The sequence below is a fragment of the Xenopus laevis genome, chromosome 6L (assembly GCF_017654675.1).
Source record: "Xenopus laevis strain J_2021 chromosome 6L, Xenopus_laevis_v10.1, whole genome shotgun sequence".
Taxonomy (NCBI): domain Eukaryota; kingdom Metazoa; phylum Chordata; class Amphibia; order Anura; family Pipidae; genus Xenopus; species Xenopus laevis.
The window spans coordinates 50296424-50406110 of record NC_054381.1 but is presented as its reverse complement, the minus strand read 5'-3'; the positions used below and the strand labels follow the sequence as shown (position 1 = coordinate 50406110).

Below are 109687 nucleotides of genomic sequence, written 5' to 3'. Positions count from 1 at the left end.
TTCTGTGACTCAATGTGACTTCTGTGACTCAATGTGACTCAGTGTGACTCAGTGTGACTCAATGTGGCTCAATGTGAATCAATGTGACTCAATGTGACTTTTGTGACTTAGTGTGACTTCTGTAATTCAATGTGACTCATTGTGACTTCTGTGACTCAATGTGACTTCTGTGACTCATTGTGACTTCTGTGACTCAATGTGACTTCTGTGACTCAATGTGACTCATTGTGACTTCTATGACTCAATGTGACTTCTGTGACTCAATGTGACTTCTGTGACTCAGTGTGACTCAGTGTGACTCAATGTGACTCAGTGTGACTCAATGTGACTCAATGTGACTCAATGTGACTCAGTGTGACTCAATGTGACTCATGTGACCCAATGTGACTTCCGTGACTCAATGTGACTTCTGTGACTCAATGTGACTTCTGTGACTCAATGTGACATTTGTGACTCAATGTGACTTCTGCGACTCAATGTGACTTCTGCGACTCAATGTGACTTCTGCGACTCAATGTGACTTCTGCGACTCAATGTGACTTCTTTGACTCGATGTTACTCAATGTGACTCAATGTGACTCAATGTGACTTCTGTGACTCATTGTGACTTCTATGACTCAATGTGACTTCTGTGACTCAATGTGACTTCTGTGACTCAGTGTGACTCAATGTGACTCATGTGACGCAATGTGACTTCTGTGACTCAGTGTGACTCAATGTGACTCATGTGACTTCTGTGACTTCTGTGACTCAATGTGACTCAATGTGACTCAGTGTGACTCAATGTGGCTCAATGTGAATCAATGTGACTCAATGTGACTTTTGTGACTTAGTGTGACTTCTGTAATTCAATGTGACTCATTGTGACTTCTGTGACTCAATGTGACTTCTGTGACTCATTGTGACTTCTGTGACTCAATGTGACTTCTGTGACTCAATGTGACTCATTGTGACTTCTATGACTCAATGTGACTTCTGTGACTCAATGTGACTTCTGTGACTCAGTGTGACTCAGTGTGACTCAATGTGACTCAGTGTGACTCAATGTGACTCAATGTGACTCAATGTGACTCAGTGTGACTCAATGTGACTCATGTGACCCAATGTGACTTCCGTGACTCAATGTGACTTCTGTGACTCAATGTGACTTCTGTGACTCAATGTGACATTTGTGACTCAATGTGACTTCTGCGACTCAATGTGACTTCTGCGACTCAATGTGACTTCTGCGACTCAATGTGACTTCTGCGACTCAATGTGACTTCTTTGACTCGATGTTACTCAATGTGACTCAATGTGACTCAATGTGACTTCTGTGACTCATTGTGACTTCTATGACTCAATGTGACTTCTGTGACTCAATGTGACTTCTGTGACTCAGTGTGACTCAATGTGACTCATGTGACGCAATATGACTTCTGTGACTCAGTGTGACTCAATGTGACTCATGTGACTTCTGTGACTTCTGTGACTCAATGTGACTCAATGTGACTCAGTGTGACTCAATGTGGCTCAATGTGAATCAATGTGACTCAATGTGACTTTTGTGACTTAGTGTGACTTCTGTAATTCAATGTGACTCATTGTGACTTCTGTGACTCAATGTGACTTATGTGACTTAATGTGACATTTGTGACTCAATTTGACTCAGTGACTTCTGCGACTCAATGTGACTCAATGTGACTTCTGTGACTCTATGTGACTTCTATGACTCAATGTGACTCAATGTGACTCAATGTGACTCAATGTGACTCAATGTGACTCAATGTTACTCAATGTGACTTCTGTGACTCAATGTGACTTCTGTGACTCATTGTGACTTCTGTGACTCAATGTGACTCATTGTGACTTCTATGACTCTATGTGACTTCTGCGACTCAATATGACTCAATGTGACTTCTGTGACTCTATGTGACTTCTATGACTCGATGTGACTCAATGTGACTCAATGTGACTCAATGTGACTTCTGTGACTCATTGTGACTTCTGTGACTCATTGTGACTTCTGTGACTCAATGTGACTCATTGTGACTTCTGTGACTCATTGTGACTTCTGTGACTCAATGTGACTCATTGTGACTTCTATGACTCAATGTGACATCTGTGACTCAATGTGACTTCTGTGACTCCGTGTGACTCAATGTGACTCATGTGACCCAATGTGACTTCTGTGACTCAATGTGACTTCTGTGACTCAATGTGACTCAGTGTGACTCAATGTGACTCATGTCACTTCTGTGACTTCTGTGACTCAATGTGACTCAATGTGACTCAGTGTGACTCAATGTGGCTCAATGTGACTCAATGTGACTTTTGTGACTTAGTGTGACTTCTGTAATTCAATGTGACTCATTGTGACTTCTGTGACTCAATGTGACTTCTGTGACTCAATGTGACATTTGTGACTCAATTTGACTCAATGTGACTTCTGCGACTCAATGTGACTTCTGTGACTCTATGTGACTTCTATGACTCAATGTGACTCAATGTGACTCAATGTGACTTCTGTGACTCAATGTGACTTCTGTGACTCATTGTGACTTCTGTGACTCAATGTGACTCATTGTGACTTCTATGACTCAATGTGACTTCTGCGACTCAATATGACTCAATGTGACTCAATGTGACTCAATGTGACTCAATGTGACTTCTGTGACTCAATGTGACTTCTGTGACTCATTGTGACTTCTGTGACTCAATGTGACTCATTGTGACTTCTATGACTCAATGTGACTTCTGTGACTCAATGTGACTTCTGTGACTCAGTGTGACTCAATGTGACTTCTGTGACTCAGTGTGACTTATGTGACTCAATGTGACTCAATGTGACTCAATGTGACTCAGTGTGACTCAGTGTGACTCAGTGTGACTCAATTTGACTCATGTGACCCAATGTGACTTCCGTGACTCAATGTGACTTCTGTGACTCAATGTGACTTTTGTGACTCAATGTGACTCATTGTGACTTTTGTGACTCATTGTTACTCAACGTGACGTCTGTGACTCAATGTGACACTTGTGACTCGATTTGACTCGATGTTACTTCTGTGACTCAGTGTGACTTCTGTGACTCAATGGGACTTCTGTGACTAAATTTGACTTCTGTGACTCAATGTGACTCAATGAGACTTCTGTGACTCAATGATGACTCCTGTGACCCGATGTGACTTCTGTGACTCAATATGACTCAATGTGACTCAATATGACTCAATGTGACTCAGTGTGACTCAATGTGACTTTTGTGACTTAATGTGACTCAATGTGACTCAATGTGACTCATTGTGACTCATTGTGACTTCTGTGACTCAATGTGACTTTTGTGACTCAATGTTACTCAATGTGACTTCTGTGACTCAATGGGACATTTGTGACTCAATGTGACTTCTGTGACTTAATGTGACTCAGTGTGACTCAATGTGACTCATGTGACCCAATGTGACTTCTGTGACTCAATGTGACTTCTGTGACTCAATGTGACCCAGTGTGACTCAATGTGACTCATGTGACCCAATGTGACTTCTGTGACTCAATGTGACTTCTGTGACTCAATGTGACTTCTGTGACTCAATGTGACTCATTGTGACTTCTGTGACTCAATGTGACTTCTGTGACTCAATGTGACTCATGACCCAATGTGACTTCTGTGACTTCTATGACTCAAAGTGACTCAATGTGACTTCAGTTACTCAATGTGATTCAATGTGACTTCTGTGACTTCTGTGATTCAATGTGACTTAGTGACTCAATGTGACTCAATTATACTCAATTTGACTCCTGTGACCCGATGTGACTTCTGTGACTCAATGTGACTTCAGTGACTCAATGTGACTTCTGTGACTCAATGTGACTTCTATGACTCAATATGACTCAATGTGACTTTTGTGACTTAACGTGACTTTTGTCACGCAATGTGACTCATTGTTACTGCTGTGACTCAATGTGACTTCTGTGACTCAATGTGACTCAATATGACTTCTGTGACTCAATGTGACTTTTGTGACTTAACGTGACTTCTGTCACGCAATGTGACTTATTGTTACTGCTGTGACTCAATGTGACTTCTGTGACTCAATGTGACTCAATGTGACTTTTGTGACTGAATATGATTTCTGTGACTCAATGTGACTTCTGTGACTCAATGTTACTTCTGTGACTCAATGTGACTCCTTTGACTCAATGTGACTTCTGTGACTCAATGTGACTTCTATGACTCAATGTGACTTCTGTGGCTCAATGTGACTTCTGTGACTCAATGTGACTTTTGCGACACAATTTGACTCAATTTGATTTCTGTGACTCAATGTGACTTCTGTGACTCAATGTGACTTCTGTGACTCAATGTGACTTCTGTGACTCAGTGTGACTTCTGTGACTCAGTGTGACTTCTGTGACTCAATGTGACTTCTGTGACTCAATGTGACTCAATGTGACTCAATGTGACTTCTGTGACTCTTTGTGACTTCTGTGACTCAATGTGACTCATTGTGACTTCTGTGACTCAATGTGACTCATTGTGACTTCTATGACTCAATGTGACATCTGTGACTCAATGTGACTTCTGTGACTCAATGTGGCTAAATGTGACTTCTGTGACTCAATGTGACTTTTGCGACACAATTTGACTCAATTTGATTTCTGTGACTCAATGTGACTTCTGTGACTCAATGTGACTTTTGTGACTTAATATGATTTCTGTGACTCAATGTGACTTCTGTGACTCAATGTTACTTCTGTGACTGAATGTGACTCCTTTGACTCAATGTGACTTCTGTGACTCAATGTGACTTCTATGACTCAATGTGGCTCAATGTGACTTCTGTGACTCAATGTGACTTTTGCGACACAATTTGACTCAATTTGATTTCTGTGACTCAATGTGACTTCTGTGACTCAATGTGACTCAATGTGACTTCTGTGATTTTTTTGACCTAATGTGACTTCTGTGACTCAATGTGACTCATTGTGACTTCTGTGACTCAGTGTGACTTCTGTGACTCAATGTGACTTCTGTGACTCAATGTGACTTCTGTAACAAAATTTGACTCAATGTGACTTCTGTGACTCCATGTGACTTCTGTGACTCGATTTGGCTCAAAGTAACATCTGTGACATGATGTGACTTCAGTGACTCGATGTGACTTGATGTGACTCGGTGTGATTTCTGTGACTCAATGTAACTTCTGTAACTCAATGTGACTTCTGGAAACTCACCAAGGCAAATCTATCATATTTCTCCTGTGCTTAGCTTTAAAAATGGCAAACCGTGACCGAGATATATAAAGTTTTATAGTATAGTGCTCTTTCTCAGGTTCACAGTAAAGATTTTCAGCCTTAAGTAAATGTATGATATTATTATCATTATGATGTATTTTTATGTTTTCTTTCGGTTACTAATTCTTGCTATTACTAGATGGCCGATACTTATAAATGGCACAAAAAATAGAGACATTATTTTTATGGACATAGTACATAAACTTTTATGTGTCAAAAAATCTTAAATGGGTCCTCCACTCACAAACTTGATTTTTATACATAGTGATAGAAATTTTAATTCTAAGCAACTTTCTAATATACATATACATAATTTATTCAACTTGCTTTCAACATTATTATACAAATACAGTTGTTTTATATAGTATATTGGAAAGTTGCCTAAAATCACATTTTATTCACTATGCAAAAAAACAAACTGCTTTGGGGTAGAGAATACCTTTAACATTCAATTTGTTAGAGATCACAGTACTGTTCCAGGGCTGTAACATATTCCTACGATTAGGTTACTTTTCCATATACAGGTATAGGATCAGTTATCCAGAAACCTGTTATTCAGTCTCCTATAGTCTTTTGTTTATTTAATGTTTACATTATATTCTAGTAGGCTTTATGGTATGAAGATCCAAATTACAGAAAGATCTGTTATCTAGAAAACCCCAGGTCCTGAGCATTCTAGATAACAGGTCCCATACCTGTATTGTAACTGATGTTTTCTTTAAAGTATTAAATGTTTATGAAAAGGAAAATAATTAATAAAACACATTTTTATAGTCATGAAATCCATAAACAAAAATCCAAGTGACTGGGAGATCGAGAAAATGAACAAAGACATGAAAATGCGATCGCTGGAGCAAGAGCTTCAGTTGAATCAGGAAGAGTGCCAATTTCTTAGAGCAGAACTTCAAAGGAAAAAGGTAATTGTGCATGTAAAGGAATGCAGGCCAAAATCAAAATATGTTGAAAAATTAGCTTTAGGTTGATGCTCTTCTCATATATTATATTTATTACTCATTGGGTCCACTGGAGGTTATGGGTAAGTTCTAAGTGGACTTTGTTTAACTTTAATAGCAGTTTTGCTGTATGACAAATTGAAATCAATTCAAGTCCAATATGGACCTTGTTAAGCATAAACCTAACTGGTGTTTTAAAAGGATCTTTTTTTCCATTTTCTAAACTTTGCTAATCTGTTTCAAATAGAAAGAGGCCACATAAGCGATGGTTTAAAGATAGAAAAAGGAAAGCCATTAGCATGTGTTAAGTATGCCCTACAGCTCCATGTATATACCCTGGCACTTCCCGCTCCCTGTTATTTTGAACAATGTTCAGGCAGAAGCTTGTTAGAAGTGGGGCACGGTGCAAAAAATAAGGGCAGTTTGTCCTTATCTTTTGTATGTGAGGCATCTTCAGTAGCACATCCAAGATATATTCCATGAGGGCTGAAATACAGAGCAGCATTTTGGACAGAGCAAAGATGGTAGGGAAGGGGCGTGGTCTGCATGGAGACCGGATAGGCAGCGCAGGCCGAAAGCTCCGCCGCACGGGAAGCCATACTGCAGATAATCTGCACTACAACTGCTCCCACTCGCCATTACCTGTCGGGTAAAGCACCCGTGCTTGCAGTCGGAGCCTCCGATGGTCAGGAGAAGCCGGCGCAACCACTCAGCGCGCCATTCCGTGTCTCCCCGCATCATGGCGCATCAAAATGGCGCCGAGCGCCATGCGGCGCGCCCGGCTCAGGAAGAACTGCAGGGCCCGGTTGGAGCTGCTGCAGGGAAACTAGCGCGTTTTGCTAGGGACCCTCTGTCACAGCCTATGCCAGCAGGTATGTCCGCCCCTGACAACAGTGCACAGGAGATTACGGTCACAGGGCCTACTGAAACTGCACCCTCCTCCCCTGTACTCATGCAATCCCCCTTAGAGCCAACCTTAACAGAGGTCCTGCAGGCTATCACTTCAAACCATACTACACTGGTTGGAAAAATAGACGAACTCAGGACAGATTTTGCCATACTGAAACATGATGTACAGAAGTTAAGGGAAAGGACAGGGGAGGTGGAAAGGAGGATCAGTGATGTGGAAGATTTCACAACACCTCTGCCTAACAGGATAATGGCCACTGAAAAGCAGGTCGCACTGTTGGAAAACAAGGCTGATGACTTAGAAAACCGTTTGAGAAGGAATAATATCAGGATACTGGGCCTCCCTGAGAGGGTGGAGGGTACAGCTACAGAGAATTTTGTTGAAAAATGGCTGGCCGATACGTTTACCCGAGCCGTCTTCTCTACAGCCTTCACGGTGGAGAGGGCGCACAGGGTGCCGGGAAGACCGCCGCCACCGGGGGCCCCTCCACGCCCATTAATTGCCCGCCTTCTGAATTATCGTGACAGAGACTCGGCCTTACAAGCGGCTAGAAGGGCTGGAGAAATATTTTTTGAAAATCACAGGATATCACTTTATCCAGACTTCTCTACGGAAATTCGGAAGCAAAGAGCAAAATTTAATGAAGCCAAGCTGCAACTCAGACAAAGGCAAATCCCCTACGCTATGATGTTTCCGGCAAGACTGAGAGTAACAGACAAAGGCAAGGCCAGTTTCTTTACTACACCGGAGGAGGTCATCACTTGGCTAGAGGAGAGACCCAGACAGTCTCCGCGGAGAGAGCACTGAGCTTTTCTACACTACATCTGGCTGGTCTGACGCAAGCCTATCCTTAGGTTTCTTATGCCGCCCTGGAAGTTATGGCCTGGACACTGACACTTTCCCACTGACTCTATCAGAAGAAACTTCTCCGGGCAGGTAATGATGCAGCATATGTTGTTGTGCGGGACAGTTGTTGCCTAACCCTTTTATCCCTGTGCGGAAGCGACAGGCCCATGGACATTTAGTTCTGTCTAGTAAGGACGAAGTGTGCACACTAACCTCCCTTCATAGTTTATTTTACTTTTATTAGGGTAAAAGACGAAACTCACTCTTCTAAGGTTATGGAGTGGGTAGGGTGGGTCTGGGTAGGGGTTAAAGTTATGGGTATTGCTAGTAATGTTAATTTTTCTGGTGTCTTACGATTCATGATCTCTTGTGTTTTCATGTCAATGTGCAGTTTTATTCTTCATATGCCTCCCCCCAAACCCGTCACATTTCCTATCTGTATGTCTGATGGCTACCATTAGTGTAATGTCATGGAATGTTAGAGGTATGGGGGATGGGATAAAACGTAGACTGGTTTTTGACTTTATAAGAAGGTACAAACCCCAGATGATTTTTCTTCAGGAGACCCATCTGGTGGGTACTAAGCTGTTATCCTTAAAAAAGCCCTGGATTGGTTCAATGTATCACTCATCCTTCTCCAGTTACTCTAGGGGAGTGTCTATTTTATTAGCCAAAACTTGCCCTCTAACGGTAGAAAAGGTAATTTCTGATAAATATGGTAGATTTATCCTCTTACATGGTAACGTGTATGGCAAAAAATATAATATAGCGAACATATATGCCCCTCCCCCACCTACGGCTGAATTTTTCAACGAAGTAACTGGGAAACTGCTAAGTCTGCCCATGGCGCCATTTCTCCTTATCGGGGATTTTAATGCAGTGTCCGATGCAGGAATGGATAAACTGCACCCCCCTCGAGTTTCCTCTGCGCATTTCAATAGGTGGGTCTCTGCCGTTAACTTAGTGGATCTGTGGAGAGTGCGCAACCCTAACGTCAGGCAATTTACGTGTTACTCCCCTGGTTGCAACAGCATGTCAAGAATAGATCTCGCACTGGGTTGTTCAGAGATGAATAAATGGGTAAAAACGGTTGAGACGCTTCCTAGAGGCATCTCGGATCATTCCCCCCTGCTACTTACTTTTGTATACTCACAAGCTCCCATAGATAGAGTGTGGAGGCTGAGTCCTTACTGGGCGAAAAATACCCATTTAAACGACATCATTAATGCCAGTATAATAAACTTTTTGGCTGTGAATGGCACCGAAACTCCCTTAAATGTAAAGTGGGATGCACTCAAAGCCTATGTCAGGGGTGAGTTTATCTGTAATATTGCAGCTTTAACCAAATTAACACAAGTGGACATAGCCCAAAAAACTTTAGCAGCTCAGACAGAGGAAGAGGCCTATGTCAAATGCCCCACAAACCAATCATTCCAGAGGTGGCAAGCTAGCCAGAGTGCCTTGAAACTCGCCCAAGTAGAGCTCACCAAAAAACATATTCTCTACCAGAAAGGCAATGTTTTTGAGCATGGGGATAAAAACGGGAAGCTACTGGCAATGCTTGCAAAAGATGAGACAACTACCATGGCAATTCCTGCTGTTAGGTTATCGGATGGCACGGTAGTATCCTCACTAGAAGAAGTAAATCAGAGATTTGCGAATTTCTATTCTGACTTATATAGCCCCAAAATATGCACTACTCCAGAAGAAATAAGAGCATATCTGCGTGACATAAATATCCCAAAACTGGCACCTCACCTCTCTGTGGTACTGGCTGAGAATATCACATTAGCGGAAGTTGAGGCTGCTATAGCTTCATTCCCAACAGGGAAAACTCCAGGTACAGATGGTTTGCCAATGGAGTGGTACAAACAGCATGTTAAGTTACTTGCACCTCTCCTGACGGACCTATATAATGGGGTACAAAAAGGGGCGCTATTGCCAACCTCGATGAGGGAATCTCTAATAATTTTATTATTGAAACCAGGTAAGGACCCGCTAGACTGTACTTCGTACCGGCCCATAGCACTCATTAATGCTGATGCAAAGATTTTAGCCAAAGTCCTGGCAAATCGCCTGGCGCCCTTGCTCTCTCACTTAATCTCTCCGGACCAGACAGGTTTTATGCCTGGCCGCTCCACGGATATAAACATCAGGAGACTGTTCACAAATATCTCCATTACACATGATAACTCAGGTAGTAGACTGATTGCCTCTTTGGATAACGAAAAGGCTTTTGACTCAGTTGAATGGGAATATTTGTGGGCCACATTGAACAGAGTAGGTATACCCACATCATACATTAACTGGATAAGAGCAATATATGAGCTGCCTGTAGCGAAAATCCGTACAAACAACAAATTGTCCACCCCATTTCCAATCCTCCGAGGCACCAGACAGGGTTGCCCCCTCTCCCCATTTTTGTTTGCATTGGCCATGGAACCTATGGCCTGCCGCATCAGGGCCTCCCGGGACATTGAGGGGCTCCGGGTTGGGAGCCTAACCGAGGTCATTTCAATGTATGCTGATGACACTCTGCTATACCTACCTAACTCCCAACTGGCACTAGCACAGGCTCTAAACATTATAAACGATCACACTAACTACTCTGGGCTCAAGATAAACTGGTCCAAGTCAGTTCTCTTTCCTATTGATGCTCTCCCACCGGATAGTCCTCAAAGGACCTTGGGACTTGTTTGGGTGAACACCTTCAAATATCTAGGGATTTGGATTCATGCGGATCTAAATAAATACACTGACCTTAATATTCTGCCTCAAATAAGGTATATGGAACAGAAAAGAAATGCATGGGCTAATCTACCACTATCTCTAATGGGTAGAATAAACCTTTTTAAAATGATGATACTACCAAAATTAACCTATATTTTTAGACAATCCCCCACAATAATTCCTCATACGATCTTCTCTAAACTCAAAAGCCTCACACTCATGATGTACTGGAACAATAGTACTCCTAGACTAGCCCTCACTACTTTACAACTCCCTTCCCAACAGGGAGGATTGGCGGCCCCTAACCTTTTCCTTTATTACTTGGCGTCTCAGTTGGTGGTTGTGAGGAATTGGGCCAAATCTGATGACACCAATGCGTCTGTAATACTTGAGGCTCAACTGGCAGGGTCTTTTGAAGGGCTGAAGAATCTACCTTACCGTGGAGCCACTTATAATGTTAGGGTCTCCTTCCTGATGAAAGAAACACTTAAGGCCTGGCGTTTGGCTAATCAGTATTACCCTAAGCTACAACCTCAATGCTCCAGCTTTGCCCCGCTATGGTGTAACCCCTATCTAAAGCAGTTGGAGTTGATCCCTGACCCTCAGCTCTGGGCAAGGTATAATATAAAATATATATCGGACATTATAGTGGAGGGTAAACTCATTGATTTTCAAGCCCTAAAAGAAGCATATACTTTACCGAATAATATGTTTTTCAGATATTTGCAATTGAGACATGCGTTTGTGACTCAGTTTAAGGGCGACACGGTAGACACCACGCCAAATGGCTTACAAGTAGGGATACATAAACAGGTGTTGGGCAAGCCTCTTTCATATTTTTATACACATTTGCAGACTGTTAGGGGTGCCCCTCTAAATAAATTACGAACAAAGTGGCAGCAGGACATCCCTGAGATCACGCAGGAGCACTGGGAAGAATCACTGACTTCCATCTTCGAAGGAGTAATCAGTAGTAAAGACAGAATGACACAAATTAACTACTTGCATAGAGTTTATTTTACCCCACAACGTCTGCATAAAATGAATCCAGCCATTAGTTCAGAGTGCCCCAGATGTCACCACTCCCCAGCGGACTTTTTTCATATGGTGTGGGATTGCCCTGTAATTAAATCGTATTGGAGGGCGGTTGTACAGCTCATTGATGCTAAAACTGACCTTTTCGTGCCGTTAGAGCCTAGAGTACTTTTATTGGGTCAGTTAGAGGAAGTGTCCCCGAGGAGGGCACATCGTACATTACTATCTGTACTCTGTATGTATGCAAAAAAGGCGATTGCGATTAAATGGAAGTCTGGGGAGGGACCTAATGTCACAGACTGGGAACAGTTAGTGGAAAGATCCTTGCCATTGTACAAATTTACATACATGAGAAGGGGCTGCCCTGAGAAATTTAGTAAGATATGGGGCTTATGGCTTGGGGAGGACCCTGACCTAGATCCCCCTTGACTCTCTAACTAAAAACACTGAGTTCCCGTTGTCCTTTATCTGCCCATAATATTCTAGTGAGACGTGGGAGTGTCAAGGGATAATCTATTGGTTTATTACTACTTTGCAGAATTTAACTCTTAACGTGGATAGAGGTCAATAATGTGTGAGAAATAGGTGGGATGAGACTATAACCATATCTTTATACAGTATTAAATTGTGAGTTTATGGCAGTACTATGTAATGTTGTAGATACAATGTGATTTACTGGATGTATCAGGATAGAACTGTTTTGTACTATTTGTTAATAAATATGGCAAAGAAAGCATAGGGAAACTATTAATAATAAAATAATGACAAGACATTGACAAGAATCTGAAGAACGACAAAGACACCATGTTATTGTTATTTGTTTAAGTTTTATTGTTAAACCTGAAATGCTTATATGTAACGAATAGTAAAAGGAACAAACATTGTGTTCACAACAGCTGTGTTAACTGGATATATGTTTGTTTCAATAAAAGGATTGTTAAAAAAAAAGATGGTAGGGAATTCCCCTCCCAGCTTGTAAACAGGTTTAGTATAGCTGTGCAGAGATAAAAAGAATAATCATTATCAGTAAAACGCACTATTTGGCTGGAAATTTTCCATTCAACACCTCGGCAGAGAAACAATTTGCAAAGGAAATTACTGCTCCAGAACAGGCAGTTAAATGAATACGTTATAATAGATTAATTGCTTAAAGTTATTGGAGCATCGGCCAGAAAGGCTAAAAAGAAGACTTGAATTTTCTTTTGTCCCGACTTTTAGCTTTAAAGATATTATATAATAAGCACAGAAATTATTTCTGCAATAACTGTGAACGAGTGGTTATTAGAATTCAGAGCAAAAAAACGTATACAGTGTTCTCGAGAGGTGTAAAGACAGTCATTAAAATAAATATAGCTATTAATCAGGATCCCATTAACATGTCAAGTACTTGAAATTGGTGAAATAAAGAAAATGGATTTTATTCCTTTATTTTAAATGCTGAGCTTTAAGGATAACAGTGTAAAATTAGTTGTTTGCAACATAATGTGAATTTATATTCTCCTATATTCTAGTTACATTTATTATTAAAGGGGACCTGTCACCCAAACATAAAAAGCTGTATGATAAAAGTCTTATTGAAATTAAACATGAAACTCAATTCTTTATTTTATCAAAACATCTGTACCTGTTATATACTTGTTTAAAACTCCCAGCTGCCAATCATATATTGCCTGCCACTCCTCTATGCCTTAGGCATAGATGCGGGGCAAGCAATTACTTTTACATTTTCATTTTCCATTCTGCGCTTCCTAGATGTCATTGCACTCCTCACATTCTCGCTCCCTCCTCACCATCTTATTGTGTACCATGGGCATGGGCATCAGGTGCCCCATTCTGGTGCATAAACAAGATTTTGGCATAATCTAAAGCTTGCTTTAATAACAATGTCCACAAAATGGTTGCTGCCTGTTTCATGTGAATTCCAAGACTAAAAGAAACAATTAAATAATTTATATACTGTAAGTAAAGTATATTCAGTTTCACTAACATCATAAAATAGTATTTGGAATTATTTTTTAGGGTGACCAGTCCCTTTTAATAGAAATTAGTACTTATTCTAAAGCATTTAGCTACCTTTTTAAAAAATTTTAAAGCAGAGGCCACAGATACATGAACTTCTCAAATTTTGCTCTTAATTTCTTAAATCAGGGATTTAAAGGGGACAGTTTTTCATGATTTTTATGGTGTAATTTTTCTTTTTTCTGACATTGTTCACACCACAAATAATTCACTCTACGATATAAAATTTTATTCCTGAATCAACAAGTATATATTTTTTTAATATTGGTGTGTAGGCAGACATCTCCGGTCATTTGCCTGATACTGTGCTTTCAGAAAGAGCCACCACTTTGCTTTCAGGCAGGCTATTGTTTCTCTGACTCGGTGTAACTGAAGGAGACGCAGTGGGACATGGATTTTTAGGGGCAGATGTATCACGGGTCGAATATCGAGGGTTAATTAACGATCCTTAAAATCGATTAAAATCCTTTGACTTCGCATATTGAAGTTGAAGGATTTTGCACAATTCCTTTGATCGAACGATCAGCGGAATAATCGAACGATTAAATACTTCGAATCAAACGATTAAATCCTTCGAATTGAACGATTCAAAGGATTTTAATCCATCAATCGAAGGATTATCCTTCGATCAAAAAAATGTTAGCAAGCCTATGGGGACCTTCCCCATAGGCTAACATTGGCCTCGGTAGGTTTTAGGTGGCGAACTAGGGAGTCGAAGAAATTTTTAAAGAGACAGTACTTCGATTATCGAATAGTCGAATAGTCAAATTCGAACTATTTTACCTATATTCCTTCACTCGAACTTAGTGAATGGGCCCCTTACTGTTGAGTGCTATTCTCATATCTACCAGGGAGCTGTTATCTGGTTACCTTCCCATTGTTCTTTTGTTAGATTGCTTGAGGGGAAGTGTGGGGGTGACATCACTCAAACTTGCAGTGCAGAGCCAACTTTTGCCGCTACTTTCTCCTTTCATCAATTCCTCCACTTTTGCCCCCTCCCGTCAGATTTTCTCAGCTCTTACATAGCATGGCACACACCTCCTGTTAAACTCCCTCTCAGCTAAGGCCGTCTCTACTTCTATGTCAGGTCCGCTCCATCTCGCTTTCCCCTCGGATGATGCCTCCCCTCAGGGTCGGATTTACATAGTGAACGCCCCTAGACCCACTGCCGTTCGTCGCCCCTGTCCCCTCCCCTTTATTCATGCAAATTTTCATTATATGGACTAGAGCAATGGGGATTGGCGCACGGGAAATTTAAAAAATGATCCTCCAGCGCATCCCCAGTGTTTTTGAACCAATGTGGGTGTGGCTGAGCAGCATGCTGTCCCCCTAAAATTGAATGGCTGCCCCCATGGCTACACAGCAGCTAATTTATAAAACCATAGTAGTGTTTCTGAAGAAAACACGCCAGTTGTACCAGTGCAGGGCAACAGTACATTATAGTGTCATTCCTTTAAAACACTTTCATTGTTAGGTGTCACTGTTCCTTTAAAAGTGTCATTTTGAAGCACACAGAGCAAAGCCTGTAAAACACTGAACATACATAGAACAAATGAAGTAAGAATGTGCACAAACAAACTGTAGATTATAATGCATCATGTACCCTCTACTTGTTGTATAGGGTATAAATGTATAAAGATGTTAGTAGTCACCTTGGAGTTATGTGACCTGTATGTAGTCACATAACTCCTCTGTGACTAATAATATCTTTATAAATTACAGTAGGGGTACTTTATCCACTATATAATGTACAATTTCTAGCTTCTTTGTCCCAGTATATTGTCAGGGCTGCTTCTCCATGAAGGCAGTTTATTTTGTCCTGTCATTGTAGGTGGAGCTAAGGAGATCGACAGGTGGGTCCGTCTGATTGGTCTTCTCTATTGCCTAGACAGGTAGGCCCAGTAGGATGAAATATACAGTTTTATGCACACAACATGCTGTAGTTAATCCATGAGATAGAGTTAAGCCTGGTAAAGCTACTTCTAATGTTCATATGAGAAGCCAAATCATTCATCACTACAAGGTGTACACTATTTTGTGTAGTAAGGATCATAATGACTTTTACTGGAATTAGGGATGCACCGAATCCACTATTTTGGATTTGGCCAAACCCCTGAATCCCTTTCGACAGATTTGTCTGAATACCGAACCGAATCGGAATCCTAATTTGCATATGCAAGTTAAGGGTGGAAAGGGGGAAAAATGTACTTCCTTGTTTTGTGACAAAAAGTCATGCAATTTCCATCCCGCCCCTAATTTGCTTATGCAAATTAGGATTCTGATTCGGTTCGGCCTGCTGAAAAAGGCCAAACCCCAAACTGAATCCTGGATTCGGTGCATCCCTAACTGGAATATAAGCGCTTGTATTGTACCTGCTGTAAATTTATTACTGGATATTTATAGAGATGTAATACAATATAGTGTTTATCAGGATGTAGCTATAATTTAATAGGTGCCTCACTTTTCTTGGAATAAAACAAAAACACATTGTATAGATATGGGATCCGTTATCCAGAAACCAATTATCCAGAAAGTTCTGAATTATGGGAAGGCCATCTCCTATAGACTCTATAACTATAATTATTGCACTTTTCACTTTAATAATAGAACAGTACCTTGTACTTGGTGCCAACTAATATATAACAAATCCTTATTGGTGGCAAAACAATCCTGTTGGGGTTTATTTAATGTTTAAATGATTTTTAGCAGATTTAAGGTATGAAAATCCAAATTATGGAAATACCCCTTATCTGTAAAACCCAGGTCCCAAGAATTCAGAATAACAGGCCCCATACTGTTAATAGCATTTTAAGAAAGCCAATAACCTCCTATTGAATTACTGAACACACATAATCCATATCTGGGAAACCATACCATACACAATAAAGTACTGGACAATCTTATGCATACTAGCTGTTGCTTCTAGCTGCTGGATAGGTCTGGGAATGTCTTTATTAGTACCCCAGATTTAAAAATTGGCTGAATACTGCACCAAATCCAAACCCACAAACCCACAAGAGATCAAATGCAGCTATGTTACAGAAATACAAGTCTAGATAAAGTAACCTCAAAAGTGGACCAAAAAAAAGTATAATTCAGTAAGACTTGTGTAAACGTCTTCAACAAACAAACCAAAGATGGCGATCAAAGTATCTCTTTACTAAAATGAAAGATAAAATTGATTTGCCTAGTGGCTGAACAGAAAAACAGCCTGATGGATTTTGCGCACTTGGGAGGAGTCCTAGATCCCTAGTTAACACTATAGTATATTTAAGTTAATTGCTAAACCAAGCTGCAACATGTAGATTTTATATATGATTAATTTAAGATGGAAGGGATAGGCTTGTCATTGTAGTTGAGAATGAACAAGACCCATGAGCATCAAGGTGAACCAGTGGGCAAATTAGATTTCTATCCCCTTCTATTGTTATGTAAAAAAAAAAGGTAAAAAAATGCAGTGCCCTAGCACAAAAATAGCAATTGGGTCTGTTCCAGGATATGTGTCCTATCTCATTATACCAATAAACCTTGCATTTACCCACTTGCAAGAATAGCAGCCATCCTTTTCTTGAAAGTATTTACAGGTATAGGCTCCTTTATCTGGAAACACGTTATCCAGAAAGTTCCCTATTAATTAAAGGTCATCTACCATAGAGTCAATGTTAAGAAAAACAGTACCTTGTACTTGATGATCTCTAAGCTGCATGAATTCATATTGGTTTATTTAATGTTATTTTTAGCAGACTTAGGGTATGATGATCCAAATTAAAGAAAGATCCCTAGGTCCAAAGCCTTTACTCAGTATTCTCCTTATCTATTTGGATGGCTGCTCCCAGGGGTGTGGGGTTATATCACAGTTGCATGTTTCCTAAATTATCTGTATACTGTTGCCATTGGGACCATACTTTATCATGCATTTCTTTCTTATTTTCCATGGTTGGCGCCATTCCTTCCATTTGTTCACAGGTAGAAACAATGTATGCAGATCGTTAAGTGTGTGTATTCAGTATTAAGTTTCCATTTTCTTGACATTAATGTGGCTGCTGCTGTGAATATTTGGAATAATAGTTTCCGCTGTGGAGGTTTGACGTTTGGTGGAGGAACATTTAGAAGGGCAATCTCCGGTTTAAAGGGGATTGTCCATTCCAGGTGTAATTGGAGCTCCAAAATTTATGTGGATTCCTACCACATGTGTAGTAGAGTGCCTGTAGCATCACATCCTCCCCAGCAGTTCTTATTGTAGGCCGGGTTGATATAGTTTATTTTGTCAGGTGTCAAATGCCATTGAAAAGTATCTTTCTTTTAAGTTCGATTTGATTAGTGCATTGAGTTGCCCCTTAGGCGTTGTAAATCCTGAGTCCCATTGTTGTTGTGGTGTAAGGTTTACTTTTAGGTCCTGTTCCCATCTGATTTGGTATAGGAGTTTTTATTCTTTTTGTAGGAGTAGTTTGTAGCAATCAGAGAGCACTCCTTTTTCATATCTGCTTTCTCTGCACAGGAATTCGAATAAGGTTGAGTGTTTGATTGGTTTGTAGTTTTGAAGGTGTGACTGTAGTAAGTGGCTTATTTGTAACCAAGTATATCTGTTCCCCTCTGTTAAGCTGAATTTCCTTTGTAGATCTTCATGTGGTCTCCATGTACCAGCGAAGTGTAGGTCAGCCAATACTGTGATCCCTTTTGCAAGTAGTTCTGCCACTCTGATGTTTAGGATTAGCAGTTTAAGTGCTGTGATGGGAGTGAGAGTGGATGGGAAGTCTCCAAACGTATGTCTCTTGCGATTCATGTCCCAATATTTGAAAAGTAATTTAGTAGTGTCTAGCACTACTGGTAGCTGTGGTCGTAGTTTTTGGGGGATCCACAAAAGCTCTGCTAAGGAATGTCCTGACAGGTAGAAAGTTTATATATCGACCCATTTTATATGCCCTGGGATACTATGCATTCTTATCACATTTTTGATGATGGACCCTTTATGGTATAGTGAGATGTGTGGCACTCCTATACCTGCCCCCCCCCCCCAAAGTCATTTATCACATTCATGCTACACAAACATAGTTATACACAAGCACACACTAGGGTCAGTCTACACTACAGCAACACTGATCTGCCACTGAATTGTTTAGTTCATTAGTATTTGCATATCCCTGTAAGTAGGATGTGTTCTGTAGGTATTACAGTCATATGAAAAAGTTTGGGAACATCTCTCAACCTGCATAATAATTAACTCCACTTTCAACAAAAAAAGATAACAGTGGTATGTCTTTCCAGGAACACCTGAGTACTGGGGTGTTTTCTGAACAAAGATTTTTAGTGAAGCAGTATTCGGTTGTATGAAATTAAATCAGATGTGAAAAACTGGCTGTGCAAAAATGTGGGTACCCTTGTAATTTTGTTAATTTGAATGCATGGAACTGCTCAACACTGATTACTGGCAACACCAAATTGGTTGGATTAGCTTGTTAAGCCTTGAACTTCATAGGCAGGTGTGTCCAATCATGAGAAAAGGTATTTAAGGTGGCCAATTGCAAGTTGTACTTCTGTTTGACTCCCCTCTGAAGAGTGACAGCATGGGATCCTTGAAGCAACTCTCAAAAGATCTGAAAACAAAGATTGTTCAGTCATGGTTTAGGGGAAGGCTACAAAAGCTATCTCAGAGTTTTAAACTGTAAGGAGTGTAATCAGTAAATGGAAGGCCACAGGCACAGTTGCTATAAAACCCAGGTCTGGTAGGCCAAGAAAAATACAGGAGCGGCATATGCTGAGGATTGTGAGAATGTTTACAGACAACCCAAAGATCACCTCCAAAGACCTGCAAGAACATCTTGCTGCAGATGGTGTATCTGTACATTGTTCTACAATTCAGTGCAATTTACCCTGCCATACAGATGAAAGAAGCCCTTTCTGCACTCGCGCCACAAACAGAGTCGCTTGTTGTATGCAAAAGCTCATTTAGACAATCCACAGTCATTTTGGAACAAAGTGCTTTGGACTGATGAGACAAAAATGTAGTTATTTGGTCATAACAAAAAGCGATTTGCATGGTGGAGAAGAACACCACATTCCAAGAAAAACACCTGCTACCTACTGTCAAATTTGGTGGAGGTTCCATCATGCTGTGGGGCTGTGTGGCTAGTTCATTGACTGGAGCCATTGTTAAAGTCGAGGGTCGGATGAATTCAACCCAATAGCAACAAATTCTTTAGGATAATATTCAAGCATCAGTCACAAAGTTACCTTGGAGCAAAATAGTATAGAACCAGCTTAGGAGTTTGGAGAGTTCTGGCCTACAAAGATATCCTTCAAGGATGGATTGGGTAATAGATGGGGCACCGTCTAGAGATTGGGCAGAGAATGCATGCCGCAGTTGGAGGAATCAAAACAACATGTAATTTTGTAACCCAAATTCTTCTTTTAATTAGACAAACTGCTTAAGTTCCCTTGCGCTTACTAGAACCCCTAGATATTTAATTTCGGCTGTGGCTCAGACACTGGCGTCTGGAAGGGACTGGAACTGTGGGAGAGTTTTATTGCCCCAGAGTGGGGACCATTTAGACCAATCACTTGTAGCCTTGTAGGCAGACACTACTGTTCGTTGGAAAATGAGGGTAACCGTTTTCATGGCAGGTGTTAGGGTATATATTGAGGGATGACCGCTGTGTAGTTGATTGGCCAGGGCCTCAAAGGATAAAATTACTCCCACTTCAACCACCGTGGCCTGATTGTTAGGGTCGGGATTAAGCCACCACCATGCATAAACCAATTTGCTAGCATAATAATAAAGTAGAAAATTAGGGAGGGCTAATCCACCTTTGTGTCTCTCATCAGTATATTAAAGGATATATACATATATTGATATTATGCAAAAAGCTTGTAGAAAATAGGCCTCTTTAAACAAAACTGGTAATGTGTGTGGCCAACTTTATCTAATTCATCCCTGGTTTGGCCAGATAATTGAGATGTGTTTGTTTTCTACAGCTCTTTTGAATTATTAAACCAAGAGCATTCCCATTGCTGGCCACTTGAGGTCAGTGTTTCTTTAAAAACTGTGCATGAGGTTTTCTCCTATGAGTAACCAGATTTATACCATTATGTGTTTGTGAAGATTTATAACAATAAATGGAAGCTACACTCAGCATTTTAACTTACTCTATATATTTTCTTTTAATAGCATTTCCCATAGCCTTTTTCGTGTATGAAATGAGGATGCGTTTATAGCTCACTTTTTGCATTCTTATTCACCGTTGCCCTATCAGTCAAGCTTTGCTGGAACTCTCTATCAAGTTAGCAAATTGTCTTCAAAGATGAAAGCGAGAATTTCACAAGTGGGTGAAGGGTGCTAATAAGGAGTCACAGTAACCTTCATTTAGTGGAAAGGAGTTAAAGTACAAATATTTGTTTGCATCTTTAAATGGAAAAGTACAAAAATGTATTTGTGTAAAAATATGAAAGCCGCAGCCAACTTATGTGAACTATGACCTCACTGGCTTCCTCTACTGTAAGCCCTTAAAGCATTCTGAACTTTTCTCAGCTTGACCAGTGGTGCTAATTTACTGTATATAAAGGAGATGCTGAGTTGGACTGCTTTTACTCATAGTAATCAATTAGACCTTTGTCTTCATTTTACAACTTATCGAAAAATAGCACAAAATATTTAGTTCCCAACCCAAAATAAAAATAAAATTGTTGCTATTTTCACAAGTCCTGTTGAATGCTTTACCTTTTTATTTTTATTTCTATGTTTATTAGCATTTTTACTTTTGACAGTGCAGAGTGCTCCTTGGTGTGAGGTGTTCTTAATGTTTTTAGTTTTCTGCTGGCAGAATGATAGATGCAGCTGGTGAGGACAATAACAACTGACCCCTTCTGAAATGCAGCAAAGTATGGTTTATAATAAATTATACATACTTTTGTTTACAGGACTCTTCAGTGGACATGAGTGAAGGGCGTCGGAACTTCATACCTGAAAGGTAGCTATGATTCTGTGTCTGAGAACAATTGTCTGTATTTGACATGCATTTAATATTGCTTGGTTAATACCCTATAGGCTGAAAATAAGTTTCCTGAGCAGAGTAGGGCCACATTGGGCATCTCCCATGCTACTCACTTTGCTGGTCATACAGGATGGTCTAAATGTTCACCTCCTAGTGGTTTTTCTAATTTTACAGAATAATCCATTCAATGGTGAAGTGCTTTATGGGGTGTATAATTTAAAAACGAAAACTTTTTTTTTTAATCTGGCATTGAGTCATGTTAAAAAAATAAATAAAAAGCAACTGCTGCAATACTTTTTTTTATATAAGTATTCAGTGTCCGCGCCTTAATATCTTGGTGAGCTATATTTTGCAACATTGTCGTTTTTTTTTTAGAAAGTGCAGTATGTACCAACTTTGCACACTGTTCACAGGTTCGCTTGCAGTATTTCCTTTGCATTCTTCCATCTAATTTAACAGGCCTTGCTGACAAAAAGCCACACTAAAGGAAGCATAAAAAGTAAAAAAAATATTGCAAGGGAACTTCTTTTTGTTTGCCAAATACAACTAGTCCATCCTTCTAAACAGATTTGCTTCAGGGAGATGCCTGGTTGGGTGATGCCTGGTGCCTCAATCTTTAAATAGTGCCACAGGTACTCCAGAATATTATAACCATTTTCTATTCTGTTCTTGTTGATTTAGCCTTATGTTTGGTATCAATGTCCTCCTTGAAGGCAAACCTTTGTCCACGTTTCAGTTAAAAGGGACCCTTCACCCAAAAAAAATATTCCAAATCCTATTTTATCATTGCCTCCAAATGGTGTGCAAATATGGTACCTACTTACCCAAAAAGACTCTTATTGCTATGAATAGTGGCTATAACAAATATGTAGTGTTTACGTTAAATATGAAAAAAAGTTTGTTTATTTTTTTTCATGTAAAGCATTAAAGGGGTTGCTCACCTTTGGATTAACTCTTAGCAAGCTCTTCAGTTTGCATTTTCAGGAATCTGGTTGCTGGGGTCCAAATAACCCTAGCAACCATGCATTGATTTGAAGAAGAGACTGGAATATGAATAGGACCCGAATAGAAATATGAGAAATGAAAAGTAGTAATAACAATACATTTGTAGCCTTACAGATACCCATTGATAAATACAGTTTTAAAAATCATATAGGAATGAATATATCGTTGGTGAGTTTTTATTTATTATTTATCAAAAATTATTTGATAAATTTGCCCCTAAAAATCATTTAACATTTCCCAACCATTTTCACTTTTTTTCCTCAATTTTTTTTTTGTTTGCCATGCAAGAAAAGAGATTTGGAACACTTTTAATGTATAGGCCTTAATGATTTTTAGTGATGGCCGAAATTATTCGTCAGGCACAAATTCGCTGTGAATTCCCGCGATTTGCCTCCAGCGAATAAATTTGCGAAACCGCAGCGAAAATTCACCGGCGTAAAAAAAATGGACACAGGCAAATGTGCGCCATTTCACCAATGTTTCTCCATTTCTCAAATTTCGCGGGAAATTCGCGAATTTTTGGGCGAAGCAAAATGCCCCAAATTCGCCCATCACTAATGATTTTTGCTAACTTACACCTCTCAACAAATTTTCAGATTAGATGCTATAAAATGCTTTATTAAGTGAGAGAAAATTATATAACGTTACAAGTTTGAAAAATTGTGAAATTTTTTTCCAACTTTTAATGAATGTGGAAAAATACCTTATCCTACAGGAAAAATACTGTTTGTAGTTAAGCAGGGTGGAAAAACGAAACGTTTTAGAAATCTCTCCGTTGTTTATGTCATCCCTGTTTAAAAGATTATTGAGTTAGTCGGTGAAAACTAGCCTAGTAATAGTATTTTTATATGACTGTTTATTAAACTGCAGTCCTATCTGTCAGTCTTTTCAAGCTATGAGCAGGTTTTTGTCTAGATTATTAGTACTTGTGTAAGGTAGTTTATCTTCCATGTTAGTTATATTTCTGTTCATAAGGTAATGTCTGATTTTGTAGCTAAAAATTTGGTTTGTAAGTGGCATATACATTCTGTAGCTTTGTAAGCAAACAGAGGTGCAAGAAAGGGTGATAAAATAGTTTCCTCTTATGTACTGCAAACATATTCACTTGCAGCATTTCTTTAAAGTAATATGGGTAGAAAGATTATCTGGTGTTACTTGTTCTATTCACACATTTAACCCCACGTTATTGTAACACAACTGAGCCCACACAGAGTTATTGAGATTCAGGACACTAATACTTTGAAGCTCTTGTGGCTCAGAGGATCTGGAATCAAACTTCAAGTTTATTTTAAATCATTTGCGATAAGTTACTTTCATTCTTCCACATTGCACAGACCAATGGCCTAAACGAGAGTTGTATTTAACTGGAAAATGTTTTGGAGCCGCTATAGATATAGAAGCTTTTCCTTATATTCAGTCAAAGGCAAGAACGTGTGCTTTCTCATTACCTTTTTTCTTTAGATAGCCCTAAATTGCACAATTAGTTGCATTAATAATGGTTAAAGCAACCAAAGTAATGAAAAAAAACCAAATATCAAAGAAAATGTAATTCCAAGAAATAACTGTTTCCAGTGGTTATTTGTATGTGTAATTGCTGTTGAAAGCAGTGTTTCATATACTGTTCTGCTTGACTCTTGTAATAATGTAGCAGAATTAAAGGAATCTGAGTTCACTGCCGCCATATTCCGGGTCTTCGTGTCTTCTGCCGACGTTCGGCAATTGCCTTACATTTCGGCACATGTGCAGTTGCCGCAAACCGGCATTTGCCAGTCTCCGTCTCTGCTTACCGAAGACCCGGAAGATGGCTGCGGGGAAATCCGATGCCTGAATCTGCGCAGAGGGGTAAGTAAAAAAGTTAGGGGCATTTCCTGGGGGGGGGCAGTTAGGCTGGGGGGAGGAGGGAGGGGGATCTATGTTGGGTGGGAGGTAGGGTTTTTTTTTTTTTTGCTAAAGGGTTGAATTCTCCTTTAAAGGAGTGCTTGACCTTTAAGTTAAAGGGACTTCATTTTGTCTTTTTTATAGTTTTTGCGTTGTTTGCCTTCTTCTGACTCTTTCCAGCTTTAAGATAGTGGTTACTTACCCCATGTAAAAAGCAAATACTCTGAAAGGCTACAAATTTATTGTTATTGCTACTTCTCATTACTCATCTTCCTATTCAGACCCTCTCCTATTCATATTCCTGTCTCTTACTCAAATCAATGCATGGTTGCTAGGGTCATTTGAACCCTAGCTACCTGATTGCTGAAATTGCAAACTGGAGAGCTGCTGAATAAAAAAAACCCACAAATAATAAAAAAGGAAAATCAATTGCATATTGTCTCAAAGTATCAATCTCTACATCATACTAAAAGTTCATTTAAAGGTCAACAACCCCTTTACAGTATCTTGCATGTTCTGTCATTCTGTTCTGGGCATTATGAGAAATGAAGCCTTGACTGGAGGCGAGAGTTGTTTTCACGACATTGTTTCAATAGTCAAGAGAAGCCAGAGACTGACCAGACAGATACTGCTTGCAATAGCAAAAACATGTACAAATGAAATCATGCAAAATATAATTTTTTTTTTATTTGGGTTGCGCTCCCCTTTAAATAGCATAAATATGTAGTTTAGAGGGTTATCTTTCCTTACTTGTAACAAGTATGTCTTACAGAGAAATTCATAGGGGGAAATTTAGTAAAGGGCGAAGTGACTAACGCTGGCGAAAATTCTCCAGCGTGATGTCATTTCAGAACTTTTTTTACTTTAATTTACTAACGGCCACTGGCGTAACTTCACTAGCAAAGGAGATACTCTAGCGGTACTTCGCTCCCTAACACCAGGCAAAGTTGCACTCTGGCGAACGAACGTAACTACGCTAATTCACTAAGATTGAGATTTGACTGAACGTTACCTCTTGTGCCAGACTTGCCTTCGCCAGCTCAGACCAGGCGAAGTGCAATAGAGTAGATAGGGCTTGGTCAAAAAATAGTTGGCGTCATTTACTTTTTACAGGGTGATAGGCTGCAAAAGATTGTCATTTTTTTTGGGGTACCCGGCTTCCCCCTACATTTCCTAAAATATGGCACATAAACTATACACTGGGCTTATGTGTAGGGCAAAATAATATTTTCTTTTATTAAGGTTCCCTGGGCTTGTGTAGTGTAATGTATTTGCTGCAACATTTACGTCTATCAACTTCCCGCCGTATGCAAATTAGCCAACGCTAGCGCAACTTCGCTTTGCTTGTCGCAGTAACACTAGTACATCTTTGCAAGCATTCTGCACCCTGGACACAACTTTGGATTTTCGTGAATTAGCGTTGTCCTGGCGAATCTACGCCTGGCAAAGTGTTGCGATGTCAGCAAAGCCGTAATTAAATTTACCCCATATTATCCAGGCAAGCAATGACATGATCAGACTATAAGCTTGTCCTCCCTTTCCCATGTAACCTCTTCAGTGTCCCAGTCTGTAGCATGTATACATCTCACCTGTTGTGAGCAGCAGAATTTTTTTTTTTTTTTTTTTAACAAAAAAGCTTTATTCAAGTAGAGTACATTAACATGGTCATTAAGCAGGTTTATACAGCGTTCCTTAAATCACAGCCACCGTGCAAACAGTGGTATCGGCTGACATCAAACATATCACAGTTTCCAATATTACTCCATGCATGTACTGATATTCATATCGTGTAATCGCTTTACTACCATTTTATTAAAGAACTTCTACTAACCTAACCTAACTTATGCATTACTTCTTTGTACGTGTATCAAAGTCAGCTCAGAAAACATAGGACAGTGAAGGAGGGAGGTTGCCTGTCCTTCCACTTTTACTAGGAAATTTTTAGGGGCAATGTCTCAGCGGTCAATTATGGTCAACGTGGATGTCCAACCATGGGGACCATATTTTTTCAAACTTGGCCGGGCAGCCTCTTCTCGTATAGAGAAGTTTATATAGCGGTATTGCATGAATGATCTGGGATTCCCAAAATCCAACAGTTGGGGCTATTTGTGCCTTCCATTTCAGGGTTATGGATTTTCGGGCATAGGCAAACATTATGGAGAGTAACGATTTCTCAGCTATAGTTGGTGCTAGATCCGCTACCTGATTCAGTAACATACCTAGGGGTTCCACCCTGATAGGAATTTCCATCATATCAGAAATGTATTGCGCTATAGCCCCCCAGAACCTTTGTATCTTGTTGCATGACCAAACCATGTGTATGAAATTCGCTGGGGAATGATGACACCGTGGACATTCATCAACCGTGGCCGGGGACATTTTAGCCAATACACTTGGAGTGAGATATGCTCTATGCAGAAATTTGAACTGTATCATTTTGTCTCTGGATGCCACAATATGGTCAAAGACCGAATCAAGGGTCTCCTTCCATGCCTCAGCATCCAATTCGGGTATGTCACGTTGCCATTTCTCCAGTAATTTACCCAATGGGGAGGTCCCTGCAGTCATGAGAATGGCATAAAAAACTGATAGATTTTTAGTATGCGCATCAGCCAATGCCCTCACTTCTATTTGGGAGGTGGTAGTTATCACCGGCCCCCCATTAAATTGGGAATGCGTGGCATGCCGGAGTTGAATATACCTAAAGAACATTTTGTTGGGCAGGTCGTATTTATTTTTAAGGGTGGGGAAGTCCAGTAGTTTACCATCAACCATAATGTCCTGAACATACTTAATATTGTGCATAGCCCAGGCTTGAGGATCTGGTACAGTGTGCATGTGGGGCAATTTGGGGTTGCACCAGAGGGGGGTGAGTCCTGAGCAATGTGCTGCCAGTTTAGGAAAGAGACCATTAGCTGTTTTCCATGCCCATACAATTTCTCTCATGGATATCGTTGCCTTTGCCGTATAGTTACAACCTCTGTAAAGGAGGTTCTTAAGTTCCTCATATGACCCTATAGTTTGGGCTTCTAAGCGTATGGCGGGGTTGTCTAGCGATGGGGTTATCCACCACTTTGCTACGGCCAGTTTCGCTGCCAAGTAATACAGAAAGAGGTTCGGAGCAGCCAGTCCCCCAGCGTGGGTTGGGAGTTGGAGCTTGACTATGGCTATTTTTGGGGTAGATGGATGCCAATACAGTTGTATAAGGAACTTTCGAACTTTCTGGAAGAAACTATTCGGGATCCTTACAGGGGATTGCCGAAACATGTATGTAAATTTGGGGAGCATGATCATTTTGAAGAGGTTTATACGCCCTATCAGTGACAGTGGTAGACGGGTCCATAGTTTAATTTTCCGCTCCAGTCCCTGAAGTAAGGGCGCTAAATTTAAGTCTAAAAATTTACATGGGTCCTTATGTATGGTGATGCCCAAATATTTAAATTTGTCTGTCCAAGTCAAGCCTTGAGGCAGTACCGGTAGAGGAGTTGGTAGAGGATCTATGGGGAAAAGTGCCGAATCACTCCAGTTGATCTTTAGGCCAGAGTATGTGGTGTGTACATCAATGATATCCAGTGCTGTCCCCAGGTCCTGATCAGTGTTAGCTAGATAAAGTAACGTATCATCCGCAAACATGGATATTTTTTCAGTTACCCCTCCTATTTTTAGCCCTTCTATCCTAGGGGATTGTCTTATCATGCAGGCTAGGGGTTCCATGGCTACAGCAAAAAGCAAAGGGGAGAGAGGGCAACCCTGGCGAGTCCCCCTGTGGAGCCTGAATGATTGAGAGGAATTATGGTTAGTGCGGATGGATGCTTCCGGAGCCCTATACAGTATTTTTACCCATTTCATGAAATTATCAGGGAAGCCCATACACTTCATCACTGCCCACAAGTAGGACCACTCCATGGAGTCAAACGCTTTTTCATTATCTAGGGCTGCAATAACTCTAGAATTGGAGTTGTCATGAGTTACCATGAGGTTTGTATATAGCCTTCTTAAATTTATGTCTGTGGTCCTCTGTGGAATAAACCCCGATTGGTCAATATCAATTATTTGAGTGATAACTGTGTTGAGGCGCCGGGCCAGAACCTTCGCCAGTATTTTGGCGTCGCAATTCATTAAAGATATCGGTCTATAGGAGGCACATTCCTTGGGGTCCTTATTCGGCTTTGGGAGAACTATAATCAAGGCCTTGTTCATCGATTCTGGGAGTGGTGTGCCCTCTCTGACATTATTAAACAGCTTAACCAGACTGGGGGTCAACTCTTGTGTATAAGACCGGTACCATTCTATGGGGATCCCATCAACCCCTGGAGTTTTGGTGAGCAGCAGAATTTGAGCACTCAATTGAGGTGCTACTATTTCATTGCTCCTATGGTGCGTGCAGCACGAATAGGGTGGGTTTTTTTTTTTGAGTAATAGCCGTATACAGAGAATTGTTTCTTTTTCTGTTTCGCTTTCGCTGTTTAGCTGCATGTTGTCATATGTATTCATGTGAGAGAGCAGAGTGATACAGTTATTTGCTATGATTTCCCAGTTTTCCTGTCTAAAGAAAAAAAAACAGAAGAGATGAATTGTATTGTTTATGCAGTGTCCCTTTGTTTTATCCTTGTATTGCATATTTATATTGGTATATTACAAGTCACATCCACTAGGGGGAGAACAAGTACTTGCAGCTGACATGATCTGACTTGAATAGTGGGTTGTTATTATACTGGATGAAAGTCATAAAAAAAAGGAAATTTAGAAGCCCTTTGCTAAAAGGGACAGTAACTTATCACAGTGTTTTTGGCAAAACCTTTATCCTATAGTTCTTCTTGGGTGAAACACATACAGTGTTATGTCATGGGGTACTACATTTATGTTCAAAACTGGGATTGTACACACATGTAAATATTACAAAAAGTGATTTGTCTAGATTTTCTATTCAGTTCTAAACAAATAAATGCATAATACAGAGAATAACAGATATCAAAACAAAAAGTATTTTGTGTTTCCTAATGTCCTGGAGTATCAGGGGAAAAAAACAAGTTAAAATAATTGCATCTTTGTGTGTAAACACAGGTACTATGTACAGCTGCTAGGTCATGAAGTGTTTTTTTATGATTGCTCTGTGTATATATTTTAGACAGAGCTGTAATAGACTTTGTGATGATTATTTGATTATATGGGCATCAAATACAGTGGAGTCTGTTTCATCAAGTCCCAATGATCCTGCAGGAAATTCTGCATGGTATGGGGCCCGCCTAAACTCTTTCTTTTATTGCTTCTGAATAAATGATAAAATTGCACTGAGCATAGAGCTGTATATTGATGGAACCAACCTTTTCACTTTAAGAAATATTTGATTGAAATGATGGGTGTAAAAGACAAGGGCTTATCCTGCTATTAAAACAACACTAGAGATGCATCATGTCCATGGGATGTCGGTATCCTTGTTTCATTTTTAATGAGGTTGACTTACTAGAAGAATCATGGCAGCTCTACAAATAATACTTGAATGCTGTTATGTTTAACTGCACATTTATAGCAAATTACAGTCTCTCTGTCTGTGTGTGTGTTTGTGTTATATTGTCACTTTAAAGGACCAGTATCACTGGTCCTTCCAAATCCTGTTTTATCATGTTAGTCAAGCAAAATGAACTTTAATTACACTGTATAAATTATTTGAATTTTGTTTCCTTTGGTCTTATATCAATTACAGCAAGGAGGCAGGAGCCATTTTGTGGACACTGTTATTAAGGCAATCTTTGCACCATCTCAGAGTTTTGTTTGTGCACCAGAATGGGGGACCTGATGTCCATCCCCATGCCCTGGCTACACAATTAAATGGTTAAGAGAACTGGGGCCTGGGGGAATGGGGGGAGAGCAGTGACATCTAGTAACTGTTGAATGGGATAAAAGGAGCCAAAAAGCCCTTCACTAGCAATTTACATGCAAAGTGAAGCCTTTTGAAATCAGAAGGTATTTACTTGTCTCATGCCATACACACAGCACTGCCTAGATACCAAAATAAGAGTTTTGATTATCCCATAAGGCATCATGGGCAGAGACATAAAGGGACATAAAGGAGTGATTTGCATGTCTCCGCCCATTTCACTTAACTGTTGAATGGAAAGTGAAAGTAATTGCTTGCCCCGTCTCTATGCCTAAGGCATAGAGGAGGGGCAAGCAATATTAGATTGACAGCTGACATTTTTAAATAAGTTTACAACAGCTATGAACGTTTTAATAAAAAAAGAATTTGAATTTCACGTTTAATTTGAAAAGGACTTTTCTTATACAGCTTTTTATGTCTTGGTGACAGGTCCACTTCAAAGGACAAGGAAAGTTAAACTAAAGAAATAGGCTAGAAATGTTGTACATTATGTTTTGGACTTCTGTACCAGCCCAAGGCAACCACAACCCTTTATCAGTAAAAATCTGTGTCTCCAAACATGCCCCAGTAGCTCCCCATCTTCCTTTCTGCTGATTCACTACACATGTCCTGTGCTGCTGACACTTTCCAAGATGGTGACCCCCTGTGACAAGTCCTGGATCATTGCTGCTATTGAAAAGCTGAAACTTTAGGCTGGTGCAATAAGTTCAGTATATAAAACATGGAATTTTCAGCCATATTCATTTTTAGGGTTTAGTTCTCCTTTAAGTGCATTTGACATCAGTTTTGCTGTGTTCATCCCTCCTAGTGCAAAGGTGCCTGATAAAGGCCCTACCAGAAAAACTACAGTTGCATTTTTTAAATAAAAATATGATGCTTTCTATAAATTGTGTTGTTTTTCAAAAGGTTTTTATTTTCATGGTTGTGTGGGGTAGGGTGGACAGCTCCCTTTTCTTCTTTACCAGCAGGGTCTGTCACCATTTTGTACTATTTTGCTCTATTTACTTATTACACTATTGCTCATTTATCAACAATGGACAAATTTGCTGTTGGTCTGTAACCCAAGTGTTGAAATAATCCCACTTATCAAAATCTCTCTTTTTTTTTTTTTTTTACTAAAAATAGGCTATCCCTAAATGCGTAATGGGCGGTACACTGTCTGCCATAAAGCTCTTATGAAATTTGCAAATTGGGATTCCTACAGCTCCAGTTGTCTTGTGAAACCTTATTTCTTTCATCAAGGCCATGAATGACTTTGACTTTTGGTCACATGCAAAGGCTCGTGTACTCAGCTCAGTAAGTCTTTTTGAAAATAAATCATGTTTTATGCCCAGTGGTTTTGTCAACTCACAATGATGTTTCTTTGCTATGCAGATTGTTATTAGAACTGGTAACGGGAAATTGTTCTGACGAGATGCATTTCTTGTAATCAAAGGGGTTGTTTAGCTTTCAACACTTTTTTTAGTCCAGTATAGAAATAAATACTTTTTTGTGACCATTTGATGTTGATACTAGCTCTTTTTACTTGTAGCATCACATACTTTCACCAAATAGTTGTATTCATTAAGTGGATGGAATTAAAGGAACGGTAACACCGAAAAATGAAAGTGTCCTAAATCAATGGAAATATAATGTGCGATTGTGCTGCACTGGTAAAACTGGGCATTCGCTTCAGAAACACTACTATAATTTATATAATTAAGCAGCTGTGTAGCCATGGGGGCAGCCATTCCAAGCTGAAAAAGGAGAAAAGGCGCACAGGTTACACAGCAAATGACAATCAAGCTCTATAGTATACAATGGGATTCTTCAGAACCTATCTGTTATCTACTCTGTGTCCTGTGCTTGAATGGCTGCCCCCATGACTACACTGCAGCTTCTTTATATAAACTATCATTTTTTTCTGAAGTAAACACACCAGTGCAGGGCAACAGTACATAATATTGTCTTTCCTTTAAAACACTTTAATTTTTTGGTGTTACTGTTCCTTTAACTTTAGATTACTGTTCATTCTATTTTTGCTATTTTTGCTTACATTCTTGACTGGTGACACACCTTTCTGATCGTATCCTTTTATACTAAGGAGTGTTTAAAGGAGTGTTTTATGCGTTTTTAATGGTTAAATATAAATGTTCACACACACAAAAAAAATAATATATATATATATGTATGTATATGTGCTACAATTAGTTGCCAATAACTGGCTATGCCCACATATCACTTGAATGACTCTTTCCGACAACTAACATATCCAAACAGGGAATCCTTTAGAAGGAGAATGCTCAACAATATATTAGTGTAAAGTGATAATTTCAAGCAGTACTAACATGACAATTGGTTTGCCATTATGTTGAGATACCTAGTGTTTTGCCATTAACATAGATATTTGCGTTTCATAAGGCGCTTGTTCAAATCATAAACTTATTGTGAACCGGTAACTGGAACACAGTGTGAAGGGAGTTATATTTCCCCTAGGTTCATGTCTTACTCCCATATCTACAGCAGTTCTGAGTGGGTTAATTCCCCTAGAAAGTCTCACCTGGGGAATAATTAGCAGGCTAGATCAGTTAGCTGCTAGAGAGGGTTGGGGCTCAGAGTGAAATATTGAGACACACACTGAGGAGAGCTGGGAGCTGAGTGTAGCCATTGGAAGCGGCTGCTTATTTTCCCACAAAGGGAAAGGACATTGTAAAGGTACTGTGACTCTGGGGAGTTGTACTGTTTGTGTTTGACCGGGAATCCCAGTAGGGGACTGGTAGTAGAGAGGGAAACTACCCTGTGTATTAGTTAGAGCCCAAGTGTGGCAAGGGTTTTTTTTTTTATTTTGTTTTATGCTGCTTTGCTCACATAATCTTTATATGTGAACAATAAATGGACTTTGCCCTGTTCAAGACCCGTCTGTTCGTATGATCCTGCTCACATTATTTATTAACTTAATCAGGGATTGTCCAATAATAATTGGTGTTAGCGTGCAACACTGCAGCTGAGCTTTAACGCCCAATACAACAAGCTTCAATGAACAAGGAACACCTTCTGTCTAGAGAGTGTTTAGTAATTGTGGAAAAAAAAATCAAACATTTGAAAATTCTTGTAGAAATCCAGTTCCATGTTTTGGTCTCTGCCCCATAGTTTCTTGTCAGACATAAGTAAGAAAAATATACTATTTGATAAAAGCTTGTATGCATGTTAAAACACATAATGTCAAATTTTTTTACAGGTTTACTATGTAGTTTAGTTCAGATTCTATGTGTGTGTGTATATGTATGTGTCTATATATCTATATATCTATCTATATATATATATATATATATATATATATATATATATATATATATATATATATATATATATATATATATATATATATATATATATATATATATATATATGTGTGTGTAATTATTTTTTTTTTTTATGAAAATAAATTAAAAATGTAAGGCCACACCCACAGCTGACACTGACAAACCAAATTGGGTCATATTGAAAAACTGCAGTTAACCATCATAGAAGGCCTTTACTTTTACAACAGTTTCTCAATTATCTGCCCTGCTACAGCTACACAAACTCAGAGAAAGGGACTGACAAGTTCTGAAGATTCTCTGGAGCCTTGTGCTTTATAATTTGATAGACTAACAAGTCTGGTTTTGGCGCATGCTACCTGCCTTAAAATATAATGATGACATTTGGTGGAATAATGGTTTGTAGTTGTTCACACTTTGGGCTAGGGCCCTGGTTTCAATAAAGCCAACTTTGTGAGTACAGTTTGGGGAACATGCCCCTGTGTACAAAGTGAGGTCCTTGCAGAATAGGTTTGCTGAGACATGCGGAGATAAGGGAGGAAGAGCTTGACTTGACTGCTCAACCCAAATCTGCACCTGCATTTTAACAGTAGGATAGCAGAATATTATAAATACCTTGTAACAGATATATATGTATAGACTCAAAAACCCTGGTATATGTCATAAAATTTGTGAAAATTCTACTAGAAATTAATTTATATAGTGCCTTACCTCTATGAGATGGTTGCACATTTGTACTTGGATAAACTCAGAATTTGGACAGCTGCAGGAACTGAGGTCAGAGGGCAAGCATATATTTTGGGATTGTCCCCAATGCAGGATATATGGTCAAAAGTGCTTCATCTATACTTATAAGTGACTGATACAGAGCTCATCCTAGAATCGCATATCTGTTTAATATCTTCTCTATCTCACTAGTCAAAGTACAGGCCAGCATTCTGCATCTTTTAGCATTTGCTGCCAAAATGTGATCAGAAAACTTCTGAGAAGGAGAGGAACTCCCTCCAATACAGATTATAACCAACTGTATGTTACAAAACATCCAAAAGAATTAGACCGGAAAGTAAGTACCTGTTGTTCAGTTTTGTAAGGTGTCTGGATGTATTGCCAGCAATAATCCTATTCCATATAAGAACTGTATTTATCCTATACAGTATCTATATGGATAGAACTATGAATATGTGACCACAGTTTAGAAGTTAATTGCTACAACTGCTATATTCGAGATAGCTTGCTAGAATTAGCTTGCATTGGGTCTTACAGCTCTTTAAGTATACATACAGTATTTAGATCAGCAGTGTAATGTGTACACAATATTTAAATGTATATAAAGCACTTTCATTTACTTCTAAAGAAATCGGAGGCACACATAGGCTCAGCCCCTGCACTGGCCAAGAATTTGGTAAGGAGAAGACAATTTTGTTAAAGCACATACGCAAGTGAGAACTGCAAGTGTCATTTTTTTTTTATCAAAAGCAAAGCTAGGTAAACATTCTGTTTGCAGGAGAGTAAATTCATTTTGCTTTTCTTTTCAAGTAACCGGAAATTGTTTAAAAAAAAGGGGGGGGTCATCCTGAGTCCTTTATTGTACAGTAAAGACAGAAGGTGCAGTTCAGATTCACAAATCATCTGCCTAACTAACAGTTTATAGTTACATAGAAAATAATTTTTACCAACCTGGAAAGTTTTTCAATTATATAGCTTATTCCTTCAGCAGCTCCTCAATTTTAAATAGCTGCAGCTATCTGGATGTTGGAGACTAATTTAACCTTGAAACCAGGCAGTGGCTTGAATAATAGACTGGAATATGAACAGAATAGGGACTGAATAGAAAGATAAGTAATAAAAAGTAGAAATTACAATAACTTTGTAGCCTGACAGAACAATGCATTGTTTGTATGAAAAGAAGCAGAAGAGGAAAGCAGATGATTCACATACTATAAAAAATGAAGACCAGTTGAAAAAAATGCTAACAATAAGCCATACTATAGCATATTGAAAGTGAACTCCACCATTAACAAGCATGACATTTGCTGGGAATCGTGCAGAATGTTCAGTGTTAGAATGTTCGTAAATATACTGTTTTCTAAAGAGGTTTTATATTGATATAGGCACACTGAATTAACTTCTGAAAAAGCTGAATTTTAAGGACAAGGAAAAACTAGTGGAAGTTTTAAGCACTACCCAGTGAGTCTAATCACTTGCAACTTACCCCGGCATTGCATTGTATATAGAGCACTGACTTGTGGTTCTTTTCTCCAGAAGCAGCTGCTTACATCATTCTCCAGCCTACCAGATATCCTCTATGCAAATTCAGACTTGACTCACCTGTGGAGAGTCTTGCGCTGGTCCATTTTTTGGAACCCGTACCCGACCTATACCAGCAACCTGCAATCTGCAACCCGGACCCCCATTCTTACCTGCTTGGACCCGCTACCCGACCCGCAAGTACCTTATCCGCAGGGCCAGAACTAGGGGTAGGCACTTGCCTAGGGCGCAAAGCTGAGGGGGCGCCAGGCACGTACCTCCTCTGGCTCCTACCCCCTAGTCCGGTCCCCTCTCTCCTGTCTGGACTGTCCGCGTCTGATCGCTCACGTCGATTGGCGCATGCGCACTGGCGTCAGTCCGTGCATGCATACCAGAAGTGATTCGCGCATGCGCGCCAGCTGTGGTTCGCGCATGTGCACCAGCGTCTGTGCAGGCCAGCGTCTGTTTGCCCATGTGTGCCCCCCTTCGGCGCAACAGCTGGCCAGGTTGCCTAGGGCGCATGCCCACCCTGGCCTGGCTCTGGATCCGGAACCGCTGACCATCAAGAATCAGGAAGTGCTGTCATTGCAACCTGGAAATTACATCATTGGAAGTAGGCGTGATCAGGGGGGAAAAGGAGTAAAACGGGAAGTGCTGTCATTATAAACCGGAAGTGACATCATCGGAAGTGGGCGTGATCAGAAAAAAGGAGTATAAATTGCTATTGAGAAGACCCGCAACCTGCAGAACCGACAACCCACGTCTATACCCGCACCCGGAACTTCTACCCGCAGGGTACCGCAGGTTTTTGTGGGTAACCCGCGGATAACCGAGCCGCTGCAGGACTCTAACCTGCAGTACAGAACACTTCCAATGATTATTATACTGTGCATGTGTCATGTCTGAACTCAAAAAATTCTGGGGCAAAATGGAGATGGTCCACTCTGGACAAACGTAACCCAACATAAGGTGTTTTTTCAGACCCTTTAACAGTTCACAAATTGTGTTTCATCAGTGTCATTTTTTTTAGGAAAAGTTGTGGCCGCAAAGTAGTGGTAATTGCTGAGCCTTCTTAGCATCATAAGTAATGGAAATTAGGGAATATCACTTACAAAAGCAGACCAATCAACGAAAAATGATCAACATGAGCTATAGGTAACGTTTCATGTTCATTAATATCTTGAAGAGTAGTCTTTGTGTCAGTAACACTTTAATTGTGTTCTTTTCAGCTGTAAAGTGGAGGTCACTGACTCCAGCAGTCAAATGATTGCACTGTGAGGCTACAGTTTTATTGTTATTTTATTATTACTTATATTTCTATTCAGGCCCTTTCCTGTTCATACTCCAGTCTTGCATTCAAACCACTGCCTGGTTCATAAGGTCATTTGGATCCTAGCAACCAGATATCTGTTGAACAAAATGCTAAATAATGAAAAATGAAGATTACTCTCTACATCACAATAAAAGTTAACTCAAATGTGAAGAACCCCTTTAACCAAGTTTGCTCAAGTAAGTATTTTCTATAGGATCCGGTTGGTCAGGAAGTAACATATTGTGCCACCCCCCTAGCAGTTCTCTTCAGTTTTAATTGCAAGTGATGACATATTGGCATCTCATGCTGTTTTTATTTTATAACATATGTTTTCATTACATAGTCCTTGCATAGGAATTTAATTAGCTAGCCAATGCAAAGTCATCAGCACACTTTCCTATGAAGATATATCATACCGTAGCCCTGCAATATGGTGCATGCAGAGTTTCAAAGTTCAAAATTGTCCAATGAACCATAAAGAAAACACTAATAAAAGTCTAATAAACCCACTATATTAATGTTAAAAATAACGTTTTTATTAATGTACAGGTATGGGATCCTTTATCCAGAAAGCTTCCAATTAAGGGAAAACCATCTCCCATTGACTCATTTTATCCAGATAATCTAAATTTGTATTTCCTTTTTTCTCTGCAATAATACAATAGCACCTTGTACTTGATCCAAACTGTGATAAAATTAATCCTTATTGGAACGAAAACCAGCCTATTGGTTTTATGTAATGTTTAAATGGTTTCCTAGTAGACTTAAGATATGAAGATCCAAATTATGGAAAGATCTGTTTTCCAGAAAACCCCAGGTCCCCAGCATTCAGGATAACGGGTCCCATACCTGTATCAAAAAGCAAAAGAGGGTTTTCGGTGCGCATACAAGGATTGGTGGATCCATTTATTGAGGTGCTGCTATCTTTACTATTTGAAAAATAGAGCGCGTCTTCTCTCCCTCTTTCCCATACCTGTATTGACACTAACCCTGGGTTTTTCTTGGTGAAAACCACTGTCACAAATCTGATTGGGATAAACAAATAGCTCAAAAAGTGTTGTATTACATTCTAAAATCCAGCAGCAGCATTTTGCTCTGCTCTCCGCATAATGTACAAATGTGACCCCAAACAGGATGCCTCTGGGCACGGAATATAAAAATGTGCCTGTGTTCTGGTTTTTTTTTTTTTGTCAGCGAGAGCAGCATGCGGCAATCGTTTTGGGAGCTGAAGAAAGAAATGTCTAATTTACATCTGATGACTGAAGTACAAGGCAAGGTGCTAAGAAAGCTGAAAGCAAGCGTAAATGCATCCAAGAAAGGCAAGTCACAGTGTCGCTGGTAATGAGATTACTACAAACCTCTGATCCCAATATTGCCATTTAAAAAGCAACTAGCTATCATATCTCATCAGAATCTTGCTGTTTGAGGCTGATCTGTCTGAGTACATTACAGCTCCAGCCTACCCATTTTCTGGTTTGGCTTCTGTCTCATACTGGTCAACTTCACACATAAAGGTGTTGCTGATGTGTTTTTCTGCAGTGCTGTATTCTGTTCCCCTTGTGGCTTTTTTTTCTCAGTCAGCCTAAGTGAACAAGGCAGAGGTGTTAACAGTTTCTGTCTGACCTTTCTCCATTTCTACCTCCCATATAAACAATGCAGATATTTTATGTCTGGGTATTAAATACTCGGGCTGATTAATGTGATCAGCCATGCATTTGTTTCACTTTAAATGATATGCTTTTTTTTTTTAATTTTAAATGTTCCATTTGCTGCTAGATTGCTTAACATCCGTTAAGATTTGGGGCAGGTCTGCCACTAAAAGCAGAGCATGTTGCTAAATGCTTGCCTCTGTTTCCTGACTGTTCTATGTCCCCTATTTTCCTGGGTTTTCTTTTAAAATGCATTTTAATTTTGCCTTTAAAAAACAAGGTTCACTGTAGTAAGCATGAGAGCATCACAATAAGAAGTATTAGAGTATTTTTCTAGCTGTACAAATGTTACAGTTTCAAGTGTAAATGACAGCAACTGTTTTCAGCAAAGTGTAGGTACATGAATGCAGGAGGGCGTGAGATAAACACAAAAGCTTCCAGCTGCGGCTGAACTTCAGGTTCCAGGATTCCTAGGCAATCTCCTGGCTTCAGGCATCATGGCAAATGCATTGCAGTAGCCCCACAGGCCATAGCCTTAGTTACAAGGGCAACTTTTTCCACAAAAAGTGCAAATCCACTAATTGCTCAGTATCTGGTATAAAACCTGCAACAATGTGAGTCTCTGACTGTTGTACTTATATACTTAGCTTAACTTGTAGTAAGAAAAGGTTCACATCCTAGAAAACCAAACAACAGAAGGAAGGGGTAATTTATTAATGCAAAGTACAACATTGGTCACATTGTTCACAATGATGCTTGTTTCAATACGTGTTCTTTACACCAATGCCTTGCTACTTAATGCCAATACAGTAGTCCACTTTGCTCAGTAAGTTGCAAGCAGCAGGGCACATGGATTTAAGGAAGCCCTGGAATTAATAACCTATTTTTAGACTCTTATTTCTGCATTGCACCTACCTACCCAAGCAACCAACCCAAAATTGGGAATGATGCCATTTATACTCACATTGTTAATGTAATTGCTATTAAAATCAGGATTTGTCTTTATTCTCTACACTGCTGCACCTGACTACTTGCATCATTGCAGTAGTTGTCTCCTTTAAAGGGCATGTAAAGGCAAAAAAATAAAATCTAATTTTTACTTTCTTTAATGAAAAATAAACCTATCTCCAATATACTTAAAAAATGTGTACCATTTTTATGAGAACCGTGACTGTATGCAGTGAAATTCTCCCTTCATTTACTGTTGTGGATAGGAATTGTCAGATGGTCCCTAACTGCTGAGCAGGGAAACAATCATACTTATGAACAGCAGGGGGAGCCCCCGCCTTACTTCCCAGCAATGCAGAACTCAAGCAGCTTTGTTTATGACGATCCCTAAGCAGCCCAGACCACACTGAGCATGCGAACAGTCTTAGTCTTGCAAAGATGTTTAACAAAAGTTACAAGATGGTGACCCCCTGTAGCCAACTTTGAAAGCATAAATTATTTGTTTGATTAGGCTTGTGGTGCAGTAAGTGCGGTAAGTTCATGTTTATATTTAGTACACAAAATACAGCATTTCTAGCCTTATTCTATTTTAGACTTTACATGCCCTTTAACCTGTAGCTAGGCTGGTATCATAGTTTGCCAAGATGGCAAAATAAACAGTGGCAGTGCCTTCTCCCATTTATGCATCCTAAACACTAGCCACTACCCTTCAAGGTAACTGTCTAATGGTTTTGCAGATTAAATGGACAGACTGGCCATAAATGCATGTGGCCATATTCTTTTTCTTGGGCTGTTCAGATGAATGATCAGAATTGCAGGTAGTGGAAATCTAGAGGCTTTGTTTGCTCATGTACCATCCACCCACCAGTGCATCAGCAGATTAAAAATTCATTTTAGCCCCCCCCTATTGTAACCTTTGTATGCTACCTGTATGTATTAATTGTTGTGTTGTATTCCTTGAAAATCAATAATCATTTTGGAAAAAAAATATTTAATATTAGGCAGATCACAGGGTAGTCTGTCAAAACCAACACACGGCCACACCAAATTGGGCAGCCTACAAACATTATCACCATGATAAAAATCTTACATCATCAAACTTACATCTGACCTTTTTACTGATCATATTTCAAAATGGGCAAGATTTAAACAATCATCCTCACAAAGCAATTAGTAGGTACAAGCAAAGACCGAGCCTTGTATATCACTCTCTTGTATATCACTCTCAGTAGTGCCTGATAAGAGGATAGATAATATTTGTATTATATTTGTATTGTGCTGCATTGTGCAGGGAGCAATATTAAATATTCAGAAATTCAGACTAGAGCTTACTGTTCTTTCCTTTGGGGGTTGCCAAAACATAAAGTTAAAGGAATGCAATTGAATATAATGGGGAGCAATTTCTAACAATTATTATATAGAATGTGGGCTTGAGTATTCATCACATTCACAGGCCATTGTCTATTCTCCATGTTTTTATACCCAAGATTGAGTTAATTCTATTAGCGCTTGGTGCTGGTCTCACTGATAAAATGGGGTACGCCTATTGTGCTGTGTATGTTAGTGCACTTATCATTTATGATCTCTATATGTTTTTGCAGCTTACCATACTGATTCTGTAGAAGAAGATGATTTGCTGAAGAACTGCAGTAAGATACACGTATCTGCTGCTGCTTGTGCTGTACCACATGAGCATACGCTTAGTAGTGTTCCAGCACCCAAACCACAAGAACACATAAACCGTCTTTTGGAAAATCCAGATTTCTTGCACTAGACACACGAGAGGCCTATTCCAGTATGCGGAACAGACAGTGAAGATAGTGATTCCTACCAGAAAATGTCTTTCGTAGAGAGTTCCTGGGTAATACCGAGTCCTCCAAAGCCTAACGAAATGCTCTTCTGGGAAATCAAAAATGATTCTTCAAAAACTTACGTAGTGCATTATTATAATGCTTATGATAGCTTTAACAGTTAAGGACAAATGCTACATTGCCATAGAATGTTCTGAATTCATTGGTTCCTTTGTTTGAGCATCATGTTGCTCATTACAGGTTTCACTCCTCTAAAGCACAGCATATTGAAGGAAAAGGATAGTATGGGAACAGTTCTTCACTGAAGATACGTATAACCCATAATTTATTGTGTTCTAGAAAATTCTCATGTCAATCATATTTAGCCATCACTTTCTTGATTGTGATTTATAAAATGTTATACGAAAATATATAATGTGAAAGCTATTGACGAATTTAGTCATTTGGCTAAACATTAATCTGATTGGTTGTGTCTGTTATTTTGTAGTCTGATCTTGCAGTGGACTATAGTGAATATAAGAATTTACAATTTGCAAAAAAACAGAGTAATCAATAATGCTCAAGAAAAGTAGAAACTGCAAGTACTGGAAAAACATTTTATAAGGGTGGGGTCTGCTAGCAGTCGGCACAGGTCACTTTTTGGTGCCCTGGTGCTGCCTGAGTGACTCTGGTTCTGTGAATCCATTGCTCTAGAATGAGAAACAAATTGTTTTTATTGCTGTTTTTGGGTTGATAGAAACGTATCATTGTATCCAGTTGTGTTGTTTGGCTTCATTTTATCATGATTTTTACAGGACTTGTTGCAACTTCTTTTAAGTGATGGCAGTTACCAAAGGAAGAACTGCATTAGATGGTAGTTTTGCTATCTTTTAAATGAAAGGGTAAGTACATATTAAGGGGAAGATTTATTAAGGATCAAGTTGTAAGTTTTTGAGGTTGGTTCTGTGGTCAAAAATAAATTTTTCGGGTAAAAAAAACCCCAGCTTGAATCCAAAAATACACCTTGTAAAACCTGTCAAGGTCATGTAGAAGTCAATGGCAGAGGTCCCTTGAACCATTTGAAGATGTTAATAGCCTTCATGATGTACAAGTTTTTTTCGGAGGGTTTTGCCCAAAAACTCAATTCAAGTGATTCAATTCAAGGGTTTTTTTTGCAAAAAACTTGATTACTTCAAGTCGCTGAATCTATTTTTTCCATTCCAGGTTTCTCTTGAATAAGTTATAAAAAAAACCCCGTCTAAAATGTGATCTTTGATAAATAACCTCCTAAGTATGTAAATAAAGTAGATAACTGTCAGTTTTGGCATTTTAAATCTGTCCACACACATATTGCCAGAACAAGCCAAATTTGATACAGTAAGTCTTAAAGTCATTCAAATATCATAACACACTAGTTGATTGGAAAATGGGTTCCATATGCCCTATTGGCCAAACCAGAGTAGCTTGGAGCTCAGTCTAACCCAATCAATAAGCTGGAATTGTTGTGAAAGCACAGTGTGGCAAATTTGCACAGTATCCTACAGAACTGAGATATATGATTATTTATAATACAGTATATAATATGTGTTTAGCATAGTTTAGGTGGAATATTTAGTGCAAGGATTTACCATATCTGCCGATAGATATAAGGGTACATTATTAGGTGTGAGGCTTGGCTGAATATAAAAAAAAAAGTAATCTTGATTATTGTAGGATTGTAAACAAAACTCTAGACTTTATAGACCCTCGACTTGTATTTTATTGGCCTTTGTTCTCCTCAGCTCTACCCTAAAGATCATGTTTTTTTTTTGTTTTCTTTAAACCAAATGACATATTTAATTATAAATTTAAAAGTGATTCACAATGAAGATAAAAATATTGATTTTTATATCAGAATAATAAGCACAAAAATAGCATCTATCATATGCTCCTGTTTTGCACCTTAATACACTGTACACTGATTTCAATGCCCAATTTTTACTTTGTTCCTTATATATACTGTGTGGTTTATTGCAACAGGCTGCTGGACGGTAAGGTCTGACGCGTTTCAGGAATGGCACCCTTAAAGAGATACTGACATCAGAAAATAACCTTTTTTATTATCTATCATACATTGTCTTTGAATGCTATTTATAATTTTGCCATAACAGTATTTGCCTGATGCTTTTACTTTACCTTTCTTATGACCCTGTTCCTGTATGAGGGGGCTGCCATATTTGCGCAGCAGGAGTAGTTTAGCATTAGAAACTTTAACCTTCAGGTTAAGAAGAGACAGTCAGGTTGGCAAACAATCAGGTTTAGGAACTTCAAGTGACAATTAATTTTTTAGTATCAGAATCACTTTAGTCCTAGGCTGTAGCTGTATCATACATATGGGTTACCCTGTGTAAGTTACTCTGTTTTCTGACTTTCATGTGATGCCATAAAATCATAAAGCATCAAGACAGAAAAATATGATAAGCCAATGCCCCCATTCAAATTTAGAAAGGAGGGCCTCGGCCAAACTAAGGCCACACTTTACCTTCCACTTCTTGTGACCTGCTCACTAAACCAGCAGTTTGTCTGTGTTTGCAGCCAAGACCCAACATAATTTAATAAAGCAGTAAAATGACTAGAAAACAGGACAGTAAAGAACAAAATACAACCCCCCGAGGACCCTTTATATTTATTTTTTTTGCACATTTCTGATTTAGGTCTTGACTAATTTGCAATTAAAAAGTGGTTCATACATTGGAGGTTTTGTATTTGTCGAGTCTCTAAGTGTAGAACACCACGGGCGATTTTACCTGCGATACCTTCTGTTCCAACACAATGAGACTAATCGCACGCGTCACGTTGGGTGCGCCGAAAATCATGTAAGTAATACAAATATCACACGTAGAAGCTGATTGCTGCAACACAATACGACTGTCGGATGAAGACGCAACATGCATTATTCGCATCCCACAGTTGTGTAGGATGCAATCAGCTTCTACGTGCGACATTTGTATTACTTACATTAAATCTGGCTTGATTAGTCTCATCGCGTTGGAACGGAAGGTATCGCAGGTAAAATCGCCCATGGAGTTCTACCCTAAAAGAGAAGAAGGCATTTGGAAAAAGGAAAATTCTTGTAAGAGCAAATTGTATAATACGCTTAGTTTCACATTATTTTGTTGGTTGGCCTGAAGCACTTGAAGTGTGGGTTGCTTCCACCTGGTGTTGGCCTACATCTCAGCATCCAGCGACAGACTGAAATTGCCCTGAGTTGGAGGCCTGCAGTTTGCTCATACCCTGGCACCTGTAGAAATCGCTGTAAAGTTGCAAGAAACCTGCCTCTTGTTTTTATATAATAACTTGAAGTGGAACTAAAATGATTGAATTAAAATGATTTTCCTGTGTTTTTAATGGAGCAAAACTTGTAAGCTGGAGATTGATCTAAGTTTATCATAAAACCCCAAAATCATTGGGATGACCAAAACTCAAATTGTAGGACATAAATCAAACATCAAGTGAAAAGTCAATTAGAATGCATTAACTATATAATGCTGGGGATAATTGGTATTCCAACAGAACACCTAGGCTTAGGTCAGAATTCAGTGTCCAGATGTGAGTTAAAGTAGGATTGTGGCAACATTCATAGATCAAGCAAGGGATTTGTTCTGGTACCCAGAACACGACTGCTGGTAGACATTTTGCAAGAATGTAATTGATATTAACATGTTCTTGTTGTTAAACCTCACCATGTGCTAGGCTTTCGTAGATAAAATAAAATACTAACTTAAAATCCTTTTTACACTCCTCCTAGAGTTTGGTCATTCAAGGCAGCCCATTCTAGGAGTTTAAAATTAACCATCACACCATCAGGGGGCATTTCAATTTTAAACTCTATGAACTTATACTACACTGAACCCCTTTCATTTATGACTACTACTCTTATGGGGAAAGCCTAAATGAAATTCTGTTTCACAGGTTAAGCAGCTTCAGGCAAAGAAAGGGGTTTTAGCCACCACGACTCTGGTGTCAGTACACTCGGGAACATATTAGCAAAAAGTGAATACAAAGCTCACCAGAGGGAAATTTCACAGCTCTCTGTGTATGCGTAGCAGAGGGTGTAAGTAGAGCAATATTTTCAGCCTCCAATAAATAGGCCCTTAAAAATCCAATACAACGGTAGAGAACTGGTGAGTTCCCCTGTGGTGAACTCTATTTTCACTTTTTGATAACTATACCACCCTGTGCCATAAGGATTAGCCTTGCCTAAGCACCAGTTGCTGCCCACAACCTTCCCTATCCCATAAATGGTTAGTGCTCCGGTTTCATGGAAGCTTTAGAATGCCATTATTATTTCTATGGCATCTTAACATGTGCAGTCATTAAAACTTTACATATAATATTGCTATTATTTTACAAGAGAGACATTTTTCTTCTGTACTGATAGTCGGCCCTATTTGGATATGCCATGTTTAGAAGCCAGAGGGTAGATTTGGAAACTACAGCAATGTTTTATACCAACCAGTATTCGAAAAAGCTCACCGTACTGTTCCGCTGGAATCCTGCAGCCACTCATCATGTTTGAGCTTACTGTCTGTAAATAATGGAAATGGTATGATACGCTGAAACGCATTGTGACCAATGAATAGAGCAGGGGCCCAAGGGAGCACAGCCTACCGCAAAGTAATAGAACACCAGGCAATATGCATAAAACAAATCCTACTCACTAGGCTTGAGCTGATAAAATCAACTACCTGTGTAATAACACAGCAGAAGCGAGGATTTCTCTTGTGGCTGCACTGATTCTCTCTCTGATCACTAATGTAGCTTGCTTTTTTATTTTTTTTTTTATATAGAATTAGTCAGCTGGTCACGCTTTTCAAAAGCAATGAGAAAAGGCCTGATTGCTCATCTAAATAGCGTTATTGCTTTTATTTGTCAGGTTAAATGTAACCGAGAGATGTGGTTTATTAGCTGTATGTAATGTTGTCTGTGCCTATGATAGAACCAAGACATTGTGATAGAGAATAAACAATATGCTGGTTTGTAAATATGTCTGTTTGCATTAACACTAACTCTCTACAATAAAATGTTTATTGAAATCAAAGTTGTTGCAATTCAATTTGTAAAAATGTCCAGCGTCTCCAAATTACATTGAGATCTTTATTGCATTATCGTCACTAGGAAATCTTTTGTCATATGCAAATTTTTAATGCACTGTTACTGAATATTTAAAATATCTACACACTTTCTATAACATATAGAACATTAGAAAATATTTATAGTTGATTTTGCATTAGTGCCCAAGCAGTTATGTGGGGTGTATGGAGTGAGCTTCCTACATCCAATGATAGTCACACAGTATGGGAAATAAGCTGGACAATAATTAGGGATGCACAAAATCTAGGATTTGGTTTTTAGATTCAGCCTTTTTTTTTTTTTAAGCATCACAAATTTAGTAACTCATTTGATTAAGGGAGCTAATCCCGAAACACGTTAGGTGTTGTATACCAGCAGCAATAAATATTTTTTCAAGAAGTGACTAAGTTTGTGATATGGATCCAGTGGGGACACTGAGGACTGAGCACCTGGCAAGGGAGCAATGGTGAGCTGGAGCGTTTTTTTTAAGCAAGTGCCTGGCTGAACCAAATTTGAAATCCTTAAGATCACATGCCTTTTCATCACACAAACAAGGAAGTAAAAAATATTTTAAAGAGGTTGTTCGCCTTTGAAAACTTTTAGTATGATGTAGAGAGTAGTGATTTGCGGGTCGGGATTTCCCTGACCCGCAACCGACCCTAACCCGCCATCCCTTGGCCAGCATCCACACTTCTGGATTCCTTTTATAGACCCGCCCCACTGAGGACGTCACAAAATGGGCGGGGGACATGGAAGTCGGAAACCGGCATTTGACTGTGGGGGGCGGGGAGAGCAGGAGGTCGGCCCGTACCCACACGACCCGCAGGTAAATCAGCTGATCCCACGGGTATTGGGTCAGCTCGCACATTACTAGTAGAGAGTGATATTCTGAGACAATTTGCAATTGGTTTTATTTTTTATTTGTAGTTTTTCAGTTATTTCACCGTTTATTCAGCAGCTCTCCATTTGCAATGTCAGCAATCTGGTTTTGTTGGTCTTGGTCAGATTTACCCTAGCAACCATGTATTGATTTGAATACGAGACTGGAATATGAATAAGAGAGGCCTGAATAGAAAGATGAGTAATAAAAAGTAACACTAATAGTAAATGTGTAGCCGTACAGAGCATTTGTTTTTTAGTTGGGGTCAGTGACCCCCATTTGAAAGCTGGAAAAAGTCAGAAGCAGAAGGAAAATAATTCAAAAACTATAAACACAGAAAAATAAAATATAGTAAATTCAAATTATAGTAAAAACAACTGAAAGTCATTAATTTGAAAACAAACTTTTGTAAAGGTGAACTACACCCGCATATTTTCTTTTTAATATGGTACCCAAATTAGAATTACGGCTTCAAGGAGATTACTGAAGGCCCCGTAAACAAGCATCAAGATCATATTATGTTGCTCAAGTATCATTTTTTACTTCATAGAGTCTGGCTGTTTTTCCCCAATTTCCCTTTCCATCGGTTGGATATTTACATCTTGATATTTAAAGTAATCGCACCCCTAAACAAGATTTGCATGGTTTTGGGGTGGCCACCTATGCACTGGGGATTATACAGTTTGGTCTTATTCTAACTACAGTATATGCTAATAAAGAGCATGCAGGTCTCCATAGACACATCTATAGTTAGGCAGACAAGCCATTTTCTCGTGGTGTTTATATTCTATAGAAATGTAGATAAAGTGCATTACATTGGCCTGTTTGGTAGGTGATTGCAGCATCATAATAGAAATATCCATTTATTGGCTACAGAAACCATTTTTCCAGTAATACAAACCACAGTCCCTGTGTACATTGGCTATGACTAGTGCTATACAGAGCCAAATGTGGGAAGGGAGCACCGTGATACGTTGTGCAAACAAGTGTTGTAATCCTCCCTCCCAGGCATCACCTACCTGCATGACTCCAGCAGCCAAATACTACAATGTGCATTATTTGTACTGCACAGAGCTTGGATAATCTGAGTTTTCTAGGTTATTTTTTTTGGTCAAAACCCCATTTTCAGGTTACAAATATACTTGAATTTTTTTGAGATGTTAAAAAAAAAAAAAAAATAGTTTCTATATTTATTATACCCCGACCCTGGAAATAGCTTGAATCCAAAAACACACCATCTAAAAGCTATTAGTGAGGGAACAGATAAAGCAGGCAAAAAGGCAGAACTTGCTGCTAAGTGCTCTTTATTGCACACAACATGTTTCGGGCCAGAAGCCCTTTCTCAAGTGTGATAAAGGGCTTCTGGCCCGAAACATGTGTGCAATAAAGAGCACTTAGCAGCAAATTCTGCCTTTTTGTCTGCTTTCTCTCAGTTCCCTCACTAATTGGTTCAATTCCTACACCTGGAGCGGGGGTGCCTTACTGAGATCGAGAGCACAGCTGCCAAATCCCCAGTCATTTCAACAATTGTTCACTGTTTAAAAGCTGTCGAGGTCATTTAGGAGTTAATGGCAGAGATCCCTTGAACCATTTGAAGATGTTAATAGCCTCAAGTTTTTCTTTTCAGAGGGTTTCGCTCGAAAACTATCAATTTGAGGGGGTTTTTTGCCGAAAACTCGGTAGATTGAAGTTTTTGGGTTGTTAAACCCGAACTCACTGAAGTTTTTTTCCATTCGAGTTTTTTCTCAAATTAGAAACCAATCAAGTTGTGAGTTCATTCGAGGTATAAAAAAAAACCTCAAATTCGACTTTGATAAATAACCCTCTAAGTGTACGTACATCTTTGCACATCCTTTCTAAAGAAAGAAGCCTATTCCTCAATATCATATGTCCCTTAGGATTCCGTTGTTTTCCTCTATTCTGTGCTGTTCAACCAATGGCTACAATCATCCTTTTGTCCTCTTACATGATCACAGGCTTAAAGGAGAAACAAACCCTTGATTAAAAAAAACCCTACCCCCGAGGCAAATGCCACCAAGTCTTTACTTACCCCTCGGTGCAGATTCTGTCCAGCAGAGTTCACGGGCACCATCTTCAGCCGCTTCGGTAATCTTCGGAATGAGACCGGTGCTTCAGCAATTTTCGTGAGTTTCGCCGCATGCGATGTTGTCGTGAAACTGAAAATTGCTCCAACTGAGCCGATTCACTGGTCTCATTTCGAAGATTGCTGAAGAGAAGAAGATGGCGTCCATAAACTCCGCTGGGTAGAATCTGCACCGAGGGGTAAGTAAAGAGTTAGGGGCATTTGCCTGGGGGGGGGAGGAGAGAAGGGGGTCTATGTAGGGTAGGGTTTTTTTTTATTCTCCTTTAAATAAGGGAGTACAAATAAAATATATATCCACAATATCTTTTGCAAATTGAAATGAAGAGGGAAAAGCACTGAAGCTTTTGCACCTTCCGATGAGGGTTTCAGGCTGTATGTTCCTCAGCTTTGTACCACTCTATTGTACATAGATCTCTAACAGCAAGAATACTATATCCATATCATGATGGTACTTGGACAAATCAGTCCCTGCTTATTTTAAACAAAGATACGGTAATTCAATGTGGATTTCAAAACTGAAAATGAAAGCAGCAGATCTACATAAATTCTTTACAAAAGAAGTAATATTTATTATTAGAAATTAGAAACGGGGATACACGAAGGAGAAAATTTGGTTATATACTATTTGCCTCCTTCTGTTGTTGCCGTTTCTTTAACGGGATTCCAGTTTTTCGAAACTCTTCCCTTTCTTTTAAATATTCCTGCTTGCATTCTTCAAATAAAGCTGGGTCTTTGTAGCTTTGGGAAGAAGAAAATACAGTGGCATTAGGGAAGCAGCAGTACATTTGCGGGTGTGCAGTTTTGAATTACACGTATAGGATTTATTATCAGGACGGGGGATTTTCTGGATAAGGGATCATTCTGTCATTTGGATCACCATTATTAAAATTGCTAAAAAAAACTTTTAAACATTAAATAAATCCAATAGGATTGTTTTGCCTCCAATATGGATTCATGCAGGTTAGTTACCATCAAGTACAAGCTACTGTTTTATGATTACAAAGAAAAAGGAAAATAACGAAAAAATAAAATGGAGTCTATGGCAGATGGCCTTCTGTAATCCAGAGCTTTCTAGATAATATATTTCCAAATAGAGGATTCCTTACACATATAAATATACAGTATATATTGTTTTATTATTACAGAGAAAAAGGAAATCATTTTCTTAAAAGTTAATTATTTGAATAAAATGGAGTCTATGGCAGATGGCTTTCCTGTTATTCGTAGCTTTCGGATAACAGGTTTCTGTATAACAGATCCCATACAGTTTTTGAGCTTATATAGAAAACAGAACAGAAACATCAACTTACTGAGCAATCAGACACTCCTTCAGAGCTGCGTTTTCGCTGCGGCATTTCACGGGCATCAGGATGCCATTCTCTTGGCAACACTTTGTAAAAACTGGAAGATTAACATTTTGTAAATTAAATACTTATAAAAGTGCTTAGTGATGTCATCAGTTGTAATCGGTACTCAGTTGTGTGATATGACTCACAGAAACTTGTATATTATAATAAACAATGTACCCCATGATGTAAAATATGAGGATTTTAAAGTCTTGTGATCTGTATAATAGCATTTGGCCTTCTTGCCCTTATATGATTATAAGTGACTTATAATATCGGGTGTACACTAGAGACTGTATCTATCTCTCGCTCTCTCTACCTATATATCGCTCTCTACCTCTATCTATAGCTATCTAATTGTATCTATCTATCTATCTATGACAAGACAAAATGCTATAAAGGACTGCATTATGGCTTCTACTTTACATCCAAATTTCCCCAGTTGATACATTGTTTAGTACAGGTATGGAACCTGGGGTTTTCAAGATAAGGGATCTTTCCATAGTTTGGATCTTCATACCTTAAGTCTACTAAAAAAATAATTTAAACATAAATTAAACTCAATAGGATTGGGCTGAACAAATTAAACAGTAAAGTATAATGGAAGTATGACTGACATATTTGTCCCAGTTAAATGCACTTTGAAATAGTCTTGCAAAATAAATCATACAGGCCAAAAATCACTCCTTTATTAACCTACTTAGTGTTACTATAAGGATAAACTTCCCCTTAAAAGATTGAGGAAAAGAACTGTAAGGAGGGAGTAAAAAAGGCAAATGTTCTGTTGTGGTGGTTAAAGCTATTTGTAGCTTGGGAAGCAACAGAACTGCTGCCTCACACAGCTGCAGAAAAGCAGAAGAAGGGGTCCTGCCCGGCTATTCTCCCCCCCGTGTAACAAGCCAACAGGCGCCTCAAGCTGCCATTTTCCATGCCACATTGCTTCTGTGGTTTCTCTAGACAGGGGCACATACACAGACACTTCATAACCACACATGAAAATAAATTCAATATTCTATGTGCTAAGGCCTGTGCAGTTCATATGGCGGATCCCTAGTGATCAAGCCAATAATAGAACACTGTACGACTGCAACTTATATTTAGTCTTTGTTTTCATTTTAATTTGGAATATATATATATATATATATATATATATATATATACACGGTATATATATACGGTATATATATACGGTATATATATACGGTATATATATATATATATATATATATATATATAGATGCAATCAGAAGCACTCACGGTTACAGTGATCAAAGTATTTCTTTTATTGGAGTGTTACAAACTACCCCACATCAACGCGTTTCGGTTCTCTCAGAACCGTCGTCAGGATGGCATCCTGACGACGGTTCTGAGAGAACCGAAACGCGTTGATGTGGGGTAGTTTGTAACACTCCAATAAAAGAAATACTTTGATCACTGTAACCGTGAGTGCTTCTGATTGCATCTATCTATTCTCCTCTGAGGAGCACCCGGGACTTGATTTATTGAGGGTGAGTGCCGGTGAAGCATTTGACTATATATATATATATATATAATAATTGTGTATGCGAAAGCATCTGTTTAAGAATTGTACAATCCATACCATGTACCCTTTACTAAACGATATACTTAATAACACGCCAAAACATTTAGATACAGGCTGCATATTTTTAGAAATAAACCATTCAATAAACATTATTTCAAAGTTAATAGTTGAATAGTTCAACACCAGCAGATTTCTATGGCACTAAGGAAGGCATATGGGTTCTATTAGTAACTATATTGCCATTGAGACATCACTAAAGCCCAAACAGAACACAACGGGGACATATACAGAGAGAGCCGTGTAACTCTGCTGTGCCCTGGTTGCAGCTGAAAACTTCTTTACAATTCTTCTTCTTAATAGCTGACCCTACTGAGGTGTCATCTCACCATGTATATTATCACAACACTTCAGATATTGTGATCACACTCTTCAGATAAATGGAAGTGTTTGCTATGAACAGGGAGGGCTACTCTTATTTATTTTTCACCTTGCAATGATATAATTTGTAGCCATTAACCAAAAAGCTTCGGAAATAAAGGCGGCTGAACGGCTGTAGCCGCACAGCAGAGGCCACACTAGCTACCAATACCTTCGATTCATAGGATAGGTTCCCATTGCAGCATATTGCTCAGCTTATTTAAATGCCACATTCAACAGCATTATCAGCAGAGATTTCAACCCTGCAACCCATAGGTCATTTTTCAGCATACAGACAGTTAAATGCGTGCAACCTAGTTGCAGCCAGTAAAGCAGATTCCAAAAGCAATTTCATGACAAAGCTAGCATATCTTTAATTTTGTGGCAGATCAAGGCTGATTAGGTTGTAACTCCAAAACATACTCGGTGCAAGTGCTCAGAGAAGCTTTAGTAGGTGCAATTAATGAGGCACGAAGGTAAGAGGATCAGCAGTGGGAGAATATTCCATATTGCGCTGCATTACTCCATACTGAAGCTACTTGGTATTTGCAGCGTATTACTGACGCCAACCAGGCCTAGATTGATCATGGTTCAGTTGACATGACTGAATATCTAAAATATCTGACTTAATTAATTCTTACCTGATTAGGATGAGGCTGATATTCAAAGTAAATCAACTGTCCAGTCAAGTAGAAATCAATATTTCTGATTTTACTTTTAAATCACTTTCATAAATAATAACATGCCTGCCTACATGAAGGGGGTGCGTTCTGGAAATTCTATTTGGTTATACTATGCATAGCGCAGCTGATTAAAGAATTATTCTAATTTGAGCAGGAGTATGTACAAGAATGAGATTAATCTAAATATCGGGAGCGGAAACAAAGCAATTAATTTGGTGGCCAAAATAAAGAAATAATACAGGTTGTTTTTGAGATAGCAACAATATACTGTTATTGGAACGCTGCACATCTTAAGGGCTCTGTTAAAGAAACAGGACTGCTTATACAGGTACAGGTATAAGACCTGTTATTCAGAATGCTCCGGACCTGGGGCTTTCCGTATAACGGATCTTCCCATAATTTGGATCTTCATACCTTAAGTCTACTAGGATATAATTAATATCAATTGGATGCAAAACAATCCTATTGGGTTTAATTAATGTTTAAATGATTTTGTAGCATACTTAAGGTATGAAGATCCAAATTATGGAAAGATCCTTCAGCTAAAAAACCCCAGGCCCGAGCATTCTGGATAACAGGTGCAGATCACTGGGGTATACTTTCCCTTTATTTGGAAGCTATATCCATATCTTCGGGACTTCTCCAATGACTTACAGTTAGGTCCATATGTTTTTTAGACAGAGACAACTTTTTTTTTTACATTTTGGTTCTGTACATTACCACAATGAATTTTAAATGAAACAACTCAGATGCAGTTGAACTGCAGACTTTCAGCTTTAATTCAGTGGGTTGAACAAAAAGACTGTATAAAAATGTGAGGAACTAAAGCCTTTTTTTTTTTTTAACACAATCACTTCATTTCAGGGTCTTGGACAATTGACGCAAAGGCTATTTAATGGGCAGGTGTGGGCAATTCCTTCATTATGTCATTATTAATGAAAAGATAAAAAGCCTGGAGTTGATTTGAGGGGAGGGGGGTGCTTGTATGTGAAAGACAACTTGCGGTCAAAGGAGCTCTCCATGCAGGTGAAACAAGCCATCCTTAAGCTGCAAAAACAGAAAAAACCCATCCGAGATATTGCTATAATATTAGGAGTGGCAAAATGTACAGTTTGGTACATCCTGAGAAAGAAAGAAAGCACTGGTGAACTCAGCAACGCAAAAAAACCTGGACGTCCACTGAAGACAACAGTGGTGGATGATTGCAGAATCATTAACAATGGTGAAGAGAAACCCCTTCACAACAGCCAAACAAGTGAACAGGCGTAGCGATATCCAAGTCTACCATAAAGAGAAGACTGCATGAAAGTAAATACAGAGGGTGCACGACAAGGTGCAAGCCACTCATAAGCATCAAGAATAGAAAGGCTAGATTGGACTTTTACTTTGTTAAAAAAAAAAAAAAAACATCTAAAAAAGCCAGCACATTCTGGAAAAACATGCTTTGGACAGATGAAACCAAGATCAACCTCAATGATGGCAAGAAAAAAAAAGATGTGGAACAGCTCATGATCCAAAGCATACCACATCTCTATAAAACATGGCGGAGGCAGTGTGATGTCTTGGGTGTGCATGGCTGCCAGTGGCACTGGGACACTAGTGTTTATCCATGATGTGACACAGGGCAGAAGCAGACAAATGAATTCGGAGGTGTTCAGAGACATACACACTGCTCATATCCAGCTAAATGCAGTCAAATTAATTGGGAGGCGTTTCATAATACAGATGGACAATGACCCAAAACATGCAGCCAAAGCAACCCAGGAGTTTGTTAAAGCAATGAAGTGGAATATTTTTGAATGGCCAAGTCCGTCACCTGATCTGAACCCAATTGAGCTGCATTTCACTTGTTGAAGACTAAATTTTGGACAGAAAGGCCCACAAACAAAAAGCAACTGAAAGCCACTGCAGTAAAGGCCTGGCAGAGCATTAAAATGGAGGAAACCCAGAATCTGGTGATGACCATGAGTTCAAGACTTCAGGCTGTCATTGCCAGCAAAGGGTTTTCAACCAAGTATTACAAACGAACATTTTGTTTTTAGTTTTTTAATTTGTCTAATTACTTTTGAGCCCCTGAAATGAAATGATTGTGTTAAAAAAGGTTTTAGTTCCTCACATTTTTATGAAATCTTTTTGTTCAACTCACTGAATTAAAGCTGAAAGTCTGGAGTTCAACTGCATCGGAGTTGTTTTATTTAAAATTCATTGTGGTCATGTACTAAACCAAAATTAGAAAAAAAGTTGTCTCTGTCCAAAGATTTATGGGCCTAACTGTAAACATCAGCAGGTCTGAGATGCCGGACTTTTGGATTCTGACTTTTTCTGTTCTCAAGGTATAATAAATCTTGAAAATTTGAGGGTTTTTTTTCACTAAAAATTTGGATTTTTATAGTCATATAAGCTCAAATGTTACGAGTTTCGGGCATTGGACTTTAATAAATAACCCCCAGTATTACCTCAATAAAGGGCTCAATAAAGGGAAAATAATATATATTTAGGCTCCTTAGGCCCTAGTCAGATGTGCATAAAAATTAAACTAGGTGCATTTTATCAGAGTGACGGTTACCTTAGCTCATGGATGTTTATTTAACCTGCTTTTAAGTAGGTGGCATCTGACACGATACGGCAATGAGATGTTCACAGCGGGACTGTTAACAGAGCCAACTTCCAAATGTAATTGAAACAACATCAAAACACGTGTGTGAAACACACCTCTATACAGAATAAAGTTCATGCCACAGACTTGTTAATTGCTTTGTCACTTCTGGGGGATTTGTTCCATAAAGGATAATTTCTTAATATATATTAATGTACTCCCAGGGTGCCTTTTGGCAGGCATTCTATTTTCTGTATTCGCTATGGCTGTACACTGCACTATACTTCTAAATACAAACTGTCTTTTTCGCTGAAATGACTGCAAGCCTCTTTCTAATAAATATTTAACTGTTCCTGAGCAAACTTGGGAAACAATTTTGATTTATTCCCACTGAATTACTTTGCACCTGCTAAACACCTATATCTATATATAAAACTGAAAGTATAATGATATTATGAAATTTAATGCAAAAATTAGACCGTAAAATATATGTTATAATATTGCTTCAAAAAAAAAAAAAAAAAAAAAAAAAAGCCCAAAAAACACAGGTTTCCACAATTCTTTGTTTCAGTATGAAGGTTAGAGAACTTTACAGAGGAGCCGGAAGATGGACGCGTGGAAATTCGCTAGAAGAATCTGCGCCGAGGGGTAAGTATGGAGTATGGGGCACTTCCCCAGGGGGGTAGTTAGCCTGGGGGGAGGAGGGAGGTCTACCTGGGGTGGGGGGTACAGGGTTTTCCCCCCACAGGTTGATTTCGCCTTTAAGCACGACTGTATGCTGTTTAAGGTGAAAACCCATGTTCTGTGATGAAGACAGAGTTTTGACATTACGTCAAATTAGATCAATCTGTCTCTCATAAAGGTGTTGCTCACCCTTGAGTAAAATTGATGCAGTGATATTCTTAGACAATTTGTAATTGTTTTTTATTATTTTTGGTTTTTGAGTTATTTAGCTTTTTATTTAGCAGCTCTTCAGTTTGCAGTTTGATCAATCTGGTTGCTAGGATCCAAATTACCCTAGCAACCATGCATTGATTTGAACAAGAGACTGGATTATGAATGGGAGAGGGCCAAAATAGAAAGATGAGTAATAAAAAGTAGCAATAACAATAAATGTGTAGCCTTACGGAGCATTTGTTTTTATGTGGGGGTCTGGGGTCTTTTTCAAATCTAGAAAAAGACAAATAATTTAAAACCTATAAAAAAAAAAAAATAATGACAAAAGTAGCTTAGACCTGGCCATTCTATAACATACTAAAAGTTAACTAAAAGGTGAACCAGTCCTTTAAAGCGGCTGTTAACTTTAAATTAGCTTTTAATATGATGTTGCTCACCTTTGAGTTAATTTTAGTATGCTATAATGCAGGGGTCCCCAACCTTTTTTTTTTTTACCCGTGAGCCACATTCAAATGTAAAAAGAGTTGGGGAGCAACACAAGCATGAAAAAAGTCCCTGGGACACAAAATAAGGGCTGTGATTGGCTATTTGGTATCCCAAATGTGGACTGGCAGCCTACAGGACTCTCTGTTTGGCAGTACACCTCCAACTTACATCCAAGGCAGGAATTCAAAAATAATCACCTGCCTTGAGGCCACTGGGAGCAACATCAAAGGGGTTGATGAGCAACATGTTACTCATGAGCCACTGGTTGGGGATCACTGATGTGGAGAGTGATATTCTGGGACGATTTGCAATTGTTTTTTTATTTTTGTGGTTTTTGAGCTACTTAACTTTTTATTCAGCAGCTCTCCAGTTTGCAGTTTCAGCAATCTGGCTGCTAGGGGCCAAATTACCCTAGTAACCATGCATTGAATTTGAATAAGAGACTGGAATATGAATAGGAGAGAGTCTAAATAGAAAGAAGAGTAATTAAAAGTAGCAATAGCAATAAATGTTTTGCCTTACAGACCATTTGTTTTTATATGAGATCAGTGGCCCCCATTTAAAAGCTGGAAAGAGTCAGAACAATAAAAAAAAAAATAATAACGAAGACAAACTGAAAAGTTGCTTAGAATTGACAATTCTATAACAAAAAAAAAGATAACTTGAAGGTGAATCACCCCTTTGATGCAGGAATCGGGGTCAGATTTTGATTGACAGTTCAGATACATGCAGAGAATGTATTAGAGCCGACTTTCTTTCAAACTATCCGATTCCAACACAAAGCAGCATGAAAAGAGACAGATTGCTGAAAGGGAGATAGTCAACAGTAATTTGATTATTTCTGAAACATTAGAGAATGTGTGATTATAGGACTGATTTCAGGAAGTCAACATCAGCTTGAAACTGCCAGGTTAATGATTAATATTAACCACAATTTGAATAATCCATCTCTGCAATCTCTAACAATTTGGTTTTTGTCCAAGTCTAGAGTGATTGGCTACAGTGCCACGGGCCACGAGACTTGTAACTTTAAGACTGTCCATGCTTTCTACCTCACTTCCTCAGACAGTTTTCTGCTGTATTTTTCTATGTGGTGCACGTGGAGAATTTTAAATGGTTGAATGCATGTGAAATATACAGTCATATGAAATAGTTTGGGAACCCCTCCCAGCCTGCATAATAATTTACTCCACTTTCAACAAAAAAGATAAGTGGTACGTCTTTCATTTCCCAGGAACACCCGAATACTGGGGTGTTTTCTGAACAAAGATTTTTAGTGAAGCAGTATTCAGTTGTATGAAATTAAATCAATTGTCAAAAACTGGCTGTGAAAAAATTTGGGTACCCTTGTAAATTTGCTAATTTGAATGCATGCAATTGCTCAATACTGATTACTGGCAACACCAAATTGGTTGGATTAGCTCGTAAAACCTTGAACTTCATGAGAAACTTCATAAGAAAAGATATTTAAGGTGACCAATTGCAAGTTGTGCTTCTGTTTGACTCTCCTCACATGCATGGGATCATCAAAGAAACTCTCAAAACACCTGAAAACAAAGATTGTTCAGTATCATGGTTTAGGGGAAGGCTAACTCAAAGGTTTAAACTGTCAGTTTCAACTCTAAGGAATGTAATCAGAAAATGGAAGGCCACAGGCACAGTTGGATTGTGAGAACCCAAAGATCACCTCCAAAGACCTGCAAGAACACCTTGCTGCAGACGGTGTATCTGTACATTGTTCTATGTCAGGGGGCCTATCGGCTCCCAGCGGGGGAGGTCTGGACCAAGGAGGAAGCTCTAGGCCAAATTCACGGTAACAGACAAGGGTTCAGGAACAAATGTAGTCAAATCCAGGCAGGAGTTCAGAAGGCAGGCAGATAATTAGCAAAGTCAAGGTACAGACAGGGTCAAAAGTCCACACGCCGGCCAGCGCTCGAAACCACGAGGCGACCATGGGCACCACCATTTTGGATTTCTTCGCAGACGGGAGCGCTGCAGAGCACTCCTGACATTCTACAATTCAGCGCAATTTGCACAAAGAACATCTGTATGGCAGGGTGATGAGAAAGAAGCCCTTTCTGCACTCACACCACAAAAAAAAAAAAAAAAAAAAAAAAAAAAAGAGACCTCAGGTAGTCCGAATGGGAAAAAACACCTCCAGTACCATCACACTGAGCACGGGAGCTCAACAAGGTTGTGTGCTAAGACCACTGCTATTCACACTACTGACTCATGACTGTGTGGCAAGTCATGGATCCAATCACATCATCAAGTTCGCTGATGATACAACCGTAGTAGGTCTCATCAGCAAGAACAACGAGTTAGCATATAGACAAGAGGTGAAATGGCTAACGGACTGGTGCAAAGTCAATCTGTCTATGAATCCAAACAAAACAAAGGAAATAGTTGTTGACTTCAGGAGAACACGTGGGGATCATTCTCCACTGTACATGGACGGATCTCCGGTGGAAAGAGCACCAAATTCCTTGGGGTACATCTGGCAGAGAACCTCTCCTGGTCCCTTACCACCAGCTCTATAGTGAAGAAAGCACAGCAGCGTCTCTACTTTCTGCTGAAAAAAGCCCACCTTCCACCACCCATTCTCACTATCTTCTACAGAGGGTCTATTGAAAGCATTTTATGCAGCTGCATCACTACCTGGTATGGAAACTGCTCTGTATCAGATCGCAAGATCCTGCAGTGGGTGGTGAGGACAGCGGAAAAGATCATTGGGGTCTCGCTTCCTGCCATTATGGATGTTTACCACACCCGCTGTCTCCAGAAGGCTACCAGCATTGTCAGCGATAGCACCCACCCTGCACATGATCTCTTTACCCTCTTGCCATCCTGTAAAAGACACCGCACTATTCGAGCACTGACTTCCAGAATGCGAAACAGTCTATTTCCACAAGCCATCAGGTATCTCAACTCCCATGGACTGAACTGAATATATTCATAAGGAACTGAAATGTCCACTTTGCCCAGCATCACCGTGTACTAGAGTTGTTGTATAGCACCGGGGGGTTCTGGAGGAACGTCATTTTGTTTCTGCTATGTACTTTATTTACTGTATATGGCTGAAATGACAATAAAATCCACTTGACTTGACACAGAGTCGTTTGTTGTATGTAAAAGCTCATTTACACAAGCAACTGTCATTTTTTGAGCAAAGTGCTTTAGACTTATGAGACAAAAATGTATTTATTGGGTCATAACAAAAAGTGTTTTGCATGGCAAAAGAATAACACTGCATTCCAAGAAAAACACCTGCTACCTACTATCAAATTTGGTGGAGGTTCCATCATACTGTGTGGCGAGTTCAGGGACTGGGGCCCTTGTTAAAGTCAAGGGTCGGATGAATTCAACGCAATATCAACAAATTCTTCAAGATGATGTTCAAACATCAGTCACAAAGTTGAAGTTACGCAGGGGTTGGATATTCCAACAAGACAATGACCCTAAACACACTTTGAAATCCACAAAGGCATTTATGCAGAGGGAGAAGTACAATATTCTGGAATGGCCGTCACAGTCCCAAGACCTGAATATCATGGAAAATCTATGGGATGATTTGAAGCATGCTGTCCATGCTCGGCAGCCATCAAATTTAACTGAACTGGAGAGATTTTATATAGACGAATGGTCAAAAATACCACCATCCAGATACTCGTCTGGAGGCTGTTACATTTGCAAAAGGAGGCTCAACTAAGTACTGATGTAATATCTCTGTTGGGGTGCCCAAATTTATGCACCGGTCTAATTTTGATATGATGCATATTGCATATTTTCTGTTAATCCAATAAACTTTATGTCACTGCTGAAATACTACTGTTTCCATAAGGTGTGTTATATATTAAAAGGAAGTTGCTACTTTGAAAGCTCAGCCAATGATAAACAAAACTCCAAAGAATTAAGAGGGGTTCTCAAACTTTTTCATATGACTGTATATAAGGCACCAGCAATAACACATATGCGCTCTCTTTCAAATTCACCTGGTGTTTCAGACTAGCAGATCAGTAATCCAGGTGCTGCAGGCCCAAGTAATAAGAAGCTGCAGAGGGAAGGAGGAGGAACCAGAGTGTGGGCATCACAGAGGGGGTGAGGCCATGAAGAGAGTTGGACCTAACCAACCCATGGGTTTCAATCCTACATTCGCAGCCTGTTAGACACTGGCCAACCACCCTTACAAAGCTGCTTTAGGGAGACATGAGAAGGTGAAAAATTTAAATTTAAACTTCAATAAAAATGGCATTACTGAATATTGAAAGTTAAGCTTCCAGACGTAGTCTTCTAAGTAAATGGAAGGTCCCCCACCAACCAAATTATAGGAAACACCACTTGGTGAAAAGCAGTAAATCAGAAAATCCTTTAGCACATTGAGATCATCTGATTTGAGTTTGTCCCAATGTTGGTAACCAATGGCTAATCCTAAAACCATGCAAATATTTGAGTTTTTAGCCACATTAAAATGAATAAAACAATGTGATTCTCTCTAGTGTGCAATTTTTTGTGAGAAAAAAACATGCACAGCAATATTCTGTCACATAAAAATTGTGTGATTTTTGTCCATTTTTTGGCACGTGTTTTTTCCAATTGACCTTGAAAATTAATAATTGCATTTGGCCCTAACAGAAAAATAACTGGCATTTACAAACCATTCTATGCTTTCCACAATCTGTTTATATAAACACAGAGGCCTACAACACATGGGCCACATTTGTAGGTGTCTTAAAAGCGTGTACTAAACCCTCCAACCCCAGGCCCTGCACCACCCACAGAGAAAGGTATCCCCCTGGTTATAGTTGACAAAGGGGAATCCCACATGTTTTAACAACCTGTAATTGCCATAAGGGTGGGAAAATGAAGACCTGCGGGTTCATACTGGTTTTCTGGTGTAAACCCCTACTGCTTTATTTTGAATGCAATTTAAGATAACTGCTGACAGAACAATAAGGGGCTGATTCACTAAGCTCGAGTGAAGGATTCGAATGAAAAATACTTCGAATTTCGAAGTATTTTTTGGGTACTTCGACCATCGAATTGGTTAAATTCGTTCGAATTCGAACGAAATCGAACGAATCGAACGAAAAATCGTTCGACTATTCGACCATTCGATAGTCGAAGTACTTCCCCTTTAAAAAAAACTTCGACCCCCTACTTCGGCAGCTAAAAGCTACCGAAGTCAATGTTAGCCTATGGGGAAGGTCCCCATAGGCTTGCCTGTGATTTTTTGATCGAAGGATTTTCCTTCGATCGTTGGATTAAAATCCTTCGAATCGTTCGATTCGAAGGATTTAATCGTTCGATCGAACGGAAAATCCTTCGATCGATCGATCGATCGCAGGATTAGCGCTAAATCCTTCGACTTCGATATTCGAAGTCGAAGGATTTCAATCCGAGGGTCGAATTTCGAAGTATTTTTAACTTCGAAATTCGACCCTTAATGAATCTGCCCCTAAGTGTACATTGACACTGCTCCGCGCAATGCATGCATTTATATCCCATCTCCAATATAATCCATTCTGAGCATTACAATGGGTGCTGAAATACACAGCCCCTTCCTTACAAACAAAATGGTGTATTTATCTATTAATTAGTTGAAATAATTATAGCTTAGCTAAACACTACCGCCAACTCCATAATTTTAAGAATACATGTAATATATATTGTTGAAGGACTTAATAAATTGCCAAAAGAGACAAGCAATTTCTCTCTTAAGCACAGAGTATATCCACAATAATATCTGTGATATGAAGACTGTGAATATAAAAATGTAATTCAAAGATAAATGGCTGGTTAAAAATGTCAGCTTGTTGAAATTGATATTCATTGGGGTACTCTATACCTGAATAGGAGCATTTGGGCATTGAAGTCTTTATCCTAGCCCCAGCTGGTTATGGTTGAAGGTTAATGCTTTACCACATTCTGTTCAATTCTACATCCTAATTAGTTTTCCAGATCTATAGCTGTGAGCACCAAGTGTCCATGTTCAAAAGAAACTAATTAATGCTAGCAAATGAGATCAACTCCAAGGATCCAACAGCCAAAATCTTAGTTAAATGCTCCTTGTTAATAGGAAGTGTAGCTGTCAATAACTGCTGTTGGTGGCTCTAATGAGGCCTGTTTCTTTCATTGAAAGTGATTTCATTTCTCTTTGTCCTTAGAAAAGCTGCTCCATTCCCTTAAAAAAAACTCCCTACAAGCACAGTAATGGTAATGCTAGCTCTTTAGCTTAATTCTTCTGATAAGCTGGGTTGAGATGACATTGGAAATCAAATGGAATAAAAGTTCACTCTGAAATTATATTTTACACACTGCAGAGAAAGTGCTGGGCTAAACCTAACGGCTCCTTCTAGTCTAAGATATATTTTATGCATAAGCCATTTGTGTGGTTTTAGTAACTTGGCAACATTAAAGAAAAAAGAAAACTTTCATTGCATAAGGGATGAAGCGCACCCTAATTCGAAAGCTCTTTTACCTTGCATATTGCTAAATTTACATATAGGTGCTAAGATGTAGGTAATTCTTCTTTAACATCAATAGCACTGTCTCTAAATGGCTACTCGTGAAACTGAAGGAGAGCCAATGCAATATTTAGGGGTTTATTTACTTAAATCTGAATTTATCTCATATTTTGTTAAAAAAAAAAAAAAACCATGACCAAACTCCCATACTTTATTAAACCGTATTTATTAACAAAACAACCCGGATTAATCGGATCACAGAAAAACTCAATATGAAAAACACGAATCGCTCAATTTTTTTTGGCTTTTTTCTCCAAATCATTCGATTTTTCTGAGTTTTTGGCCAAAAACCCTGAAAATTGGTCTAAACCCAAGTCAGACTATAAAAACTTCAAATTGAGAACTGCCTCTCTGATAAGAGGGTTATTTATTTAAGTCAGAATGCTAAAAACCTCGAAAAATTAAGTTTTTTTACTATAAAATCAGAATTATTTTGCGGGAAAAAAACCTCAATTTTTTCTAGATTTATTATACCCTGAGAATGCAAAAAGTCTGAATCCAAAAATACTCTATCTTCAACCTGTCGAGGTCTTGTAGAAGTCAATGGCAGAGGTCCTATTTGCAATTTGAAGACATTTTTGTCTGCGCTGGGTTTAGAGCGATAAACATTTTGTGGCTTTTCCTCCGATTTCACATAAGATTCAAACTTTTCAGGTGTCAAATTTTGAATTTTTTTATGCAACAATCTGAAAAAGTTAGTTTTCGTGTGACAATCCAAAAAAAGTTGTGGTTTTTCAATCAGATTTTTTGTGTGTTTTTTTTAATGACAAATAAGGGTAAATCATGGATTCTAGTTTGGTCAGACTTTTTTTTTTTAATTTAAAACATGAGAAAAATTCAGATTTTGATGTCTGGTATATCCAAGCTAAAGAACACAGCCACTCCTTTGGCAGCAGACTATGTATTTTCTTATGGGCTACTTTTGCTTTCTTTAAATCATCACTAAAGCCTAAAAACGCTGTATTTTTTTATACTGAATTTTCTTACTGCACCTAAAGGGATACTGTCATGGGAAAAAAACATTTTTCAAAATGAATCAGTTAATAGTGCTGCTACAGCAGAATTCTGCACTGGAATCCATTTCTCTAAAGAGCAAACAGATTTTTTTATATTCAATTTTGAAATCTGACATGGGGCTAGACGCATTGTCAATTTCCCAGCTGCCCCAAGTCATGTGACTTGTGCTCTGATAAACTTCAATCACTCTTTACTGCTGTACTGCAAGTTGGAGTGATATCACCCCCCTCCCTCCCCCCCCAGCAGCCAAACAAAAGAACAATGGGAAGGTAACCATATAACACAAGATAACGCTGCCTGGTAGATCCAAGAACAACACTCAATAGTAAAAACCCATGTCTCACTGAGACACATTCAGTTACGTTGAGAAGGAAGAACAGCAGCCTGCCAGAAAGCATTTCTCTCCTAAAGTGCAGGCACAAGTCACATGACATGGAGCAGCTGGGAAATTGACAAAATGTCTAGCCCCATGTCAGATTTCAAAATTGAATATAAAAAAAATCTGTTTGCTCTTTTAAGAAATGTATTTTAGTGCAGAATTCTGCTGGAGTACCACTATTAACTGATGTGTTTTGAAAAAAACATGTTTTCCGATGACAGGATCCCTTTAACCAGCTCTATAACAGTAATGATCCAGATCTTCAAAGTTGTGGACAGTAACTCGCCATCTTGGAGTTTGTTAGGAGTGTCAGTGACACTGCACATGCTTAGTGTGGTCTGAGCAGCTGCTGAGAACCTAAGCTTAGAGGTCACTCGCAAATAATGAAGCAGAGAGATTCTCTGTCATAGATGTTGATGCTGCAAGGCTGATTAATAAATTACAAAAACGGCACTAGTTTCTGAGTTGCCATATAATAAGAGTCTCAGCCTTGTATTGTTAGTTCTATATACACAGTAAATTGTGCGTCAACCTCTAAGCTTGAATGCACTTTCACTCCCAAAGATCTTAACGTTAGCTGTTTAATCAATGAACTACTTAGCTTGATAAAATATTCTCATTTAGAAATTACTTATTTATCATGTGACCAATATTAGATATTGTTTGAATTAAAGGAGAACTAACCCCGACAAATGTCCCCACCCGCAGCCATCAAATGAGCCCCCTCTTTGCTCCCTCCCTGCTAAGTCTATTTCAATAAACAATGGCTCACTTAGCAAAGCTGACCTCTACGAGCAGAAATGTTCAGCGGAGCTAGCAGGCGCCATCTTGTGAATCTTTATGTTCTTTTCCGATCAGTTCGGTTACACTGAGCTTTCTGGTGCATGCAGAATTGAAGGTAATCCTGGAGTATCTTCAAGTGCGCATGCGCCAGCCATCTCGGTGTCCCTGAACTGATCAAAAAAATAATAAGAAATTTCAGAAGATGATGCCTACTAGCTCTGCTGAGCCTTTCTGCTTATAGCAGATATTTTATTTATTATTTATGTCTATGTTTCGGATTGTGATGAGTTTCAAGGTACACATGCACTTCTAGTCCAATTGGAAAATTATTTGAAATTGATCAAATTAGACACAATGGCCAAATTTTTAAAGTCCAAAGTATCTAAAACTTTTGAAACGTGTTTACATTTTATCTTAGGACTGTCTGTTACAATCATGCCCATTTCATAGCATTAGGTGTAATTGAAATTCAGCCTCTGGAGTTTAACCTACCTAGAAGAACACTATTTAATTTAAATTTGTTTTTTGACACATGAAAAAATATTTTAACCTTTAGCCACTGTCTCCTTCAGGGGACACAAAGGTCGTCCAACATTAGGAAGTTGTACCGAGCACATGAATGTTATTGAAACCATGGTTGACACTGGCCTGCCTTCAACAAAGGGATGCCTGAAGGAACAGTGTGGACAATCATTTCTACTAAATATCATTATAAGCCCTAGGTAGGATAGGTGTAGGGGAGAAATGGGTGGTTTAAAACAACATTTTATGAAACCCCTTTTAAAATTTCCTACTTGTGATGTAAGGATTTGTACTACTATTAGTGTGAAGTATCTAAAAATACGTTGGAGGTTTAACATATAAGCAATTTACAATCTGTTTTGAAATAAATTACCCAGATATACATCACGCATAATATGTTGAATTAAAAAGCTGTTAATTATTTGAGAGTGCCTTTAAAAAAAAAAAGTTTTTAATTACATCAATTCCATTTAAAAGGGGGAGGGGTAGAAACTGTCATATGTTTAAAAATTCCCTCTGGAGTTGGAATCAACATGAACAATAAACCACTATAAAAAGTGAAAATTAGGCCTTCATCCAAAGAAAAAAATGAAAAAATATTATGATTTACAAAAGAATCTCACTGAGAACATATACATAATTACCAGAATTTTGTACAATAAAACCTTGTTCTAGGTATTAAATAGTATTATAAAAAAAAATAGTTATTGTGATTATTATTACAATTTCCTATTGTTTTATTTTTTATTAATAAAAACATTCTCTGTACATTAAGGACAAAAGTGATGCAAGAGTAATACAGTTGTGTTAAATGAAAGGTGAAAAAAATCATGTAATAAAAAAAGTCAATTCTTAAATGGTTTGATGCTTCAACATAAAAATAGGTCTACAATTCTTACCTTCTACTTTATCAGAACACAGCACTCGTGCCTTCTCTCTCATGATCTTTGGAATAAGGACATCTTTTTCCACATGCCGCAGAAAATCATCTGCAATGAAACAGCATATTTTTTTTTTCTTAATTCCAAACAGTATAAAGTTGTACGTTCAGATTCAAACAGTATTTTTCTGTGGAATGAACAAACAAATCCTATAGCATCTGCATGTCTTACATATGAAAAGTTTGCGATGCATCTGTTGTAAATTCATATTCATGTAAAATAAAAATTTTTAAAAAAACCGCATGAAACTAGAAAAGAACTAAAGCTTAAGCCTCATTATTCTCTCATTGTGTAGGAATCAATTTTCACCTTCTTCACTAGCTGAATTTGTTAGGCTTTATTTTGCCTTAAGACTCTTCATCCTCATAATGTGGTAGCAGAGAATAATGATACAATTGTATATGAAACAAATACGAAATGACTCAAACAAGATTATCCATCAAAGACCAGAGCACATGTAATTGTAATACATGAATAAAGTGCCAGCATACATACAGTGTTCTATTTATGAAGGAACACAAGTAAATAAGGAATGTCCAGCTTTAAAATCACTCCAACCATTAACTATGACAATAGGGACAAAAACTACTGCTGCCTAAACAGATCATATTCCATTTATTAGTGATGCACATGTAAGGAATTTCCACATCCACGCCTGTTCCTAAGCTACCTTTTATTATTTTGGGCCCAACCTGGCCAGAGATTGATAAGGGCTTTTGAACTTGTACCAACTTGCTCTATCGGACGACACCATAAAGGAATGGGCTCTCCAGTGCCTGGATAGGTTTTGAGCATTAAAGCATCTTGGCTCTAATTCGGCCCGTGACCCAGCCCTGTACCTAGAAAAACACTGATGCCTTGGGCATCTGTTGAGAGAACGCTCTGAATGATACGACCTTGGTGTTTCAGGCACCTTAGAGGTGAAAGCACTTCAGAGAAATGTAATTTTTAAAAGCATACTTCTTTTCTGCCAATAATGCAGGAACTGATATGGTCTTGCAGGAAAATGTAAGATTTACCACAAAATATGGTTGCAAACTGACCTAGATCCAGTAATTTGTATATTTTAGGCTCCAACGGCAGCTATATCCAATATAACACAGGAGTTCTTCATTTCATACCTTACATAGAAATTACTTACATAACTAAAAAAAAATATATATATTAGCAAAAGCTTGTGCTAGGTTAATTTGTGTTGAATGTGTTGATTAGATAAATCCTAAACATAGCTATGGATATTTAGCTGTAGCAAGAACATAAAAGAATTAAATAAGAACCGGTTATTGCTTTAGTATACCCACAAGCAATATACCACCAATAAACTGCATATGTCGAGAAATCTTGCAAGAATGTATATTTAACTTTTTCATTTAATCTTTTACCTTGTTACTTACAGTAAAAAGTAATCCACTATTTTGGATTTGGCCGAACCCCCGAATCCTTCGCAAAAGATCCGGGCGAATACCGAACCGAATCCTGGATTCGGTGCATCCCTAGTTTAAAAACAAGTGTGAGAGCTACCGCAAATATAGAAAAAAAGGTACTTGAAGAGGACTACGTACATCCTAAAGGGTGAAGATATTTGGTCCTTGCAGCACATATTGGGAAATTTGATTATATATATATATATATTATATATATATATATATATATATATATATATATATATATATATATATATATATATATATATATATATATATATATATATATATAGTCAATTTTGGTGAGCGCACTCTTACCGGATTTCTTAGATGGTGGGTGCGTTGGTCAAGTTTTTGCATACATAAACTTGAGAAAGGTCCCAGCGTGGACCGAAACGTTGCTTTTCTTCACTAAGAGCATTGGAGTGCGGGTCCATTTAAAACTATATATATATATATATATATATATATATATATAATATATATATATATATATATATATATATATATATATATATATATATATATATATATATATATATATATAGTCAATTTTGGTGAGCGCACTCTTACCGGATTTCTTAGATGGTGGGTGCGTTGGTCAAGTTTTTGCATACATAAACTTGAGAAAGGTCCCAGCGTGGACCGAAACGTTGCTTTTCTTCACTAAGAGCATTGGAGTGCGGGTCCATTTAAAACTATATATCTATCTATCTATCTATCTATCTATCTATCTATCTATCTATCTATCTATCTATCTATCTATCTATATATATATATATATATATCTATATATATATATATATATATATATATCAAATTGTTACATTGGTTGTCATAACATTAGTCATTATTGTCTATACTTAGCCGGTTGACACTCATGTTGATGTTTTGGTGACTTCTAATGAACTTAGCTTTTAGAAGCCGCCCAGAGCATACAGAGAAGTACAGTGCCATGGTACTTGTTACTGTTATAGGCCTTGTGGACTAAATTATTAGAAAACTACAATCTTCTTTAGTTAAATATGCAATTATCTACTTTGCAGTTTTAATTCCCATTTCTCAGTCCATGCAAGTATTATGTGGCTTCATCACAAGCACCAAACCTCATTCTCTCTGAACCTCCCTAGACTCAGAGTCAGGGTGTAATGGCTTCAAAATGTACTGATGCCCATTTAGGGGGCTAGGCATTTTGTAATTTCCATACTAATAAAATTACCATAACGGTTGGCTCCAGATATGGCTTTGGTCTGTTGAGAGATGTCAGGGGGTTGAATAAGGAGATCCTTTTTGGAGAGGGATTAGCAGTGGGTAACCTAGTCCATAAAAAGGAGAGAAAGCCCATTTTGGACTTCACTTGCAGAAGTTATGGATGTTCCAGGAGAGACTTAAGTAGGAAGTAGTAACCCAAAAGTAGATAGGAATAGTGTGAGGGATATATCCTGTATCAATGTACTTAAATGTAAGCTACAGCTATAGGTACATAGAAAACAGCCAGAAGCTCTACCGAGGATAGCAAAATTATGAGTACCGAAGACATCACCCATCGTTACATCTGGCACAAGGAAGTGGTCCAGAAGTGAATTTACCAAGTGAAAATTATGTTTACCAACTCAAGATGGTATGCTGGGAAAGTGGGAAGTGAACAAAGGTAAGAAGAATCCAATTTTCTAAATAGCGTTTCAGCCTCATGAGGAGAAAATCCACTTTAGATACTTGTGGCTTAATTAGGTTATTTTGCCTTAGGGACCAAACTAGGGTGCTAGCTTCATGAGACTTGCTATGTTTAATTAACAGTGGAGAGCACAATTAAAATAGCAATACAACATAAAGACAAAATAATAAAGATGAAGCAATTAAGGTTACAAACTTGTACATACAAATCAAACACAGAATATGCATTGCAATAGATGATTTGTTCCTTTGACTAAACACATTTTAAAATACATTAACCACATTTTTAAACAATATGGCTTCAGTTATTTATGGTATCTTCCATTCACTTGGTGTTGGTTCAAACCAGGAATGTGGTGGGGGATAATTGACTTTCATTTCAACTGAAGGACAAACATTTTTCATAAACTATCAAATTTTGCTTCATAAAATATGCCTATATCCATTATACAGCCATAAGGGTTGCCACATTTAGAAAAAAAATTAAAAAGATTAATTTCTATATGTATTATTTCCCTATTAATAACATTGGAATTCAATTTAATTCTCACGGTACAATGTGCTGCAAGAATGAGCTTGATATTTGTCTATAGCAAATATGCATATTTTATCATGAAGAAGTAGCAAATGTGTTCACATCTTCGCCTTTCCATCCTTTCCATGCCTTTCATTAACATCTCCCATCGGGTTGATTCTAAACAAATAGTTCTACGTATTTCAAATATTTCCTTTTCTCTATAATATTAAAAGAGTAGCTTGTCCTTGATCCGAACTAAGCTGCTTGAATCCAAATTGGAGGCAAAAGCATCCTATTGGGTTCAAAAAATGTTAAATTACTTTTTTAGCAGACTTAAATGAGTTGGTTCACATTTAAGTTAACTTTTAGTAGGTAGAATGGCTAATTCTAAGAAACTTTTCAATTGGTCTTCATTATTTATTTATTTTTTTTATTTTTTTATTCTCCTTCTTCTTCTGACTCTTTCCAACTTTCAAATGGGAGTCACTGCCCCCATCTAAAAACAAATGCTCTGCAAGGCTATACATTTATTGTTATTGCTAAGTTTTATTACTCATATTTCTATTGAGCAGCTCCCCTGTTGTTCAGTCACTGATTCAAATCAGTGCATGGTTGCTAGGGTAATTTGGATCCTACCAACCATATTGCTGAAACTGCAACCTGGAGAACAGGTGAATAAAAAGCTAAATAACTAAAAAAAACTACAAATAATAAAAAATGAAAACCAATTGCAAATTGTCTCAGCATATCAATCTGCATCATACTAAACGTTAATTGAAGGGAGAGTAACCCCTTTAACGTCCCTGGGTCCCAAGCATTTGGGATAATAGATTCCATATGTGCACTTTAAACCTGAAAACAGGTTTGTGTTGCATAGAAAAAGAAAATACTGATGCTTTGAAAACACTTAATAATTAAAGTAATAATAATAAGTAATAATGTCCTAAATTGCAGAAACCATGGTTCACTGTGATTTCAGTAATCCCTTATCCACAGAACATTTAACATTATTTAATAACATTTGCATTATTTGAATTTTAAGGGCTCTTACTCACGAGCGTTTTTACCTGCGTTCCGTTTTTCTGCGTTCAGCCGCAGGGGAGCGCAGGAATAGACGCATTACATTTTTCCAATGTCGTGTAGGCGACCAAACGCAGGTTGAGACGCAACATGCTGCATTTTTCCTGCGTTCGGCGCCTACACGCGCCTGTGTGAGTACAGCCCCATTGGAAAAAATGTAATGCGTACGCAGGGGAGCGCAGGTAAAAACGCTCGTGAGTAAGAGCCGTAAATAAGAACAAGTATTTTTTTTCTATTGGGCTCATTTATAAGAAGCAGTTGTCAATCACAAGTAATCAGCGATTAGCTTTGAACTGTCAACTGCATGTTAGAAAATAAAAGCAAAGGCCTGATTGGATAACCTCACTTGTGCAATTTAGCACTTCTAGTTGCAAAGCAGCCCCTATGCATCTAAAGGGGTGGTTCATCTTTAAGTTAACTTTATGGGGGTTATCAAATTCTGAAGTTTTAGGATGTTTTAAATAAACAATGGCCGGCCAAAGTAGAATCCACGATTTACCCTTGTTTATCATTAAAAAACAATTGGATCTAGAAAAACCGCAACTTTTTTGAAATTGCTGCATGTAAAAGCGCAACTTTTTCGGATTGTTGCGTTAAGAATCCGAACGAATCAACGCCCGAAAAATCAACATTTTCAGTGAAATCGGATGAAAAGCCTGAAATGCTTGGATTATCATACAAAACCCAGCGCAGACAATAAAATCTTCAAATTTCAAATAGGACTTCTACCACTGACTTTTACAAGATCTCGACCATACCTCCCAACTGTCCCATTTTCAGCGGGACAGTCCCGCTTTCGACAGCTCAACCCGCAAGGTTTGTACTGGAAAATCCAGATTTTCTCTGCACTGAACAGCTAAAAATAGATACAATGTTTCTAACATTATTGGCTAATAAGAAAAACTATAATTGTCTGCGTTTTTACTATTCGGACTTTAATAATTAACCCCCTAAGCATGTTATACAATGGCCAATTCTAATGTCTCAACTGGTTGGCAAAAAGGAGAGCTGCTGAATAAAAAGTGAAATAACGCAAAAAAACACAAATAATAAAAAACGAAGACCAATTGCAAATGGTCTCAGGACATCACTGTCTTTGTCATCCGAACAGTTAACTCAAAGGTAGGTAAACAAACCCCTTTAATCTGGTTACCATGTATTTTTATTATTGTCTGAAGGCACTTCTCCTATCTATCCTACCAGTGGTGATATATATATATATATATATATATATATATATATATATATATATATATGTTTATTTACGTATAGGATCCCTTATCCGGAAACCTGATATCCAGAAAGATCCGAATTACGGAATGGCTGTCTCCCATAGGCTCCATTTTATCTAAATAATCCAAATTTTTAAAAATGATTTCCTTTTTCTCTGTAATAATAAAACAGTACCTTGTACTTGATCCCAACTAAGATATAATTAATCCTTATCGGAAGCAAAACCAGCCTATTGGGTTTATTTAATGTTTAAATGAATTTCTAGTAGACTTAAGGCATGAAAAATTATGGAAAGATTCGTTATCCGAAAAACCCCAGGTCCAGAGCATTCTGGATAACAGCACCCAACAGAACAGTCCCATACCTCTGTGTATGCATGTGTATATATATATATATATATATATATATATATATATATATATAAATCATCCATGTGGCAGATGAAAAGAAAGAAGCTGAAGTCCCAGAAAGAAGGTGATGAGGCTACACATGTTCAGCAGCAGCAACAACCTAACAAACCCAGTGCTGCTGGAAGGTCACATTTAAGAAACACAGGAGAGAGTTTTATTGTAAGACGAATTATCATATATGTTATGTCCACAATTACACACCGCTGAGCAGTGCTTACCCGGGTTAGCAGAATCCATGATGAGGAGCGTAAAATTAAACCTAATACTTCTCGCTATAAAGACTTGCTCGGATGACGCTATTTCATATCTACACCAGGAAGCGAATCGCTACAAACATGCCTGTCACCTTCTTACGGTCACAAAGCCCCGCCTCGCCACATGGCTAACTACTTCCGGGGACAAGAGACATGCAACGCCCTCTGGGCGTGGTCTCCTGGCGTGTAGTTGTAGACCGATTTGCGCTGGGTGCGGCCAGAACAAGGAAGTGCAAGTTATGTGCGCGTTTCGTTATTGTCGTGTGAGCAAAATAGTTATTCATTTCGGTGTTCTACAAAATCATTGAGCACATAATCAAGAATTAATATTATTCATACCAAGCAACCTTAAAGTGTGTTGTCTGAGTGTGAAGCAAATAGGCATACATCTATATATTTTAGAAAATGAGGGGGGTTGTAGTGCGCGTGTGCAGTTGAGATATTAAGGCCTGTCAGTCTGAGCATGGCTGCCAGCAGATATTGAGCTCCTTGTATATGTTCAATGTCTCCAGCTTGATAGCCGGATGTAGTTTGATCTGTTGCAAGGACCAGTCAAGTAGAGCTCTGATTGCGCTTGTAAAACATACCCAGGATGCATTGTGTTTGAGTGCATTCCGAATGTTCACGCAGTGCAGAGTCTTCACTTTTAATTAGGGTTGCCACCTTTTCTGGAAAAAATACAGCCTTCCTATACATTTTTTTTCACTATTAATAATTTTTACCAGCCAGGTGGCAACCCTACTTTTAATGGATGTTGCACTCTGCCTTCAGTTGTGTTTGACGATTAAGAATCCATTTAAACAGTCAGACTCTGGGCACCTTGACTGCATTTTACAAGTCAATCAGATGTATGAAGCCTAAATTCCTTCAGAAGTGGCAGAAACTTCTCTGTTCTGGGGAATGTGTAATAGACTTTCTGATAGGGTTGCCGCTTCACCCCTTAAAAACCAAACACATTTGGAATTAGGGTTGCCACCTTTTCTGGAGAGAAATACTGGCCTTCCTATATATTTATCTTTTTTCCCTATTAATAACATTGGGATCAGCCATCATTTTTACTAGCCAACCAGTAAAATACTGGCCAATTGGCAACCCTATATGGAATCCACAACCTGCATGGCAGGAAGTAGTTGTGAAAAGCAGGAAGTAGTTGTCACGGCTGGCACCCAATACCAGAACAAGTGCCAAGTACCCTGGTCTCGGCTCGGCTTCACCAGTAGTGTGACCACCGTTGGGCTTAGGGAGGAGCCCTCAGCTTACTTGGGTGCCACCTGGACTTAACGAGGAGTACAAGGCGAGATGTTCTGGCTAGCAAAGGGGCACGGCTGGTAGCAGAGTCTTTTTGGCCGAAGGTCACAGTACAAGAGGATTAGGCAGAAGGATGGTCAGACAGGCTGGGTCGAGGCAGGCAGATATCAGAATCTTCAGGCAGGCAAGGGTCAAAACCGGGTAGACAACAAGGGGGTAAGCAGGAGAGTTGTCGTAGGCAGGCAAGGGTCAGGATACAGAATGCAAAATAGTCAGGAACAAGCAGGGTCAAACACGGATAATCAGATCAGATTTTCAAAGACAGACGACCAAGGCTCAGGAAAACTACTAGAATAAGTTCTATCACGGGCAACCATTAGCTATGCTGGGCAGCTATTTATACAGTTGGAAATTCGTGCCTTTGCGCAATGGCGTCACTACGCCAGCGCACCTGCGCCTTTAAATAGAAAGGAGGCGCGCCGCGTCCCAGGCGCACAGGTATTGTTACAGTAGTGTTCTGGCTTCACTCAGTCACTCCATCCTTTATACATTACATTTTTGCCTAACTAACTATATTAGAAACATTTCTTATTTTGCACAGCCTATCTATTTACCCAGTTTTTATTTTTGCACTGATCAATTCCTTTAAAGGGTTGAGATGGCAACGCTACTTTCAGAAGCATTATGCATTATGGGAGGTGATGCCTATGTAGAATTGAATAAAACCCTTACTCAAAACCTGATCCAACCCACAACTACCTCATCTTCTGCACTGACCACTACCTGCTGGCCACCACAAAAACATCAATGCAAACTGAAAATTATCAGGAAGCAACTTTTTTGGAAAGCAGGAATGTGGGAATGTGAAAAGGAGTAAATTTACCTTATACTGAGACCCGCCAACCCACTCCCATACCCACATCCTCTTTTCTGGGTAACCTGCTTGTAGCCAAACCGATGCTGGACCCTACCCTGTGCCTTCATTGAATAACTGAACATGCTCTTCCTCCACCTGCTGTTTAGCAGACTAGACCGTTTCAAAAATTAGAGCAAACAGCTGATTGGTTAATGCGGAGGCCCTTTTTTAAAATAAAGGAGCTAGCACCACACATATAAGCTGAGGGCAGAACTGGCTGGAGACTTGATTAGTTCAATTTTGATTGGTTGTAAATCTTCAGCTATGTTTGGACTCCTAAAAAGTATGACTTTAACTTTAAAGCCAATAGTTCAGTGTTAAAAGAACAGTAAATGTCAAATGCAAGCTGACCACCAAGGTCTTCCATGGGTAAACACCCTGCCACAATGTAGACCACGGTTGTCTGTCGAAAGTTAGAGAAATTAAAAATTGTAAATAAAAAATACAATATGTTTGAAGCTGTATTTGAGAAATTCCCTGGAATGTCTCCAGAACACCTATTACAAAATCATTTACTGCTGTACACAATTGGTCCTGGTTCCTTGCCCCTGACCCTTCACTTAAAGTGGACCTGTCACCTAGACACAAAAATCTGTATAATAAAAGTCCTTTTCAAATTAAATATGAAATCCAATTTCTATTTTTTATTTAATCATTCAAAGTTATTGTAAGCTTATTTAAAAATATCAGCTGTCAATCAAATATTGTCTGCCCCTCCTCTATGCCCGTGGCATAGAGGCGGGGCAGACAATTACTTTCACTTTCAATTCAGCACTTCTTAGATGTCACTGCTCTCCCCACATTCCCCCAGTTCTCTTTACCATATAACTGTGTAACCAGTACATGGGGATGGACATCGGGTCCCCCATTCTGGTGCACAAACAAAATTCTGAGATGATACAAGGCTTGTCTTAATAACAGTGTCCACAAAATGGCTGCTGCGTGCTTGCTATAATTTTGAAATCCCAGACTGAAGGAAACAAGATTCAAATAATTTATATAGTGTAATTAAAGTTCATTTTCCTTGACTAATCTGATATAATTTTTGTTGGGTGACGGGTCCTCTTTAAAGGTGTTGTTCACCTTTAAATTAACTTTTAGTATGATGTAGAGTGATATTTTGAGTCCATTTGCAATTGGATTTCAATTTTTATTATTTGTGGTTTTTGAGTTATTCACCTTTTTATTCAGCAGCTCTAACATTTGCAATTTCTGCTGTCTGGTTGCTATGGTCCTAATTACCCTAGCAAACATGCATTGATTTGGATTAGAGACTGAAATATTAATAGGAGAGGGTCTGAAAAACTAGCAATAAAAATACATTTGTAGCCTTGCAGAGCATTTGATTTTAGATGGGGTCAGTGACCCCCATTTGAAAGCTGGAAAGAATCAGAAGAAGAAGGCAAATAATTAGAAAACTATAAATAAACGGGAACCATCCCTTTAAGGGAGCCCTTTCTCTAATACACATTCAATATTTAAATGCAATCAAGGCCAGTAACCACAACACTGTGTTTGTCCAGATCACGCACCCAGAACAGTTGCAGTAAATGGAATATTGAACTTATAAATGGAAAGAAAAGGCAAAAAAGCCTTTAGAGTGGACCTGTCACCCAGACACAAAAATCTGTATAATTAAAATCCTTTTCAAATTAAACATGAAATAAAAATTCTTTTTTTATTAAAGCATTCATAGCTATTGTAAGCTCATTTAAAAATGTAAGCTGTCAATCAAATATTGTCTGCCCCTCCTCTATGCCTTAGGCATAGAGGAACCTTACTAATGTACTCGGCACAGAGTGATGGCAATGGCAGCCAAAACACCTCAGGACAAGAGAGCAGCAAATGGAAACAGGCCTCTAGTGACCATCTTAAAAAAAACTGAACCCACAAATGTTACAGTAAGAAAGGTTTTATATCGCATCCAAAAAAGAGGTCAAGAAATTTTGGCCAGAAAACTGCTTTAATTCTGAGTCCTACCACAAGGAGACCTAAAAAACCTGATAGTGTTTTAGGGAAAGCAAATTGGTGCCAGCATCGCCCACTCAAAGTGACTGCCTCACACAAGATGGAGAATTTCATTATGACATGCTGCCAGAAATGATGTTGCTTCATTGATTACACAGTATCACTGTCTCACAAGACCCAGTGTAAATATTGTTCTTACCTTTATCATTAAAAATAAAGAACATTTTAGTAGAGTTCAGACATGCCCAGCTTCTTTCTATTCCTACTTGAGAGGTCCAGCATGCATAAATGAGTAGTTTGAATCCAATGGCGTGGAGAACATTAAAGCATATTGAAAGTAGGTTCATATGTGAATAAGCCATCAGATAAGGAGGCAATGTTTTAATATGGCTTGAAAAAGTGTAGATAACCAAAGCATTGATTTATTTGAAAGTGCTTGTTATCTGTGATAGTGGGCATAGATTTTAGAGACAGGCCTACACCCCACCCCCCAAAAAAAAGAAAACAACATTGTACCATCCTTCCGGAAAGCCAAACTAATAATGAGATATATGTAGCCAATGAGAGATATGTACAGTATACAATGACCAAACAATACATTATACACAGAATAAACCTAAAATAAAACATGTTGCCAGGAAATGTGCATTGATCAATTCAATCCATTATATGTTTGAAGCATATTATGCTAGATCAGTTGCACTTCCATTATACTTATTATTTAATTAGCCTTGGAGTGCTCCCACAACCTCCTTTGTGTTTCAGCAGAGCTTTACTACAGAAAGACAAATCTCCATGTCGCTGTGCACCATCACAACCAGCACTTTAATGGTGGTCTTACTGTATGCCTTTAAAAGATGGGAGTTTAGAGATCTCTCCCCTGTATAAGCTACAGCAGGGGTATCAGAGAAAAGTTTTGGTGATGATACACTTATAACAAACAAGGGAAAGTTATGCTCAGCACTAATTATTAAACCATTAGGCGGGGGTGCAATGAGGCTGTGACCACAAAATTCATAAAATACAAGAGGTCCTCTGCACTCAACCCATTTCCAATATATTAGGACATTGGTTTGTATATTGCTATACAGTATATTTACCCTGGCCAAATACAAATGTATAATGAAGCTGAATGTTTTCCTTTGAAAACATGATGTGCAACATTAGTCATGGACAAATCTGTCCCGTTTTATTTTGCTGACAAATTGGCGAAATGGAGAAAATGGGTGTTGTTTTCTTTGTGGCTACTTTTTCCAAACTGTGCGAGTTTTTTAGTGCACAATACATTAAAGTCCATGTTTGGTGTTTCATAGCAAAACCTGGCAAAAATTTTACACATGGCTAGTCACCATTTCTTTAAACTATTTTATGATGTGCTTTCCTTTAAATGTTATACATTTTGATATAAAACAGGAGCTACAAGATAAAATGGGGCAAATTCACTAAAGCGCAAAGCAGGTAACGCTAGTGCAAATTCGCCAGCGTGACTTCATTTCGTTACTTCGCCGATTTACTAACGGGTGCTGGCGTAAATTCCCTAGCGAAGTGGACCTATACAGTAATATTTCAGCAGTGGCATAAAGTTTATTGGATTAACAGAAAATATGCATCATAACAAAATTAGACAGGTGCATAAATTTAGGCACCTCAACAGAGATATTACATAAATACTTGCAATCCTTTTGCAAATGTAACAGCCTCTAGATGCCTTCTATAGCCTTTATAATAACTGTCTGGATTCTGGATGGCGGTATTTTTGACCATTCGTCCATACAAAATTTCAGTTAAATATGATGGCAGCCGAGCATGGACAGCCTGCTTAAAATCATCCCATAGGTTTTCAATAATATTCTGTGATGGCCATTCCAGAATATTGTACTTCTCCCTCTGCATAAATGCCTTTGTAGATTTGGAAGTGTGTTTAGGGTCATTGTCTTGTTGGAATTTCCAACCCCTGCGTAACTTCAACTTTGTGACTGATGCTTGAACATTATCCTGAAGAATTTGTTGATATTGGGTTGAATTCATCCAACCCTCGACTTTAACAAGGGCCCCAGTCCCTGAACTAGCCCCACAGCCCCACAGCCCCACAGCATGATGGAACCTCCACCAAATTTGACAATAGGTAGCAGGTGTTTTTTTTGGAATGTGGTGTTCTTCTTCTGCCATGCAAATAACTAAATTTTTGTTTCATCAGTCCAAAGTACTTTGTTCCAAAATGACTGTGGCTTGTCTAAATGAGCTTTTGCAATACAATAAGAGAGTATTTGTGGCGTGAGTGCAGAAAGGGCTTCTTTCTTATCACCCTGCCATACAGATGTTTTGTGCACATTGCACTGAATTGTAGAATGATGTACATATACACCATCTGCAGCAAGTTCTTGCAGGTCTTTGGAGGTGATCTTTGGGTTGTCTGTAACCATTCTCACAATCCTTCGCATATGCAGCTCCTGTATTTTTCTGTATTATATTGTATTTTTGCGCAGCCAGTTTTTCACATTTAAATTAATTTCATACAACTGATCAGTGTCGGACTGGGACACCAGGGGCCCACCCTAAAACATTAGACCAGAGGCCCACCAAAGAACCATAGACCAGGGGCCCACTCTCAGTACTATTATTATTCTTCTCCTCACTTAACCTCTATTCTCCTAGTCTCTATTCTTTACATACTATAATCTATTATTCTATATATTTAACCTCTTTGTTCTCAAAGAAATATGAAATAGCCATGAAATAGGCCAAATTTTTAGCAGCTCAAGGGCCCCCTGACACCTGGGCCCACCGGGAGTTTTCCTGGTATCAGTCCGACACTGCAACTGATTACTGCTTCACTAAAAATCTTTGTTCAGAAAACACCCCTGTGAAATGAAAGACACACCACTGTTATCTTTTTTTTAAAAGTGGAATAAATTATTATGCAGGCTGAGAGGGGTTCTCAAACTTTTTCATATGACTGTATATATAACTTAAGTTGATCTTTTCATTGCAAAAATTTCTACTTGTGATTCTTGTTATTCAAATTCTTTTAAGAGTTCCAGTCAAGCATCCATATTGTCATTTGATTAGCTAATCATCTGTTTTGTGAGGTGTGAATGTGTTTTTGCACTTTTAAGACAGTGTTAACTATGAAACTATACATAGCAATGGAGATTAATTATCTTGTTGCACAAATCCCACACCTTTTGGTTATCTAAAAAGGATAAAGGGTTATGTCTGCCTACAGGTGTGACACTTGATTAAAAGGATTTTGAGCGACACATTTTAAAAATGTAAACTTGACATTACACCTTTGATATTTTTTCATTAAATATTTGATCTGCACTCACAAAAAGAATATAAAATCTCTTTGAGCATTGGCTTTGTCCTATTGATTATTACATAGTGGCATTCTAGGGTTCTTTAACCCTTTCTATAAACTTAGATTAGACTCACCACCAAAGAATTCTTTTTACTAAGTGGATCATTTAAATTGTCAAATTCCCCTTTCCAAGATCACTACTTTTTTGGTGGGAATACACTCTGTAAAGGCAATTATCTCTACGTGTAGTTTTTCGATCCATTAGGAGATTGCGTCCACCATCTTTAACCGGATTATGTCACTATGCGCGTCCTTCCCGTTCGTCTGCACAGGTGCGAACTCCAGTTGCTCCAGGAGACAAAAACACACCCTCGATACTTACAAATACAAAGCTAAATACAAGCTATTAAGCATGCACTGCAGTCTTGGTCTTGAGAATAGCACAGTGACTTTTGGCTGGCATTCTTTCTAGACTTCAAGGCTTTCTAAAATCATCTGCTAAGGATCTTTTAAACAGAGGCACGCTTCAGTGAAATTGCTATACTGATAGACTGTAATGAGGTATGCCTTTCCCTGCACTCCTTATAATATTTCCTTATTATATTTCCTTGTCCGTTAATGAACCTACAGAATGCATAGGAATTAATATGATAAGAGAAACATCTGCACATAAGCAGGCTAACTACAGAAATCGTTTATTACTACATAACATATTTAGATCAGGCTGTTTAATCAGTGGATTTTGTGCTATACCCCATCCCCCACCTTTTTGGATAGAGAGAATATTTTTGACCAGAAATGTAAATATGATTATAGTCAGCACTGCTAATAGAGATCCTGTTATGACTTGTTCTGAGATGTTAGTCCATTCAGTCCCCTTCCAGCAGAAAATGCCTTATTTCTGATCCTATACTAGTGTCAAAAAGACTTTCCCATTGATTTATCTTTTTTTTTAATCCTGTGCCCCTACTGCCCCTAAAATAAGTGGTGTTTAGTTGGCATTTCACTTTTATTGTAATAGACTTTGCATCTTTATTGTAACCCTAAAGGAATTTGATAATGAAAGGAGGTGTTATGTTCTGCATATTTCCTTCCTCCAAGTGTCCTAGGAAAGGCATTTCATTGCTGTCTTTGCTTATTCCTTATATGGAAATTTATAAATTAGCAGTCAAGGTCCCCCTGATATTTTTTGGTAATAACCTTTTGCTCTTTGAGCAACTCACTGTGGATCTATCCAGGTACTGTAATAATCGTCACCCTTTTCTATGCTTTTAGACTTCCAGATTTTTCTCTGCTTTAACATGACACCCTCACAACACCATGCAAGGAACTGCATGACTTTTCAGGCACCTTAAAGCCTCTCACTACATCAATTTTAAGGAACACTCTTCCTGCGGGTAGGATCCTTTCTCCTCTTTAGGGGCAGATTCACTAAAGGGCGAGGTGGTTAACGTTAGCGACTTTTCGCCAGCGTTGCCACCCGCAGGGTCATCGCCAATTAACAAACAGGCGCAGACGCCAATTCGCTAGCATTCATCGCCAGACTAAACGATCGTTACTCCACAAATTCATTAAAGTGCTGGTTTTACGGAACGTTAGCTCTTTCGCCAGAGTTTACTTTGCCACCTCAGACCAGGCGAAGGGCTAAAAAGCAGCCAGATCTTCCTCAATTTTCTGTCACTTACATCATATCCGAAAATGCATTAAAGTTCCAAAAACGCTGTGACTTTTCCTTTTTAAGTGGGATTGGCTGCAAAAGTCCTAACTAAAGCTGGCCATAGACTCAAAGATCCGCTCGTTTGGCGACATTGCCAAACGAGCGGATCTTTCCCCCGATATGCCACTAACGGCATGGCTATATCGGGGGTTCCAACGTTCGGCCGTATGACCAAACGATCTAATTACGATACGCCAAGGGGCTCTGACGGGCCGGTCGGGTAAAAATCAAACCTTCCCGATCGATATCGTGGCCAGATATCGATCGGGAAGACCTGTCGGAAGCTCCCATACACGGGCAGATAAGCTGTCAAATTTGTTCAAACGACCGATTTCGGCAGCTTTATCTGCCCGTGTATGGCCACCTTTAGACTTTTTTTGGGGAACCGGTTTTCTCCACACATTTTACAACATATGGAACATTCATTTTACAGTGGGCTCATGTGTAGGGCATTATATTAACGCTCTTGTCTTTATTAAGGTTCCCTGGACATGTGTAATAAAAAGTGGTAACTTCAAGCATTTGCACCAACATTTATAATAAAGACCTCCATACAATTACCCGCCGTATGCAAATTGACCTAAGCGCAAGATCACTAGTGAATTTTCTCTAGGCACAAACGAACGCTAACGCATCTTCGCAATCAAATGCTCGCACTGACGAAGTAACGCTAGCAAAAAGTCAATAGCGTTCTGTGCCCAGGGCTCAGCTTCGCATATTAGTGAATTAGCCTAGTGGTAGCGAATTTGCACCTCGAGAAGTGGTGCGATGTGTGCGAAGCGGTCGCTGGCGACAATTCGTTCTTTAGTGAATCTGCCCCTTAATCTTGCTGAGTACTAATAGGGTGCATACTCTGGCAGATTAAACCAAATTAGTTCATCTCTACATTTGCAATTAGAAACAGAATGACACTTTTATGTGCGCCTTTCAAACAAAATATGAAGTAATATTTCTATGAAATTATATGGTAATTGTATGTAGTAGTGCTATACTCTAGTTTCAAATGGACTACGCACTACTTTAAATAGTAATGTTAGTTCTGCAATTAAGATTGTTTTTTTTTAACACAAAATGATTCAATTTATGTTAATTTAACATAAATAATAGCCATAACTCGAGATTGAGAAATTTGGGCAGCAGTATGCTCATTTTCAAATGAGTGTTTCTAATGTCATGGTCTGTGTTGGACTTTTGGGTCAGGTTTTTTACAGTTTACCATTTGGAGCAATTTTGACTTGCCTATATTACCTTGCAATAATCTATCAAAGTGGTGAACATAATTTTATTTAGCTCGGTACTGATAAACCTAAGGACCCTCATACATCTTCTCCCTCCATGCAGAATTTTGTAAATTGGATGAATAGTGCTATGCAGCAAACAGATGTCTCTATGAAAAAACCTTGTGCTAGTATGGGGTGTAATATTCCTTCTCTGGAGGAATTAATTTATGAAGATATTACATCAGAAGGACCAAAAGGGATAGCCCCCTCTCGATTTCAATCCTCCTCCAAACAAAAGAGGATATTTTTTTCCCTTGAAAGAAAATAAACGGATACTAAAGATTCCCAATACTGGCAAACCATATAAAATATCTGTAAAATTATTTGGATGAATTTGTGAGAAAAAACGTACATTTCCTGTAAGGATAAAATGCCGGCGATGAAATTTAGAGAGATTAAGGGGTAGATTTACTAAAGTTTGAATTAGAATGTGAGATTTATTATACCTCAACCCTGGAAACAGTTCTAATTAGACTATTCTCCACCTAAAACCTGCCAATTTCATGAAGAAGTCAATGGCAAAGGTCCCTTGAACTATTTGAAGATGTTAATAGTAGTGATGAGCCAAATTTTTGGCAAGTTTTGCTTAGATATTGACACCCCATAGACCCCAATGGGATGAAAAATATGTAGCGCGTCAAAAAAAAAAAAAATGATTTGCTGCACAAAATAAATTTTAGACATTCAAATTTTTTTGCATGTGAAGGGCTCAAAGAATTGTACCAAATCTAGAACCCACTATGGCCCAGACTGTCAAAAGTTCCACTTTACTGAGGATAGTTCAGCCCATGAAAAACCAATGTACGGAAAAAGCAGAAGCATCACTCCAGAAGACCTATGTTTCACCAGCTGAGGGATTTAAACTTGAAATTGTAGCAGCCTCAACGGCAAGATGGCTCAACTGCTAGCAGCAATAATTGATAAAAGAAGGTCCTTTCTTGTTTCTCCCTTACTAACATCCCTCACCCCATAATAAGATAAGCATATTACAATTTTGACTGTCAATGTGAATTATGATACAGTTATGAAATCCATGACTGTCTGTCGATTGTACCATACTACCTAAAAAAATACATAAAATAGATTTTAAAAAAGAGATGTGTCTGATCAGTGTAAACATACTTTGGTTATAGACTTTCTCACTATTAGCCTCAGTTAGCATTTTAGCAAAATCTGCTTTGGTCAGTGGTGTTAAATCAGTTGCCAAACCATTTCTTGCCTGAAACACTGGGTCACATTTTTGAGTACGGTAAAAAAAAAATTTGGGACCAGGAAAAAATTATTTAAAATCCGGGAAAATGTAAAATCAGGAAAATGTGTTATAGTAACTTTTTCTACTGAAAGGATTTAAGCACAGGAGTCAGTTCTACTTTGAGATGTAATATTTACTGTGTTAATAACAAGAGTTAAGCATTGCAGCGTTAATTTTACACTAGGGGGGCATGTGCAAGGCCTCCCTGTCAGTCACATATACAACCTGCAGGGGCAGACTAATTGGAATTGACCATTTACAGGCAGAACCATGACAAAATATACATCTGGTTAGTACAGTATTTTAAACATCTTTATATCACAAATAGTAACATTCATAGAGGGAATAAAAATCAGTTTTTGGGTACATCAGGACAAATTTTTGATGTAAAATCCGGGAAAACATTACCTAATATCAGGAAATTAACCAATTGAAATGCATTATAAATTGGTGGGACCACAAATAAAAAAATGTAAAATGCAGGAAAACCTAAAATCAGGGTAATTAAAATCCATGGTTCACTGTATTAGGTTATGGCCTTCCACAGGATAAGAAGCAGACTAGTAGAGTAAGTAAAGGAAACTGAAAGTAAACTGAAACATGCTACTTGCTAAGTATTTAATCTGCACATTTATATGACATAATATTTTTAGAGCAACTCCTTTCAGGCTGCTAAAAAAAATTAATCTTGGAGTACATTATTCTTTCAGCATGGCAATGATCCCAAACAAATGTCCAAAGTGACATAGGAGGTAATCAGGAACAAAAAGGTAATGACAATGGGCCAGTCAAAGCCATGTTCTCAATTTAGTAATGTTTGAAAACTGAGGTGCAAAAGAGTAATTTGACTAATCTGAACTCAAATTTCACACTTTGATAAATCACCCATTGAAAACTTTAGTAGTAGTACACATGGCATACAGGGAGGAAGAATTCAGAACCTAATGAACTGTTGAAGCTCAAAGTGTCAGTAATGTTTAACTAGTGATTACCTTTTGGCAAAATTAATAAATTGACCACTAAATCTGAGTTCAGTGCTCTGCACTTTTGTCAAGGCACTGCACAGTACTTTTGCCTTCAGGTGCTTGTATATGATTCAGCTGTGAAAGTAAATATAACTGAGGTAGTGCCAAAAAGTAAAACGTAAAACTGATTTATCAACATTTAAATTTGAGTTTTTACAACGTTGTACCTAATTCAAGTTTGTTTGGAGCAAAAACCATGGAGTTTGAGTTTCCAGAAAATTGAATATTCAATATTTATAAAAGGGGAACTGTCACCCTAAGAAATAATTCCAAATCTTTTTTATCACGTTAGTTAAGCAAAATACACTTTTCTTGCACTGTATAAAATATTTAAATCTTGTTTCCTTCAGTCTTGGAATTCACAATCACAAGCAGTCATGTATCATTTTGTGATTTGTTACTTAGACAAGTTTTGTATCACCCTGAAAACTTGTGTATTCCCCACAATAGGGGACCTAATGCATATGTCCATCTGCTGGCTATGCAATTATAGATCATGAAGGAGAGGAAGGCAGTGACATCTAGAATGTACTGAATGGCAAGTAATTGACTGCCATACTTCTATGCCTGAGACATAGAGGTTTTGCATGCAATATATGATGGACAACTAAGATTTCTAAATACATTTAAAACAGGTATGGATGTTTTAATAAAAATAATTTGGGTTTCATGTTTAATTTGTAAATTACTTTTATTGTACAGCTTTTGGGTGGCAGGTCCCCTTTAAAAGAAAAAACTTGAATTAAAAAATTTCCATCTAAAAGCTGGCAAGTTCATGGGAGTAGTAATTTCAAAATTGAATCTAGTTTTCAGTTCAACTTTTCTTTTGGCAAGTCATTGACAAGAAAAAATGAAGACTGTATTTCACTGCAAGTTGTGAGTAGTTTTTCTGTGTTTTTAAGCAATGGCTTTCAAAATTTACAAGTTTTTCTGAATTTAAAAAAAAAAAAAAACATATTAGAATTTTGATAAATCTGCCTCAAGAATAAATATATAAAATTCAAACCTAATGTGACAGAGAATAACATAGCACTATATAAATTTGCATTAAAACTTGAATTTCAAAAAATTTAGTTTGACTTTGTATGACTTTAGTATGACTTTGCTAGTAGATTTTCTATAAAGTGAAAGAAATAAAAATATTAAATATTTACTCATTTTGGGGAAAAAAACGAACAACTTTTTATATAGAAAGAAGAAGCAAAATGATGCTTGTTTAAAGTGTAATTGGAACTGTGAAAACACCAAAAAGCCAATTGCTATTTAAAGAGTTTTTAGAAGATAACTGGGGATGTCCCCTTAACCTACATCAATGTACCTTCAGAAGGTGTTGAAAAAAGAACAGTTTCAAACAGTGTCTGTAGAAATCTGGGATTTGCACTTTGATGAAAACACATTTTTTTCTAAGATGTAATCAGAGATTCTGGTTTACTTTGTTTGATGCAATGCGATATTCGTGTTCCATATTTAAATTTGACACCTAGATAGAAACCTGAGAAACAGGATATCAAACCAGAGGAAGAAACTCTTCCTGCCATACTTGATATGATCTAAACACTTTTTATGACTTTTTATTTAGGCCTGTATTTTTGTTATTTAAAGGGGATGTAACCTCAAAATCAAGCTTAATTAAAGAAAATCATTCTATGAAACTTCTCAGTGTTTTTACATATATTTGTATAGTACCTATAAAAGGGTTCACCCTGTTGGAAGTTTTGGGGTTTAATTGTTTTAGAACATTAAATCATAGTGGAATTGTTTTGTATTTTGACAGTGATTAATAGAAACAGACTTTTTTTTGTTAACCTGAAAACAAATATCTGCAAAGTGATTAATAAGGATTACAATTTTAAAAAAAAAAGAACAAAGTGCACAGGGAGGCCCATTTATCAAAATTTGGATTTGTGCAATTTTAGAGATTTTTTTCTACTTTTAATAAACTCATGAAAACATTATTATTATTTACTCATCATTTTCAGTTTCAAGCTGAAAAGAAATTCTGTTTTAGCTAGGACAGCTCTCATTGGGGCAAATTCACTAACATTCGTAGTTTCGCCAGGCGCAACTTCGCCGCACTTCGCCAGGCGTAGTTTCGCCAGCGCTCCGCAAATTCACTAAAATCCGAAGTTGCACACAGGGGTAGCGTAAGATTGCGAAGTTGCGCTAGCGTTGATTCCCTTAGTGAAGCGAAGTTACGCTAGCGAAGGCTAATTTGCATACGGCGCCAAATTCAAATTTCAATGGAGGAATACGTAGAAGCACTACAAATGGCTAGAAAACCTTCAAAACATCAAATAAAAATTTTATTTTGCCCTACACATGTGCCCACTGTCTAGGTAAGTTGCCATGAGTCAGGAAATGTAGGGGGGAAGGAGGGGAGCCCCAAAAAAAATTTCGATCTTTTTCAGCCTATCACCCATAATTTAGAAAACACGCCAGCGTTTTTTGGGACTTAGAAAAAATTTTGACTTTTTTTGAAGCAATCCCTATCTACTCTATTGCGCTTCGCCTGGTCTGAGGTGGCCAAGGAAGTCTAGCGTAAAAGGTAGCGTTCAGTACACTGCGCGCGTTAGTGAATTTGTGTAGTTACGTCGCTAGCGAAACTTCGCCAGGCGTAAGGTTGCGAATTAACGCTAGCGTTCGGCGCTTCGCCGCTTAGTGAATTTGCCCCATTGACTTTAGATACTGAAGTTTTACTTTCACATTTTTTCACTCAATATATATTGAAAATGTGTATTTTTATAACCATTTTTACATACATTTTTTATCGGAATAAAATAGAATTGGGGGAACAAATAGGAACATTTATACATAATCCCCTTAGCAAATGGTCCTTTATCAACAATTACAGCAAAAGTTGCATACTGGGTGGTGCAGTGCTGCAACATTGGGGATGGACAACAGCAATACTGTCTGAAAATGACCTCATACTTACAGTGATTTTCCTTTCCTGGCCACCTTCTATGAATTAACTCCTCCCCATGCCCAATACAGAAGGACCCACTCCTTATGTGTAAATAGCTCTCTCACCTACAAGTCATCACATGAGTAGTTGAGTAAAAATTGTGCTTAAGTGTTGGTGTTGGTTGGTGTTGAGCAGGACAGGAATAGGGCAGTTTGCCCTTTTACCCTGACCATTCTATGTCAACTACATATGGAAAGTGGAAGCTCCAGTGGAACACATGTGCCATTAGGCCCATGGCATGAGACCATTGGGCGACAGCATGAAACTCATACAATATGACTCAATGGGTCATATTTAAATTACTCTTTTATTCATTTAGACACCAACCATGCACAGCCAGCTAAATAATTAACAGGCTCAAGCCTTGTACCAGCTTTAACCTGGATGAAGCTACCTGAAGAAGGTTGTTCAGGTAGTGAAACATCCTCAGTCACTTCATCCTTATTTTGCTATAAAACTTACAATTTTTTTAGAGCCTGAACAGTAGAGCCATGAATACAAGTGCTGACCTCTTGCCACTAACCTCAGAAATATTAAATGGAGTGGATGAATGGAAATATTATGATACACAAATACATATACACAGGATACAGATTTTGAGTGGTGGGTAACAAAAAACCTTGATCCCAGAACTGCCTTCTCTGGAAACCCCTTCTACCTCCAATATCAAAAACCTTTTACATAAGGAGCAAATAAGAAAAAGAGACTTTTTCCTGGGGGTGAGGGAGCTATTTATAACTTTAGGAGTGGGACCACAGAGAGTAGTTATCCATGCATAGTTGACATGAAGTGGCCAGGGTAAAAAAGATTTTCCACAGATCTCCAGGTCTGCAGCAAAATTCTCATAAAGCTCCACCCCCTGAGAAATTAGAATATTTGTACACAAAGAGGAGAAATGTTTAGAATGCCTACTTGCCATAGCCATAAGATGGCTGTACACCAGGACAAATCATCTCATCTTTTCTAGGGCACTGAAATAATATTGCAGCGCTCAGGAAAACAGCGGGATATTGCCCAGAAAACACCCGCCACAAACCGGGACCAGCATGAGCGCTCTAGCTCCTTGCAGTTCCAACAGACGCGGCCTACAACAGCATGGAAGCCGGGGAATCAAGTAAAAGCAAGTCAGATCAGTGGCCGACCGGAAGTGCTCCAACGTGCCTAAGAGGCAGGAGGACACGGAAGGGACAGTAAGGGGCCGATTCACAAAGGGTCGAATATCGAGGGTTAATTAACCCTCGATATTCGACTGGGAATAACAATCCTTCGACTTCGAATATCGAAGTCGAAGGATTTTAGCGCAAATAGTGCGATCGAACGATCGAAGGATTATTCCTTCGATCGAACGATAAAATCCTTCGAAACGAACGATTCGAAGGATTTTAATCCAACGATCGAAGGAATATCCTTCGATCAAAAAAAGTTAGCCAAGCCATTGAGTTCGGTAGCTTTTAGATGGCAAACTAGGGGGTCGAAGAGACAGTACTTCGACTATCGAATGGTCGAACGATTTTTAGTTTGGATAGTTCGATTCGTAGTCGTAGTCGAAGGTCGTAGTAGCCCATTCGATGGTCGAAGTAGCCCAAAAAACACTTCGAAATTCAAAGTTTTTTTACTTCGAATCCTTCACTCGAATATAATGAATCGGCCCCCAAGTGTCTGAGTCAACCTCACAGGTGGGTGAGTGCCCAGAAGACCCCCAGGAGTGCCCCCACAGTCCTACTCTTCAGTCAATTATGGTGCAGCTACGTTCAGATGCCTTCCTGACCGCTCCATTGAGTGCATTTCTTTTAGCTTATTTCATAACTTCTGAACACACATACATCATCCTGTTTGGTTACCTATGACAGAAAGACACTTCTGGAAATTGGGAAACAACTTCAAAGCAGCGGAATTACAAACCCCTTAAGATCAGTGGGAAACTAGTGGAGAGGGTGAGCAGTTTTAAATACCTTGGAATCCACATCTCTGAGGACCTGACATGGTCTAAACACATCCAATTTCAAACCAAAAGGGCAAAGGAGCGTCTGTACCATCTTCAACAGCTGAGGAAGTTCGGGGTCTCTTTGAAGATCCTAAAGATTTTTCTTACTTGTACCTACTTGACCTACAGTATGTGACACATTAAGTCACCACAATACAGTACTATACAATTTACATACTATGCGCTTTAATACTCTATACTGTTACTGCACTGTTTCTTTTTTTTTATTTATCATTTATATTTATTTCACCATCACCTCATGTAATATGGTTATTTTGTGTTCTGCACTGCTGCCCTATTTTTTTTATATTTTTACATTTTTTATACAATCTGCAATCTACAAGTATGGGATGAAACTACCAGGTGCGTGGGGAGTGTGTGATCTCATCCATGCCCGCCAGAGCGATAACCATATTAAAGTAAAACTATACCCCTTAAACAATGTAGGTCTCTATAAAAATATAGTGCATAAAACAGCTCATATGTAAAACCCTGCTTCATGTAAATAAACCATTTTCATAATAAAATACTTTTTTAGTAGTATGTTCCTTTGAGTAATTATAAATAGAAAACTGCCATTTTAAAAAATAAGGGCTTCCCCCTGGGATCGTATGATTACTGTGCATACAAACATACCAAACAAACTATACTTGTTAGGCCCCGCTTCTTACTGTTACAGTTAGAGCTTCAGTATTTCTGGTCAGATGATCTCTGAGGCAGCACAGAGACCAACACGAACATACTTTGTGATCCATCGACTGCTGAATGGTTGCTTTAAACCAGTATACCAAATCAGCAAGCTGCTTTTTTTGTGGGGTAGCAGATGAAGGGCGTGATTGCCCATCTGAGGAAGACGGAGACTGGTCTCGACCTAAGCCTGCCTGCTGGTTCGTGTTGCTTACATCCCTTCTAAAATCATCCTGACTAGTGAGCTCTGACTCTGAGCAAGGGACAGGGCTAAGTGTTGGAGGTGGGTCTGACAAGTCACACTTTCTGGTCCTTTTAGACTTGGCCTTTGACTTTCTTTCTTTACCCTGTGTGGTGGCATGTCCTGGATCAGATCTAACAGCCCTTTTGGGACCTCCATAACTCGCGCTGTGTGGTGAGACCCCCTCTGTAAGAAAGGCTGTTACCTGGGTCTGAAGAAAAACTTTGTGTGTTTGTACCGTGAGGTGCTAACCTTTCTGTTTCTTGTAATGGCGTGAATAACAATGCGCTGTGTCAGTGCAGTGATAAGGACTGGAAATGCCAGAAGTCCCTCCTCCGCATTGAGAATGATAGCCGTGAGCCCGGGAGCAGTGCCTCCTAGCAACCAGGGAAATCCATAAGTGCGAACTTTACTGATAATGGCGCCACTGCTCCTGTGTGTATGGGGGAAGTAGGGTTCCCACCTGGCCAGTATTTTACCGGCCTGGCCGGTAAAAATGATGGTTGATCCCTATGTTATTAATAGGGAAAAAAGATAAATATATAGGAAGGCCGGTATTTTTTTCCTGAAATGGAAAAGCAACCATAGGGGTAAGCCGTTCTATTCTATCAGAGTCACTTTGACCCTGTAACTATTTTTTTTATCATACCTGTAGGAGAGGACAGAAGTATGGTTTCTGAAGCAATACATTCCCTAGTCACTGATGGTGGGAATTTGCCAGTCTCCTCTTCGTGCACTATCGGGCCTAACTGTCCTGGGCACACCACTGTTGTACACAAGAAAGATGCCTTGGTACTCCCCACTTGGCAGTTTGTACTGGCAAGGAGCGGGAGTCCAACCCGGACCCCTAATGAATGGACCTGTGCATCCCCTGTGAAACAAAATCTAAAAACCTAACTATGCCCTTTTTTTATTTTAATATCTTGGGAAAAAATACCCAGAGTCCTACCTCCTGTAGCAGGACAAAAGAAAACTGCCAGAGAGGTGGACACTCAGGATATTACCAAGGATGGAGAAGCTACAAACCAGAATTATTTTGTCCTGCCTCCAGAGGTATCAAGGTTAAACCCAGACGTCTGCACTAACAGGACGGGCCGCCCCAGAAAATGGTGGTTCAATGTAAGAGATGTAAAAGGGCAATATTTACTTAAATATATGTTACAGTTTGATAAGGTTCTTTAATAGGCAATAAGTATTCATTTTGGGGGTAGTTTTCCTTTAAGGGCTGCAGGGTGGGGCAGCTGTTTATGCAACTGTATGAGATAAATATCTGTGTACACCTTTGTAAGATTCAGTAATGTTATACAATAATAAAAGTGCTGTTATTACAGAGATAATCATAATGCACATAACTGTATTTTTTATTTAGTTTAAGAAATAACATAATGTGTTCTATGTGACAGAATATCTTATGGTTTGCACTTACACATTCCATCAATCTTTTGCAGTAGACATATGATTTGATTTGCTGTGACAGAGAGAGACAGAGGTGGATACTTGAGTAAGTGGAGAAAGTTGCCGTAGCATTGTATATCTGATTGCATGCAGAGTTCCTATCTCTTCACGCCTCTCCAAAGGTGCTGAAACATTGCTACACCTACAACAAAGAAAGTGTGAAAGTGTTTCATTAACTCTGCAATATTTTACTAATCAGACTGCATTTAAATCATATAGCAAAAAAGAAAATGTTGACTGATAAATCATAACATGGCCCTGGTGGATAATTGACTGTCCACAAGGATTTACCTCAAAATAGGTGGGATACATTGAAGTTGCTTTGCCTGACAATTGTGGCTAAATACTTGTTGTTCCCATTCCCTAAGTAGCAGAGTGATCAGATCATAATTAGGGCAGTAAAACATGACCTGCCTTGCAATACATATAAATAACCCCCTACCTGTAACTGGTTTTTTTTTTGGGGGGTGGGCATTGTTTATCACATATTGTAAGCTCTATTATGCTTACCCTCTTTATCAATTAGTATTTGTATGTAACTTGTAGCTCATATTATTGTATAGCACTGCAGAATATGTTAGTGCCTTATAAATACATGTTAATAACAGACCCATAACAAGAAATTTCATATCCAAATGTGTTGTTTTTTTTATTGGTCATTGGTGAATGGTAAGATTTACAAAAAGTGTGTACAAAATCTTTCTGTAAGAAGTACCCAATAATGTTTTGTACTTATATGCCCTATGAGCCCCAGATAAAGCAAACCAACTGAACTTAAGGTGGCCATACACGGATAGATCCGCTCGTTTGGCGATGTCGCCAAACGAGCGGATCTCCCTCCGATATGCCCACCTTGAGGTGGGCAATATCGGGCTGATCCGATCGTGGGCCCTAGGGCCCAACGATCGGATCCTAGCGTTCGCCAAACGGGCGGTCGGATCGCGGGACCGCATCAACGAACAGATGCGGCCGCGATCCGACGGGATTTTTAACCCCATCCGATCGAGATCTGGCCGACTTTCGGCCAGATCTCGATCGGGGAAGCCCGTCGGGGGCCCCCATACACGGGCCAATAAGCTGCCGACTTGGTCTGTCGGCAGCTTTTATCGGCCCGTGTATGGCCACCTTTAGGAATTGTGGTTGGAAGTCTGTAGATATGCCACTAGTGCATGTGTAGCTGTTCATGTAGGGCAGAGATCCTCTCTGATTCATAGCCTATATATATTTTTTTTAATAGAGGCACAAGATGTGCAAGTCGTTTCCATATATTCACTCATGTTCTATTCATTCCTGTGTAGTGCTTTAATTGGAGTGAAAAAAGTGGAGGGATGCTCTGAAAGGTGAGTGTAGCACAGTATGCTAAAACAAGCCCCTCCCACAACCATCAGCCACACCCATTGTTATAATAAGCCTCATGCACCAATACTTTCTGGATTCACACACTTTAAAGCAATCCATTTTTCTATTTCCTTTTTGGCATTTCCTTCCAATGCACAGTTTGATGCCCAGTATGCATTGATTTACCTATGTGACCTGTAGGGACCCCAAAATGAAAATTGTGCATATGACTTTTTTTGACTGCCGATTTAGCTTTTGCAAACATAGCACCTTGACTGTGTATTATGTGTCATAACATAGCACAACCCTATCATATTCTATATTACCCGAGATTATTTCATATATACAATATATATGTATGTATATATATATATATATATATATATATATATATATATATATATATATATGTATAGTTTGTGCATGGATTAAAATTATGGGGAGAACATTTATAAATATATGTGGTCACATAACTATTCAAAAGTGATGATTAGGGGGGTTGCCAGTGACTCATTTTTCATTGAAAAATTCCTGCATATTTCTTTCTGTTAAAAAGGCTTGTGGCATCTCGTTGACATCTGCTTTGTCTGCAAGCGGATGAAAGTCGGTGATTAGCAAGGGAAATTACTAACACCTCTGAGGTGTTAGTAACCCCCCCCCCCATGATCTACACAGTACTCAGTATTTGTAAAGAAGATAGAATACACTATTCTTCAGATTTACTGTATGCAATCTCTGAAAGTTGCTGTGACTTTAAAATGTAAACTATAAATGGATACCTGCTAAATGTTTCCGATATTTACAAATGATTGCATTTATGATTATTGTGCAGGTCAGCAAAAGAATGTTCCGAATTATTTGATTTTGTATGAGGTTCTCCAGAGTGAAAATTCTTTTACCGACTTGTGAAATTTGGATGGTTTGGCTGTACCATTTCTCTATTGAGAAGAACCCTACACGGGATCAAACACTGGGAGTGCATTACCAGAAATATATTATGTTTTTGCAAGATAACATAAGTTAATTCGTATGCAGTGCATCACAGGGGAGAATGCTGAGTAACCTCTGTACAAGGAAATGGCTTTTTTTTTGTTTCTGATTATGTTTCCAAGTACTGCTTAGTAACAAGCAAGGATAAAATAATTTTATAATACAATTTCCTGTTCTTACCTTACAGTGGTATATACTGTAAATGAAATATAACTATGAAGATTTTCATTTACCCAGGTCAAGGTATATCTAGTAATTCTAAAACAACTGAACTTGCGGAGTTATTATATTATGTTTGTGCAAGATAACTAAGTTAATTCATGTGCAAGGCATCACAGAGGAGAATTTACACAGAGACTCCTTGCTTTTCCCATGCTCATCTTGGTGTATTCAAGAGTTAGAACTACAAATAATTTGGACATTTTTTTGCACCCAATCAAAATCTAAAAACAATTTAAATGATCAGCATTACAGGAAGTTTTTATTCTAAAGAAGTAACATTGCAATTAACATTGATTTCCTCAGCAATGATAAGCATTTCAGCTAGTATATACAGTATATATATATATATATATATATATATATATATATATATATATATATATATAGACAAGAGGTCCTCCGCACTCAACCCATTATCAACATATTTAAGACAGAGACATTTTGTGCATACTGCTACTAAAAAATGCCTTACCCTTTAAACAAAACAGGGATTGTTTGTCCATATATTGCAATATATTTAAGCTGACAACTGCGTCAGAGTCATCCCATATCTGGCCAGTCCTACGCTCTATTTTCATCTGATTCATTATGAATTCTATTGCTTCATTATACATATTACATTTTACAAAGGTACTAAGTTTTACCTTCAACTTGCTAGCTGCTTTCAAAGTAAAACTCCCAAACTTGGCTGCCCTTTTATTAGACACCAGTGGGATCACCTGACTATAGTTGGGAAGGGTGGGGGCTACAACATGGAGTTGGTCACTGCTCCTGTATAACTATAACAAACAAGGAAAAGTATAAGGAAACTATATTTTTGGAACTGCTACCCATGATAATCGTCACAGGTATAATTTAGGCTAACCCTTCAGTACTATACAGGGGAAGAGTATGGGCAATAGTATTGTTGTTTATGATATGTAATTAAAGACCAAATGATAAACAGTTGTTAAAAACAGTTAAGCAGTTGCCTGTTCAATGGATGTGGTACAATGGCATTCCTATTGAGTGTGTAGTTACTTTAAATTTAGGTCATAGCCCTCTGTATTGGGAGGATGGAGCTTCTTACCATGAGATAGTGTTCCCCAGGGGTAGGGGAGAATAAATGTAGGGAATTATTACAGAGTGTTTGTTTCTTTTCCCTATGGTGATTCATGTTATAGTGAAGCTAGTGTCACAATCAAGTTTAACATTCAAATTTTAGATCAAATCATAATCAACTTCAGAATCGACACATCAGTCAATTCTTAAAGCAAGACTACACAATAAAACACATTTCCCTACTGCTGAGAGCCTGCAGCCCAATTGATGCAAAATAATCCTCCAACAAGTCTCCCCTAAAGTATACTTGCATGGCTTTTTCTTTGCTCATATGGTTGTCACCAGAAACAATAAACCCATTTTCTAGCACCTAAACAGCACTGTATTTGTACTTATCCTTTGATTACAGTGTAACATTTTCTATAGACATTTTAGTATGTATTAAAAGTTTGTTGGAAAAAGGCTTAAAACATTGATTTGGCCCTAGGCCCCTATGGGGTGCCGTTTGTCCCAAATACATTCTTCTTGTCAAGCTAGATTTGACTGACAAAATAGATATCTGTGACAGAAAGCAAGATTTTATAGTACAGAATTCATTTTTTCCACAAAATGACAGTTTTGTTTCACAAAACAGATAAAATAACCATTCTGTGAAGCAACAAATTTTTACATTTAATACAACATCGCAGGTGGGTGCGGCCTGTCCCATTATTGCTCTCTTAGACAGGAAGAGGAACAGGAGTGAGTCATAAGATAATGGCAAAACAGCAGGAATGCCCTTAATCAAAATGGCCACACAAGCAGGTTACTACAGGGGGTCATTCTTCCACTGTATAGAGCACTTGTAAGGCCCCATCTAGAATATGCTGTACAGTTTTGGTCTCCATCACTCAAACAGGACATTATTGTATTAGAGAGGGTACAGAGAAGAGCAACTAAGCTGGTAAAAGGTATTGAAAATCTTAGCTATGAGGAAAGACTGGCCAAATTGGGGATGTTCACGCTGGAGAAGAGGCGCTTAAGGGGTGATATGATGACTATGTATAAATATATAAAGGGATCATATAACAATCTCTCTAATGCTTTATTTACCAGTAGGTCTTTCCAGCTGACACGAGGTCACCCATTCCGATTAGAAGAAAAGAGGTTCCGCCTAAATATTCGGAAGGGGTTTTTTACAGTGAGAGCTGTGAAGATGTGGAATTCTCTCCCTGAATCAGTTGTACAGGCTGATACATTAGATAGCTTTAAGAAGGGGTTGGATGGCTTTTTAGCAAGTAAGGGAATACAGGGTTATGGGAAATAGCACATAGTCCAAGTTGATCCAGGGACTAATCCGATTGCCATTTTGGAGTCAGGAAGGAATTTTTCCCCCTCTAAGGCAAATTGGAGAGGCTTCAGATGGGTTTTTTGCCTTCCTCTGGATCAACTGGCAGATAGGTAGTTAATAAACAAAAAAAAAAAAAGGTTGAACTCGATGGACATGTGTCTTTTTTCAACCTTACTTACTATGTTACTATGTTACTATGTTACAATAAGAATAGCCATATCACCTAAAATGATCATATTTATATAAGTTTTGCATACTTTTCTTTCTCTACAATCATTATAAGTGCAGCATTATATTTCTCAGCCATTTGTAAAAACTTCCATTTATGAACCTGTAGTGTTTAACAGTAGTTCTTTTAGGTAATGTTTTTTCATGTTTATTACTATGCAGCACAGGGGAGATTAGAGGGCGCCCTCTATAGCAGGCCAGATACTTTGCCTTAGCCATGTGGAGCAGAGCTGGCCACTTCTCATCTTGTTTGTATATGGCAATAAGCTTTGTTCTTATTGGTTCAGGAATGTGACTGACAGTGTTGCTTCACAGAATGGTTATTTTATCTGTTTTGTGGAACAAAACTGTCATTTTGTGGAAAGAATGAATTCTGTACTATAAAATATTGCTTTCTGTCACAGATATCTATTTTGTCAGTCAAATCTAGCTTGACAAGCACTAGTTAGTTACACTATTATATATTATGTCCAACTTTGTTTTTACATAATTCATTCTGTAAGTAACTTTGCACATAAGTGCGTCCGTTACATGGAGGTTATACATTTGTGCGACATATTGCTTGTTAAACTGTACAGAATGGAGTTTGTTATATAATGACATCCTTTTGTGCACTAACCAGATTTTGTTTTCATTCTTTAATAGAAATAAGTCTTTTGTATATTTTTTTTCTCTGTGTATGGTCACAAATACTTATATAACATGAGAGACATTCATTCTGTGTATTAGGGATAGTTTTGTATACAGAATGTATTTGGGACAAACGGCACCCCATAGGCCCCACGATAAGAGTTATCTAGAGCATAGTGTGAGAAGATGAAAACAGGCACTCACATGTACATTACTTCCATTTTGTGTCACACCTGAATGGTGTAATACAATATAGTTTTAGCATTTTGCTTAGTACAGTATCTGGTTCTTCAGGGATATAAGAAATTTCAATTCCCAAACATTTTCAGACCTTGGTGTGTCATTCTTTGTTATTCATTTAACGGCGTCCCTTTTGGACTGGATTGACACAATAATGCATTTATAGAGCCATTGGAGCCTTATGTAGTAGGGAATATGTTGCGTCTCTTTGTTCTAAACCACTTTACAATGGCTTTTGGTAAACAAACAAAAAGAAATAATTGAACTTTGGGTAAGTTTTTTTTAGTTCTTCGAGGTATTTGTTGCAGTACAATTTGGAATGTTATATACATATATGAATATAGACTATTATAGTAGGAGCAACATTTGAGTTTGGGTTTAGATCAAGCACCTTTCATTTTTATAATGCATCAACTTAAAGAATGATGTATTTACTAAGAACAAATTTAAACAGCAGTCCCTGGTAGATACACAAGAAGAAGAGGCTTGTCCAGAAAGAAACACTTCGTACAGCCAGATGTTAAGGTGGCCATACATGGGCTAATCTGCTGATTTGGAGAAGTTGCCAAATAAGTGGATCTTGCCCTAATATGCCCACATTGAGTGAATGATATGGGCTGATCCGATCATGGGCCCTAGGGTTCAAATAGTGCAGGCGGTGGCAGTGACGATCACATTAACAAACCAATATGGTTCTTGTTCTGAAGGGATTTTTAAACCTGCCCAATCTACATCTGCCTGATTTGCGGCCAGATATTGGTCTGAGAAGCCCATCAGAGGGCCCCATACACTGGCCAGCAAGCTGCCAACAGCTTTCATAGGCCGGTGTATTGCCACCTTTACAACTGAGCCATTGACAGGAAATGCTGCAGGTTGTGTTTTCTCAATGGAACTAATCTCTGAGTCTTCAGTGGGCATTTACTTACCAGCCACAGCATGAAAATATATTGTTGTTTTCTACACATAATGTTTTTTTTTTTACCACAATGCAATTTTTCCACATAATTGCTGCCAATTGTGAAGTTTTCTCTCCTGCAATTGTGGCAGATGCATCAAATTTAAAATTGCATGCAAGTTGTGGCTAACATAATTTCCACCATGCAGTGTTAAAATGCCATTGGCATGTGATTCTTTTGATGCAAGTATGTTGTACCTATTCATACAACTGTTGTGGATAGCCTGTAACTATCTAAAAATTTTCAAGAGGCAGGACAAAGATAATGGCACTCAGCACAACTTTGAGAAAGTGCAAGGAGTGTGTTTAGAATCAATCCATTCAACATTTGGGTCAGTTTTTGCAACACCACAATTATGGTTGTAAATTACCTTTCTGATGTTTGTATCTTATATATATGTTGAGCAGTGGACATTGTTGTATTGCCCTCCCTGATGCCAGCAATTTTGTTGCTCACACTTCTATGCTCTGGCAAATCCCAGAGGTGAAGAAGCTAGCTCCTAAACCCAGATAACAATAAAAGCTACACTATCAACCTAGAAACTAGGACACTAGCCAAAGACAAACCCCTGTGGTACTCCACTAACAACACTATTCCAATTATAAATGTTCCTTCTACCACCACTCTTAGTAATCTATCCTTCAGCCAGTTCTGTATCCACGTACAAAATATGTTCTAGGCCAATATTCCTTAATTTAATCAATATTGTTTTGTGTGATAATTTATCATATGCTTTGGCAAAGTCTAAGTACATCACATCCACTGCCACCCAAGTTACCATAATAAGACTTGACATAGTTCTGAAGCCTCTTCCATTTTTAAAAGTAGCTGGGCTTCAGTTTGTAGCACCACCGCAACCTTAAGTCCTGCTAAAATCTCTACCCATAGGGTCTGCACACACTTGGCAGTTCTATCCTTGGTCATTTCATTTGTGCACAACTTATACGGTTCTAGTATGGAATTGATAGTGTGATTGATTTAATCATAGTATATTTTTAAATGGTGTCCATAGCCTTCAGGGATTTGATCTCTTTATTGCCCAAAAGAGTGATTAGTCTGGTTTACTGAATTCCATAGATAGTTACATAGTTACATAGTTAAGTTGTGTTGAAAAAAAGACCAAAGTCCATCAAGTTAAACCCCTCTAAATGAAACCCAGAGCACATACATATACATACTCACACCGATACTTCCATGCACTCAAACTCAAACATGCACATAAACTACAGTATATATACCAATATCTATACTAATTATAGATTTTAGTATCATAATAGCCTTTGATATTATGTCTGTCCAAGAAATCATCCATGCCCTCTTAGGGTAAGGACACACTGGACGATTTGTCGCCAACGTTTTTAAAAAGCAAATCGCGGCGACATATCGCTCGTTTTGTCTCTGAACAAAACTAAATGAAAGACGCCAGCTCCTGTGCTCACAGCGCGTTTGTGAATCGCCTGTAGCTCCAAAACGCACTGAGACCCTTTTCCGAGCGATTTATCAGAAATAGCATGTACTTAGAAAAGCACTGAAATCTCCTAGACACGCACACACATACAGATAAGTAGCAGCAATTGTATTCAAATTACAATGCGAACGCAATGACGCAAGAACGCAAGCACGTAAAGACGCCAGGTTACAGCGGGAAGCACAAACCGTTTCCGGTTTGGGTGGAGCACGTACCGCACAGAGTAATGGGATACAAATCGCTCTGTGCCAATAGTCACTGTGAATCGTCTGTTCAAAAAAGACGATCGTCTTGTCGCCGCGATTTACTTTTTTAAAACGTTGGCGACAAATCGTCCAGTGTGTCCCTACCCTTAAAGGCATTAACAGAATCAGCTATTACAAACATCAACAAGAACCACTTGCGCTACTTCAAATGAAAGTTCTTTTCTTCTAGTCTAAAAGGGTGGCCTCTGATCCTCTTTATGGGTAAAAAGATTCCACACTATCTGTCTTTATTGTCCTATAATGTACTTGTAAAGTGTAATCATGTCCCCTCGCAAGCGCCTTTTTTCCAGAGAAAACAACCCGAGCCTTGACAGTCTACCATCATAGTTTGAATCCTCCATCCCTCTAACCAGTCTAGTTGCATGTCTCTGCACTCTCTCCATCTTATTAATATCCTTCTTAAAGGGGTTGTTCACCTTCGAGATAACTTTTTGTATGATGTAGAGAGTGATGTTCTGAGACAATTTGCAATTTGTTTTAATTTTTTTTATTTGTGGTTTTTGAGTTATTTAGCTTTTTATTGAGCAGCTCTTCAATTTACATTCTAAGCAATCTGCTAACTAGGGTCCAAATTACCCTAGCAACCATGCATTGATTTGAATAAGCGACTGGAATATGAATAGGAGAGGCCTGAATAGAAGGATCAGTAATAAAAAGTAACAACAACAATACATTTCTAGCCTTACAGAGCATTTGTTTTTTAGAAGGAAGTCAGTGACGCCCATTTGAAAGCTGCAAAGAGTCAGAAAAAAACTATAAAACTATATAAAAAAAAAATAATGAAAGCCAATTGAAAATGTGCTTAGAATTGGCAGTTCTATAACATAATAAAAGTTACGTTAAAGGTGAACCACCCCTTTAAGGACTGGAGCCCAAAACTGCACTGCATAGTAAGTTAAAATCTTTGCATTTTACAAAAAATGTTTACTTAATTTGATCAATATTGATTATATCAATAGCTCTCTTCCGTGGTTGATCTGAATTAGAAGAATTTGTTCTGAATCAGTATAATTCAAAATCCAGGATAAATCACAATCTTTGGTTTATCTGGCCTTAATAGTTATTTTATTTAAATCTTTTATCATATCAATAAATATATTCCAGAAAAATACTTGGATTTGTGTCACCGGCCAGTGCACTGAGATGGCAGTGATTAAATGTGCATATATTTTTGGATTGTAGCCAAAGGCAAGAAATCTGCATATCATTCAAATTTCATAAACAGCTTAAGGGTAAGGTGGGCTATGCATATACAATTATGTTTTATAAATACAGTACTAAATCAGTTTCTAGAACATAAATTATTCACAATAAAATGTTACTATTTTAAAACTCAGTAAAATATTATATAGGTAGCCATGTAAGATGCATTTCTGCATGTATGCAAATACAGTAACCTGTATAGATTTGTTTACAGAAGACGAAATGGATAAGACATACCCTGTCCAAAGAAGGTATTTAGTATGTGGAAGATATTGGAAGATGTAAAATTTCTCTGATTGGTGGAGGAGTAGTTTTAGATGCTGATCTGATAGGACTTTTTTGTTTTCAAATTTCTGTTTAGTTTGGAGCTATGATTTCATCAATCTCATGCTTATTGTATTTGATGGTAATTTCTTCTAATAAAGGAAGCACCTTTTACGCCAGACTTCCTTTGCCACCTCAGACCAGGCGAAGCGCAATAGAGTAAATAGGGATTGCTTCAAAAAAAGTTACAATTTTATCTAAGTCCCAAAAAACACTGGTGTTTTTTCATTTTTTATGGGTGATAGGCTGAAAAAGATCGAAATTTTTTTTGGGGCTACCCTCCTTCCCCCCTACATTTCCTAACTCATGGCAACTTAACTATACAGTGGGCACATGTGTAGGGCAAAATAACCATCGCTAGCGTAACTTCGCTTTGCTTGGCGAACTAACGCTAGCGCAACTTCGCAACCTTACGCTACCCCTGAGTGCAACTTCGGATTTTAGTGAATTTGCGGAGCGCTGGCGAAAATACGCCTGGCGAAGCGCGGTGAATTGGATGCCAGCACAACAACGAATCTTAGTGAATTTCCCACCTGGTTACAAAAAAAATGAAAAATAACAATAAACCTTTACTCTCCACATATTGTAGTAGAAGTTAAAGATACCACCACAGCCTTTATCAACAGTGTCCTGTCTAGATCATAAAAAGTAAAAATTTTAATCATCTTGGTAAACAGAATATGTTCCTTGATTAACATTAACTATTGTACTGCATATTTTATCTACCCAAGAAGATATCCTACCCCCTCTTAAAGGTATCAAGCAGAAATGCTACTACAACATCACCTGTTGAAAAACCCTTTGTTTTGTATGGGGAGTGTCCTTTGTACAATCATACAGTATGAGTAAAAACATTCCCACTATTTGTCTGTAATACCCTCTAACATTAGGTTACCATATCATTTCACGAGGGCCTTCTTTTATGAAAGCTAGTCTTCGTTTGGTAATACAGTGTCAAACTGGCTTCTGTATATCCTGTTTCTGACCAGGGACAGTAAAATCAACAAAGTTAAATGTTATTTAAAGAGTCCTCTCTGAGTTTTTCTTTAACTTTATATACAATGCAGTAGCATGTCTTTAACTTAGCATCTAAGATTTATGCATGTTAGGAGAATAGGATGCCATAATAATGATATATATATATATATATGTATGTGCTATATAAAAGCAGGAGAGCTAGAGACCCAGTGGAAAGTAGGTCTTGCTGTTTCATATCCTTCCTATATTACTAAAGGCTAGGTACTAATATTAAAAGAGATGTTCACCTTTGGAAAAATATCTGAATATGAACAGCCCATGTCAGGGAAAAACTTTTTGCACTTGATATTTTTCTGATGCGCTGCAACCAAATTTTCCTTAATTTTTCCCTGTTCAGCTGTTTCTTCTAAACCTGCCCACTGCTGAGTGAAAGAGTGGTCTAAAGGGTTACTGCGAATGCCTCTTCCATTTAATTGCATGTCTATGCATTATGATTGGTTGGCATTATTCAGCCAATTGTCTCAATTGCATCCTTCTTTCAGCGACCTGTGCCACTAAGGGCCAATGTGAGAAGGCCAAGTTTTAAGTGCACTAAAAATAGTTTTAACATTTAGTTACACCACTAGTGTTTAGAGTTTTCCTTGAGAGGTTGTGTAATACTCATAAAAAATAAAGTAGTAGGCAGTAGGAAACTAGAAATGGAAACTAGAATGACTTTAAATACAAACTGTAAAAACATATACACATATTTAGCTTTAGACACTGGTATTTCTTACCAATGAAGCACATACATTATTGTGGTCTAAAAGAGGTAGTTCTTTTCCAAAACCAAGGATATCGAAATGAAAGTTTAACATATGTTTCAAAGCTAAGTTACTATGACATACATTGCATATACACGTCATTAGATGAGATGCACAGATTTCTGATATTTTTCTGGCTGTGATTCAACACCTGCCCTTAGCTATGGAGTCTCCCGTTTTCATATTGTCTGACAGTAGCAGTTGGACTGAGCACAACCTTGGAGGAATGGGAGGTAGACTCCCTGCTTCTGTAAAGCTGAATTTAATAAGATGAGAACAGTATGCCAAGATGGTGAGATCCTCCTTAGCACTTATCATGACACTAGTCACTCAGCAGGGTCCTTAATGCAGAAATAATCTGGGTGAGCCTGGCAGAGTATGAAGCTTACAAGTTCAATATAATAGAGCAGTAGGGGAGCTTGGGGCCTGGCAGAAAAGCTTAGCAAAGTTAAAGCCTATTACACTATGCATGACCGGCCATGCCAACTGTAGCAGCATGCTGTCCCTCCTATATAATAGTACATGCATAAGTCTGCATTCAGAGGAAACGTTAATTTAAATGTCTTCAATATCAGTGAAAATGTTTATGCAAATGCAGTGCTCCATGTGCATTGTTACTTTCGATTAAATTCAAAATATTGTAGATTTTTTTAAAGTATTAATGACAAGACAGGTGCTGAATTAAATTAAATGTCCAATTGTGTGTTAAATTTTTGCTCTGTTCTTTTATGAGTTTGGGCAATATACCGCAGAAGCAGAATAAATATAAGGAGAGGCCAAAATCAGGAATATAGAATTTTTTAATTTAAAAGAATACTGGTTCCAGTTTCTAAGGAAATTTTTCTTGGAAAAGGCAGCTTGTTAGAAAATTAGTTTTGTTTATATTTCAACACAGATTTCTGTGCTATAGATCATGTTTAATGTTATCTCTGGTACCCATATGGTCTAATCCAAAATCAATTTATAGACTGAAATACAAGTAAAGAAATATTTTTTTATATATACAAAACTAAAATTAGGGAGCATGTAATATGGTTTTTAGTACCATCTCAAGCAACAACCTTTGTTTGCTGTTGCAAAAACATCTGAGATTCAGGATGCTCTCTAATGATATTCTCGACATTTGTGTGCACAGCATGACTCCAAGCCTCTCCTTTTCTAAGTAGGTATTAACAAATGAATGCGTTTTGTATACATCAAAAAAGAAAAAGGACTCTGCACAATAGCAACTGAGAATTAAAGGTGGTTAAGACGTAAAAAAAAAAAAAAAGAAATAGTGTTAAAACCACTCAAAGTACATCTTGGAAATCCCCCCATTTAAGGTTTTTTAATAAAAAAATAGGTATTTAAAAATAAACATAATTCACATGATTTGCTTGCTTAAACTGACAACACGGTACCATTTAAACATTTATACCCATATTATGGAATAAAGTAGAACCCCCATTTTACGTTTTTCATGGGACCAGAAAAAAAAGATGCAAAATCCAGGAAAATGTAAAATCAGGGAAATGTATAATGCATAATATAAATATGGGACCACAAAACAAAAATGTAAAATGAGGGAAAACTTAAAATCAGGGGATGTAAAATGGGGGCTCTAATGTATTTATTTATGTATTTGCAATGTATAATTTGTCGAGGGTGTAACTGACAATAGATTATCTGTAGCTTGAACTATGTCATAAAAACTGTAATAAATGTCTTTCAAGTCAGCTCTGTAGCCTCTAAAAATCTATATTTTAGGTAAAAGCATCGTAGTGGAGTGAGCACACAAGTGGCTGCTTAGCACACTCGCTGTACCAGGACTTCCTGCTTGATGTCCTAAAAATACTTGAATTTAAGCAAATTTAAATGATATCAATGTTTTTTTTTTAATTAAGAGGCCCATTCACTAAGTTCGAGTGAAGGAATAGAGGAAAAATAGTTCGATTTTCGAATGTTTTTTTTGGCTACTTCGACCATCGAATTGGCTACTTCGACGACGACCTTCGACTTCGAATCGAACGATTCAAACTAAAAATTGTTCTACTATTCGACCATTCGATAGTTGAAGTATTGTCTCTTTAAGAAAAAATTTCGACCCCCTAGTTCGCCACCTAAAAGCTGCCGAACTCAATGTTAGCCTATGGGGAAGGTCCCCATAGGCTTTCCAAGGATAATCCTTTGATCGATGGATTAAAATCCTTCGAATCGTTCGATTCGAAGGATTTAATCGTTTCATCAAACGATTATTCCTTCGATTGTTCGATCGATCGAATTGCGCTAAATCCTTCAACTTCGATATTTGAAGTCGAAGGATTTTAATTCGCCAGTCAAATATCGAGGGTTAATTAACCCTCGATATTCGACCCTTAATACATCTGCCCCTAAGTAGTACTGTGGCAGTAACCTTTTTATATAACATTTCTGCAAACTGCCTTCTCAGATCTGCATATTTTAGAATACAGATATGGAATCCTTTATCTGGAAACCCTTTGTCCAGAAAGCTCTGAATTACAGGAAGGCTATCTCCAATAGACGCTATTTTAAGGGACTAATATCAATTTAAAAAAAATGATTCCTATGTCTCTTTAATATTAAAACAGTACTATGTACTTGATGGTAACTAAGCTGCACATGAGCTCCACATATTTGTGGCAAAACGATCCTATTGGATTTAGTCAATGTTTAAATGACTTTTAGAAGGTATAGTGATCCAAATTGCAGAAATATCTCTTATCCGGAAAACCCCAGGCCCCAAGCATTTCAAATAATAGATCCTATAGCTATACTTAATTTTATACATAAAGGATTTGTTGGTTCTAGGCCGGCAGTATACCTAGTGTGGACCTTGACCTTTGTGAACCCCACCATCCCAGCCTACTCCCCATGGCACTGCAGATGATGCTCCCCACCCCCACTCACTGGATCACAGTTGCAAGTTAAGGTGGAAGGAGGTAAAACATATCCAGTGCCAGGGAGGGGAGTGTATGTCAGGGGGCCCTTGATGTTGTAAGGGGGGCCCTTAAGGTTGCAGCCTTGGATACCCCAGTCCAACGCTGATTCTAG

General features: G+C 38.4%; 1 protein-coding gene and 1 long non-coding RNA gene across 2 annotated transcripts; one reads left to right on the top strand and one right to left on the bottom strand.

Annotated features, from left to right (window-relative positions):
• The first annotated feature begins 33109 nt into the window (after nucleotides 1–33109).
• On the top strand, nucleotides 33110–38690 carry LOC108718492. Its single transcript, XR_005961800.1, has 3 exons — nucleotides 33110–33207; nucleotides 34731–34875; nucleotides 38566–38690. It is a non-coding gene; the product is annotated as an uncharacterized LOC108718492 (long non-coding RNA).
• Nucleotides 38691–50399: 11709 nt separating this feature from the next.
• On the bottom strand, nucleotides 50400–74630 carry cmc1.L (C-x(9)-C motif containing 1 L homeolog). The gene is made up of 4 exons (NM_001091475.1): nucleotides 74545–74630; nucleotides 67947–68036; nucleotides 51165–51255; nucleotides 50400–50592 (listed from the first exon to the last, which is right to left on the bottom strand). The coding sequence occupies exons 1-4, from the start codon at nucleotides 74561–74563 to the stop codon at nucleotides 50469–50471; spliced, it is 324 nt and encodes a 107-aa protein (NP_001084944.1). The 5' UTR covers nucleotides 74564–74630; the 3' UTR covers nucleotides 50400–50468.
• Nucleotides 74631–109687: the final 35057 nt, after the last annotated feature.

Excerpts from the sequence above, each read along its gene's own strand:
- cmc1.L (NM_001091475.1), bottom strand. Across the intron at positions 51,256-67,946 it reads GTGTTCTGATAAAGTAGAAG|TTTTTACAAAGTGTTGCCAA; the intron begins GTAAGAATTGTA and ends TTAATCTTCCAG. Across the intron at positions 50,593-51,164 it reads AAGGAGTGTCTGATTGCTCA|CTACAAAGACCCAGCTTTAT; the intron begins GTAAGTTGATGT and ends TTCTTCCCAAAG.